The sequence below is a fragment of the Cyclopterus lumpus genome, chromosome 24 (genome assembly GCF_009769545.1).
Source record: "Cyclopterus lumpus isolate fCycLum1 chromosome 24, fCycLum1.pri, whole genome shotgun sequence".
In the NCBI taxonomy this organism is placed as follows: domain Eukaryota; kingdom Metazoa; phylum Chordata; class Actinopteri; order Perciformes; family Cyclopteridae; genus Cyclopterus; species Cyclopterus lumpus.
In genome coordinates, this window is record NC_046989.1 from 20,381,103 (window position 1) to 20,493,441 (window position 112,339).

At 41.8% G+C, this 112,339-nt stretch overlaps 5 protein-coding genes and 1 non-coding gene across 8 annotated transcripts; 5 read left to right on the forward strand and 1 right to left on the reverse strand.

The window, feature by feature from the left end:
• Positions 1-1,272: 1,272 nt before the first annotated feature.
• On the forward strand, positions 1,273-10,692 carry snw1 (SNW domain containing 1). The gene is made up of 14 exons (XM_034527735.1): positions 1,273-1,387; positions 1,866-2,019; positions 2,205-2,366; positions 3,376-3,471; positions 3,802-3,908; positions 4,935-5,039; positions 6,425-6,494; positions 6,625-6,690; positions 6,914-7,030; positions 7,150-7,291; positions 7,959-8,061; positions 8,264-8,381; positions 8,782-8,945; positions 9,920-10,692. The coding sequence occupies exons 1-14, from the start codon at positions 1,374-1,376 to the stop codon at positions 10,110-10,112; spliced, it is 1,611 nt and encodes a 536-aa protein (XP_034383626.1). The 5' UTR covers positions 1,273-1,373; the 3' UTR covers positions 10,113-10,692.
• Positions 10,693-16,888: 6,196 nt separating this feature from the next.
• On the forward strand, positions 16,889-34,322 carry sptlc2b (serine palmitoyltransferase, long chain base subunit 2b). Its single transcript, XM_034527162.1, has 12 exons — positions 16,889-17,187; positions 21,849-22,043; positions 22,481-22,635; positions 23,350-23,498; positions 24,132-24,256; positions 26,183-26,276; positions 26,784-26,889; positions 27,772-27,991; positions 28,641-28,767; positions 31,140-31,275; positions 31,571-31,700; positions 32,602-34,322. Exons 1-12 carry the CDS (start codon positions 17,044-17,046, stop codon positions 32,713-32,715), a joined length of 1,695 nt encoding a protein of 564 aa, XP_034383053.1. The 5' UTR covers positions 16,889-17,043; the 3' UTR covers positions 32,716-34,322.
• Positions 34,323-35,286: 964 nt separating this feature from the next.
• On the forward strand, positions 35,287-46,465 carry ism2b (isthmin 2b). The gene is made up of 6 exons (XM_034527671.1): positions 35,287-35,905; positions 39,431-39,682; positions 41,516-41,858; positions 43,525-43,662; positions 43,791-43,859; positions 44,225-46,465. Exons 1-6 carry the CDS (start codon positions 35,795-35,797, stop codon positions 44,740-44,742), a joined length of 1,431 nt encoding a protein of 476 aa, XP_034383562.1. The 5' UTR covers positions 35,287-35,794; the 3' UTR covers positions 44,743-46,465.
• An 11,700-nt stretch (positions 46,466-58,165) lies between these two features.
• trnat-ugu lies at positions 58,166-58,238 on the reverse strand. Its single transcript has one exon. It is a non-coding gene; the product is annotated as a tRNA-Thr (tRNA).
• LOC117727841 (cholesterol 24-hydroxylase-like) lies at positions 58,189-64,391 on the forward strand. Its single transcript, XM_034528348.1, has 15 exons — positions 58,189-58,546; positions 58,668-58,745; positions 59,684-59,765; positions 59,963-60,036; positions 60,223-60,309; positions 60,455-60,593; positions 60,828-60,938; positions 61,021-61,183; positions 61,548-61,613; positions 62,039-62,111; positions 62,193-62,277; positions 62,565-62,675; positions 62,845-62,933; positions 63,070-63,136; positions 63,224-64,391. Exons 1-15 carry the CDS (start codon positions 58,407-58,409, stop codon positions 63,371-63,373), a joined length of 1,515 nt encoding a protein of 504 aa, XP_034384239.1. The 5' UTR covers positions 58,189-58,406; the 3' UTR covers positions 63,374-64,391.
• Positions 64,392-64,774: 383 nt separating this feature from the next.
• On the forward strand, positions 64,775-110,813 carry ccdc85cb (coiled-coil domain containing 85C, b). 3 transcript variants are annotated; one of them, XM_034527827.1, is made up of 7 exons: positions 64,775-65,996; positions 96,356-96,435; positions 97,596-97,637; positions 101,850-101,954; positions 107,454-107,546; positions 108,318-108,416; positions 109,260-110,813. In XM_034527827.1, the coding sequence occupies exons 1-7, from the start codon at positions 65,285-65,287 to the stop codon at positions 109,347-109,349; spliced, it is 1,221 nt and encodes a 406-aa protein (XP_034383718.1). In that variant the 5' UTR covers positions 64,775-65,284; the 3' UTR covers positions 109,350-110,813. The 3 variants fall into 3 exon arrangements, with proteins under 3 accessions (XP_034383718.1, XP_034383719.1, XP_034383720.1); XM_034527828.1 differs by lacking the exon at positions 97,596-97,637; XM_034527829.1 differs by lacking the exon at positions 97,596-97,637 and having other exon boundaries at positions 101,853-101,954.
• The last annotated feature ends 1,526 nt before the right edge of the window (positions 110,814-112,339 follow it).

Below are 112,339 nucleotides of genomic sequence, written 5' to 3' on the forward strand. Positions count from 1 at the left end.
GCCCCTAGCACAAAAGTACAATCTGCATAGAAAAAGAAGTGTTAGCATAAACCGTGTTTGTGAACAGAAGCTCTGTCATTGTGACTACTCTATTACTAATGTCAGCATTTATGAGATTCTTCCACTTTACCATACACTGATACATTACACACCATATGCTAGATGTGTTAGGTTTCATCCAAAATACACATATTAGATGACTGCAATCTAACAATTCTCCAAAAGAAACCATGTAAATAAAAGATTTAGTCAGAATTATTAGTATATTTGCCATTGGTAATGAAAAATGTTTGTTTAGGGGTATTGCCTAATTTCATTGGTCTACTTGTGCTCATGCAAATTTATTCTGATACTGATATGAATCTGTATGTAATGATTCCTACAGGATACTTGTGTGTAAGCTGCTCACAACACGGGTCTGTATTACATTGCTTATTGATGATAGTAATAAGATGTAAAAATACTGTCACTTTTCAAATTGCTTTACTTTGAATAAATTACAAAGGTTTTCTACCCGTGTCTGTTGCCCTTTGGCATCATGGTAACAAGGATTTCAGGCAAGCTCTTTCCCATAGAAATGTCAGTCATTTGTAAACTATTTAGTACTAATCCTTATTATTTCACCTTCCTTGTTTAATGACATTTAATTGACTCAGTGTAGGCTGCAAAGAGACACGAAAAGCAAAATGAAGTTCTTTATGAGAGAAACCATGAGATCTGCTGGTTATGTGACCTCAGTATTTGTCCCCAAATGCATGTTTCAAAGCTTGTCAAAGCACAACAAGTGTCAAGCTATATAGTAATTTAAAATGGTCAACACATGTAGTTTTAAGAAACAGATCAAGGTCAGGTTATGGGTTTCATTAAACAACTTGTATTGAACACTGGCATGCTCCTGAACAAACATTTTAAATTATGAACTGGTGGTGGATTAAGATATTTTAGAAGTACCACGATGAAAAAATAAAAAAGTTCCACATTGGAAGTAGGAACAACAAAAGCAACAACACACACATCCATAAATGTATTAATGTCCAAGGCCCCTCAAAGTCTCTATGACCTCCGACAGGCCGCCCACAGCAACAGTTATGTCCTAGCTCATTGGAGTCCTGCATTTAGAAGAAATAAAATAAAAAATCCCCAAAACGACAAATAACTTAAACAGTAACATCTTATAGAACATGGTGAAGCAATGTCTACTGTATTCTCTCCCACTTAAATTGAAAGTGAAAACCAAATAGAAAATCATGCCAAAAAGATAAATATCTTTCTAGAATAGCCTACATAATCAACCATAGACACGTTTGCCTGTGCTATTCTTTCTATCGAAGCACTGCGCATGCCCAGCTCATTGCTAAGGAAGAAAGGGGGAAATGTCTCTGACAAGGTGAGTACCGCGACCAGGCCTTCTGAGTTTTTTATTTCATACAATTGCATCAAATGTCGTTTCCACTTAACTTTATGTGATGAGTATGTTGCCGTTAATATTTTACATTAATGTTTTTGGTTTTGTCTGCTATCGTTTCCTTGTTTTTACCGAAGCTAATGGCATCAGCTAATGCTAGCTAGCTAAGATTGTATGTCGTAAGCTAGCTAGCATTAGCTTCACAGCACGCAGCCAGAATCAACAACACGGGTTTATCTAGTGATGTGATGCTACACGCTTCAGTGTGGTTAATGGAGACCGTAACAATGTATTGTCCGACTGTTCGTTACTCAGTTGAATTTCTGTTTTAACGCCTAAAGTAAGTATAACGTTACCCGGTGCCACTATTGGCTTACGAACGCTGGGGTTTAACTTAACAGCAGCTAAGATAACGTTACTGTACAAATAATCGAACAAACAGGTCTTAATGTGTGTTCAGTTTTCTACCGGCGCCGACCCAGCTGTCTCAGGACCAGCTGGAGGCAGAGGAGAAGCTCCGGGCCCAGAAGTCCTACTCTAACGCCCTGGTTTCGTCCCGCAAGGAGCCCCCTCAGTATGAAAACAGAAAAGGCTGGGTGCCTCGCTCACTTGAGGTAAATCAGTTTTAAGTGTTTTCTCAGTACTCATTAATTTGTTCAGAGTTTTGTTTGGTGGTTGGGGTTATTGTGTGGGGGCCCCACACCTGGATGGTAAACTAAATGTAGAGGAGCATCTGTCAGAGCTATGCAATACCTAAGTCCATTGTCTAAGTTCGACTGTAAATGTTTTGTTTCTGTAGGACTTCGGAGATGGAGGAGCTTTCCCGGAGATCCACGTTGCCCAGTTTCCTCTGGAGATGGGTAGGAAGAAGAAGACATCCAATGCCCTGGCAGTACAGGTTGATGCAGAAGGAAAGATCAAATATGACGCCATCGCCAGACAAGGACAGGGCAAGGATAAGGTATACAGGCAAATGAAAAATGTATCAAGGATTCAAGAATCCATTTATTGTCTTATTTTATCCATCTTGTTTTACTGTTAGCTATGTGGATAATCATAGGCGGGGATCGTCTTAATGTCAGCTGCATTTAATCCAACCCCACACTTCTTTCATTCCAAAGTTGATTAATGTATTCTGTTATATGCCATTAGTGCTCCAGTAATGATAACAAAGATCAAAGTTGACAAATAATGTAGCAAAATGTTTGGGAGCCACCGACTGCAGCATGTACATGCGCCGTCGTTGCCATAGCATGTCCATGCTTAACTTGAAAAATATCACACATAGATTAAACTTCATGTCTGGTCTAATACTGCCTGAAGATGGTAGTTTAGGTCATTGAGTGGACACACATTAAAATAAGCTCTGTAGCAAACACAAGTTTATGATATTTGCATGTTTAGTTAAGCAGGTTTTTGGAAGTGAAAATGCAATCAGCAGAAGCAAAAAATCTGCTTTTGGCTATAAACGAACTACACCACGGTCACATTAGTGCGAGTATCAACTAGTGATGTGATGCCACATAACAAGGCTATAAAGGCAGACTAGTCGGCATTGGGACTTTTTGCGTCTCATTTAGCCACTTATTGGCAACTAAGCTTCAAAATTCACGAGTGGGAAATTTATTAATTTAAATGTCAAATGTATCTCTTCAGCTTGTTTAACACACAGACCTTTCTTCAGGCATATAACCAAACCCCCATCCAAAAAACTCATTGATAAAACGAGGGACTTATTCGTGTAGCACTCAATGCCAGTGTTTCATTCTTATTGCTATTAATCACCTACATTAACTATAACTTGATACAACATTTTGTCATTCACAGAATACACACGTACTCTGTACCATGATGCACATTGTCAAAACAATCCATTGCCATGGTTCATGTCAATTTCAGATGTGTTTCACCAACAATCTTAGTTTGCTTCATGAGTTAATCTAGTAATTTCCCATCTTTCATTGTTGCAGGTGATCTTCAGTAAGTACACTGACCTTCTACCAAAAGAAGTTCTTAATGATGACACTCCAGAACTACAGAAGCCGGATGAGGAGGCTGTAAAAGAGGTAAGCCATGCATTGTGTATTTATGAAAAACTGAGTTACAAGCAGGTTAACATCAGATCAAGTTCTTCATGGGACTATAACCTTGAATACTCAAAGATCATATTATATATTATTTACATTATTTACCAGGGGAGAGTAGTCAGTATTAATGTTATCCATTGCACTGCAAAGATGAAGCAGATGTTACTGTGTACTAAATATAAAAAATAGTAACATTTAATCAGAAATGACCTGCTTTTGACAATCTTTGATTGAGTTACTTTACCGAGTTAAAATGAGGTAACTCTGATAATCAGTCTAAATGTGGTCGTCATTGTGTGTTCTGTGCAGCTGACGGAGAAGACCCGCAGTGCCCTGGACAAGCAGGTGTCTCAAAAGATTGCTGCTGCCATGCCTGTAAGAGCTGCAGACAAACAAGCTCCTGCCCAGTACATCAGGTATGTATTGAATCAGGGCTGCACATCAAGTACATGCAATCTTTTACTTGCCAGATAGCCAAACATACTTGACAAATAATTAAAATGTAGGCCCTTTTGAAAATAGATCAAATTAACATGGCGTTTGAAAACTTGACAAAATAAAGTCAACAATTATGAATTGTATCCTTTTACTTTGTTGTTGTGTATGTTTATTGCTAATTTGCATAGAAACAATCGATTCAAATTATAAGTGGGGCCTTGTGGGGCGACTATGGGTCAGTGGTTAGCATGCCCGTCTTTCAATCAAGGGGTTGGCAGTTCAATCCCCGCCCTAGTCGATGTGTCCTTGAGCAAGACACTTAACCCTGCATCGCTCCCTGTAGCTGTGTCTACGGTGTATAATGTAAAGTGTCTTTGAGTATCTAGAAAAGCACTATATAAATTAAATGGATTATTATTATTATAAAGAAATTAATGATTGAAAAAGCAAGTGTTAGTTAAGAAGTTAAACAAGTCATATTTCCATCTTGAATATCTTATTTTTCTATGAAAACATCTATCAAACCACTATATTTATTGTATTTAGTTTCTCACCATAAACTACATTTTACATGATGTCATTTGAACACATCATGTTAACATAGTAATTTACCTTTGCCCAAGACTGATTTGTATTGCACACTATGCTGTCGGCTGAAGAGCCGGCCACTCATTGGTATAAGTATCATGATGGGATAACAGGCCTACATTTCTGATTTAAGTTGGTTGTTCCACATGTTGCTATGCTGTTACCTCTGTTATTTAGCCAAACAGGTCTGTGCTGCTAACGTTAACTCCTCTTGGAAATGTATTTGTACAGATTTGTAGGATTTGTGCTTTGTAGCCATGCTACACTGACATCATGTAGGAATAAAGGTAATGATGAGGCAGACTCCGGTTAAGACACTCAATGTTATGAAACACGTGTCCTGTATTTGTTTATATGTGTAAAGTTAAATGTTCTATGTATTGTGACATATTTCTTACTCCTTGTCTCTCCCCAAGATACACCCCGTCCCAGCAGGGAGTGGCTTTTAACTCTGGGGCAAAACAGAGGGTGATCCGCATGGTGGAAATGCAGAAAGATCCAATGGAACCACCACGATTCAAGTAAGTAAACATGTGTCCAACACAGTAACTTGAAGATTTTGATTATACAGGGTAGTTGATTAGGGCTGTAACGATTTGTTTGTCCTGAACCTTCAAGGTACGATGCAAGCCAATTATGCTGTATGTAGAATGATTCAATTCAGTTTATTTTATACAGCCCAATATCACAAATTACAAATTATCCTCAGAGGGCTTTACAGTCTGTACACATACGACATCCCTGTCCCAGGACCTCACATCGAATCAGGAAAAAAATAGAAAAAAACCTTTTGCAGGGAAAAAAAGGAAGAAACTTTCAGGAGAGCAACAGAGGAGGATCCCTCTCCCCAGATGGACAGAAGCAATTTATTACAACACATTCAATGATGCATGTAATGTGGAACCCAAGTTGAGTTCCACATTACACACTTGAGTTCCATCTGGAAACCTTTAGCTGTACGCCATTAGCAGCATATGCTAAGGTTGGCAGAAAAAGTTGATTGACGTGCGTCTCGCAAAGGTGAGCACAAATGAAATGGCTGAGCTGGAAGACCCACCTGCAGGTTCCTGTTGCTCTGCCCTTGTTGGGGTTGTGAATAGAAATGCATTAAACACGCATTCAACAACTTGCACCCAGATGTGCTGATAACTTGGCTGATCAATGTGCGAGTGCTTGGAATGTTGACATTTAGCCACGCCTGAACTAATTGAAACGCCCCGAATGGAAATTGTATGCATGTAATCATTTGTTATACTTTGGATTTTGGCGTTTTCAATTTCATAGCATAAGAGATGCATTTCACATTTATAGCCTATTCTGACCTGTTGGGAAAGTGTTTGTTCAGTAGGTTCCTTATTGAAAATATGACAAAAGTTTACCAAAGTTTCTCATGGGACAAATGCTACTTCAGTACCCAGCAAGAGGATTTTCTCTTTGACAATTACAAAATAAATGAAAAGAAACTTATCTTTTATGTTTTATTGTTCCTGCAGTGAACCCTTATTCCTAAACTGTGACTTCTGTGTTCCGTTACAACCGCAGTATTTAATGAAATTAGTCTCACTCACTTTTTGGGGCTGTTGTGGACACGCTTATCCACCATTTTAATTCATAATGTCAATATTACTTCATGATACGTTGATGTTTTGTGTGAAGAATGCCCATTTGAAGTTTTTAATGTTGTTTGTTTATCCATTGGAATATAGCTTAGTAATAGCCCAAGGAAATCTAAGTGAGAATTCAGTACTAACAAGTCTGATTGGATTCAAAAGATATTGGACAGCTCAAGTTTTTCTTTTGAACAAACATGTTAAATGAAACTTGACGACACGTCATTTGTTGTAAATGATACTTTTGACTGTCAGTCTGACAAATGCTAAAGAAATATGGCAATTGTATGTTTCAGGATCAACAAGAAGATTCCTCGAGGACCTCCTTCTCCCCCCGCCCCTGTCATGCATTCTCCAAGCAGAAAGGTACAGTTGGCTGAAATTTTAGAAACATTGTGCTTCTCAGTGCCTTTCAGTGATATTGAAAAATGTAAATGAATTTGCTTGAATATTCCAAAAGCTGTTGTGTGTGACAGTTGTTCTCCCTTTGTTGTAGATGACAGTTAAGGAGCAGCAGGAATGGAAGATTCCTCCATGCATCTCCAATTGGAAAAACGCCAAGGTAATGTGACACCAGAATGAGTTTGGACTTGATTTAAATGTCAAACGCATTGTGAGTAGGTCATGCAGGTATTTGATATTGTTTTCCAGGATCATTGATTGTTTAGTGTTTGTTACATTGTATACATGTTTTTTAGGGCTTGTGATCTTGACATGGTAATTCCAGTGTCATTGCCCTGCTTCTCTGCTTATTTGTTCCTTTTCATGTGCTCCATATCTTTCAGGGCTACACCATTCCTCTTGACAAACGTCTGGCTGCTGATGGGAGGGGGCTGCAAACCGTTCACATCAATGAAAACTTTGCCAAGCTGGCTGAGGCCCTCTACATTGCCGATAGAAAGGTACTCCACCATTGTCCCCGATTTTTTAAAATGTGCTTCAGAATGTTTGCTGTGCTTGCAATGTATTACCTTTTTACCCATATTTAAATTGCATATTAAAATGCTGATTGTTTCCATAGGCCAGAGAGGCAGTGGAGATGAGAGCCCAGGTAGAAAAGAAGATGGCCCAGAAGGAAAAGGAAAAGAAGGAGGAGAAACTGAGGGAATTGGCCCAAATGGCCAGAGACCGCAGGGCAGGGATCAAAAGCCATGGGGACAAAGGTGAGTCCTCAAAACAATGAACAGTTGTCATGTCCGTTTGTCTTTTTCTGTTTTTTGAAGCACGTGTGACTATTCTGTGTGGTTTTCTGAGTGAGTGGGGCAGACTGTTGCCAATGCGTTTGCCAAGTTCCAAATCTGTAACAAGAGTGTCATGGTGACAACATTTTTCACCCTGCCAGTGTGGACAGGACTAGTAAACTGTGAAATGTTTCTGCTTCCCTGCTGATAATTCACATGTATTTTGAGAAGAGAAATCAGTGTTTCATGTCCTGTTTTAGTGCATGCTTTTTGAATGACTGTGGATAAATCATATCTCATTGAATCAGATTGCAAAGTCTGTGTTTACAATTTAAAATCTGTCAGCTGTGGGTGTTTTATTTGCAAGTTTACTGACAACTGCTAAGTTTCTCTTCACCTCATGGTCCCTCTCCTGCTGTGTATCAATCCCCTGCCTCGTATTTCTTCCATTCCTATACCATCTATTTCTTCCACCATCCCCAATCGCCTTCAATCTGTCTTCTCACCTATCTTGTCATTTCTCTGCCTCTTTCTTTTCACCTCTGCTTTGCAGGCACAATTTCACATCATCTTTCCTCGTGTGGTTTTATTGTTAAAAAAATCCTCATTGTTTCTTTGCAATTCCCTCCCCCCAAATCTCACACGTCAGGTGGCGAGGACAGCGAGGTCAGGGAGCGTGACGAGATCCGCCACGACAGAAGGAAAGAGAGACAGCACGACAGGAACATTTCCAGGGCTGCTCCTGATAAGAGGTGCTGGACGTGTGTGTGTCTTGTCCTAGACTACATTTTATTTGCTGTGTGTCCTTATTATATTTTATTTGCCGTTGGAACGGAATATTATTAATGCAACTACGTTGACAGTTTCTATTTTCCTGTCTTTAAGTCATCATTTTCTGTGTCAGTAGTTTTTGCCTTGACTGAGCTACATTTCCGACCTTGTTCTCCGTCCCAGGTCGAAGCTGCAGAGAGACCAGGACCGGGACATTAGCGAGCTCATCGCTCTGGGCGTTCCCAACCCTCGCTCTGCCGGTGAGGCCCAGTACGACCAGCGGCTCTTCAATCAGAGCAAGGTGAGAAATATACTATCCATCAATATAGTCTGCAATGATTTGTTTTTACTGGACACGCATCTGATCATGTACAAGAGAAAAGGCCACGCTCTGCAACATGAAGGAAACCGTTGCAACAATAGAGTTATGGCCCTGTCGGTTCCAGCGTAATGAAAACCAAAAGTTTGACTGGAGTGGCAGTGGTTTGTGTTTTGCTGGCTTGGGGGTGGTATTGATATCCTCAGTCACAGGACAAACTTGATGGATGATGGTGTTTTCACAATATTTAAGTGGGTAATTTGATAACAAAAGACGAGAAGACACGGATCATAATGTTCTTGGGTTCAAAAAGGGGAAACCGGTCTGAATCTTGATGTGCACTTGCGTCTCTTTTCTAAAAGCCCCTCTTCCCCTCTCCCAGGGTATGGATAGTGGTTTTGCCGGTGGCGAGGATGAGACCTACAACGTGTACGACCAGCCGTTCCGCGGCAGCAGAGACATGGCTTCTAACATCTACCGGCCCAGCAAGAATATAGACAAGGACGCCTACACGGATGACTTTGACACACTAATGCACAACAACAGGTAATTTTCAGTAGATTTGAGTTTAATATTTACATGATTAGAATCAGAATCAAAGATACTTTAACATGTGTTACTTTACAGTTGGAATAGTATAAATAAGAATATGAGTACAGTATAAAAGTAGTAATTATAGATGAGATAGTTTCTGATTCTCAACCAGCCAGGAGAAAACAAATGTAACGCTGTTGATCAGAGAGACAACTGAAGGTTGATTCAGGAATACGCAATACGTTTGTGCTCACAGCGTAGTTTGTGTTTCGAAACCTTGTGCATACCTGCATATTAATGGGGTAGATGTGAAACTCTAAAACTATACTTTCAGATTGAATGTTAATATAATAAGTGTAATGTGTATTGAAGCACATCCAAAGGTTAATAACTCAACAGCGATATAAAGTTCCTGTAACACAACTTTTCTTATATAATGGATAATCTGAATAGTTTGAACAAGCCTGCTGAAGTTTGAACCGTAAGTATAATTGTACAACATAACAATAAAGGCCTGAAGGTAATTCTGCATTCATTTGAAGCACGAGGTGAGCAGGCACATGATGTCCGAGCAGGGGCTCTTGTCCTCGGGGCAGCAGTGCCACACTCTGCTAGCTGAGCATGGCCCGGCCCGTATGTTTGGTCACCCGCGTGTGGGTGCCCTCTAGGAATGTTTGGCTGGCTGCACGGCTGCAAAACATAGAACCTCTTTGACTTAAGCAAATTCCCTGAGACCTACAAACATATGTTCCATGGAAAAATCCTATATTTCTTCTCATAGACAATTTGATTGAACAAGAAGCAACTTGCGAGCAATTAGCTTGTGCATTCAAGACTGTGTCCTCCTGCTTTGAGGACAAATAAAGGACAAGAAAACAAGCAACAGCAACCACTAAGATTGTCAATGAGCACAGTTTAATGGCAACTCGGTGAGAGAAACTTTAATTAGTTGCACCCTGTAATAATCTTTTCCTTTTCACTGTCAGGTTCGTTCCAGACAAAGAGTTCTCAGGTGCCGACCACGGGCAGAGGCGGGAAGGGCCAGTCCAGTTTGAGGAGGATCCCTTCGGTCTGGACAAGTTCTTGGAGGAGGCCAAGCAGCACGGCGGCTCCAAGAGGCCGTCCACCAGCAGCCGCTCAAAGGACGACTACCACGACAAGAAACGCAGGAAGGAGTGAGCGTCCATGGATGGCTGCTCACATGTTGGAGGACGGGGAGGCGGTCTGCTCCCTCTCAAAGGCTGAGAGGTGTTTTAATATCTCTGTCGGATTTGAGAGAAGGCAATAGATTTACGCTTAATATGACATGATTAAACACATTACATAATGTGCAAGTGGAGCTAAAGTGATAGCTGCTCTGTGTAAGATCAGCCTCTGCATCTGAAAACGTCTCTCTGTCCAGCAAAGTCATTTCAGACATGGTCCGGGATATGTTGACCCTGGAAATGTGTAGATTTTAGTTTTAATCTTTTTTTTACTTCTTTTTTTTTTTTAACCAATGCAGAGTAAAAACAGGACCTGTTCATATTCATGTGTTTTTTTTCCTTTCTCATTTATCCCCCACCTTCTCTCCACCCTTTGAGGGTTTGTCTACTCTGTTGTGTTTAACCCTCCGGTGTATTTGTGAGCCCAGTTAAAGCTGGTATTGGAGGGAAGATATGTACAGCAGTATAAAGGTATCTGTAAGATTTGAAGCAAACCAGCTTTATAATTCTTGTATATTACTGCCAATGGAATAAATTTCATACAATGTACAATTCCCCCTCCCCCTCTGTGTTTCTTATTAATAATTAAACAATTGTGTATGGTATTTGGAAATAACACTTTAGGTTTTCTCATTTTATTCAGTTCAGAGTTAGTTAGTTGTGTACTTAAAGTTTTCTCGCAGTAGATTTCCCTTATTTTAATCACTTACTGAATAATTCATCCCATTTACATAGATGATTAAATGCCTAAAATGTATTTAGAGAAGCCATCTATTACAAAGTGTGACATTTTACCATAAATGGGCACTGCGATTATTAGAACAAAACTGGTTCCATTAATTATGATTCATGCAGTCTGACAGTTATATTTTCCCCGGCTGCGGAAAATAATCAATAGGGCATTACACAGCTCAGCAAACTCCCAAATCTCTGCACATTGCCAACGTTCACTCCTGCCTGAATATGGCTCAGACAGTTGTTGTATACACATGACTTATGTTTTCTTCAATTGCCAGTGTTCTGGCTTCCATTTTTGCAAGTGTTGTGGAATTGCATGTTATGTTTTATTGCTGGCATCAGAAATGATAGCCTTAGAACTGAGAAATAACACTGATAACCAGAACGACTCCAAGCCAAATTAAATAAAATTGTATTTGAATATCTAAAAAACATTACTTGGCTGATTGTCTGGATGTACTGAAGTTGGTTATGTTTAATACCAATAAATCCTGCTTGTTTGAAAAATCTCAATGGGATTTCAATGGAGGATAAAGTGGCAATCGACTACATTTATATCCTACTAAACATTGTATGACTAGAGGCCTTGAAATATTTATGTATTTGATGAAATTCTTTCAATAATATGTAAAAATGGCCACTGTCTGGGTCTCATCTCTTACTTAATTTTAATCTGAACATTGCCCCGTGTGGAGAGGAGCTGACACACTCTAAAGTCATCCAGTCCCAGACCATTATATTACATTACATTACAATCATACACTGTAGAACAGCTACAGGGAACAATTCAGGGTTACATGTCTTGCTCAAGGACACATCGACTAGGGCGGGGATTGAACCACCAACCCCTTGAATGAAAGACGGAGCTGCTAACCACTGACCCACAGCAGGGGGCCAACACAAGCATGAGTCCGTGTGGGAAAGGGGCTCTGAAGTCATTTAACATAGTCCTTTATCTTTCTGCGTGGACATATCTTTAAAAAAAAATGTATCTATATTTATCTGCTTTGTAACGATGATGAGAAAGGGGAATGTGATCCAGCCTGTATGTCCTTCCCCTGTGCAGGAATACCGTCTGAATAAACAGATGGAAAGTCGCCCTGCTGAAACATGATTTAAGGACAGCAGTATGAAGCCAAATACAGAGCAATAGTTTTGTTTGGAAAAAACATTTGAACCTGAAAATTCAAGTTTTGGTCTTGAACATTGGAAAATTCAACAATGTATTCGAAATAAAAATAAGTATATCAAAAGTGTTGAAAAAAGATTTGAACCCGAAAAAATTGAACCTGAAAGTGCTACCGAAAAAAAAGGAAAAAATATATTTTATTCGGAAAAAAAGCAGAACTGAATCTAAATTATATTTAAACAAACAACACTTCATACACTTATTTTTATACATACATTGAATACATTGTTGAATTTTTCAATGTTCAAGTCCAAAACTTGAATTTTCAGGTTTCAAATGAACCAAACTATTGGCCTGGATTTGTCTCCATACAGCTGGGCTGTATTGTGAGTGGCAGGGTAAAGAAATTCATCTGACATGTGAAAGCGTAACTGACTCATGAGGAGTGGGAGGCACCTGGATAAAGTCCTTATGATTCGCAAAAAGATACAAAATATAGAAGTCAACAATGAATTGAATTTCTTTACATCCAGCTTGGTTCCTATCTCACCACACCAGGCGCGATGTGCTCCCCTCAGCCTGTAGTGTTGAGGACAGCTTGATAGGTGACCAGGGTCTCCTCTCAGCTGTTGTCTGCCTTTATGAAGGTGCACAGAGGAAGATGAATGATATTCTTGAAGGTAAGAGGAAATTGGTTCCTTGGCATTGCTTTTGTGTGCTGTTGGATGTAAACGCTGAGCATATTGTGTTGGGCTACAATGGAATCCTCAGGTCGCAGACAGAGGCCATGATGGATAGCTTTTTGTCTTGGCTCCACAATGAAACAAACCCAGAAGTAATAAACAGTATTGAGTTATTGTGCTGACTTGATGAGTATAGCTTGGTTTGTTTTGTGATGCCATTTGTGATTGTTCTGCCTTCAGTGTTGGCAAAGCATTACGTTTGGTGATACATGTCCCCACTGCTGCAGTTGACCTGTCGAAGGCGGTGGCCAGAGAGAGATCTCATCTCCCATCCTTGAGATTTGCTCTTTTCTGCCAGTATTAAAGGCTAAAAAAGCACATGGAAAACAATGGTTCTCCTCTCTGCCAGTGACTTTATTCTTCATTTGAGTCATTTTAGAGTAAAAAAACTGAACCTAAAGGGTAAGCCTATATGCTGAAATGTTAAGGCACAGCTAACCCCATGCCCAATAGTCACAGCAGCTGTAAACATGTTGGAGAATATGTCAGCTAAAGAGCCAAATAGTAGAGACAACAGCCGAGCAAAAAAGGAGAGTGATTATCAGACATTCTTCAGGAGACAAAACAAGATAATTGATGAATGCTGGCGTTGCGCCATGTCATCAAGATACAGGCAGCTGTTTGCTAATATGTACTCCATATATATATATATATCTCCATACTGCATATTACAATCTGCCGATTCCCTCGGCATAACTTTGCAGTTATTATACATGCAACCGTCACTCTCACTCATATTGTGAACGCATACAGTGTACAAAACCACCGAGTCTGTAAATGGAATCTGTCAAACTGACATTCCCCATTAGCAGCACACACCTGAGCAACCTGTCTCTCCTCTGTCACTCACTCACTTTCTTATCATTAGTTCCTCTTCTGCCCATATTAGGGTCTGAATTCACTCCTCATTATAGCTGCTAGAGTGGGACAGTGTCTGCTCACTGGAAATGGTCTGCCTGTCACTCTGTCCGTCCTGTCTGCCTTACGTGAGTCGTGGAGAGCAGATTCTGTCCTCTCGTCGAGGCTCCCTCTGGATAATTTATTATGTTACAGACTTAGACAGGCGTAGATATCTCTAATGGCCGTGTCAGTCAGAGAGCAGCCTACCTGCTGCACACTTACAGCAGGGCCCTCTCAACCGTGGTGGGAGTGCACATGTACCGCTCAGGGATTGGCTGATTTGTGTCAGGAATTGATTGACACCTAAGCCAATGTCTTCATCTGAGGAAAGAGCTGGCCTAAACGGACTGTGGTTGGAATGGAACCCTGGTGGTGGACTTGTATATGTTGCTCATATGTTGATGATGCAAGAAAGTAGCATCTAGTCTTTCTCCTGTACTGCACTTGTTGGCTGCTTTCCATGACTTCCTCTCTGGCCTTATAGGCTGCCGAGGAGGAGAGATTGATCCTCCATCAAAGCAGGGAAACTGCAACAGAGAGCAGAAATATATCTTCCATGAATATGAAATCATCTGTCATTTGAATGATACTGTGAGAACATCAGCAGTGACACCTTGTCAGTGGAGACACAGTAATTACAATGTCTTTCGCAGTAGGTGTGCACGTGTGCAGAGCGTTGCGTGCTTCGGCTAGATAGCAACACAAGATTCAGGCCTTGAGCTGCTGGGCTTGCTAAGCTAAAACATAGTGAATATAAATGACTGCTGATGTTGTTTTTTGTCTGCTTGATGTATGCAATTGTTGATAACTCTGTTTGCCATACCAACTTCATGCAGTGATAATATGTTCCTCTACTCGGAAAGTGGTAGTTAACCAGATGCTTGTCATGGGCAGTACCATTTTGAACAAATGCATGCACAAACCAAATACACCAAGGATACAGTATGTACTGATTCATTTAATTAATTTTAATTTGACAGACATAGACTCAAGGACACCCAGAAATTCCGCAATTTATGTTGTGCTTAAATTGTGCTTCTTCCAAATCAATTTCCCCAACTGTGGCTCCTTGGTCATGTGATGTAGCAGTAGTAAAACAAGGGTAATTATGTTATCAAGATCATCTGAGAGATTACATGTATTCCTCGTCACTGCATCAGAGCTCAAAAAAACCTTTTGGATTAATGGTGAAATGTCTTTTGACAGTTGGGTCCAGCTACGCTCTGGTTTTTACATGCTAGCTGTTGGGTTATTACTGCATATGGCTCAGTTGAGAACCAAAACACAATAATTACCAGCAAGTTTTAGTGATCACGTCAAACATATAAAGTCAATCTGACTTTCACAGTCTCGTCAGAATGAATTCCAATATTTTTTTCCAAGCAGTGTCTGTATCACCTCTTTCCTTTAAACCCTGCTTCTGATCCTATTAAAGCTGGATCCTTATCACCTTCATCGGGTTTGGAATGGATTGTAGTTTAACAGCCTTTGTGCACATTGGCAAGAGGCCGATGGACGAATGTTTCACTATGCCACATTCAAGGTTACAACCTTGAGAGGAAACAAAGGGGAAAGGCTTGACAATTGATTAGGAAATCAAATCATCAGATGCTATCATCAATGTCTTAATCATGGATGTCACACACTATGAAACACTTAATTGCACATCAATACCACTTAACACTGAACTATAACCCCCGGCACCAGGTCCTGACAGACCTGATTGTAGGTCTGTCAGGACTCAACCTTTGTGTGGCCCAACAGTGCCATCTAGGAGGTTAAAGTAGGAGAATGGAACTGTAGAGTTGAAGCTACTTTTTAAAAGATCATGAGAGGCACACCCATGTGCTTCTAATGGGTGTCCCTAAGTACAGTACTGTAAACTATAAATCACCCAACACACAAATACATGTAAATAGTGGGGGGTGGAAAGGGCAGTGTAATGCTGCCTTACATGTGGAGTATACAAACAATCACACCTTATCTGAAAAAAACATGCACATATAGCAGGGGCCGTGGTGAGAGTCACGTTTCACCAGACCATATTCACCAAACAGGAAAAGAACAGGATGTACAAAACCCTGGCTGTGACTCCATGAAACTCCTAATGTTTGTTTTCTCAGAGGTCTTCTGCCCCTCCCCATTAACCTGAGATAGCTATACTGGCCACCCTTTGCCCCGTATTAAACCATTAAATAAAAAGAAGCAGAGAATGTAATGCAATCAGTTCATTATATATATATATATATATATATATATATATATATATATATATATATATATATATATATATATGTGTGTAATTAATTAATTTTGTAATGACCTGTGAGATGGAGGATGGTGTTGTTTACATCACCCGAAGAGGTGCAGATAATTATGCATATAAACATGCAACACACATGTTATGTGTGTTGCATGTTAATACACAGTTAAAACAGTCATATAACGTACTCAATTCTTTCATAGCTAGGTGAGAGTTTCCTTTACTGCGAAGTAGACTTTTAACCACCTGATATGGGTGAAGACGGGATCACCTTGGAGACAGCCTTGACCCTTTTTTGCATCTTCCCAGCCCAGGTGAGAAATAGCGTCACTGGAAAGGGTACTGGCTGACGCCTAAGCAAAGGTTATCGTGGGTTATTTCCATGGGCGGGGCTTAAGGGTTTTAGACATATGGACGTACACGATGAAGAGAGGCGACGCCTAGCAAAGAGTGAGAGGTAGAAAAGAGAGCTCTCACACTGTTCAACATTAAACATGGCACAAACATTATCACTCAATTACAGAAAAATGTTCTCTCACCAAAAAGACCTACGATTTTATTAGTGCTTATTATTAAGATTGATTATATCTAATTATTGTTGGGTTATTTTTACAGCGCATACAGAAAATAAGGTCATACTTTCTGCAATTTCTTACTTCCCCAAATGATTGACAATTGCCAGCAAAAACTGATGGATAATTTATCAACCTGTTAATTATTAATTGACATAAAGGTCGTCAAATGTAAAACATATTGAGTTTTAGAAATACTGTAGAGCGATTATAACATGTTAACTTGTAGAATGTAGACCTTCCGTAATTGAGAAAAAACTCTGAATTCCCCACTAGAGCCTATATACAAAAGGCAGGAGCGTAATGTCCTCAATGTTATCTACAACCTTGGTTCGAGTTAGAAATTATCTCAATATAGACGATCTTTGTATTGGAGAAACAACATCAGCCAATGAAACTACTCGGGGGGCGTGGATTTCCGTCGTGCTCGTGCGGTCACAGTGCAATAGTGGGCGTTCAATCTGTCTATTGCTCTAGCTCATACATGACTTCACGATTAACGTTACACAAGTTGGGAAACTTCATATCTGGACATTTTCAGACGCAGACTGCCGACAAAGATGACGGAAAGCTCCGCGAACAAGCTGCTAAACGGAGATGCCTGTCACCGGACCTCAAATGCTAAAAAATCGAGCAAAAATGGCTTCGTGAAGAACCACTGCCTGTTTCAACAGCCACAGAAGTATCGTCGCCCAAGGGAGAGGGTAAGGCCCAACCGCCAACTGTTTTACAGGGGGACCATAAACACCCATTGTTGTGTTCAGTACTGTGTGTTTTACAGTAGTTTGAATTAAGAACATCACGTTAAGTCATCTGTTATTGGTTGCCTTTTCCCGTGTTTGTATTGCGGCTTGATATACTTGTTCTGGAGTGTTTGCAGGCAATACGTACAGTGTGAGCTGCAGCGACATGACGTCATAGCGTCACCACAAGTAAACTGTACAATGAGCTAATGTAGCTCATCCCTTTAGCTGATAGAGTTTATATAGCGGCCTGTGCCGAGCAGTGGGTCCCACTGCGGCATATTTCAAGATAGCTAGCAGTTGCCACCGGCGATTTTTGTAACGTGTCTCTAATTAATTTCCGCCTTATGAGTATCTAAAAAGTTAATATAATTAGCATTGTCTGTTTACACATTTTTAAGCAGTAACGCTAGTATGTGTAATGAAAGCTGCACTTGTTTTGAAACTAGTTGTTTAACGGTATCGTTACAGGCCACCTGATCAGGGTTAGGGTTGTAGTGGGGGACTCTTGTGTAACCGTACACTCTGTTGTGTAGACCAGTCTCTGTTTACACTGGTTCCAGTGTGAAGAAGACCAGGGCCCTGTCGTGTTGTCTGTCTCTTGGGAGAGGGGGCCGAGCAGGCCTGCTTCCACATGGCACTTCAGCGGTAGAGGAATGTCTCCAAGCAATGAAGGGTGTGGCCCCTCCTGAAGTGGAATGAACACTCAGTGTGTGTGTGGGTGTGGGGGTGTGGGGGTGTGGGGGTGTGTGGGTGTGTGGGTGGTGGAGGGGTACACCCACACACATGGCACAAAAGTGTTTTTTAGTTTTTTCAGTTGTTTAGGTTGAACACTCAAGAGACACAAGAGCACACATAGTGCAAGACATGCATCTCTCTCATGAGAGAACATCACATTCCAGACTTCAAAAGCATATTGCTGCTAATGTCAACACAAAGTGAATGTACACAATTAAGTCCAGATGCTTTGGCTGTCAAACCAATTACATCTGTATGCATAATATTCAGTTTATTTCAATTCAGTTTATTTTGTATAGCCCAATATCACACATTACAAACTCCCCTCAGAGGGTTTTACAATCTGTACACATATGACATCCCTGTCCGAGGACCTCACATCAGATCAGGAAACACTCCCCAAAAATAACCGTTCACAGGGAAAAAAGGGAAGAAACCTTCAGGAGAGCAACAGAGGAGGATCCCTCTCCCCAAGATATCCATCTTGCCAGAAGTTAAACCAGAGCTGTAGGCCATGACATCTATTGCTTCTGTCCATCCGGGGAGAGGGATCCTCCTCTGTTGCTCTCCTGAAGGTTTCTTCCCTTTTTCCCCTGTGAAAGGTTATTTTTTGGGAGTGTTTCCTGATCCGTGAGGTCCTGGGACAGGGATGTCGTATGTGTACAGATTGTAAAGCCCTCTGAGGGGAGTTTGTAACTTGTGATTTTGGGCTATACAAAATAAACTGAATTGAATTTAATACAACTACTATCAGATATTTGGAGCAAGGAGGCTAACGGATTTTCACAGTTTTACTATGGATGATATTTATACCTCTCAGATGAACTAGGCTAGTATTTTCATTATTTTTAGTATTGTTAAACGGTGTGATTGGACCAACCCGAATGATTATGCACTGCATTTAAGCACTTGAAGGTTAGTATTGCTTAGGATTGCTATCAACACTGAAAAAATGACATCCCGTCATCCTGCTGTGACATGAGCTCTGCTGGTTTTTGATAAGGCAACTGAACTTGGAGTTAGATGCACTTAGACCTATGTTTACAAGAGGAACCATTTGTGTAAGAAGGGTGTGTCTCTTGTGTATGTACCTTCAGTGTTTCTTGAGTCAGCTGGTCATATAACTGCTCTCTGTCTGTTCGCTCATTTAAACAAGTAGAGTATTTAGACCATTTCACACTTTAGGAGCTATTTATTTGATATTAGTATTTAGTTATTATATTCACAAATAGTATTGTTTCATTATTCAGGTTCTTTGCTTATCTAGGTTAGATTTGTGGATATATTAGCTTTTTCTTTTGATAGTTCTAGTTTAGTTTAATGCTTTGTTATTGTTGTCTAGATATATTTAGTCTTTTGGTTGTTCATTTGTTTGTTATTTGGGTAACGCTGTGGTTATATGAAGGAGTAGGCAGGTACAGGACCCGCATGCACCTGTGTAGGCCTATGCTTTTTTTTTACCAGCACTAGGAGTTCCTTTTGTTCTTTTGTTTGTTTGCTTGTTTTGTTTAGTTAAATACATTATCAGAAAAACGGAATCCTGAATGGACAATGCATTGTTTTGGCTGCGTAAACCACAAACCCATGGTGTGTCAGTGGCATTTTGATTAATGTTTGCTTTTGATTCATTGGACAAAGGGCTACTACACACACTATGTCTGAGTCTCAGTCGCAGATCTGTAATAAATGTCCTCGTGTGGCGTCTCCTTTGTTGAGCTCGCCATAATCCCCATGTTGACAAAATAGGAAGGTGGTTAGAAGCAGGATTTTAATGAGTTAGGGATACATGATCTCACTAACAGCTTTCAGCGGGGATGTTGGTATCCATAATGGCTTTGTAAAAATGCAATTGGCTTTTCAATTGTTAATTGAGAGGACTTACTTATTTGAAAAAAAACAGACAGCATGTGTTATTGTCTGCAATACGATAAGATCATCATCTCTTGAATTGCAAAGCAATCTTATTAAAGAGCAGATTTCCATGGAGCTCGTTGGGGACAGTTGCTGTTCTGTCCAGCTTTAAACAAACGGCACAGGTATAAAAGACGAAGCAACTATGACGTCAATTGAGCTGTATTTAGCTGCTGTGGTTGGCATCGGCATGCACCAGCCTCTTTGAACGATGTACCGGGATGTGAATGTGTTTCTGTGTTCCCTGTTTGACAGTTCATAAACCATGGCTTCTGGTCTGCTGCTCATACAAGGATTTGTATTTAACTCTAGAGAAAGGGACCTGTTTGACTGGCTTTAAACACACACACACAAACACACACACACACACACACATACACACATGCAGGGCTCTCCTGTTCCCTGGCTCAGAGGTATTTCTTGGAGAAGCATGACTGGTCACATGAGGTATGATTGCTAAGCTGCTAGGCAGAGCCTGTAATGAGTGACCACCCTCTTTTGTTTAGTGTTGGTTTTGTAGGACACCAGTTCACAGTCCAGCCAAATTATGCTAGTACTTTTTAAAGTTTTTGTGGAGCTCCTACAGTGTGTAGCCACATTTTAAATACCGGTAGTCCCATAATGGTCCCATAATGGTCCCATAATGGTCCCATCCTAGATCAAAATTGCTATTCATAAAACTCAGTGAATTAGAGCCCTGGGTTGTTGGCCATTTTACGGCTCAATTCAGTTTATTTTGTGTAGCCCAGAATCACAAATTACAAATTTGCCTCGTTGGTGGTCATTGAGGCTTCATCGTTTACAAATACAAATTGAGATCGATCTGATAAATAGGATTTAAACCAACTTAGTGCGGTACTGATCTAGTCTCTGTAATAAGATGTCATGGTCAATGGTGTTGAATGCAGCACTAAGGTCTAACAAGACCAGTACAGATATGAGTCCCTTATCTGATGCAATTAGGAGGTCATTTGTAATTTTCACCAGTGCTGTCTCTGTGCTGTGGTGTTTTCTAAATCCTGACTGAAACTCCTCAAATAAACTATTCTGATGTAGAAAGTCACACAACTGATTTGCGACTACTTTCTCAAGGATCTTAGAGAGGAAGGGAAGGTTAGAGATCGGTCTGTAGTTAGCCAACACCTCTGGATTAAGAGTGGGCTTCTTCAGGAGAGGTTTAATTACAGCTACTTTGCCCACTGGTCCATGGGGACCTAGGCGTGGTTAGGTCTCCATATATATTAACGCGCCTATTGTAGCCTTTATGAGGTTTCAAACTCTTTCTATGAAAAAAAACAAATTTGAAAAAAATCAGCCCTGCTGTTGTCTAATGTGTGCCCAGTTTATTCTGGATGGTGCGCTCTGCTTTCTATCACAATTTATTGGACTGTCTACTGGGGCAGATTGAATGTGTAAACAGACTCAAAGCTTTGATAAACCATTCCCTTTTTAAAGGAGAAACCACCAGCTGGACTGTTTTTCCCCCTCAACATAGCTGTGTGACATTATAAATATGTGTCAGTGGCCTTTGTGAAAAAATGTGTTTAGTTTAACTACTTTTTATATTGCATGTTTATATCTGCACGGTGGTGTAGTGGCTAGCACTGTCGCCTCACAGCAAGAGGGCCGCGGGTTCAATTCCCGGTCGGAGCGGTCCTTCTGTGTGGAGTTTGCATGTTCTCCCCGTGGCAGCGTGGGTTCTCTCCGGGCTCTCCGGCTTCCTCCCACAGTCCAAAGACATGCTGCAGGTTAATTGATCTCTAAATGTCCCATAGGTGTGAATGTGAGAGTGAATGGTTGTATGTCCCTACATGTGCCCTCGATGGGCTGGCGGCCTGTCCAGGGTGTCCCCTGCCTTCGCCCTATGTCAGCTGGGATAGGCTCCAGCGCCCCCGCGACCCTAATGAGGATAAGCGGTATTGAAAATGGATGGATGGATGGATGTTTATATCTGTAACTTTTTTGTCCCTCAGAACCAAAATGTCACACACAACTCCAGCCTGTACAAGAAGCCCTTTGAGGAATCATTTGAGGAGACTCCTCTGCTGGTGGCTGTGCTCACCTACATGGGCTATGGCATCCTCACCATCTTTGGCTACCTCAGAGACTTCCTTCGCCACTGGAGCATCGAGAAGTGCCAAGTGGCTCGGGAGAAAGAGGAGCAGAAGGTAAAGTAGTTAAATTTTTTTATAAATATAAGGGCCCTTCTGAATGCAAAGGCTGATTTTAAAAAAAAAAAAACAAAAAAAAAAAACAATCATGCCAAGACTTTCTTTGAGAAACTACTCATACGTTTGTTTTGTAAGCATAAGTTGCAAGATTGAGCTTTACTTTTATCACTGCACTGCGTTAAAGGTTTCATGTATAGATTTTCAGATATCTAATCCTAGAAAAGAACTGTGGTACAAGTCACTTCCTGCTGCATCAGCTGTCGCAGTGTTGCACGTCTTCACACTCTCTCACACCTATTATATCTGGTTCAACGGTAATCATTGACTGTTGCCCTGTGGGCTGCTACAGAACAAAGATATCTCCTTTTGAAATACAAAGAACTGCAGACGCATTCTATTAAGAAATCACCCACACGTTCCTATGTCCCATGCAGGATTTCGTCCCCCTCTATCAGGACTTTGAGAACTTTTACACCAGGAATTTGTACATGAGAATTCGAGACAACTGGAACAGACCCATCTGTAGTGTCCCTGGTGCTAAGATGGACCTTGTGGAGAGCGTTTCTCACGACTTCAATTGGACCTTTGAGTAAGTTGCTGCATTGTGGTTGGTTATGAGTATTTGTTGTCCTGTGTCTGTATGTGGCCAGGGTTGATTTAGAACCAAGGCGTTTCCATGACGGTCATTACTCCCTCACAGGTATGCCACTGATCCTTTACATGAAGTTCACTGATTTGCACTTAAAGTCACTGACCTCCTATTTCTGATTAGCGTGATGTCAGTCTTAAGATAGTTCTGTTGAAAGCTCTAGTATTTGTCACATGATACTGCACAGAAGCACTATACACTAACCCAAAGCAGCCCTGAACACACAGCCCTCTACTAATGACAGAGGTAACACAGTCTGGTATCAATGCAGAACAAAGCTGAAATGAGTGGCATATAATTGATTGCATTTCTTTTTCATTACTGTCATTTTATTTCCTGTTGTTACCTCCAGGACATTGTGAACATCTTTTGTCACTGCTTTACAAGAACTGCTTGAGTTCGGTGATTTAAAATAATAAGAAGAAAGAAGTAATATATACGCAAACTGCTTTGATAATAGTGAAGAATGTGTGAAATGTTCCTTCTGATCGTATGAACGATGCCAGCTGAATACTTTTGAGACAATAAACTATTGTAACTGCCAGTTATCATGCACTGGGCTAATAAAGGATAACATTGATCAGGAAATGGTTGCCAGGCAACCAGGGAAGGCAGGCATGCTTGTTGAAGGTACTAAATATCTGTCTCCCTCAGGCACACAGGCAGAGTGGTGAAGGATGTCATCAACATGGGCTCATACAATTACCTGGGCTTTGCTGAGAACAACGGGGCGTGTGCCGATGCTGCCATTGAGGCCACAGAAAAGTATGGCGTTGGAGTGGCAAGCTCTCGCTGTGAGATGGGTACGCATAAAAAGAAAAGCGAGAAAATCTGTTTATAGAAGCTTTAATGATTTGTCTAAGATTGCTTTTTTAATAAAATAAATTCAAGATCAAATGGACCTCAGCTGGGGAACAGCTGTTCCTCTTTTGTCCATTGCTCTTTTGGTGTATAACAGAGGCAGCGGGCTGACATGTTTTTGAAGGACTAAAAGGTTGAGTTTGAAATATAGTGAAGCATTATGAAAGTTCAGGTCCATTTCAGTTCAGCACATCGTTAGCTGCCTTCTTTTGACGTTGGCAGCTACTGAGTATGTGTCACATATGATACATCTTGTTATCTCAAGCAAAAGAAAAACATTTGTGGTTTATTCAGCTTAAAATTCAGCTTGGTTTACATCCTAGCTTGCAGTCTTTTTTCCCTTACTTTTGCTGGTACTTGTCTTTGTGCACGAGATAAACAAAGCAGGAACCCACTCGTAGAAAAACAGCTCCGCTGCTGGAGGTACAAAACTCCAAAAGGGAACCTTTTAAGGGAAGTGGACTGACATCACTGTTTAGTGAACCGGTATTAGAAAGCAAGTGCCACTTCCTAATTTCTCCCATAAAGGGACAGTTCACTGATGGGTGGTTAAATTGAGATGATGTTGTTTCTAGGGAATCTGGACATTCACGAGGAGCTGGAGCGCTTGGTTGCCAGGTTCCTGGGTGTTGAGTCATCCATGGCTTTTGGCATGGGCTTTGCAACCAACTCCATGAACATTCCTGCTCTCACTGGGAAGGTATGGCATTTTATTCACTTCCTTTTGATTTGTTTTAAACCTCCCAAGAACATCCTGTTCCTCTTAAGTTGATTACTTTTCAATCAAGTTTTCTGTGTCTTTTTTTCATTACATTGTCCCCTGTATCCATACTGGTGTCATTAACAGTTGTTCTGTTCAGGAAAAACAGTTCCCCGTGTATTGTGAAAAAAGCTACATTTCCAAATGTACATCCAAGTTAGAAGAGTTCAGACTGTTCCACAACACACCAGCGTCCGGCCAAAGCTTTCAAAAACATCTTGAGTGCAGGGGGTTGGAGATTTGTTATATTACATTTCCCAGCCTCTGTTGTTCTCACTTCAACAAATCACACATACCAGCCTTTACTTGCGTCCTCACTTGTCCTCTTCTTCCCTCAATTTCGCCTCAACAGGAAGTAGATATCTGAACTGACAGGCGTGTGTACCTTGTGAGTCAGAGGACACATTTCCTGACAACCACATGAGTAAAAAAACAAAAAAACAAACTGGAACAATGAGAGAGAGGTTTACAGTAAGTATATGAGTCACTGCTAGGGATAGTTATTGTGATGGTTATTATATCTACTCTTATTGACACTCCTTCTAGGTTCGGTTCTTTATTGATACTCTTTTTGGTTATTTTTCATTACTAAATAATTGCTTTTAAATTAAAAAATAATACATAAAGAAAAGGATCAGAATTTATTTATATTTTAAGTATAAATAAATGTTGTGCGAGCGGCAAGAATGGTGTTTACAGCAGCAAAGTCACTATAAACTATATATATATATTCCTTAAAACAAATGTAAAATGTGTGAATGAAGAAGACAGTCAGTATCAGTCTCATACTGTCCTGCTGATTAACCTCGGTCAGGTACCTCAGGGCTGCTTTGTTTACAGGAACAAACTACACTAACAGTTCGACTACCTACACACGGCGTTTATTTGAGCACAGCGAGCTAGCACTGTGCTTGTGTAATCCTCGAGGCGTGGACGAGAGACTGCAGACAGAGCAGATTGCAACAATGCTTGTTAAACAGGTTAAACCATTGGCTTCTTATTAACGTAGGTGTTATTGCTCTTACTCACAGTAATGAGTGTAATTGTCGTAGTTGTCTTCACTTCCTTCACTTCGGCCTCTCTGCTCTGCTGTGTGTGTCCATAGCCAACAACATTGGCGCTTATCAATACTCCAGTCTTTATGAAATTAGCACCGTTTTAATATGGGATTTTAGTGCCCATATCACCAGGGCTCATGAATACTTAACTATAGCTGTCTGATATATCACATTCTTATGTCCTTGTATAACTATGTGTTGCATAACAAGCCCATTTATTCATTGACCAGAGGAAAGGATGTCAGATGTGGATAAAGTGTCAGCAGTGTTTATGATATAATGCAAAAAATATTTATGGTCAGTGCGTGTGGATATCAAACTCTATGAGAACCTTGACAAAGATAGAGAGAAATAGTATTAAAGTCTTCATTTATTGTTGTTAAAAGTCGGTACACGACTTCACACAGGTTATATAGGTACTACGTCATATTTGCAAAACAAAAATAACTGCATTTGACCTTTTCCTATTTGTCCCAGGGCAGAAACTTATACTATGTGTTAGTACATCTATTCATTGCAACGGGTATCCTTCATCACAGAGTAGTAAAGGTTCATGTGAAGAGTGTAACCTGAACAACACTGGTCAACAGACCTCAGGTCAGTATTCCTCAAAGAGGAATGCTCAGTCTGGACGAGAAAGACATTGCTCAACACTAGACATTTGAACTTTAATATTTCTCAGTGATTTAATGTTTGACTTTTCTGGCTAATTATGGATTGCTGCTGTCCTGATGTAGGAACTGAGATCATCAGCTCATAGGAATCCAAATTAGTTAAAAAAAAGATTGTCTTTTCTTCTTGTTCTTAGGGTTGTCTCATTCTGAGCGACGAGCTGAATCACGCTTCTCTGGTGCTGGGGGCCCGCTTGGCTGGCTCCACTATTCGGGTCTTCAAACACAACAGTGGGTGACAGTTGGACAGTTGGATCGACTGATGATTTAGAGTACACCCAATGTCTGCAGTAACAAAGAACACAGGATTAAAGTGGCTCTTTCAACACTATGACACAGGAAAAGCAGATTATAGCTCAATCCTAACAGAAGAGCAAATACATTTAGCATGGGTGTGGGTTACAGCAAGTTACTTTACTCATTTGAAATGTGGTGTATTATATTGAATCACACATTTGCACATATGTAGGTGTAGTGTGATTTCACATTTTTTGTGGTAGAATTGTCAGGACGAATACACACAATTACCAGAGATCTTGACTTACTTTTATCCAAGCTCACACTCACTAACAGGAAACAGGCGGCTTGACTGCTAAGCAAATGCTCTCAATGCTTGGAAGAGCTGCTATCATAAAATATTGACACTCATCTATTAGTTAAAAAAAAACCTCTCATATTACTCCAGGGCGAAAAAAAGATGTACTTTGACAACCAACTTTTTCTTTCTTTGTCTTGTAGACATGCAAAGCCTGGAGAAGCTGCTGAGAGATGCTATTGCTCACGGGCAGCCGAGAACCCACCGCCCCTGGAAGAAAATTCTCATTGTGGTGGAGGGTATTTACAGGTACACACAATATCTTTCTCTCTCACACACACACACACACACACACACACAAACACACACATACAGGGCACGTCTACACACAAACACACATGCTTGCTTGGACTAGATGATTAAGTTAACATAGCTAAATGTTATTTCTGCTTTTCTGGTTATTTCACCCTGTTTTTATACCACTGCTGTATCACATGACTTTATCACGTTAATTACTGCCAATTACTTGGGTGAGGTCTAATATTTATTTATCTTCACTGGGAGTGTTAACTTATTTGTGAGCACCTGCATTGTGTAGTACTTCACTGTATTCTTCCGTGTGTTTGATGTAATACCAGTGTTACGTGTAAATCAATAACTTTAAAGTGTGACACCATAATGTCTGAAAGGCTATCTTTGTGTAATGAACACGTCCCCTTCTTAAGATAAGGGAAGTCATACTTCAGCTTACAATTCAATGTCGGAACAATCTCTGCATTTCTGTCACTTGATGCTACATTCACTGCTGAATGTATAAAACATACACGACAAAGACGTTCACGATGGGACAGAGTGTAAATGACTATTCATAGATCACCCACCGTCTTTAGCCTGGTCAGTGCTCCCTAAGATTACTTTGTTTAAATATAGATAATAATGGCTGTGCCTCTCCTTTTAAGTATAATGTGTTCCTTGTTCTTTGCAGTGTACTTACTATAAAGCCAATCAATCCTGTTGATCAATAGAGTTCTCAGAGAAACATACTTAATGCACTGTATCAATGGAAGTGAGAAAGCTCACAACATTAAAATGCACTGTTTATGTATTAGTTCTAAGTATGTCATTACTATAGATGAGTTGTGGGACCACTCTGAATTTGTTTATCGTTTTCACTATTTCCTTGTCCTGAAGTATGGAGGGGTCCATCGTGCGTCTGCCAGAGGTTGTTGCTCTGAAGAAGCGCTACAAGGCGTATCTGTACCTGGATGAGGCCCACAGCATCGGGGCCCTGGGGCCTAACGGCAGAGGAGTGGTGGACTACTTCGGCCTGGATCCTAAAGATGTCGACATCATGATGGGAACATTTACCAAGAGCTTCGGTGCTGCTGGAGGATACATTGGAGGCAAAAAGGTTGGGGAACTCTTGCCCACTAAGGCTGTGAGGTCAGACGGTGGAATAGAAAGCCGAATCATACTGACTACAGTAGCCGGAACACTTACTCATACTCTTTTGGGACTTCTGTCCTTCAGTTTTGGTATTACTGTTTACCAGCAATGGAAAATGTAGCTTCCTGTTCTACAGAATGGAATTCATTCAGTGTAAGCTTTCATTTTCAGTCAGAGTAGAGCTGCAAACAATGCTGCTTTGGTTGGCCGAGATTAAGATATATAAACATAAAAATACAAATAGAGAGCCAGCGTAAGCATACAGATACACAATGAACTTTAAAACTGAAATGACTGGCTGAAACACACATTTTTTACTGTGTGAAATACTCTATATACATATGGTCATCATGCCCAATGATATGGTGCTGCATTAATTGAAATATTGTTTCCTTAACTATAAGGAAACCCTCCATTTCTTTTCTAAAGCTGCTCACGTAATGATTACATTGTATCGGAATGTAATAATGATAGTGTTTTTTAAATGATTCTATCTATTGAACTGTATTGAAAACATAGTGTCATTAGCATTAGTAACAAATGTTGCATTGCTAGCCAAATTCAATGGATTGTTCCATTAAATAAAAGTGACTTAAATATAATTTCCATGTCAGGAGCTGATCGACTACCTGCGGTGCCACTCTCACAGTGCCCTGTACGCTATCTCCATGTCCCCTCCAGTAGCCCAGCAGATAATCAGCTCTATGAAGAGCATCATGGGAGAGGACGGGACCACACTGGGTAGGTGCCATAAAATGATACTCCTCAAAAGTGCATCTCTGTACCGGCAGCAGCATTGTGTGATGGGAAGAGAGTGCACTAGCCGGTCCAAAGACGGAGGGGGCATGGACATCATCTTTTACATTTGGTACCATTTGTACAAGATATGCAGAAGCCTTTGGGTGGGAAAGACTATGAAGAAATGTAAATATGATTTGATGGCTGCCAACATTTGTCACTCTGATTTTACATTTTAGTTGCACAGTTCCATCAATGACCAAGTGATGTCAGTATAAGCTTAAGTTTCAGACCAAATTCATCTCTAACAGAGGTTACAGCATTTAACTTCATACATGGTGCGCGTGTTCATCTTGGAAATGTTTAATTCCCAGCCAGGAGGTGAAGGCTAAGAAAACTGTTATTTCCCAGTAAATACAGGTTTTGTGTGAACCCATTCTAGATGTGATGTAAATGCCACATTTAGAATGACTGTTAGTGAGTCTCAAAAACTGAGTTACATGAGTTATTTAACATTTATTTTTTAAATGCTTAATATTTTCCAATAATTTGAGTTGGTTTTTCACTACCCAATCTGATAATGGCATGATACGTCCTACAGTTTGATTGTGTCTCTTCAGTATGGTTTTGCATAGTTGAAGGTCTCTCTGTAGTCCTCCTATAGCAGCCTCCTTATTGTCTTTATCCTTCGCAATGGTTCACATTTTTAAAGCTGATGTGTGGACGGCTCCCTACCAATGTCCCATTCGGCCCAGTCTGAAAGAAGGTCTTGATGTGGTGCTATGTTGACTCTTCTACCCTCTGCCTTTATGGCTTTCAGATGTGAGTTTTTAAGTGTGCTTCTTTGCATTCATGCTGGCTACAAAGCAGCATGGTGCTTCGGGCCAGAGATCTGTGCAGGTCCAACCCAGTTGGACTCATCTCCTACACACACAAACAGGCCCCTAAGTCTTTTTTTTTTTTGATCAGAGCGGCTCCCCTTTACTCTTTCCAAGGCTTGATTGATGCAGCCTCCCTTCAAATACTGACTTAAGGTACAGAAATAAACACCTGGTGCAACCTTTTTATAGTATGACTTTTCCACAATGTCATCAACTCTCCAAACCATTTCTGAGAAGAGAAGGCCAGACTGGCTGACCTTACAACATGGCCTGACAAGCTTCCTTGTTGGAGACTAACAGGCTGATTGGTTGCAGACCCATCACTCTTTGAAGAAATTCAGGCCTTTGAAGATTTAGACACTGACACAAAGTAAAAGTGACGGTTGAGCTGCCTGCTAACAGTTTAGTAGCTGGGGACGGCTGCTCATGGTTCCCGGCATAGGCCTGCATCAGAACGGACATTTGTTGTTTGAAGCTCACATCAATCAAACATGTAGATGGGACATAAGGGTTCAGGACAGGCAAAGCTTTCTATATGAAACGTTTTTTTTAAGTGCTTGAAAAACAAGAAGTCTGACTATCATGTGTTTCAGTCTTTTGCCAGCTGCTCACTCAGGGCTGAGAACAGATTTGGATTCCTTGACTGGAAAACAAAGTCTGGATAAATATAATGTCAGACTTTGTTGTGTCTCGTGGTACTTTGAAGTTTTATATATGTGTGTGTATATATATATATATATATATATATATATATATATATATATATATATATATATATATTTTAGTGTTGTTCAACACAGCCAGGCAGACGTGTGCTGCTGTTGGCACTTGCCGTGTGGTTATTTGTTTGGTTAAGATGCTATCTGTGGAGACTCAGCCTGAGACTTCAGAGGGTGAATCTGCTGTGTGCATCAGACTGACACGTGAGGATTGATCCCTGTTTAGTTTCAGCCCCCAGATATTGACTTATAGAATCCTGGTTGTCTTCAAAGGCAAATAAGTGTACTTCATGATAAAAGACATGGTACACTGTTACTGGAGCAGGACTTAGCTCAGTCATTTTTACTCCACCTTGGATCAGATTTATTAAACTAACTTGTGCTGTCAGATGATATTCCTGTTCTTAAATTCAAACGCAGGCTAAATATAGAGAAGAATGCTGAAATCACCAATGATGGATTACTCTGCTAAAGAACATGCTGTTTCCTTTACCGGGCCTCTGAACAAGAGCTCATATGAGGTTTTATGAGGCTTACAAGCATGAAAAACAAGACTTTTAATCAATCTAGATATTCCCCAAAATGTATTTGGGCTTGCAGTCTTAACAAGTGATGAAAACTTATATATATATATATATATATATATATATATATATATATATATAAATAAATAAAGTTAGTTAACTTCGCATAGCAATTCCACTTCAGAAATCAGCCTGATAAGATACGTTTGCCCACCTCGTTGAACATGCTCCTGTTTATCTCTCCTGTCCAGGTGCTGATCGCCTCAGACAGCTCTCAGAGAACACCACCTACTTCCGCAGGAAACTCCGGGAAATGGGCTTCATCATCTACGGCAACGATGACTCGCCTGTAGTACCCATGATGCTCTATATGCCTGCCAAAATTGGGTATGGTATTCTCCTGCATTTAATATTATTTAATATATGTCCAATGCTTTAAATGATGATGATTAGTATGGCTAATCTCCCAAATGATTTCACATCTGGAAAAGACGTTAAGGCCCATGTTCTAATTGGAATGACTTGTTGTCCTTTTTCCAAATAGAATCTGACTGAGTGTGTGTGTGTGGAAAATGTTTATGATTTCAGTTTCACACATTAAAGAGAGCCATCTTAAGATGTGGTGAAGAGGTCACATCATCAGTTCCACTTGGCTGTGGCTAATGCTGCTGTTGCTTTTAAGGGCATTTGGTCGGGAGATGTTGAAGAGAAACATCGGCACGGTGGTTGTTGGCTTCCCAGCAACACCCATCATCGAGTCCAGGGCGCGTTTCTGTGTGTCGGCTGCCCATACCAGAGAGATGCTTGACACAGTAAGTCATCCAATAACAAAACACAAGATGGAAGACTGTAGCTATATTTATCTTGAATATTAAAAAAAGCTGAATGCCATTTTTAAAATATCAATAATGCAAAAGAAAATCCAGGTTAAAATGATCTCATATAAATTAAATACTAGCAAAGGCATCCCATTTGTTTGTATTGAATGCTGCCACTTTTAACACAAAACTGCCATTTGGTCTTGTTTTATCATTTGAGATATAAAGAGTAAGACATCTGACAGACTTAATAGTGTCTGCCTGTCTGTCTGTCTGTCTGTCTGTCTGTCTGTCTGTCTGTCTGTCCACATATTCAAAGTGTGAATGTGCCTGTTGAATAATGTGTCCTTTATTATAAAGGAACTTGGAAGGCCAAGCTGCCTCCAAGACTTCCAGCGTGTCTCAGACGGAGACTTTTATTTGTGCTGCTCTGTCTCTCCAAAGACTTGATTCATCTTACTGAGGAGCATGTCAACACCGTGTGTAATAGTCCATTTAAAGGGTATTGGCCCAGGCCTGCCTTTTGTAGAGCACTTTGAGAAGCTGCTTTTTCCGTCTTCGGAGCAGCCAGCCCTCGCTATTTCTCAAAGCGTGGAATCAGAAAAAAGGTCAGGAGGAAGGTAAATTGTTTCCAGGTGCCCTGCAGTGTTGCAATGCAGATTCAAGCTCTTGTGGAAAGACGTGGAGGAGTTTCTGTTCAGTTGTTGACTGCAGGGAGCATTCTGTTCGACTTTCCCAGTGTAATTGAGGCTCGTCACTTAATTTAGCAACCGTTCTCAAGCTATGTGATCTGCTCATCTTGACCTGGTGTCAGTTTGTCTCCCTTGTCTTCAAGTTTAGATTGACATAAATACTTTTTGGATTGAGACTAATGGCCTTCCTGATCTTTTGCCAGGCGTTGGAGGCCACAGACGAAGTGGGCGACCTGCTACAGCTGAAATACTCAAGACGTGAACAGCCTCTTCCCTCGCTTGGGTGGATGGCCGAGGAGAGTCTGCTTCAAGACTGAGCAACATCAACCCCCCTCACCTGCCCATTTGGTCTCCCCAGAACTAAAGGCTTCACGGTCTACCCTTTTGAAACCTGCACACCAGCACCACTCATTAGCCTGTGTGCAGTCTGTGCAGCGGATTTGTCCCACATCTTTCTGAATGCCACTTCAGTTTGTCCTAACTTATTGTGACTGCATCTGTCCCACATCAAGCCCTATTCATGTGTGCACATTGAATGTGTATGTTATTTGTGCAATAATAACAACAGCTTGGAGTTTCTTTGTAGTTCACACAACCTAGAGTGAAGTAGACCATTTTTTTTTTGCCATGAGCTCCTACTCATGCACTTGGAAAAAAGAGAAAAGAAAATAAGAAATCAGCTCTTAGCGGTGGCTATGATGTACACATGAAAAAATTATATATGTAAATATTATTTATCCCAAAGTTGGCAATGCTGCTATAGGGTAGCATCCCAAACCTCAAGTAGAGATACATTATTTCACAGGAGTAACATTAGCATATGTACTCCATATGTATTTATCTGATGGCTTTTTTCTAATCACTTTTACTTGAATGGAGTAGGGAATACTGGGTTCTTTCGCCTACCAAAGGATGTATATGTATAGATGTGTTTTCTACCTTTTCTCTTAAATGCAAACAGATGTTCCTAACGAAAATATTTAACAGAAAGAATCCCATGGAGCAAGACTAAGGAATATTTGTATTGCTTATTTTCTAGAGATATTTTTCAGCCTTATTACTGTTTACACCTGCACTCAAAAACTTGAGCCCAGTGTCTTTAACATTTCTATAAGCTAATGTGCTACATGTGTGATTGGTTTTTGTGCTCAGTCCTTCCTGCGTAAGTGTTTTCATGTGAGTCGGTGTCGACGGCAACCTCTGAGCACGACGACATGCTGTAACTTTGATCTGTATGTATGACGATGTGCTCCACGCTCATCTGATTTACAGACGGCTTTATTTATTCAAAAATGCCTTTGTCATCTTTCCTCTTATTTTTTTATCTGAAAGTCGGCTCCAAATGTGTCCCTGTGTGTTTTAACTGACTATCTACACGTCTTAACTTCAGTGCCAGCACTACTGACAGGCATTGTACATGCACAGATGACGTAGTCACTGATATTTGCAAGATTTGTATGGGTCTGCTTCAAATGTCGTTGTTTTTTTCGTATGATTTGGGGTCTTTGGACATCTTCTGGAATGACATTCCATATCAACCTGTTTTGTTTTGTTTTGTTTTGCTATTTTTGTCTTGACTTTTCAGTATGAGGTCACCCCAAACATTTCTTACATGTCCCTGTTAATATATTATGTTCTTATGTGTGTTTATGTTCTGCCACTCAATCGATGTGAAAGCTGGCAGTTGTCTGGCAATGTGACCATTCCTATGAATGTCCATCAGAGTGATTCCACTCAACTCAAGTTTAGAGAAGCTGTTGTATTTTATTGCACAGCACGACAGCTGTTAACAGTACACCATTCCATATGAACTACATTGTTCTCTGAGTGAGTTATTCCAATATTGTTGTTTTTCTTTAACGGAAATGACTTGAATAACAACTCTGTGATGCATTTGCTTTCAATAAACATAAAGTAAAAGGTGGAACAGATGATTATGTTCTGGAATTGCACTCCTCAGAAATGTGCTAAAATAAAAAAGTCTGGGTTTCCTCTCGGTCTGCAGCACCACCAGTATCTTACGGCTCTGGAGGCAAACATGTAAACACAAACAGCAGGTTTCCCTCTTTGAAATGGGAATAAAAGTGAAGAGACATAATCAAAACGTTTGACTTGCTTGGAGCTCTTTGATGTATTCCAGGTCCAGTGTTCCAGCCTGCTACCACAAACACATGCAAAGTGACCTGCAGTGACCACACCTGCTTATCAGTTGCTTTTGCCCTTGGATTTGTATTTGGGTTGAAGATAAACCCCTTCAAGGAGTTTGTAAAGCTATGATGTTTGTTGACTGATTAAATCACTTTCTTTGTATCAAGTTTCTGGAATGGGTTTTTTCTTTATTTGACAGAAGGCACACAGACTAGTCACAACTTAAAAAGCTCATGACGAACATGTTTGAAAGACTTTTGACTCCCCGAGTCACTGACATCCAGCCGTTACCCAGCCAGTCATTTACTCCCGTCTTCAAATGGTATTTGAATGAAATCATCTGCCAGTGGGATGAGATAATGACTTGTTTCCAGAGTTTAGAACATGGCAAAACAAGCCTAAAAAAAGAACAAATTGTAGGAACAAGTGAAACGGTTTCTCTTTAAAAAGGTGCTATTCAGATGAGTGAGTACATGCACTGCATGTCCTGTAGCCTACGGAGGGTTCTATGAACTAAACCTGGTTCCTTATCAAGAACCTCAGCCCCCCTCCACACACACACACACACACACACACACACACACAGCTGTGAGCAATAAGAAGCTTCCCACCCCCCACTCCTTCAGCATCAACCTTCTGAATGCGAGTTTACCGGACCCGGTTGGCTGGGCGGTGCACACACACGCACCGCACGCAGGCATCCTCTCGAACTCGTGGATGAACTTCAGCTGCATAATGGATTAACGCATCAGACAGATAGCAACAACGCACAGCACACTATGAACTCCAGATGTCAATGTATTGGAAGGAAACAGCCACCCACGACGGGATGACTCACAGTTTGAGGAGTTAGTGCGCGAGCGTCGGTGCGGACGGAGAGGTTCTGCGTGGGGCATGTCACTTCTTTCTGGTACTTAAAGCTCTTCAACGGTGTTTTATGGGGAAGAGAAGCGAGGAGCTCGAGCCGCCATAGGACTGACAGTTGCTGCGCGAGGCGCTGGTCCCAGATATGAGCGCGCGTGAGACCTCTGGCCGCTGGGGCGCATCTTCATAAAGTGCGACACTTTGAGACCGACAGACGCCGAAAGAAGTGCACTAGTCCGGAGTCCGAGCTGCGGAGAACCGGAGGAGCAGCAGGCCGCCGCCGCGTGTCCCCCGCCCCCCCTACCCCCCCTTAGCGCTGCTTCGGGGAGAAGAGTTGGAGAGCACGGTACACATCTTCTTCACAGGAAGCTTCCAGGAGTGAACATGTGTCAAGAGGTCGCGAGGAGATTCCCCACGCTGCTCCTCATCGTGTCGATGCTCCTCTTGAGCTCGGGGACGGGGTTTCCTACCAGACACAAGAAGGTTGCCCACAAGGTACGTGTCCTTCAGGTAGTCATTAGATGGTGCCTTTTCTTTAAAAAAAAAAACTTGTAAAATGGCAATACTTTATTGCGTAACATCATACCTTCATTAATGTCGACTGGTATTATTATTATTGTGTACTTTTTATACCAATGCTTTTGGCAACATTGTTTAACATTGTTTAAATCATCTAGTTTTTAAGAGCAAATTGCGATGTGTTTGAAAATAAAAATTTGCCATACTAATATTAAATATGCACACATATATACATATATAATAAGTTTTGGGTACTCGAGAATCAGGTGCCTTTTTAAGGAATTCTGAAAAATATGATGATAGTAATCCAACACATTCCATGTTTATTTGCTGGTCTTTCTTATAAAAGTTTGAAGTAAAGAAGTGAAACTCTAACCTGAAGGACATACTCTCCTCACCAGTATAGTAAGGTCTGCCAGCACTGGGCATACTGTGTAGCGTGAGGTGTGTTTATGGGAATGTTTATGTTGCACACGGACATATTTGGATATCAAAGCCTTTTAGAGTGTGTTTGGGTCAGAGTTCAGTTTTTGCCTTTGAACGCTCCTTCTTGTGTGGCCTCCCGTAGATTCCTTATTGGGACTCTCTCATCATCTGTGTGATTGATGTCAACGCAGAAACAGGGAGGGCGGAGGAAAAGGAAACGATTAGTGAGAAGACGAAAGAATCCCACTGTGACTGTTCATTTCATTCACCAAAAGGCTGCAGTGGTGACTCCGTGCCCTTGTTGGTGACCTGCTGTACGCGGTGGATGGAGAGGAGAGATTAGCAGAGGAAGAGAGGGGGGGGGGGGCTCAGTAAAGCGGGTGCCCAGTAACGAGAGGCTTATGTAACCAGAATAAGGCGAGCCCTAGTCGTCTCTCACACTGGTGCTTGGGTCAAGTGTCATTCATCTGATTGTTTACATTGGCTCTTTTTTGTGTTAATGTGGAATTTCCTGTTTTTGGTTTTACCCCCATCCCTCAGCGAAGAGGAGGAGTTTGTGTTGAAGTGGCCTCTTTTCTAAATATCTGGACCTGTTTGCCCTGACTGTTTTGTACCCCCACTTTCCACCCTGACCTCCACAACCTCACCCTGATTCCAACAGGCATGCATTTGTTGTCCCGCTTCCATTTTCTAAAGATGGCGATCAAAGAGCGTCCATAGTTTATTGTTCTGGTGTAATGGTTTGGAAACAGCCAAGTGCGAAGGCCTTTGATATCTGCGGGCACATAAATCAGGGCTGCCACACCGCCTGCCTTCCCAGCCTGCCCCCCCAACCCCACCGGATTCCGTCCCTGCTCATCACCTCATCACCCCATCCCGTCTCCCGACCTCCTCTCCCTGACCTGAATGTGTGACAGCATCAGCAGTAGCTATGACAGCAGCTCAAAATGGATCGAGTCGTTTTAGTTTAGTAGAAGGAGGACACAATGCACTGCCAAAGGGGTGGATTTAATGTTTGTCTCAGAGAGAAGCAGACTCCAGACCAGACCCAGGTCCCCCACTGCATCCAGATAGTCTAACTGTTAAACACACTGCATGCCATCAGCCATCGGGCCTTTGATCAGAAGCGCCCCACTACAGAGAGGAGGAGAGCAGGATCAGAGAGAACGAGGGGGAGGAAGAGAAGAGGAGAAGGAGGAGGAGGAGAGTGATATACAGGGCGAAAGAATACAGGATCCAGATGTGTAACAAGAGGCGATGAGGAGGGTGTGAAAGTATGTGGCCTCTCTAGTGACTCTGGACCCTCTGTGTTTGTGAGTGTGGAGGTGGAGGAGCATGTGTGAGAATGTTGGTGTGGAATACAGTCACTGCTGGTCAGATCTGACAGTGATGTACTCAGGCTGCTAATAACAGGCCAGTAACACGGTCAAAAGGAGCATCATGCTGGAGGATTTCTTCAATAAAGTGTATGAGTCACCAGACATTAGGTGTAACATGAGTACAGCAGGAGCATGGAGTTTTTATTGTTTGCTTAGAATTAGTTTTATAGATAGGCAATGCACAATGAGTTGGATTTTTAAGTTATTTAAAGAAATACAAACTAACCACATAATTACCTCAATGCAAAATTAGTTTCATTATAGATTGATCTGCGGATTCATTGATAAATAATTTAATATACTGCATAAAATGTCAGGCAATAATATAACATGTCCATTTCAGGTTCCCAGAGTCCAAGGTGACGTCTTCAAATGCCTTGTTTTGTCTGAACAACAGTCCAATACCCAAAAATACTGTTTTTACAATGGCACTAATCAGAGAAACAACACATTTTCAATTAGAAGCTTGTTTTGTCATGTTTGCTTGTAAAATGGACTAATCAATTATCACACTAGTTGGTGATTTATGTTTCTGTCCATCAGTTAATCGACTAATTGCTTCAGCTCTACAAACATTATATCCAGTACTGAAAAATATGCAGTAGAGACAAAGGCCACCATTTATCATGCTTGACAGGCATTATGTGTTCACATGCTTGAATTTGACCGACCACATAACTTCTTTATGGGACAATCACAAGCCGTCAGTGACAAGTACGCCCTGTTGGCCATACGTTTAAATTCATCAATCATTGATTCAGACAATTCTCCTCTTTAGGCCTCCAACTGCAAGTGGTTTGTTCTGAGCGGACCACAAACCGGCTCATGTCAAAACTCAAGGTCCAGTCCAATCATATGTTTGAGCCTATTCAGGATATAGACACGAGTGACCGACAGACCAGGGTCCATTAGAGGCATGGGTTTTGTTTCTTTATCAGTGTCCGTATGAAAAGATATGCGTCCTATTTAGCCATGAAATGCACACATGCACACTGGAGAATGAAAAATCTATTATATTCCTGATACACTACATATATCTACAATTCCCCACCGTTATAATGTCACCATTAATCACCATACATCTCAGAGATCAACTTTTATTCCTGCTGGGCTCAGTAACTGGAAAACCTGCAAGGTCAAATGAAGTGGCGGCCATAGTGGCGGCAGCACTGTAGGTTCAGACACGTTCGCACCAGCCCAGGGGTCCCACGCCTCCCAGGCCCTCTCATTAAAGCTAAAAGAGGATCTCTCTGGCACAGGCCCCTCTTTGTCCACAGCCTGGATGCCATGACTGTTGTGGGAAAAAAAGAAAAGAATGAAATGAACGAAGGCTGATTGGTCACTTGGCTGATTAGATGGATGCCTCAGGGCATCCATCTAATCAGCCTTGTGGAATTGCTGACCACGCTATAACATGCTAGATGGTTTAAAGGTCTCTTCCTGGAGACAGTGCACTAATTGTTTTTTCATCAAAGAGTCACTATAAATTGTAGTTGAATGTTTATTGTTTTATCATTAACCCTGATGTAGCCACTGGCTTTTAAATGTGGTTGAGTTGTTTGATTGATTATTTACGGTGGTGTCTGCACACCGTACATCAGGCTTTCAGGTATTTCCTGTCATCCATTTCGTCTCTTCATTATTCCGCTATGTTATTGTTTCTAAAATGTTTATCTTGTTCTACTTGTTCTTTCAGGCTCATGGCCACCAGATTCCCAGCGGTGGGGTCCAATATGGGCCTGGGGCTTTGGAGCAGCAGAACCAAGTCCAGAGTCTCCTGTCTGAGCCCCACAGTCACCAGAGGAGGTGGTCCCACCCCCAGCACCACTCTGTTGGTGTTCTTCCACAGCCTGAGCCTGAGGAGGAGACTAAACCCTTCGTCCTGGACCTCAAGAACTTTCCAGACCTGGCCAATGCTGACATCAACTCACAGAACCCCAACATACAGGTGAGTCTGGAGAGAGGAGTTTCTCAGACAGCCATATATATTATATCTGAAAGCTGCTCATTGCTCGTTGACTCCAGGGAAGGGAATAATACATTATATATCCATCTTCCAGCAGTAAAAGTTAACTAAGTCAAAAAGGCTCACTACAGACCACATGCTCCATGGCAGAGGCCAACAGGGATTCCATGCTTAATTGTTAGAGGAGACTAACTACAGCATCATCTATTTGCCAATTGGCACCACATTTGTCATGGTAACTCAGACATTATATCTACATGACCATCCCACTTGCAATAGCACAACGCATTAAGGAGATTTTTTTTGTCTGCAGTAGAAGCCCTGCATTTGAGGGATAGCTATAGAAAAACTGTATGGCACAACAAAGGTCTGAAGAAGTTGATTGTCCTGTCTCGAACTCGAGATTTCTGTTCCAAATAAAGTGACGATTGTGTAGGACGAGCAGCAAAAAAACTAATTTGCACACAATTCAAAATGACGGGGAAACTATGTAGATGCAAAGCAGCATGCCTTACATTTATTATTATTATTAAGATAAGATAAGATAAGATAATCCTTTATTAGTCCCTCAGTGGGGAAATTACAGGATTACAGCAGCATTGCTCACAGTAATAAGTAAAAAACAAGAAGTATAATAACAGAAATAAGATAAAAGAGTAAAAACAAGAAGAATATTATATATACAGACGGAGTAGAAATAGAATAAAGTGGATAAAGTGTATAAAATAAATAAGAAAATTAAAAAGTACTTAAACATATTAGTATTGCACCAGTGGGTGGGCTAGAGTGCTATTACATTATTCCTCTGGACCCACAGAATCCAGGAGAAAATAATGTAGTTTTTTAGATGTATGATTGAAAATGTCCAGGTTCCAGTATTACTGGGAGCAATACACCCACCAAGTGTGAAGTAGTAGATGCTCTATTGTTAGATTATGGCTTACATTTAAACCATTCATGTAAGCAAAACATTTATCCTTTTGTTGTGTTGAATGATCAATTTCCTAAATGTTTGACAAAACAGTCTTTCAGTCTAATCCTGACCCGGCTGCATATTTTGAACTATTAAATTAAAGTGTAATAAAGGGAAACAGGCTCTGTAATCATAAGTGTGAGCCATTAAGTCCTCATCATCTTCTAAATTGAAATCCTCTCCAACTCTGGTCTGTGTAATCAGGATGTGGTTAGAGGGATGTAATGACGTCTACAACAAGTACAGAAACCGATGAAATGCCCGATCATTTTTCATGTAACAAACTCTATATAGTCAACTCAGACAAATTAAAGCATTTCCAATCCTCATACATCTTTCCTAACTTTACAATTGATTTTAACAAGTCTAGTCTCCCTGTTGCCTGGTCACATCCGCTCAATGGGCCCTTGGAAGTATATAGCATGGAGGATGAGTCATATTGAGCTAATGAGAGGTAGTTCTCCAGAATAAATGCTCATATTCTCTCCCTGAGAGGATCACTTGGTTGGCTGAATACTCACGCTCACGTCTGGCTGGCTGACGTAGATCAGCGGGTTCACTTGCTAAAAAACTTCTCAGCCGATTTGCGTTAGCTAATTTCTTGAGAAGAGCACATTAGACCATGAGTTAATGCCACAATACCGAACAGTTCAATGGCTTGTTGTGTGTCATTGTCTTCTACTCCCTGTTAATAAGTCATTTCTAAGTTTAACAGTCAAGTTAAGATGTGTAGTCTTGGTTTGCTAGTTTAGACTAATAAGAGAGAGTTGTTAATCAAATCTTGATGATGTCCAAGATGAGATCAGGGCCACACATCAGAGTCCCTCTCTATTTCTGCGCAGGTAACCATTGAGGTGGTGGACGACCCTCAGATGGAGGTGGAGATGGACCTTGCCAAGGAAAAAGACTGGCTACCTTCTTCTTCCTCCTCACCCTCTTCCACCGTGGATTGGCTTGGAGGCAAGAAGCTTTTCTGGCCTCTTTTCTGGAGTTACACCGACAGCGATTCCAGCGAGGACAGCAACAGCAGGTCAGGCGTGGAGGAAACTGGCGAGGAAGAGGAGGAGGAGGAGGAGGAGGAGGATTATTCCCTGGACGGCAGCGAAGAGCCCTTACCCAGTGGAGTGGGCGGAGACTGGGATACACGTTGGAACGAAGGCTGGGATCCAGTGCAGAGCTACTATGGTAAGTTTGCCAACTGGTACACTGGCTGTCTGCTCGTACAGCTGCACAGCTCTTTTAGATATGACTTCATCAAAATGATTATGGCTTTTAGAAAACAAACTAAATGTATCCTGTGAGTCTTACCAAAGAACGAGAATGCAAATAGGGAAATACAATTACTGAATTTATCATATGAAAAAAGAGATAAAGATAATGGAAATATCTGGAAGGAGAGACAGAGAACTACAGAGTGGTGCATTATTACTGTCTTCACAATCAGAAAGAACCAAACGATGCCCGCGACCATTCGACCATCAGGACATTGTGGGTAATGCCTACTTTGAAGTTGACACTGGTCGTGCTGGCCGCAGAGGCCCGCCTTTTGAAGATGGGTCCCGATGCGCTCACTAATGGCAGCGTGAGGCCGGCACTGTTCCCTGGGACAAAACAGTCCTCTGCCTGTGGACAATTAGAGGGCAGATTTGGAACACAGAATAACAGGGGCCATTCGGCCGGCCCTTTTCATCCTTCCCAGAGACCCCATGCCCCCCCCCCCCCCCCCCCCCCCCCCCCCACCCCAGACTCTGGCGGCCCTAACTGCCTTCTGCGGCTCAGCCTTTAGAGCCAGTCCAAGAATTTCGGGGGGCTTTCAGGACTCTGCATATCTTTTACAGTTTGTTCCCCCTCTTAATTCTGCCTTCCTCTGGTGGGAAAACATGTTGTGTCTGAGCCTGCACAGACCACTTATTCATTGGTAAAGATGGTAAATAATTAGCGAGAAAGAGAACGGTGTACACAGGGACTGAAAAAGGAAAGTCTAACAGGCAAGGCAGTGTGTGAGCCGATCGGTGCGATTCCTAGTGTAGGTCATGGGCTCACCACAGCCTAAGGCTTTCATTCTTCAGAGATCTTTCACAGAAATACAAATCTGTGCATGATTGGTCTATTTGTGTTCAAACTTGTAATCTTAAAATGTGGTAGCAGGTGGCTCATTTTGGCTAGTTTTTACTCTTTAAGCTTCTCCTTCTTCATCCTACCAATATATATATATATATATATATATATATATATATATATATATATATATATATATATGAACTGTTGTGCATCTATTGCAGCCAGCAAAAGGCAACAATGCTTATTAAGTGGTCACATCTAAAGACTCAGTGAACATACATCAAGGATGTCTGCCTTGGCTTCTTCTGTAATTAGGACTCTCCTGAGACCTCATTCCCGTATGGCCACATGGCGACTTGGCCGCGCCCACAAAGTAAAATTGGGTGCTCGCTACACCCAAGCTGGTATTTCTGCACCCACCTCGCCTTTAATCAAGAATGACTTGTTTTCAATGTTATTAACAACACAAGGAAACATGGTGCGGAGGCGGACTGCCACAGCACAGCTTCTCTCTCTAATTTGACTGAGGCCTTCTTAAAAATAATATGGGTTAGCATGGGAAAGGTTGTCCAGTCCTGGAAAAGACTGTTGAAGTACATATTGAGGTCTCTTTAACACAAAACTGCCAGGTGCATCTATGAATTGTAATCTTCCTCTCATGATCTATCAATATGTACATTATAATGTGCTTTACAGAATCGGATTGAGATTTCATCGCAGTTCAAAGTACGTTTTGAAATGTAGCACAAGGCTAAGGCTGAGTTTGTGGCACTGACTTTCCTTTCCACAGAGAAGGAGACAGATGAGTGGACTCCCTGGTCTCCCTGTTCAGTGACATGTGGAAATGGTGAGAGGAAGAGGACTAAATCCTGTGGCTACTCCTGCACTCTGACAGAGGCCTCCAAGTGTGACCTGGAGCCTTGTCCTGGTGAGATTATATTTCCCTTTCAGGAGAGAAAAACAATAAGCCAAAACCAGAGTATTTAGATAGTTGTATTCTACTTTCCCAGCTGTTTTATTTAATCTACAGCTGATGTTTCCCTCTTCTTTTTGTAGGTGATGGCAACACTGTGGTAGAGCCTTTCCCCTTTGAGATGGAGAATGGCACAGAGCCATTTGGTACAGGTGAGTTTTTCTAATGGGACGTTCTCCATAACATCTTTCATTAGCTTAACAGATCACATCTTGAAGCTAATTTAACCCATTAACTGCAAGCTGTTACATATACTGTACAGTCCATCATTTTACAATCAAAGCCAGACAAATACAACAACATACTGTTGTTGTATTTGTCTCTGTTGCTAATGGATTCGTCATTATGGTAACACGCCACAGAGGAAAGTAGCACTGGCTTGCTCAATACTGTAACACAGATGTTTATAGATGCCAGATATAGGATCCAGACTTGACTAGAGTGGCCTCTGTTCGTGCGACAATAAACAACTGTAAAAAAACAAGCTCATGTATTCTTGCTGTCCTCTTTCCAATAGATGTGGACAGCTGTGAGAAGTGGCTCAACTGTAAGAGCGAGTTCCTCCAGAGGTACCTCCACCAGGTGTTGTCTGAGCTGCCCAGCTGTCCCTGCTCATACCCCTCTAAAGTGGCGTACACGGTAGTCAGTGTCTACGATGACAATCACGGCCGACAGTTCCGCTGGCGTGATGCCAGCGGCCCCAAGGAGCGCCTGGACATCTACAAGCCCTCAGCCCGTAGCTGCATCCGCTCAGCACTTTCCAGCGACTTGTCTACTCCCGCAGCGCAGCACTGTTGTTATGGCGATCGTGGTCGGCTGATCACGCGTGGGAAAGGTGCAGGAACGCCTAACCTGATCAGCACTGAGGTCTCACCTGAGCTGCACTTTAAAATTGATGTGCTGCCTTGGATTCTCTGCAAGGGAGACTGGAGTCGTTTCCATGCTGTACGGCCACCAAATAATGGATTGAGCTGCCCAGAAAACCCCTATGAAGACGTGTTCATGAATGAACTGGAAGAGGCCAGGGAGTACTGAGGGACCACAGCCAAAAATACCACTTCACTCAGAGAGTCAGGGGGCCCAATCCTAATTTGAGAGGAGACTTTTAAAAGTCATGAAATGTTACATCTGAACCATGTTGTGCATCATGCATTCACCGAGCACTGACACGGAGGAAATGTTGGTGGTTGGGGTATTTGTGGGGTTTAGGTGTGATGGTAAAGGGTGGCTGTCTCAAGTTAGGATTTAGCAGAGTGTCCTGATATCAGACTCAACTCAACTGAATTACAAGAATGAAAAAAAAAAGCAGTGCTCTCCCATCGCTTGCCAACCTGTTTTATATCTGGCATAATAAGGCCTCTCTCTTTATATTCACTCTCTCCTGGGTGTGTGTAAGCATGATGTCTCATACCTGCTTTTTGATGATGTCCTGGCGCTCTTGTGATTGACAATAGCAACATATGGTAAACATCCAGATCATGCTTCTTGTAAGTTTTACATTAAAAAATGTATACATGTGGGCTGGGTATATTAAGAAAGCAAACACATGCATGGGAAGAGTCCAACAGAAGAATATCCCAACTAAGCTGCTACGATATAACATCCTTCAGGTTTTACAAAGGCATTAAGGGGAACAATACGACAGGACATCGGGAAACCCAAAAGATGCCACATGCATTTACAATAATGTATATTTCAGCCATTCTTTTGGGACACTAAAATTAGTAATGTTAGAAGAATTTAGGATCTCAACCAGAGGTAAGCTAAAAGGATTTGAAACATTGTGCTGTCTGCTGAGAATTATGAGAATATCCAATTAGCATTAATGGTACTGGAACAGCACATTAGATAACACAATGTTTTGTCACACAGATTGATTTCACATGTTTCCTCGCATTTTGACAACAAGAAAGATATATGATCTGGGTGCCAAAGAGTTAACAATCAGACAATGGGTGCTTGTGTAAATCCAGCTCCCAAATCTCTGTGGTGCAAATGTAGGAAAGCGTCCTTTGTACGGTGAGTGGATTGTGCTCATAGATTTCTACAATATTCTCAGGGGGACTAACTGACCACAATAAACACATTTGTTAATTTACCTCGACATCCGAGCACTATTGGAACTAGTACAAAGTGTATTGGGTTGAAGGTTGGTAGAAGTGTATCGGATGTCTTATCCTGATTTTAATTGATTGCAACAGGTAATGCTTTTTGTGCAGTTTCAGAGAGCAGTTGGAACCCTTATAACTGAATAGTTGATGCATTGTGTGTGTGTGTGTGTGTGTGTGTGTGTGTGTGTGTGGTAGAAAGATGCCATTAATACGTAAACTGTTGGGTTAGTGTCTTTAGATTTATGAACATAACTTGATTGGATAGAAAGGACAGTACTAGTCAAATATTAAACCCTGAGAGGTCATACAGTTGGAGCCCTTACCCTGGCTAACATAGTGTGTAGGTTAAGGCAACATGGAAGTAGTCACCATTAGCAAATACCTCATAAGGTATAGTGTAAAAGAATGAAAAAATATGTTGAACCATAATTAGAATAGTTTTTAGTATTGTAGCAGTAACAGTTTGCACGTCACAGAGTGGCAGTGATGTTACATCTACATATTTTAAAATACTTTCAAATTCCAGGAACTGCCCTTTCTATCCAGTCTTATTCTATGGATGTTCACTCCAAACCTTTTTTTCAGGAATTCTGCCTCCAGATGTGTATATGCCAACACGCATTTACATTTTGTAATCACCGATCATTATAAAGGAAGGCACTTTATTTAATATATATATATATATATATATATATATATATATATATATATATATATATATATATATATATATATACACACACAAAAGATATATCAAAATCACTACTCATGTTGGCCATGTGTTGATGGTGTAGTGTTATTGTGAAGGGAAACGCGCCAGAAAGGCTGCATTGTTTTATGAAAGTGCATATATCAAGTGTTCTGTTGAGGAAAGCATGATCTTGTTGTGATTTCTAAATCTAATATTACATGGTGTTGTACAGTATTTATTTGTCTGTTCTCTTTTTTTAAGTTTGCTGAAGCTTTGAAATGTCTCTATACTCAACATGGTGCACTAATTTGACGGAGAAATAAAGGCACCCATTATCAAAAGGGAAACCACTTGCCACATATCACTTCATACAGAACATCAAGTGTCTTTTCTGTTCTACTTTGTACTGCAGTGCTTTATGAATGTGTTATTGCAATTATGCTAAAGAAATATATAAAGACCTTGCATTCATCATCTGACTCTTTAATATGCCGTTTCTTTTTCCATATTTTTTCAATACTGTGTAGTGGAGCCAATCATAGCATAGTATTGGAGAGCAACATTCCTTAAAACTCAAATGAGTTGTTTTACTCTTTATTGACGGACATTGCAACATTTTCCGTAACTTTCCTCTCCAACAAGACAGGTACAATGCAGCAAGCATTCCTTTGAGGTGCAAACATGTCACTTTCTTCTTTGCAGCAACAGGCTAAATATTAAGACATCCATTGGGGGGTACTGTACCAAGACCTGCCAGAAGGTGTGACAGAGCATTCAGGCTTCTATTTCCGGTAGTCCTACCACAAATGTTTGAATCCTCCTTCATGTCAGGATATTAGCAAAGAATTTTAAAGAATAGTTTGACATTTTGGGAAATGTGCTTATTTGCTCTCTTGCCGATAATTAGATGTACAGATTGATACCACTCAATTAAATTAAATTCAGTTTATTTTGTATAGCCCAGAATCACAAATTGCAAACTCCCCTCAGAGCTTTAAAATCCATACACGTACGACATCCCTGTCCCAGGACCTCACATCGGATCAGGAAACACTCCCCAAAAAACAGAAAAAACCCTTTCAGGGGAAAAAAGGGAAGAAACCTTCAGGAGAACAACAGAGGAGGATCCCTCTCCCTGATTCAGACACATGGGTATTACACAAGATATCCAATTCCTTTAAATGTCCATTCCCTTGTAAAGTGCATTAACAGTCAAAGTCAGACCATCAGGTTCCTGTATTCAGCGGTTAGCGTCCTGTCCACATAACTGAGCTGGTGGAAGCTGGTATGCTAAATTCTTTAACGATCCGTAAATATCATTTGTGGCTTTGTGTATTAGCATCTGCCTTCATGAGGAGGAGTAATGTGTATCAGGACAGGATTCAATTAAGAATCATGCATGATGTGTTAGCAGTGTGTGCAATCGCTGTTTAAACCAACAGCCTTCTTTGTTTACTCTGTTTTTATCGTCTCAATCCAACATTGGTTTTTTTTATAAAGTGAGTTCACATCCAGAAGTAAAAAGTCCAACTAACACTTTCTGTCAGTCTTCAAAACAATCATCCCAGCCTTTTTAATCCGTGCATGCTTCAGGATTTTTGTGAGAATTCATGAATATGACCTTCAGTTGTGGTTGTGACCCAAAGTGTTAGAGTCCAAGCAAGAGCACGGTGGATAGTAGTGTTGGCAAGAGATTCCCGTTGATTGAGGTTCCAGAAAGGACCAGCTGGATATCTAAATCATACAGAAGATTCCACAAAACTAGACAATAAAGTTCTGCTAATTCATAAATGAAACCTCTTAAGCCCCTGCATGCCTGCACCAACATCCTGTCCTGATACACATTACTCCTCCATCTCTATTGTGGTATCTAGGTTGATCTTTTTCTCCCATCATGTTGTCCGAGGCTATACTCTTTCCAGAGGATTTAATAACATTGAGCTTAAAGGTTCAAAGGGCAAGGTAATGCAAATCCATAGATTTAAGCAAGCCCAATACTCCATTTAGATACTTTAATTCCTGTAGGTCATGATGGGAGAAGCTTGGTTATGCGTTTACAATAGAACATTAGATTAAAAGAGAGACAGTTAGCAGAGGATGTACTCATGTTATGTGCAAGGAGATATTTATAAATACTTCTATCCATCCGTGTGGCGAGTATATTACATTACATTACATTTAGCTGACGCTTTTATCCAAATGCATGACTTATACACCGTAGAACTGCTACGGGAGCAATTTGGGGTTAAGTGTCTTGCTCAAGGACACAACTAGGGCTAGCGGAGGCGGGGATTGAACTGATTGAAAGACGGACCTGCTAACCACTGACCCACAGTCGCCCTAGAATATACTTTGGAATTAACACTAAGGAGCTTGGTAGGTATACTATGGTCCTTCAGTGACTCCTAAGTTGACTACAGAGTGCTGAGTGGAGGGAAGCCAGACACATGTGGACCACATTTCTTCTGCAGAATAACAGATAAATAACCTCAGATGTGCAGAGAGAGAGAATCCAGAAGAAAGAGGAAAAAAGAACATGAAAGAGAGAGATTTCAAAACTCTGTGGCTAAAAGATGTTATCTGAAATATTGACTGGCGCAAGAGTTACCGGGCGGCTGCTTTTGAAACCGGCTGAATACACTTCACAGTTTAAGGAGGGCATGTGTGTCATGTCACTGTGGTAGAAACTGAAGTTCAAGCCGACCATTGTATTTCAATCTAGCATGGATTGTTTCACATACAAAATGTGAAAAAATTAGATTATCATCCTAAATTCTGAAGGTACGCCTTGTGAATGTGTGTGTGTGATGTGATTCATTCCTTTAGTCATGGCTCTGGTGGCCCAGGCCCCGTGCCAGCGCTCGGTGGATACAAATCTGTTTACTTTTGTCGGCTGGCAGGAACATAACATTTCCTCTGGGTGTACTGCGGCTGGTTGACCAGCAAACAGCATACCCTTCAAGTCAGATCACTTGTGCTGAGGGTAACCCCGGCCTACGCTAACAAACATATACTCACACACTAACAAGGGTTCAACGTAGCCTTGAAAAACAGCCGTCATGGAAACACACATATTGCCTTGATGGTAACAAACAAACCCATACACATGCTTTAGCAGCTCTGCCTACATGACATGCCAGTGGATCGTATGATCTTATGGATTATCTGGAGGTCAGTTTATCCCATTCCTTGACCAGCCTGACACAGAGGAAGGCCTTGTTCTGAGATGATCAGCAAGACTAATCTCAAAATGGAGCCTCAACTCATAAGAGGAAGAAATCCAAGAGTTGTGGAGCACTTCGCAAAAAAAAACAAGTGTGTATTTCAGTTTAGTGCCACAGGTGATACAGGTGGTTACTATGTAAAATAATAACAAGACTAACAGCAGGAATGATGTTTTACCGTGTTCCCCATCTACACATGCTGGGGCTGATGGAAACACCATTAGTATTTTATCATCAGCCAAAGTACTGGTCAAATTCATATTTTGGCCCTATGTGGAATGAGAAGGGTTAACCAAAGTCAGAAGGATTCATCCTCTGTGGAGCATGAAAGTCTGTTCAAAATTCAATGACAATCCACCCGATAGGTGTAGGGATAATTCCGCCTGGAGCAAAATGGTGGACTGTCAGCACCATCAGCATCATCAGCACCATAGAGCCCCAAGCATGGCAAATGTACAAAACTATGACTGTGTTTATTCTCGTCTTACAAAAAACAAATTGCTCCTGTAGGCTGTTCCTGTGGTGAGGGAATGGGTGTGGTTGTTAGTTAGCCCTGATGGGCAGGTGGCAACCTGGCATGGTAGGGGATTCTAAGGGGAGTGTTTCCTGATCCGATGTGAGGTCCTGGGACAGGGATGTCGTATGTGTACAGATTGTAAAGCCCTCTGAGGGGAGTTTGTAATTTGTGATTTTGGGCTATACAAAAGTGTATGAATGGGTGTGAATGGGTGAATGATGACATGTGACTAGAAAAGCATTATACAAGTACATTCCATTTACCATTTAAATTCACTGGACAATATGTATGTTGTCTAATGTGAACATGCCCTTTATTCTTTAATATTCTTAATGCTCTTCAATCTTGCAGACCGAGAACAATAACACTCAACATCAATATCCTCAGAGGAGTCTGGATGACTGACATTCTTTGGTTGAACCAGACTCTACAAACTTTTTTGTTTACTCATGTCCAGTGGGAGTCTTAACCCCACCTTTCTGTTAATAATATAATCAAAAGAGCAGCCAACACAATATCTTTGCTAGCCAGCCAGCCATAACAACATCAAACAGCCCCGAGCCTCCAGCGTTTACACAGAGCCAAGACCATGGACCAAAAATATGATTGCTCCTTTATTTTAAGATAAGAATACAGACAAGCTTGAAGGTTATTGTGAACAATATCTACAGGTATGAAGCTGTCGCGGTCTGGGTTTTTGCGTCTTGTTTCCTGTTTTATTTTGAAGTAGTAGCTGCAGCAACATTAATTGAAGACAAACCAAGTGCAGAAAAAATACGGTTAGCAGAGCGAGTGTTGTAAGCAGGGGATGAGATGTGCAACAGCTGACACAGGTAGGGCGGAGATAAACCAAGGAGAGTTTTATAGATTAACAAGAACCAGTGAATTTTTCGACGCGTACACAAAGATGGCCAGTTTAGTGATGAATATAGAGTGCAGTGGTGTGTTCTGAAGGGAGCATTTGTTACAAACCGGATTGCAGAGTTGTAGAGAACATCAAGCTTTTGTAGCGAGCCCTTGCATGCTGATCTATAGAAGACATCCCCTTAATCAAACATGGGAAGGATGGTCATTTGTACGAGTGTTTTTTTAGCAGAGGTGGTGAAAGCAGAGCACATTCTGTAAAGGAACACCATTTTTGATTTGATTTTGGACTGCAGTTTATCAATGTGGATGGAGAAGGAGAGAGTATTGTCTAGCCAGATTCCTAAATATTTACATTCAGTAACCTGGTCTAGAGGAGTCCCATCAAGGGTAGATATGCTAGGGGCAATTAAGGGTGCACGCCCCTTCTTACCAAACCACATGATTTTGGTCTTAGAGGCATTTTGTTAGGGTTGTGTGGTGTGGAGGACCCAAACGCACGCTCACGCAGCAGACTTTAAGATTCAAAATGAGGATCTTTATTTCCCTAACGGATCGGGAAGGAAAAAACAGCAAAGAATAAAACAAACAAAACAATGATCAGAGTAGTCCAGCTGATCAGAAGAGAGTGTTCCCTCGCTGGAGCCGGGAGGGCAACTCAACCGAACTCTAGTCCTTGCTACCAACGGGATCGGTAGAGACCTGGTGATTCCCAACATGCAGTAAGGAACCAGAGTGGTGACCGGAATGATCTGACAACCCGCCAGGGAATACCATGGTCCTTAAAACAGCTGGCAGCACTTAGGGCAACGAGCCCCAGCTGAGCCAAAGGAGAGGGGCGTGGTAGTGGGCGGAAACCGGAGGTGGAGACTGTAGACTGACAAAAGCAAAACATTAAGCACACAACAACAAACCAGACAGGAGGGGAACAAAGAGGGGAGCCAACACTAACATCAGACAGGGATCCTAACACATTTAATTGTTGATGCAGACTAGAGAAAGCCTGTTGGATTTTATTGAAACTGTGCTGTAGCTTTTGACGGACTACGTCTGGAGAGGGGCCAATAGAGTAGAGGATTGTGTCATCTGCGTACAGATGGATGGATGAATCCACTACAGAACTTGCTATATTATTGATATAGATGGAGAAAAGAGTAGAGCCAAGAATTGATCCCTGAGGGACACCTTTGGTGACCGGGAGTGGCTGCGAGAGAAGTTGCTCTGCTCTAAAACATTGCACTCTGTCTGTAAGGTAGTTAGAGAACCAAGACAAGGAGGTCCCCGTGACTCCAATATGACTGAGCCTGTCAATGTGAACAGAGTGATGTACTGTATCAAAGGCTTTGGCTAGATCTATAAAAATTGCAGCACAAAACATCTTTGAGTCCAAGGCAGAAATGATGTCATTAAGGACTTTAAGGGTCCTGTTTTATCCTTAGATGATCGCCCTGCATGGAACCTATTTTTTTGTGATTCCTCTGTTTTTTCTGAAAGGAATAAAGTTTCTTTTGCACCATTGTCAGTATTTGGGTCCTCTCTCTCTCACTACAACAGTCGTGACGGAACGAACCGACCATCATGGACTCAGCCTTCGACCGTTATGTTGCACTTTTTATTGGATCCTGCCTGTTTTCTGGTGGGCTTCGTGATAAGAGAGGTTGATTGTTCAGGGTCAAGGTGGACCCTGACCCGTTCGAGGGGACCCACCTGGCTTATGGTGGGCCTCGTAGCATCAGGGGCAAGGTTCGCACCTCCGCAGCCCCGGAGCTGAGGGCCCGAACCTCCGGACTGCGACGGGTTCCAGTTGCCGCTTCAGGACTGCGTCGGGTTCTGGCTGCCGCTTCCAAACGCCGTCAGGTTCCCGCTTCCGTGCCCCAGCCCAAGTTGGTTCACGCGTTTGTTACTTCTAGACTAGATTACTGCAATTCCATATCAGGCTGCTCTAATAAGTGCATCTGAGTTGTGAGTCCACTGACTTCTGGGACTTCCTGTATCTTGCTGAGTATAATCTTTAAAGAGGTTCTCTGCTATATTACTACTGTATCTGCTGTATTTAGGTATACTAGAATGCTAGTCTGTACTGTCTTTCTAATTTGAAACATTTTGAACTGTGATTTCTTGCTTTTTTACACAAGTGACTGAAAAGGCAACAAAACCAGCTAGGATTTAATTATTTGTTCTGTAATCCAAATCTACTAGGGACTAAACTATTTCTACTTTCTACTTTGAGGTAAACAGACCTTTGACCTTAATCAGTTTGGCAAGAATTTCACATTCTAGCAAAACTGAAACTTCACTGGTGGCAAAGAATCCCCTGCCTGAGTGCCGACTCATACCAGTATCGATAAGTGGGCAATTCCTTCAACGACCTGAGGGCGGGCTTGACACTGCTGTAGCTAATTATCGCCAACTCTGGTGTAAAACCAGGTGGGGGCTTGAAGCGTCAGCTGAAGCATCAGGAAGACTCCTCGTATGAAGACTCGGAGGATAAAGACCTAGGAGTCTTTCATTGGAGTCTTCGGTGGTGGCTGAGTATAAACATTTCCCTGTGAAAATGTGTTTTCTTTCCATACCAGTGTGCACATCTACTCGTAGATACTATAGACCGCGGACTCATTCACACATGCATCAAAATCCCTACTCTTTTATTTATCCCACCCGCTCCACACAGACCCAGCGCCTCGTCACAGCGCCAAGCCACTTTGTTGACTACTTCACAAAAAAGATAGACGACATACGCTCCTCATTTACCCGTCAAGACTGAACTTCTCCTCCTTCCAGGAAAACGCTCTCCCACCCACGACCTGACTATTACCTTCAACAACTCAGTGTTGGCTCCAACTCCGAGTGCCAGGAACCTCGGTGTGACACTCAACAGTCAACTCTCCCTGACTGCCAACATTACCGCAACAACACGCTCCTGTAGGTACATGCTGTACAACATCAGGAGAATACGACCTCTTCTCACTCAGAAGGCGGCACATGTTCTGGTCCAGGCTCTGGTCATCTCATGGCTAGACTACTGTAACTCCCTCCTGGCAGGTCTACCTGCTAATGCCATTCGACCTCTACAGCTCATCCAGAATGCAGCTGCTCAACTGGTCTTCAACCTCCCGAAATTTACCCACACTACTCTGCTCCTCCGCGACCTTCACTGGTTACCGGTGGCCGCCCGCATCTGCTTCAAAACATTGGTACTTGTGTACCGTGCTGCAAACAGATCGGGTCCGGTCTACATCCAGAACATGGTCAAACCGTACACCCCAGCCCGTTCACTTCGCTCGACTTCTGCCAATCGGCTTGTAGCTCCTTCACTTCGAGCTAAACACTCAACAAAGTCACGACTGTTTGCTGTGCTGGCTCCTCATTGGTGGAACGAGCTCCCCATTGACATCAGGACAGCAGAAAGTCTCTACATCTTCCGTCGCAAACTAAAAACACATCTTTTTCGACTATACCTTGAATAGGGAAGGTAGTGCCGTAGTAGCACTTTAGTAGCACTTAAATGTCCCTTACCGATAGCACTTTGTTGTTTAACTTTATTGAAGAAATTGTACTTGCTTAATTCTTGTTGTTCTGAGTTTGGACTCATGGTTTAATGACAAGTCGCTTTGGATAAAAGCATCAGCTAAATGACATGTAATGTAATGTAATGTAATAAGTCTCTTAAATCCCTCCAGTTGATCCAGAATGCTGCAGCTCGTGTACTAACAAAAACTAAGAAAAGAGATCACATGACTCCTGTATTAGCTGCTCTGCAATGGCTCCCTGTAAAATCAAGAATCACATTTAAAATTCTTCTCCTCACCTACAAAGCCTTGATTGGTGATGCACCATCATATCTTAAGGAGCTTGTAGTACCATATTACCCCACTAGAGAGCTGCGCTCACTAAATGCGGGGCTACTTGTGGTTCCTAGAGTCCTAAAAAGTAGGATGGGAGCAAGAGCCTTCAGTTATCAAGCTCCTCTTTTATGGAACCAGCTTCTACTTTCAGTCCGGGAGGCAGACACAGTCATCACATTTAACAGTAGACATAAGACTTTCCTTTTAGCGCTTATAGTTAGGGCTGAATCAGGTTTGCCCTGGTCCAGCCCTGAGATATGCTGCTATAGGCTGCTGGGGGACGTTTTATGATACACTGAGCTCCGATCTTCTCTCTCGCCTTATGGATGAATTTACATCTCTCCATTGCACCTTACTGCTTCCTCCCCGGAGTCTTTGTGACTTCTCGTCTCATAGGGTCCATTGGACCTGGCTGTGTCTGAAGCTGGTCCCGGGCCCTTGCCCCTGCTTCCTGCATCCATCCTCTGGCCTAGACCTGGCCTCCTTCCCAATGGCCCTGCCTCCTTCTTGGTGCCTCCTGCCTCAAAGGCCAACCTCATTGGTCTTCCTCCGTGGCCCCGCCTCCTGCCATAGCCCTGCTGATGCCCCCCCACCTCTTTCTCCTTCTGTTTCATAGATTGTGAAAATCTGGATCGTGGTCCATGCCTACTAATTATTCATCATTTCTGACATATTCATTGAATGTGTAACTCTGTAACGCTGTTCATCTGGTCACATGACATCTATTGCTTCTGTCCATTCCAGGGAGAGGGATCCTCCTCTGTTGCTCTCCAGGAGGTTTATTCCCTTTTTCCCTGTGAAAAGTTTTTTTCTATTCTTTGGGAGTGTTTCCTGATCCGATGTGATCGTATGTGTACAATTGTAAAGCCCTCTGAGGCCAATTTTTTATTTGTGATTTTGGGATATACAAAATAAACTGAATTTAATTGAATAATAAATTCAATAACATCTGGATGACTATGGATGTGTTGAGAACATTTCGGACCACATCCAAACATCTTAACTGTAACAATTCAGTGAAGTAAAAAAAAAGAAGGTACTAGAACTTAATTCCAGACAATGTCTGAGGCATATGTTTTCAGGATGTCTCTGACTCTAATCAAAGTGAAAATCAATAAGGTTTACTGTTCCAATTGAGAGATTTTTCAAAGTAAAAGTCTAAAATGTTTACGATCAAAAAGCTAACTTCGCCAAAACCCTCGCTCGCTCCCGATCTGGTCCGTTTGCATGTGTTTACCATGAATGTCAGTATATATGCACACACACATGTCAGTGTCTGCTGATTTGACCACGGAGATCCGAGTGAGATATTGTCCTGCACGAATGATGGAAACTAAAATGGACCGAATTCTGGTTCAAATGTACACTACACAAGCCTGTTTTGACACCAGAAAGCATCATAATCTGTGTTGTTTTCCTTTTGAGTTCATGTTCTCAATGAAAAAACATAGGAGAATACTGAACATTCAAGAAACTGACATAGAGCACCCCCTGCTGGTCACAACTAAGTATACATACCTCAGGGTACCGTCAGCTACTCTGTTATACATCTGAAACACTTGTGAGATCTCAAAGCTTTGTTTGCAATCTGACATTTGACATTTTAATTCTCGAATCACATTTGTTGTAAGGCAATACGTTATTTTCATGAACGATTATTATCCAGACCATTTTCCCAATTATTGATTAATTGATGAATTGTTTGTTTAATAAAATGTATTTGTAAAATATGATATTTTACCACGGACAATTTATAACTGCAATCCAAAAGCAAAATATATGCTGATGATCATCATAGAAGGCATGTTAGAAGTTGGTACCGGTGAATTTGGGATATTTTAAGAAAACTTATAAATGAATAATAGATTATCAAAATGGTTGCCATTTACTAGTCAATGCAATTGGTAATACATTATACAAAATAATAATACTAGTTGATCTGCAGGGTTAAACCATTACATCAACATTAACACAAACTCCTGATTTGTCTTAGAAATCATGTTTTACTTTCAGCATCCCTGTCTTCGCCTTGACATAAGTGGACTGAAAAATGCGTAATGTTGGTAATTCTGTGAGGGTTTACCTGTTAAAATGAGAGCAGTATTTGATCACTCACATTAAGAGTCCCAAAGAGCTAGAATCAGTCAAAATATCATTGATCAATGTATTTCCTCTTCCAAATAGGATTCTGTACAGGCTAGTGCGTCAGGGCATGAAGTAGATGCAATCAGTTTATGCTGTTTTCAAAAGAAATACACGACTCTAAATGTGATGTTGTTCCTTTCATGCTTACTTTGTCAGAGCATTTTAGCCCCTTTTGGCACAGCAGAATGTGCTTATGAACAAAGATCTTTACACAAGCAAACATAAGTCCTCATTTGATTCACAATGTCCATCTGCATCACTTATCTTGTCACTTCTGTCTGCATCTCTTTACTAATTCTATATGTGAGACTCTGTGTTGACTCAAACAATTACTGTTATTTCAGTGCTTCATGAGATGAGTGTAATTGTATCAAAGCAGGATTTCCTGCTTCGCCAGCTGAGGTGAAAAGGCGGGATCTCATGTGTGAAGTGCATCTTTCTACGTAGTTGTAGCTGCGCTTGGCAACATTGGTTCTGTTTTCAATCATGAAGGATTTCCCTTGTCCTTTCGTGCTGAAACTGATTGGTGATGGATGAGCTCTGAGGTGGGAGGCGGTACAATGTGGGTCAGAGCTTTAAAGTTTTGAAAACTCAGAACTTACCTCAGCGTTATGTTTATTGTGAACTGAAGTTGATAAGGTGCAGTGGGTGCATGACACATAAACCTATTTCTGCTTTATTAAGAGATCTTTCACAGTAAAAGTCTAAAAAAACTATGTTCTTAATAATTGACTGACTCCCTCCAAAATGAAAATCAGACATTGTTTCTTGCCAATTAAGAGCTTTTTCAAAGTAAATGTCCTACAAAAGACATTGTCTTACGTCGATCCCTCCACTTCCTCTCCTCCCCTGGATCACATCTTACGTTATGTTATAGCTAATGAGTCAATGATAAAACTGTAACTACAGTGTAAAGCTAATTTGCCAATAAGAAGGATGAAACTGCATTGTTTACTTTAGATGGTATTGAGGTTTCTAGTAGGACACAACGCAAATTCCACATAACAAACAGCACACCTAGCCACCATCAAGCTTGCACACTGAAAAACATTCAACCCATCAGGCCCCAGCGAGGATCGAACTCGCGACCCCTGGTTTACAAGACCAGTGCTCTAACCACTGAGCTATGGAGCCCGTTCTGTTGCATTCTGGGTAAACTTATGGTTTTAACCTAATATACGTGAGGTCCTCTGGATATCTTGACACATGTCGTACCCGGAACCAAACGATCGTGGTGTTTGATTATGGCGTTAGAATCTAAAGTTTAAACTAGCAGACTTACCAGACCTGATCATTTACAAAATGGGTATCTTCCTCGTGATTTTGAGCTGGACTGCTATGTTTCTGCTCTTTCTGGTTTTCATATTGTTTCTTGCTTACTGCTTATATGTTAAACACATTCATATGAAATATGACCACATACCTGGGCCACCGAGAGACAGGTAAGTGAAGCGGGGCCGTATTCAATGTTAGCTATATTTGTTTTCTCGTAACCTACATTAGCGAGCGAACATTAGCTAAAACTATTGTTTTGACATAACTACTTTTGTTTTTTCACCCCAGTTTTCTCTTCGGCCATTCAGCAACGTATTTGAGGGCAACGAGAAGTAGCAAACTTATACACGACACGTTCCTGGAATGGTAACGTTAAGCACCAGCGATATTTCATACATATTCGATAAACATAAGTGATAAAACGTCATAATTTCCTTGTCTGTGCTGTACCTCTATGTGTCTAAATTGTTGTCATTTCCCAGATTAACATGTTGCAACACGCAACAGCTTGTCGACTTGATGTGAGAACTTGTAGAACAAAAAACTGTAAACTGTGTGTCAAATATGGACACACCTGGGCTGAATTGAAGTCAAAGACCAAACACGAGATCTCGAGAATAAATATAATTGTTTTGTATCCACACATGTAGATTGATAGTTAAATAGATTCAATGGCAACCGCAAACGTGTATTATTATATTTTGACTTTTAGTTTATCTTACAGTACAACCACAACAATTCGGTGATTATACTGCGCATGCGTCATTGCACCAAAATGCGCTCTCTGGCAACACAAAGTGAAGAATCTGCGCCACTTGACTTTTGCAACATTTATTTTGAAAACTCACTTGTACCTGCGGACCCAAGAGATGCGTGACAGTGAACCAATCAGAAGTCCGAAGCTGCTGTGACGCGACGTTTGTGTCCAAGACAGTCCAACAGTCTTTGTAACTTACAGCTTTTCTATTCTAAAACCTTGGTATAACCATGTGACATTTAAGTAATAGTCATAATGTCATTCGAGGTGACTTTCAATTTCACAATTATATTATTTCATGATATTTTAACTGTGGCTTTAGCTCTTTTTTTTCTATGAACATTGGATTTCATATAATGTGTTTTTTACTTGGTATCTCAAATGTAATAAATGTGTGCTCATAAACTGCACATTCAGAACGCATGAGTGAACTTTTCAACGTGCAAGTTCAGATTTTTGCTCTAGGTTCTCCCATCAGGTTTACACAGTGTTGCTTTTTGCAGCATACCTACCTTCATAATACCAATAATTAAGATGTAATTTACAGGGCGGAGATCCATGGGCCTGTTTGCAGGCAAAATATTCTGCATTACATTATAATCCTTGTGACCTGCCCAGAAGGAACCAAGGTAAACGTCCGCACCTAGTATTTGTGTAACCACGAGTTGCATAAGCATTGCACAATAAGCAGTATACAAGTGCACCGCTATACAGATGGTCCTGCTTTGGTAAAAATATAATAGAAAGATTGGAATACATCCTGATAATTTTTGCAATAAAAGCAACTTGTTTTTTATTGTTCCCTCCTTTGGTGGCTCTGTTTCAGGAGGTCCTGATGTCCTCAAAGTATCCCAAAGATCGATTCTTCTACAAACAACTCTTCAACTTGTTTGGTCAAAGGTAGTTTATCAGACGTTAGATTAGTTATACTTTTCTTTCTGCATATGTCATACAAGTTGTATGGCCTAGGATCAATAAAGCAATGATAATAATAATAAGTGTATATTTGTTATACTGTCAATGCTGAACTGACAACAACCTTTTCTTTCTAAGTTGAAAGTATTGTGTTCCACGTCTCTTTTCAAGGTTTCTAGGTAATGGCCTAGTTACAGCACAGGACCATGAACAGTGGTATAAACAGCGCCGGATCATGGACCCTGCATTTAGTAGCCTGTGAGTTATTCAGTCATCACAAAGAGTCACAATAGAGTATCGGCTCAACATTTATTTGATATTCAGTGTTTGTAATCTTTCTAGATTCTTGCCAACTTTCTGTTGAGCTTAATAGTCCATTGTCTAAAACTCCCCTTATTTTCAGGTATTTGAGAGGTCTAATCAGTGTTTTCAACGAGAGGGCAGAGAAACTGATGACTAAACTTTCAGATGTCGCTGATAATGAGAGAGAGGCCAGCATGCTCCACCTCGTCAACTCTCTCACCCTTGATGTTATTGCTAAGGTATTGTGCCTTATCCTATGTTTACACTATAAGCAACAAAAGCAACAAAACAGCCAAGCGTGGCCAGCAACATTGTGCGTGTCAGGCTTCAGTATGTAGATTCATGTCACCGGCTTCCGTTAAAATGACCATTTTCCATTTTGCTGTCTGTTGTGTGTTCCAAAAAGTTGTTCTTGCCTGTGACAAGAGCATCAGCTTATGACCAAAACAATCATCTATCAATCTTGTTTTCAGGTTGCTTTTGGCGTGGATTTAGAAACGCTGAAGGATAGTTCACTTTTCCCTCAAGCCGTCCAGACATGTCTGAAAGGGATGCTCTTCTCTGTCAGAGACAAGTTTTTTAAGGTAAGACACAGCAAGTTGGCATGGAGTGAGTGTGGTGACAATATGATTAACTGTGTTGGATCCTCAAATATGGCCTTTCCAGTTCAACCCAAAGAACAGACCATTCATTAAAGAGGTTAGGGAAGCTTGCCACCTGCTGCGCACAACTGGAGCTCAGTGGATTCAGGCCAGAAAGACTGCCATGGAAAACGGCGATGACGTACCCAACGACATCCTCACACAGATCATCAAAACAGCTGGCAAAGGTTATGGTTCAGATGGATTTACTGATTAGAGAATAAACATAACATTCAATTATGACCTGTGCAAACACTAGTTTAGAGGATATATTTATTTTAAACTGAGGAGAATTGTATAACAAACAAAACAACTACAAGCATCATCTTCTCAACATGTGCATGTTCTCAGAGCTTAACATTACAGGTCTGTTCTGCAGATCTCATATGTCAAATATTGACGAGAACTGCAGAACAGAACTGCAAGGTTAAGCTCTGACCTGTTCACAATCACATGCAGTAATTAATACAAAGAGTATATGTATACAAATTGTACATTAAGATGACTGGCATATTGTTTTAGTTGTTCAACTCTATTTTCCTATTATTCCAGAGGAAAGTATGACTGAAGAAGATGAAGAATTGATGTTGGACAATTTTGTGACGTTTTTCATCGCGGGTGAGTTTCTGCTGCACGGTGTGAAATGATCCAAAATAAGCTTGATGCTTCCTTTGTAGCACTAGCTAACATTGTTAAAGGGACACCAAATTAAAATATAACCCAATTTCCTTTTTCGCAGAATACAAACTAGTCACTAGTAAAGATGTGAATTCTGGAGATTTGGAGTTTAATATTAATTTTCAAGCATATTGACATAGTTATTTACAAAAATGAATATGCTCTTCTGTATAAATGTTCCATCTTATGACTGTGTGTCATTATTATTATTACCACTTATATTTGAGTCCTTTATTTATTGTTTTTTTTAGATAAACTGGTCTTTGGAGCCCCACGTTTTGGTTGAGAGATAGAAAGGGGTGCCACTTCACTGTGTGTTGTTGGTCCATATTTGCTCCATTTGAAGTAATGTTCTATCATTTTAGGGCATGAAACAACAGCTAATCAACTGGCCTTTTGCATCATGGAACTTACAAGACTTCCTGATATCCTGGAGAAGTAAGAACTGATCAGGCAGTACAAAACAGTTAACACATGTAGCTTTTGAATAGTTTCTTCAGTTGTGTTTATATTTGTCAGAGTGAAGAAAGAGGTGGATGATGTCATTGGAATGAAACAGGACATCACGAATGAGGATCTGGGGAAACTGATCTACCTCTCACAGGTACATATCATTAAGTTAGGTAAATTATGGTTTAGCTATTCAGAAGTGAAGCATGTTGTGCATCCATTGTGCAACTCACCCAGTGAATTATTTGTTGACTCTCAAGTTAGTCTAAATATAAGTCTGTGGATTGATTATTGGGCTATATAAAATAAACTGAATTGAAAAAATTGGATGACACGCTAAACCCAAACCTCTTCTCTGCAATTCTGCTTTGATGTGCTCAAATCGGAATGTTTAAAGCAATTTAGTCTGGATGTGCACCTCCCGCTGTGACCTCCCCCCAGGTGCTTAAAGAGACTCTGAGGATCTACCCAACGGCTCCAGGCACATCTCGGGATGTTCTGGAAGACATTGTCATTGACGGTATCCACATACCCGGGGGAGTCACATGTTTTGTGAGTCTTGCACTTTTGAGTTGGTTTCTACCCATTAAATAGAAGTTGTGTGTCAGAACCCCAAAAAGGTATATCATTTGTCTCAACTTTATATACATAGAGAATACTGACAAAGCATAACAAAAAGTTCCTGCTATCAAGATGTTCAATTAATCCTTCTGAAATTCAGTTCAGTTCCTATGCGACTGGGAGAATGGATAAATTCTTCAAGGACCCGCTGACATTTGATCCAGACAGATTTCACCCAGATGCACCCAAGTAAGAGGCATACAATTTTCACACAATGTCATGTTTTATTGTTAATCATAACACATCAGACCACTGAGCATTGTCCCAGACAAAAGGAGGAATATAGTGTGCATTAATGGAGTCTGTCTCGTATCTGTTTTACAAGGCCTTATTACTGCTACTACCCCTTTGCCCTCGGTCCACGCTCATGTCTTGGAAAGAACTTTGCTCAGGTGGGTGTCTGACGGTCATAAATAATCAACACACACAAAACATAACAACACATGCAACTAACTCAATGGTCTATGGGGCTATTGCAGATGGAAGCTAAAGTGGTTATGGCCAAGCTGCTCCAGAGGTTTGACTTCACCCTTTTGCCTGGACAGACCTTTGACCTCCAGGACTATGGCACACTCAGGCCGAAGAGTAGAGTGGTGTGTTCTGTAAGACGCAGGAATCACAAGAAATAGGTGGTCACATACCATTGCATTATAGCATAAGCAGAAACCATAATGGTCCATGTGGTGAAATTGGGTTGTTCGGTTGCATTACTAATTGTTTATTTAACCTTTATAAAGATACAAATATAAGCTGTGCTTGTTTTAATGATATAAACAGTATATCCACAAGCAGTGATAAAGATGACAATTATACCTAACAATAAGGGGGATATGGGAAAACAAAATAACTACGTCTCGAGTATCATTAGCACTTAACGTGTTAGTTGATGGAACTAACACCTTATATCTTTATATCTGCTCCAACATACTCGCTGTGCTTCTAAACTTGTTTTGGGCCATTAACACTGTTAAGAGGAATGTATTATAAAGCATAAGAGATGATCACTGTTTTATTATTTTAACTGTATGTGATGACGAATGTAATGATTAACTGTATGATGCATGAGAATGAATGGTAGTTTATTGCTTAGAGATAACGGTTAAAATGGAAGCGGGGTGGGAACATGTGATGTTACTTTTATTCTGAAGGCAAGATAAGAGGTTTTATTCTGAAGGGAACTTCTCTGTCTTGACCGGAAGTGTGACGTTTGACCCCGTCATCTTGAAAATGGCCTTAAGCCAACCAAAGTGATGCTTTGTTTAGAAACAGCGAATTACTAACCTTTGAGGTGTTAAAAGCGTGACTGACTAAATAAAGGAGAAGTTGTACTGGGGAAACGTTATTGTATTCGGCTTGAGCGGACCAGACAGACACTAATACACACGGAGGAGTTATTGTATTGGACTGGAAGTTTGTCTCATTCCGGCCCCACGATCGTGATCCTAAATTGTCTATTAACGTTTGCCATTAAATATTGTTAACTTTAATCAATCGAATCCGTTCTAGTAGCAGAATCTTTTCAACACTAATAAAGAAATGACGAGTTTACCATTTTTACCCCAAAAATAATATGCTGTATGTCTGAAGCATGTTCATGTTATCTACTTTGTTTTACACCTAAATAAAGTGATGCTGATTCAATGTGAATTTGAGTTCATGTTCAGTTTGATATGCAGTGATGTTTTTTGTATGTACTCCATATGCCTTGCTGTGTCTTTTACTGTCAGTGTACACACGGCGGCGCTGTGACCTTGCAAATGCGTTTCAAAAGTACCTTTTTAAACTACATTTTCCTGAGAATGAACACGGACAAGTTGTCACATATCTGAGCTTTTTGTCGAGCAGTCGGAATGCGTGTAAATGGAAAGCTCCATAAAGATGCAGCGCTCTGTCGGGTCTTGTGTTTTCTTTCATGAAACGGTGTTTCCGTGGGTCCTCGTCGGACTGTCCCTTTAAGAGGGCGGAGCCTCGCGGGCCTCATCTACCTGCTGACCGCTCCTCTCCCTCGTCTGATTGGCCGTCTTGGCCGAAGTCCTCTTGAATGATTTCAAACCCGAGTGTTTGGACCAGGAGGGGGTCTGTTGCTCAAGGCTCGAGTTCTCCGTCGGTACCGAGCAGCGCTGCTACGACACATTCCGTTGACGCGACGTTTCACCTCTTCGCGTGAAGGGAGCGATGTCCAGAGGAGTCGGCGCCCATTGCGATGGGACCAGGACCTGATAGACCCGGTAATCGATTTAAAACCCAGAACTTCCTTTATTGACGGGATTTGAGTACCAGCGGTTGTTTTCCGAAATACGTTCAGGCTTTAACCTTAAAACGGTAGTGAGAACATTCAGTTCACGCACGGTTTTCCATAGCATCATATTCATATTGTTTTTTCATTACCGGCCCGTTGAAGAGGTGAGCATCCCGATACCTAAATATTGTGGACAATGTACTTATTTTTATACAATCCCGCAGCTCAGGCTTGGATACATTAGATTATAGCGTTATTTTCAAGTCACCGTTTTCCACCAACTGAGACTCGCAGCCTCATCATGGCTAAGAATGCGTCCGAGGGACCAAAGGAAGACCCGAGCCAGTTCACGGACGACGAGGCGCTGCGATGCAGCAAAGAGGAGCTGGTGCGGAGATTACGGAGGGTGGACAGCGAGAAAATGAACGTGATGATCGAGCACGGCAACATGATGAAAGACATCAACCGGCGGCTGCAGATGCACCTGCACGAGATCCGCAACCTGAAGGAGATCAACCAGAAGCTGCAGGACGACAACCATGAGCTCCGGGAGCTCTGCTGCTTCCTGGACGACGACCGCCAGAAGGGCAAGAAGCTGTCCCGCGAGTGGCAACGCTTTGGCCGTCACACTGCCAGTGCCATGTGGAAGGAGGTGGGCACCTACATGATGAAGCTGAAGGAGCTGGAGGCCAACCAGGACACCGTGCTGAGGGAGAACTCTGAGCTCAAGGAGATCATCCTCATGCTGGATGAGGAGAGGAACGGAGCGGGTTCCAGGAGCTCCATAGACAGTCAGTCAAGTTTAACCAACCTGAACGGTGGCACGGGCACGGTCAGGGATGTTGGAGACGGGAGTAGCACGTCCAGCGCAGGCAGTGCTGGTAGCCCCGATCACCACAACCACCTACACAAGCCCACCTCAGAGAACAGTAAGTTGGGCACCACTATGAGGAGGTCCATGGATGACCTGTCAGCACCGCACCATCACAGGAGCATCCCCAATGGAATTAATGGTGAGTACAAACACTCCCTTCCCATGTGGAAACACACCTGCCTGGTGTCACCTGCTGGGAGACTTAACACAGGCCCATTAGACGCACATCTTAGAGTCCAACCAGTCAGGCCTGACACTGAACATTGGCAAAAAGCCCTTTCAGTTTATTGCCATCTTTGTGGCCAAAAGTGGAGAGACCCAAAGTTCTCCAGATAAAATACACTATTTGATATTGTGTGGCCTCTTGGTATGGTTGATTTCTTATACTTCTGTGTGATTGAGCGCTCAAAAGACAGTATGTCGCTGGAGTATTACAGCTCAGATCCTCTTCTTGGTTTCACTCCTCCATAGATAATACAGTCAGGATGTGATTGCACTGACATATGCTGATCAAAATCACTATGAAGGATTAACATGGGGGGGGGGGGTCTTGGCTTAACCTCACTGTAATGTCTTGATTAGGGTGATTAGCACTCACACACACACACACACACACACACACACACACACACACACACACACACACACACTGATATGATCCAATGGACACACACACATACAGTATCCTTAAGTGGCCTTTACAGTCCCATGCTACCCCATCATTTGAATCTGAACTGATTTAAGTTTTAGCCCTTGTCTTTAAGGAAGAGGACTTATCTTAATAGCTTTTAGAAGGGGAGCTCAAGCAAATGGATTATTTTAGGGGATCTTTTGCTGATTATCATTGTTGCCTTTTTGTTGTAGAAGAGCACTCATGTCTGCGATGGAATGCATGGCGTGGGATCAGAAATCAATGTTAAGACCTAAATACACGGCTGAAAGCTTCGAGCTGGGATGAAAATGCCCTGATGGAACAGGAGGACACTAAGCCTCGTTCAGCTAGCACATGGGCTGATAACTCGCCACGATCTGTTTGGCAAGGGAAATAAATTCTGTTTCATGTGACGAACAAAATCATCCACCCAGTTTAAACTTCATCATTATCATTTTTATCCTGATTTACAGCAGCAGCAGCATATATGAGGTCAAAGCAAGCAACTTCAAAATCAGATCACATCGGTCACTTGTTATCCATCAAACATTTATAGACATTGTAGACTGGGAGAACTGTGGAGGTGACAAATTCAAAAGCATGGAAACGAGCATGAGTGAGAGCCGAGGCAGCCCTTAATCCAGAAACACTCACATTTTTGGGCAGTGTTTGGCTGTCATTATGTAACATCAATATTGTGTCTGCAGCGACCCAGCACCTCTCTAAGCTGCTGTTTCTCCTCATGCGTGTGTGACATTGTGCCCCTGAGGCTGATTATAATGCACAAATACCCCCACACACAACCAGCTAGCAGTGGACAGACCTACTTCTCTTGACAGGTTCATCATTTCATTATTAAAACCAATGCATTGGGAATATGATTGATGCTATCTGGTCTTAAACAAAGCTAAGAATCACAAATCTTTCCAGCTTTTACATAATTGCAAACAACTCAACATGGAAAGAAACAGAACTATTGTTGACATTGCCTGAGATATCAATTAATAGAAATGACAATAAAGCAATACTACGTTCATCCTAATCTGCTATTACATAAATTGGATGACTGTACCCAGAAGTGTTAGGAGTTTAGTTGCTTGCATGTCGACACTAGCTCGTACGACTCTGACTAGTAAGACAATTCTTCCCCGGCACAGATTTACTCTATTGGCTGCTTTAAATCCGAGTGACTGTTGTGCGGGTAGATCCGGCTGCGGTGTGAGGTCTTTATTAAACACTGTGGAAATGCCAGAGTGTCTCCTCCTGGGCATTGAGGAGACAAGCTTGATGATTACCGCTCAAGTGCTAAATGAACAGCATCTGTCCGGTCGCCAGACACACACAGACGGGGAGGAGGAGGAGGAATGTGTTTGGTGTCCCAAGAGTGTAACGGACCAGTTGGTTGAGCTAGAAGTTTGTGTTTCATCCATTTTCAGTCAATTAAAAATTTTTCTTTGTCTTATTCGCAAATGAAAATCTAGAAGTCTGTCTCCTTTAGAGGCACTGGGAGAAGAGTGTATAGGAAAGGGGCCCCAGCAAAAGGCCCCCCAATGGATCTCGGCAGTGTTGGGGGAGTGGCTGAATGGCTGTAAGGGGTTGGCTGGGGAGCTGGGAAGGGTGGAGTGGCGGAGGACTGTTGGAGGGTATATTGAGCTCAGAGGAGGTTGGTTTTTATATATATATATATATATATATATATATATATATAATTTTTTTTTTTTGTGCCTTGACGTTTAGTGGTCTGGAACCCAATTCCAGTTGAAGACTGCCTGAAACATGATGCTGTCACGGAGCGCTTACATTAGGCTCGCCTATAGTGCCACACAGACTGCGTATAACTGTGTGAGATTAAGACAAAGTGCCCAAGCGAGACAGCAAAGTGCTGCTTTGACATTGTCCAGATGAGCTGAAAAGATCCTCCCTGCAATAATGCTTGTTGACCTTTTAACAGACCCTCACACATTCTCCTGGCCTCGAGCTGCTAAATGGCTTTAAAGCAACATTCACAAACAAGTGTGCATGCTCAAATCTTTGTTTGAACCGTGTGTGTGCACAAATCCATCATTCATCAATGTTTTCTTACCTAAATGTTTTTCATACTGAAATTTCCAAAGTGCTACAGACCATTCGTATGCAGTGTTTGAGTAATGACTGGTGCAAACAGCACACACCTAGAGCTGTCACTAGCGGGATGTAAACAATATGTCAAGTATGGAACACGGGATAATAGAACTGTGTGTTACGGAAACATCAAAATGCCTATGTTGGGAGATGTAAACCTCCCCTTGCTAACTTTGACCACAACACCGCGCTCAAATGCAGGAAGCCATGTGTAAAAACAGTGACTGTGTGGTCTGAAGGTGACATGGAAAAACTTAAAGGCTGTTTCTTGTGCATAGATTTGGGTATGTTTAATGATGCAGATATCGACGCAGCTACAGAGACAATAACAGGCTACATTAATTTCTGTGGACAATGTACTTACTAAAAAGGACATCATTGTGGACCCAAACATTAAACCATTCATAACTAAATGATCCTTTAGAAATAAGGACCGAGTAGAACTAAAAACGGTACAAAAGGAACTTAATCAGTTGTTAACTAAGGCCAGGAGACAACAATAGGACGACTGTGGGTCAGTGGTTAGCAGGTCCGTCTTTCAATCAGGGGGTTGGTGGTTCAATCCCCGCCCTAGTCGGTGTGTCCTTGAGCAAGACACTTAACCCTGAGTTGTTCCCTGTAGCTGTGTCTACAGTGTGTTAATGTAACATGATTGTAAGTCGCTTTGGATAAAAGCGTCAGCTAAATGACATGTAATGGTAATGGACATTATTGAAGAACATTTTCCTACTATTAACTCTGAAAAATCTTTGGGATTCAATGAAAGCTATTACCAATATGGAACCAAGCAAAAGACATATTTCTTGTACTCAAGACTTACAGAAAGCGAAAGTAGTGAATGACCTCAGCTTCTCTATCAGTGCAGCGTGTCAGACTCTCTCACAGACGACTTGAGTAGAAGGCCTGAGATGGAGAGCTACGAGGTGAAGCTCCAGCTAGTTCTGTGCATAAGACATCCAGCAGACCACACGGGATTCCTGCCTGCGCTGAAGAGCTGACTCCAGCCTGCTGTCCCCTCTTTCAGCGCTCTCTGGACTCACACACTGTCTCTGCACTATGGGAAACAACTCCACTTCCAAAGAAGTCTTGTCCAGTTAAGAACAATAATTATAGGCCCGTCACATTTACCTCAATTGTGATGAAATGTTTTGAAAGATGTATTGTGTCTTTACTAAAAACTTGGCAGTTTTCTTACAGACAATGAAGAAGCACAGATGATGCAGTTAGTACTATCAACCACTTGTGTATATATGATATACTGTATATGCACGTTTACTTTTTTGTTGATTTTAGTTCAGCTTTTAATACTCTTCAGCCTTATTTATTACTGGATAAAATGTAACCGATGATTGTACATTGTTTTATTATCAAATGGTATTTTTCTTTGCTAACTCAGTCCAACATGTAAAGTTAAATAAAGCAATATCTGACCCAAGGGTGTGTTTGCTCCACAGTTCTCTTCCCATTATATACAAATAGGTGTGTGAACAAAACTCCCCAAAATGACATTGTGAAATTGTCAGATGACACCCCCATTCTTGGCTTACTACAGAAAGATCCGGATCCCTTTACCACTCTGACACCCTTTGTGGACTGGTGTGATGTTCACCAATGTGAGGGAAACTGAGGATGGGATATTTGACCCAAAGTCAATTGGTGACCAGTAAGCATTGGCAATATACATTGCATGTTGAAAACCTTTGTTTCAGACTACAACAGACAATGTCTTTTTTGAGAAGGCTTAGACTCTATGGTGTTTTGTTGTAAACTCATGATTCTGTTACTTCAAATGATTGAAGAGTGTAATTGGATATGGCATGGTAACCTGTCGGTTTGCACGTCTTTATCCATGAAGATCATTGGAGAAAAAAAGTATCACTATCTTCAGCCCTTTAAATGAATAATCTGTGCTCAGGGAGGCACATCATTATTATTATTATTATTATTATTATTATTATTACATTTAGCTTACAACACATTCTCACACACCGTAGAACAGCTACGGGAGCAATTTGGGGTTAAATGTCTTGTCCAAGGACTCATTGACATGGGCTAGCGGATCCTCTGCTTGAAGGACAAATCTGCTCACCACTGGTCACAGTTGCCCTTGAAGATTCATAATAAGATAATATTCTGAACGACCCAACACGTATTCTGAACCCAGAATTCCAGCTGTTGCCTTCAGGCAGACGGTTCCGAATGCCAATCTGCAGGCTGAATCGGTACAACAATTAATTAATTCCATCCCCTATCCAATTATTAAATAGCAACATGTAGCATTACATGATTTGATTTTATTGGGTCCTAATATATTTTGACTTGACTACTTATTATTTGTGTTGACCACACCTGTTTTTTTTAACATAACTATTGTCGACGTGTATTTAAGCATGTTTATGCTTGAGTGTATATGATCCAAGTTATATGCGTTCATATGGATTGTGATCCTGGCAAGTGTATTGTCTGATGCAGCGGCTTGGGGCCCAAGACCGAGATTCCTGCGGCACTATAAAGTATATCTTATCTTATCTATGCTGTCGGCAGAGGAGCCGTTGACTGATTATTATGAGCAGCCGGATGGGAATGAATTACAGCATAACAGGCCTACATGTCTGATTAAGTTAGTTGTGCCAAATGTTGCAATGCTGTTAGCTCTGTTATTTAGCCAAGCGGGATGCTAACAGCTGACCAGAGGAGAGCTATGTTTCACTAAAGAACGTTGCATGTTTCAACGGATTTGTTGTTCACAATGTAGCACTTCTGCCTGATAGGACAACCGCATGAGGCATTACAGTTGCCCGGACACAGAGTTTGTCAAGTCCTGCATTTAGTGAGTGGTTTCAGTGCAGCAGTGGCTTAATCCATCACTCTCATGTGTGTAGAGGCCAGTGAGACAAGTGAAATCAACTTAATCCTAATGTTATCGCCACAATCAGTGGACTGGCTGGCAAGTATTCACCTTGAGCTTAACTTTGGTGAACTTTGACCTCCAAATTCACGTTTCAAGCCGCCTTGGTAATGCCGACATTTGGCCAACATTTCAAAAGCTGGTTCATACTTTCCGTGTGAGGGTTCATCCATTTTCGTTCCACGCTCCAGTCCGGTTGGTGCACCTCGAGCTGGTTTAGCCAAGAAAAAGCCACAAATAACAAAGTGGATGCTTGTTTTAAAGAGAGGTTGTACGCGGCAATCCTCTATTACCAACATTTAAATAATTTGTCTTTACAGAAATACAAAGATCCAAATGTTGTTTAACTCCTGACAAATTACATTATGGTGCCTTCTGCTACCGACTGGAATGAAGTGTGGATGGGGAAATGGTAGTATGAATGGAACCTTCAGCATGTGGCTGGTACCTGGTCTAAGGCTTCAGGGAAGGGAAAGCTGAAGAAGTTGATTGGCTTATTAGCTGGGTTGCACCATCCACTTTTTAATTAACTGTTTGTGCACAACTCTGAGAACAGAACGCCATGAAAGAGTACACGGCACAGTAAAAAGAAAATAGAAAAAAGCTCAGGGAGCTATTGTGATGGGCTATCCCAAACGACGATCTTTCCCTTAACCTAACTAAGCAGTATTCTTGCCTAGACCTAACTGAGTTTCCTATGAAGACGGAGGTTCATTTGAAAAAGGTTGTATGCATGTAACCAACAGAAACATTGCAGAGAGGCTGGTGTGTTAGCGCTTAGCTCCCAAGCTACAGCAGTGCACCAGCTAGTCCCAAGAGCAGTCACAACATCACCAAGCTTCTAGAAAAAATATTTAGTTTAGACACCTGAATGAATTTCTCTGTGCCACTTCCTTAATACTTTCCAGACCTCATTAGCATGAGTCTGTCAGTCTCTGAAACCAGTCCGATAGGTTCGGGATTCACTGGAGATTAAGCACAAAGCATTGATTTAGATGTTGTTTCACATCACAGAAGACTGTCTGCACAGGCCTCCTACATGTGTAGTAATGCTTTCCTATGTTAGGCACTTTGTTGAGCCACCCTGTAAAACAAATTAGGCTCAAATGAGTCCTAATGCATGTGACGTGATTTAAAGTGTGTGTGTGTGTGTGTGTGTGTGTGTGTGTGTGTGTGTGTGTGTGTGTGTGTGTGTGTGTGTGTGTGTGTGTGTGTGTGTGTGTGTGTGTGTGTGTGTCAATATTTAAGGTGGCTAGGAACTCTTCTCCTTTCTGATTGAGAGGCTTTTCTCTGTGTCTCGCGCTCTCTTTTCAGCTTCCTTTTACCTTTGGAGAGTTACGTGACCTAAAAGCTCACAATGAAACTGTAGAACCAGCACTCCCAGTTGGTGAGTGTGTCAGTAAGGCAAATTAGGCAGCGCCTTGGTATTCATATGACTGAAGCATTTGGTAATTTTCCCTCTGCTTTGAATGATCAATAAGCTTTAATAGTCAGATTAAGTTCTGTCTTGATCTAAAATATCTAGCCGGGTCACTTTTTATGAGAAACAGATCAAAGCCCCTGTTTATAAATCTCTGCAAAAAATGTTAATAGCTAGTTTATTTGCTTTCAGTATCTCCTGTGTTTTTCTCAGGTAAACAATCAATTGGCAGAGAGTGGGCCTGGAATCTCTCTGTGTGAGTTCCATTCTGGTTTCAAATGAAACTGGAGGATCAACAACACAATGGTGTTTTCGTCTCAGCTGTGGTTTCAAGTCATTGTGTCGTGTTTCTGTGGCGCTTGAAAGGGCATCTAAGCAGGAATAGGATGTTTCTGTTGCTGCTATCCTGTTTGTCCACACTCAGATCTTTGTTTCCGTGCTCCAGGAAGCTGACTGGTCTTTAGTAACCCAAATGTATGTACCTTTCTTATGAAGAGCAGCAACTCCTGTTGGTGAAGCTCTAGGATTATTAGAATTATGAAAATGAATAGGATGGCCTTGGTCATGTTTAAACATGTAGTAGAGAGTGTAACCCTTTAACAAAGCTACTATTACAAAGAAAAATGCTGATGTACAATACGCTTTAGTGTTACATTTTCTGGTTTGCAAATTACTCCCAAAGATATATTAAATTGGTTTCAATTTCAATTTTTTTTCATTAACTTAAGCAGGTTTCCTGCTCTTTTTTTTAACTCTGGCTTGTGTTTCTCAGCACCCTGTCTGTCTGTGGGAGGCCTGGTTGGCTGATAACACAGATAATGGAGTAGAAACACACACACTTACTCACACACAGCACAGGAGAGGTTGTGTGAAAGAGCCACAGGGAAACTCTCAGCTGTGTACTGTCAATGAAAAGCCAGCCTGTCAAGACGTCCCACATTCCTGGATAAACAAAAGAGGAAGTGGGTCTCTCCTGTCTGAGTGACACAGCAGGAATGTTATTGGATGGAAAAGGGAACAGGAAGATTGGACCCCAAAGAAAGAGCTTGTCTCTGGGTCGCTCATTGATCTTTTACCTCGCTGTCCTCCCTTACCCAACACACTTCACTTCTCCAGTCTTTCCCTCCCTCTCCATCAGTATCCATTTATCTCTGGATTCCTGTGAAGCTGCTGTCTGATCCGCTGTCCGTTCATTCCCATCAACACAGCACATAGCGGACAGAATGAGGTTATAAAGCCAGCATGAGCCTCGCACACACAGACTCACTGTAAGATCTGATGCTCGTGCCTTTTACAGGAAATGTTTAGTTATGCCTGTGTTGTCCTCTCTTACATCTTTTAGTGACATAAATGTGGTGTCATACCAAACAGTGTGTTGTCTTAGAATTATCAAGCTGATTTCTGCCTCTTATCTCAGCCTTCCTCTCCCGTGTTTCCCTCTCTTTCTACGCTGATTTAAATGATGTATGTCTTCCTTTTCTGATCGTTGGGCAGTGGGCTGCTGTAGGGGCTGGGTTGCTCTGTCGCCTAGGCAACAGCAATGATCAGTGGGGCGAGTGGACGGTGCCCACGCCTAGCCTCAGAGTCACTGAAGCAAAGGGAAGTAAGGGGTAGGGGGATGGGGATAGGTTTGGGCATGGTGGGCCTCAATGCTGGTTAACCCGTGCAGAATGATGCCAGTCAGAGCTTCCAAGTAACCTACTCAAAAGAGACAAACAGTCTGTGGTGCGAGTGACACACTCATTTTCACTTTTCTATGAGTAAACCGGCTTTACTATGAGATGTGGAAACCTCAATCAAACATTGAGTTATTTCAAGAAGCAGATAATTGTACCTCTCGAAGGGGAGCATATCTGACGTTAAAAGTAACTTGACATTTCACAGGATTTGCGTTTATGAGCTTCACATACTTGACTTGACTCGTGTCAAAGTGAGCAGCTGGCAAACTGAAAACAGGGACCTTTTTAGTTCTGAAGGTTTAACAGAATTATAAGCTCTCAGTATCTGGGTAACCACTTGTTTAGCCATATTGCTGCATAGCCTTTCTTCTTATCTTAACCTACATTCATTGATTTGCAAAAGAACGCCATATAGTCCAGCTTGTAAAGGGCTTGTTCTACACTGTAGAAGGGAGCGTCCCTCGCTCGTCCTCTGTCTCATTGTCAGCCTGTCCTTAACCGACTAAAGGTGATTTTAACGAGTGGTACAGCATCCTGGCACGGCCCTCATTGATCTGTGTTATCTGTCAAATTTAAAGGACTGATAAAGATGCATAAAACCATCGGGGGGTTACACCACAAACTCACAATCAGCAGTTTGATTCTGTCTGTACAACACACCCAGTGAGTGACCTTCAACAGTGGAACAGTCCCAGGTTGGCCAAAGTCAGCAACTCCGAGACAGAACACCTCTTCATCAGCTCCTTTTGAGTCCTCGGAGGAACAAGGTGTTCATCTGGATTTTCTGCCTGTCAGCTCTTTGTTTTCCGTGGCTGTGACATTGGAGACGAATGTCAGCACATGTCTTTACCTTGCTTGCATTTAGATAGTGCTGTCTCCTCACTCCTGCATGTAGTTGAACAGTTATAGATTCTCTGGGGCTTAACATGTCGGCACTGAGCCACTTTAGATGGGTCCCTCATTAGATTTCTCTTTGATAGGCATAACTCCTCATTTGGAATTTGTGCAAATGTTTTAGCTGACTTTTAGCTGAAAATCTCTTACAATAATGAAATATTGAATCACTTGATTGGTCTACATAGCCACCATTGCAACATAACTGCAGCGCCTGCAAGAAATGTGAAACTTGCGGTGAGCCCTCCAGATGCATGAGATAATGTGGAGTCGGCTGAAGCATCTGGAAGGAATTGTACAGTCTCCATATTTGTTGCTCCATCCTCAGGAGGTTTTTTGGATGGTTTCAAGTAACATTGCTCTGCTATTCTGGAGACACATTTCCTCTTGCAGGCCAGTTTTTAGTGCTAAGACTGGACTGCGTTACTTGAGAAAACATGTATCTGTTTTGATTTGGGATGGTTTACGGTTAACCCTGGAGACAGACTTATCTCTCCACTTGTTCTAGGTACTCCTGGATGGTGGTGTTGAAACATTTGGATGATAAGAGATCAATCAAATGGGATTGGGAATTAATAGATGGATTGTGTGTTTGTGTGTATTTGCTTTCTTTTTTTTCTAAATGTATTAAGATGTATAGATAGGGAACATGTGGGAGGTATATTGAAGTGTTGTCTTACAGTGGAAGGCATTAGGGAGTTGGAGGGTTTGGAGTGAAACAGCCCTCCTCCTCCTTTTCAGTAATGCCCCACAATATGTCCACTGTGGCCATCTGTCAATGTAGCCTGTTATGTTACAAACACAGTGAAAATAAGTCATTTTCAATCTGTTGATGATGAAAGAGTTCATAGCTTACATGAAAGTATCTCTTTACGTGGTAAATGGTAAATGGACGACTGAAGGACGACCCTGCTCATCACTGAGCCACAGTTGCCATTGTGGCAAAATTAAAAAGCAGATACACAGTTTATGAAAGACATTTGACAATATTTTGCCTTTACCATGTCACCTTTTCCTCCGCTAATAGACACACTAAGTGTAATCACCCATTGATGGATTTCTGTGGAATTCTGTGCAGACATTAGTGGTCCCCGTAGAATGAATCTAGCCGACTTCACTGACTTTCCATTTAACGCTATCAGCATGTCTAAATTGTCTCTTATCCTGTGAAATATCTCAACATTAACCAGAGGGATTGGCGCAATATTTGGCACAGACATTCATTCTTCCAAGATGATGAATCCTCCTGAGTCATGCCTTGACTTTTCATTGACACCCACCATAAGGTTCACATGTGGTCTTGATTGAAATATCTCTCATGGATTGCCATGAAATTAGAATCAGACATTCATGTTTTCCTCAGGATGAATTGTAAAAACTTGGGGGACCCCATGTCATATAGTGCCATCAGGTCAAAATTAAAATGTTCCAAATACTTTGGTTTATGACCAAATACCTGCAAAGCTCATCAAATCCCCATCATCCTCAAATCTGTATTGAGTGCTGATAAGCTGTTAGCATACTTACATGCTAAACTAAGATAGTTAACAAGATAAAGATTACCTGCCAAACATTGCATTGCAAATGACAACATATTAGCATGTTAACGTTAGCATTTAGCTCAAATCACCATTGTGCCAAGACCAGTCTCAAAGACGCTGTTGATATTTTATGGAACTCATAATGCTACCAGAGCTGCAATGTTGATCTGAATCAAGATGCGCTAATGAAGCAAAATCTAGAGCGGCCACACCAGCCATATTATTAATTCTTCATGTTTTCACAAATGTAGTAACACTCAGTTCCCTTGTGCTTTATTAGGTACACTATATAACAAGGACATTTGACAGATGAACAGTGGGTGAGTCACTTGGGGGAGGACAGAGGCCAACTTTGAAAACCTTCTGCAGTGAATACATCACACATTATACGTGTATTCAGAAAGGATTCATCTGTTTTTTGTTGTTGTGCATCCCAGTTGTTCTGCTCTTGACTAATACTCTGCGGCAATCTGATGGCTCTTGAAGAAACATCCATCAGAAATTAAGACCACCCCCACTTTACTGGGCCTCGGATTATGAGGGCAAGTCATGATTTATTAGAAGTCAGCCAAGGATAGAGCCCTTGATTCCACCGATGCGACTGACACAATCATAAAGCGCTTAGGTGAAAGCTGATAATCATAGGAAAATGCGGGCTCACATAAAGAGTTTTTTTGGCTAAATCAATGACTGGTACTCTTGATGGATGAGAGTTAGAGGTACAACTCCAAATGCATTTCATCCTTTCATCTATTTGCATGAATGACTGGGTATTGGAGATATCAATGTTAAGTGGAACAACCATCATTATCTAACACACTGGACATGTTCCTGTGTCTCCCTCCAATCCTCTTTAACACCATCAGCTGCTTGGCTCTGGAGATTGATAGATGGAGAATGGAAAGGAAGTGGTGATCAAGAGACACTTTGGTTTAAGGGTGCTTTGATGGGGCATGGAGGGAAGAGATGGTCCCCTCTGTTTCTGTTGCAGTCGGCTTCTGTCAGGACGGCTGTTTTTTCTCTCCATATAGAGCTGGAAGGTGTCCGTTGAGGCCCATTGATCCGGTTATTTGTCTTCATCACAGAGCATATTGCAAACTCTTCTCACTCACACGCTGAGAGGAGATGACACTTCGGACAGTCAATTATAGAAGGCAACAAAGGTGGACACTTTAAGTGTTCCTCCATAAGGCACTGTGCACACATCATCAGTGTGGCTTCTTATAAAAAAAAATTTAAAGGCAGAATAGTTGCAAATTCCATACTCGATTGTATTTATATAACAACATGGCAGCTCATGATACTTGTGATACCTGCAATTGATGGAAATGACACTGAAGCTGTGACATTTTCAACTTTTGAGTGAACTCAATAAACTCACCCACGCATCGCCTCTCACACGGCACATAAAAGTCTCTCATTTCTTTGGATGATTCCTTGGACCTGTGGTGGTCTTTGGAGCTCGCCATCACCATTTTAGATTAGCATATTAGTTGCGTAACCAGGCCAGCCAAGAGAGATTTCAGGAGTTTTGTTTTACAGTGTATCTCCCACATATCCTCTCTGTCTTGCTCGCTCTCCTCTCAGTCAACCAAAGATGTAAGGCACCCTTAATATTGTAGTGCTGCCGAGGAGGGTTTGGAGGGGAGGGCTTCTTCTCTAAAAGGATTGGAAGACCGCTGTTTGTCGGCCCACCACTGTTTTAAATTCATGGCACGTAGCGCTGCGTATGATATGCACTGTATGAACAGAGCACTCTCTTAAATATTAACGTAACAGTGTTAAGTGGCATGCACACTTAATGGAAGTGCCCTTTTTATGGTGCAACAGGGTGTGCTAACAGAAAGTAGAGAGATTCATGATGGGAAGGGGGGATGGAAGTTTCTCCTCTAAATGAAAGATGCAACGTTGAAGATCCAGGAGCAACATAAGACACTGCAGAGCATGCATCTTGTGCTTGTTGCTAGGATACTATGCCCTTTTATTCAGTATTATGGGGTGTGCTTCACCTCGCTTTATCTACACAGTGGCGCCTTCTTTAGCTTGTGCATTTCTACTGTGGATCTCTCACCCTACTTTTGATTTCCTCTGTCAAGTTGTGTTGAGAAACTTCTAAACAGGCTGAAAGTCATGTCTTTAGATCCAGGAATTTCCTCGGTGGCTTTAAATCTGTGCCCCCTCAAGGAGAAATGAGGACTGTATACCTGGAGGGCTCTTTAGTAGTCAGCACGTGCACTAGAGATAAACAGTAAATGAAAAAGGATGAGGAGGGAGCCCGCCGCCATGTGCTTGGTACTTCTACCGCCTCATGTCACATGTGGTGCAGTATTTGCATTTGGAACCATGTGAACAGTTTCCTTGCCGAAGTTAATAATTGACTGTTGAATGAGAGAGTGGTATCATAAAAATAGTATGAAAGCAGAAGCATGGAACTGATTGGCGTCGATATCCTCTTTACCACAGTCATCGCAGTGTGGTTCATCTACGGAGAAAAGGCTGACGGAGGAGGTTTTCATGGAACACACATCAGTGGCCTTCAGCAGATGAGGGCTGAGGAGAAGGGGAATCTGGAAATGATGAGAGTTGAGAAAAATGTGGAAGAGGGAGAGATGGGATTAGGAGAAATGTATGGTGGTCGGGGCTAATAGAGGGTTTTGGGAGAAGATTTGAGGAGGGAAGAAAAAAGTGAACATGAGAGGGGGGAAGGATGAAGGTGAAATAAGCATAGATGAGAGAAACGGAAGAAGGAAAAGCAAAAGAAAGAGCGAAAAGGAAGACGGCGAAGCTGAAAATTGTCCATCAGCTGCTGCCGTGAGAGGTTAGGGTTATAAAAAACGCAACTCTGAAAGACCATAAATATCACTGCACCTGCAACACGCTGAAAAATGCAAACCTCAGAGCAATGAATATAGATTTGCCACAGACTTTTCATACTTTATATTTTCAGAGAAGTAAATATTTCAACAAAGAAATCCGTTTTTATCTCCACTCAAACAACTGCTATCGCTGTACTTTACAGCGATAGCAGCTGTTAGTGTGTGTGTGTGTGTGTGACATTCCAGTCAGCAGCCCATCCAAGGCAACACTATCACATCTCTGCTTTTAGAAACCTCTATTCTACCTATTTTATCCAACTTTGAGTTCCAGCTGATTTAGATGTGTTGCTATGACTTGGTTTTCAGTTTGATACATTGAATGTACAATGGTGGTTATTGAAAGGCTTTAGAAGCTGTTGGTTGGGATGAGGCCTTGGCTTTAAATTGATGGGGAATGTCAATAAGAAGAATGTCCTGACAGGAACTTGGAGGAAAGGTAAAGGGAGTGCAGCACGTTGCAATTATATCGTAATATAACGTTGGTTGTCAGGCGTCGACGCTGCCCTTTTGCTGAACTGCCTCATGGGAGTCCACATGTGGAAGAGAAAAATGTGAGAGAAAGGCTGGAATTGGTGGTTGTCGCCAGTGTTGTAGCAGTATTGTAGGTTCATACATACATGAAAATGAGGCCAAATTGTCACTAGTGAAGCAGATAAATATCATCAATATAAGCCATTGCATCTTTCCGTTTGGTCTCTGTGTTGATCACATGCAACCAAATCCAAAAACCATCCATCCCTTTCCATACCCGCTTTGATCCTGCACAGGGTGGCAGGAAGCTGATACCTTTCCCAGCACACACGTTGGATGAAAGGCGGTCAGAACCTGGACAGGTGACCGGACAGACACATTCACACCTGAGGGCAGTTTACAGTCACCAGCCTAACATGTGTGTCTCTACAGTGTGAGAGTTTAAAACAATAAATGAAGTAACATTTTCAGACAAGAGAAGCCAGAGATTGACGTAGAGCACAAAGAGCTAGCATATGTTCCTGTTTGCTAATCTGGAGCTTTTACAGTAAGATGATTAGAGGTCTGATAACCCTCCATTTGCAAAAAGGTTCAAAATGGCTCATTCAGTTAGCACTGATGTAGTTTCTGGAAAGCCTTCCCTTTATGCAAATTCAGAATCATGTTTATTAAGCCATAAACACATTAGTATTAGTATTGTTTAAAATCTCCACAGACTATATGAACAGCCTCTTCCTCCGTTCCTCCATGGTTTCTGTCAGTGATTAACTGTTGCCTTCCTTCCGTTTCACCGTGGGTCTGTTAGTGACATCCATTGAGTGGTTGACCACCGGGTCACCACTGGCTCGCTCTGATCTGTCACTCACAGCTAATGTAAGCTGACACAGCAGCTCCCAAAGGACAGCTGGCTCCGCAGCACACAATGGAGGCAGAGCAGCGTCTGAAGGTGGTCTTGCTTATGGTGCTGACTCATCTGGTGCCTTTTCACCATCTCTGATGTAAGGGAGGTGTGCTCGGTGACTTTTAGTGGACAAACGGCTCTACAATGTTGAGCATTGGTCTTACTGCGTGTAGATGCAGCTGGCACGGGTTGCAGTTCACACCAGACGTAAATATGCGTCTTCACAATAAAGTAAACATACTGTCTGACAGACATTTGTGAATGATGGTGTCACGTTTTAAAGTTACAAGCTAATATTCAGAATATCTGGAATATTAAAGTAATAAATTAGTTTAAGCTTCCTTGCTAAGAGCTAAATGAGAAGACGGACGCCCTTCATATCTGTACGATAAATATGTACTCATCAATTGAAATGTTCTCTGTCCTTTAAACTATTTATTTATTTGTCTTTTAAATTATTCAACCAGTAGTATGAGATTTAGTTAACCATCAGTTCAGTGGCTTTGCAATCCAATGGCAGCATATCAGATTCAGCCACAGCTATACTTTTCCTATCACAAACATTCATATTTTATAATTTAGAACACATGTTGCACTATTAAAAGGATGCAATGCTTCAGTGTTTTAATTAATGGCAGTTTTGGAATCAGGATCCTTATGATATACTGTACAACAGCTACATGTATAATAACATATACAATCCTCCCTATGCACTGGGCCACTGGATATATATAACGCATAATCCACATAAACCAACATGGCATTACAGTTTCAAATGTAATGCCCTACATTTGAAACTGCTTTGACAGTAGCAGCAGTTCTAAATGTCATTATTGCCCTGAGGGTGGAAACATAGTTGTTTGTAACAACGCTGCATGATGAAGCCGTTCATTAGCCTAAATAAAATGTTGACTTATGTGATTAATAACTATCAGGTTTGGAGCTGTTAGGTTGAGTTGTTTTATTGATCAAATACTTTATAGAGCTCTAAGACACATCCGTAGGGCCATATGAAATCAGATTATATTATTATTATACAGTGTATAACATTCCATCCTTTTGTAGAATAAGTGCTCAGAATTGTGTTTAGTTTTATTGATAACTGACAGCTGACAAGTTTTCTTTTGGGGAGTTTTTCCTGATCTGATGTGATGTCCTGGGAGACAGGGATGTCGTATGTGTACAGATTGTAAAGCCCTCTGAGGGGAGTTTGTGATTTTGGGCTATACAAAATAAACTGAATTGAATTGACTCTCCAGGTTTCTCCTCAACGGCATCTCTCGCCCTCATTGGCTGTAGTTCCTTGTCAGGTCCAGATGTTTACTGCTAGATGTCTTCGGTGAAACAGGGAAACCATTAGCAGCTAATATAGAGATCTCTTTTCTTAGTTTTTGTGAGTACACGAGCTGCAGCATTCTGGATTAACTGGAGAGAATTAAGAGATTTATTAGAGCAGCCTGATAATAAGGAGTTGCAGTAATCTAGTCTGCAAGTAACAAATGTGAACCAGCTTTTCTGCATCTTTTTGAGACAAGATGTGCCTGATTTTTTAAATGTTACGTAGATGACCACATCACTAGATAATTGATCTCTGAGGTGTTCAGGGCCCAGTAAAATAACTTCAGTTTTGTCTGAGTTTAACATCAGGAAGTTGCAGGTCATCCATGTTTTTATGTCTTTAAGACATTCTTGAATTTTAGCGAGCTGGTTGGTCTCCTCTGGTTTGATCGATAGATATAATTGAGTATCATCTGCATAACAATGAAAGTTTATGGAGTGTTTCCTGATAATGTTGCCCAAAGGAAGCATACATAAGGTAAATAAAATTGGTCCAAGCACAGAACTTTGTGGAACTCCGTGATTAACGTTGGTGGTCATTGAGGCTTCATCGTTTACAAATACAAATTGAGATTGATCTGATGAATAGCATTTAAACCAACTTAGTGCGATACCTGAAATGCCAATCGACTGATCCTGTCTCTGTAATAGGATGTCATGATCAATGGTGTCGAACGCAGCACTAAGGTCTAATAATACCAGTACAGAGATGAGTCCTTTATCAGCACTAAGGTCTAACAAGACCAGGACAGAGATGAGTCCTTTATCAGCACTAAGGTCTAATAATACCAGTACGGAGATGAGTCCTTTATCAGCACTAAGGTCTAATAATACCAGTACGGAGATGAGTCCTTTATCAGCACTAAGGTCTAACAAGACCAGTACGGAGATGAGTCCTTTATCAGCACTAAGGTCTAACAAGACCAGTACGGAGATGAGTCCTTTATCAGCACTAAGGTCTAACAAGACCAGTACAGAGATGAGTCCTTTATCAGCACTAAGGTCTAATAATACCAGTACAGAGATGAGTCCTTTATCAGCACTAAGGTCTAACAATACCAGTACGGAGATGAGTCCTTTATCAGCACTAAGGTCTAATAATACCAGTACAGAGATGAGTCCTTTATCAGCACTAAGGTCTAATAATACCAGTACAGAGATGAGTCCTTTATCAGCACTAAGGTCTAATAATACCAGTACAGAGATGAGTCCTTTATCAGCACTAAGGTCTAATAATACCAGTACAGAGATGAGTCCTTTATCAGCACTAAGGTCTAATAATACCAGTACGGAGATGAGTCCTTTATCAGCACAAAGGTCTAACAAGACCAGTACAGAGATGAGTCCTTTATCAGCACTAAGGTCTAACAATACCAGTACGGAGATGAGTCCTTTATCAGCACTAAGGTCTAATAATACCAGTACAGAGATGAGTCCTTTATCAGCACTAAGGTCTAATAATACCAGTACGGAGATGAGTCCTTTATCAGCACTAAGGTCTAATAATACCAGTACGGAGATGAGTCCTTTATCAGCACTAAGGTCTAATAATACCAGTACAGAGATGAGTCCTTTATCAGCACTAAGGTCTAATAATACCAGTACAGAGATGAGTCCTTTATCAGCACTAAGGTCTAATAATACCAGTACGGAGATGAGTCCTTTATCTGATGCAATTAGGAGGTCATTTGTAATTTTCACCAGTGCTGTCTCTGTGCTGTGGTGTTTTCTAAATCCTGACTAAAGCTCCTCAAATAAACAATTCAGATGTAGTCACACAACTAATGTGTGTGTGCGTGTGTGTGTGCGTGCGTGTGTGTGTGTGTGTGTGTGTGTGTGTCAGACGGTTCTGCCCTGCAAAGAAGATGAGGATGTCTTTGACTGAACGCCAAACACATTGGTCAGAAACATCTCTCTAAAAATCAGTGGTATCGATGATGAGTTCTGGCTATCCTTGTTTTGTTCTGTAGTGGAGACTTGGATGAAGCTGTCTGGCCCTGCGTCAGACCACTCATAATGGGATGTAGCATTTGTTTGGTTATTATACTTCTTTGTGTCTGCGGTATCGACTGCATAAACGTCTCATTCTCCTGTTTGCTTTCTAATGGCCTCTTTGCAGAGTATAAGCACTGTCACCTTTGTTTAGTTTTACCACATCTCAAAATGCTGCTGTCGGGCCGAGTCAAATGCTATGGAATTCTGGTCCAACATCAATCCGATTCTAGCCGCGGGTGGGATGAGATGACTGTCTATGTGGACGGCTCTTACGTAAGATCTTTCTCTTTGTGGCAATTACTGTGTGGGATCCCTTTTAGTGCTCGGTTAATAGTAGTTAAAGCTCCAGATGACAGCAAGCATGCATGTGGTCACAGGTTTGTTTAAACACATGGTCAACAAAAACACCAGCGCAAGATAGATGTTGTCAACACTTAGATTAAATAGCAGAGCCACAAGATAATTCTGGCCTGCGTTCCCTTTCTCTTAGATTTGCATTTGAATGAAATCCGAGGCAGTAAAGAGTAATAAAACCACTAGATGATGTCACTGGAAAGAACGCGTTATTTTACTGAAAGAAGGTCTAGTTGGCAGAATGCATCAGAACCCCCATGGCAGATGGGATTTTCAGAGGCCGATAATGAAGGGGTTCATGGGTAGTATTTATTGAAGGAACACTCTCTATCTACCATCTAACTGCAAGCGGTTAGACTCTGCTTACATAAGCACAACCTCTGCCAGCTCAGCAGTCAGACAGACAGGCTTGTAAAGGAACGGGGAGGTATGCTGATTTATGCAAATCAGGTTGCCATGGGGTTTGTGGTGGTAAAACCGTGGTAACAGGCAGAGGAATGAGGTTAAAGAGGGCCATGGGCTCCGGGAGGATGTTCTTTACCCACAATGCCCTCTGGTGTTTGTTTACACACTGCGATGGGTTCGGTGTTGTAGGGTTAGGGTTAAACCAGCCTTTTTCTGCAAAGCCTTTGGTGGTGACTGTGGGGTATCATGTTGACGACATCCATATGTTTACAGGTTACATATCTGTGAATGTGTGAAGTGGAATTGCTGCCTAGTTATTATTTTTATGAAAAGGGCATGATTTAACTCCAGCAAGTAAATATTCATAATTCCTGCTAGCAGTAATCACCACAACAAATCCTCCCATCTAAATAGCTGTATGATACTTTAATTTAAATAAAGGGATTGTTACAGTTTGTGTATTCAAAACGAATGAAGGATAAGCATTGTGTAGCATAGTAATTCCACAGTGGTTTTCCTCATGTTCTTCTACGCAAGCAGAAGATCTGGTTGTCAACCTGGTAGACTGAGCCAGGGGAATGTAGTGGCCCATCCTAGTTCTGAACCCTTGACTTTCAGTGTCACACCAAGTGTGACATAGCAAGAGGCTTTTTTTAGGTTGTCTTGGAATAGGAAAATACTGAACAGAAGACATTGTTCTCAATGAAAGTCAAAGTACACCTAAACCAGAAGGCTTTCATGGACTCTGATGTTTTTGTTTTTACCACTCAGACTCCGTAGGATGTTAGCAGTACTTGCTTAATACTGACGTGAGAGATGAATAAGAAAGGTCATCTGCAACAAATCATTACATACACAGGTTTCCTCTAGACAAACATTAGCCCAGAGCCAATCCAACAACAAACGTCACTAATCTGTTCTGCTTTGTCTCACAGTGAATAACCGCGACACACACACTTGGACAGTAATTAATGGTGACGACCAAATATAAGCCCCTAGCTTTGATTTCATGGGATTAAACCCAACTGGCCGCCAGATTGCCATTGTTCTAGGCTAATCAAAAGATTAGGGGCAGAGGGCACTAGCTTTACAAGTGGCCCGGCTGCACTTTGTCATATTATGGACATGCAATCCACATTTTCTTTGATTTCACAAGGTTTTTGCCATAATGTTCACATAATTATTGTTATTTATAAACCACATCCATACATTAACACGTGTGCACGTAATCACACTAATGTCACACAGACACCTGCAGGCGTGTGAAGGCGTCTGCTAACCCTGCAAGGGTGGTGATGACAAGCTGAGGAGACAAGGGGGTTGTGGGAGGGGCCAGAAGTGTGACAGCAGCAAGACGCATGTCTGTAACAAGGTGCTGGAATTGCCATAAATAAACTGGTTCTCTCTTTTTCTCTCCGACTAAAGATGCCGACAGACCGATCAATAGCTAGACATTTACACTGCTCTCCTGTTTCCATTCTGTCATTGGTGCGTTTAAGAGCCCCAGCTGACCAACGTCAACTGACTACAGTGGGTGTAATTACATACATACCTGCTGTGGTTATTCTGGGTAATTAGATCAAGTCAACACTAATGCTTCATTAACTTCGCTCTGTTTTATCTAGATAGATTTATTAATGTATGAAAATATGTGAGTAAATGAGGTTCAGCCCGGTGCAAGAGACAAGTTTACACCTAACTCCTCTGGACAAATGAATGTTTCTGATTGTCATAATAAAGTAGGACTTGTTACAGGATTTATAATATCTGTGTGCGACAACTCATCTTATAGAACTGTCGAAATTGGCTAAAGCTGACATTTGAATATTGGTTCTTAAAAAACAACTATTTTAATAGTGTTGCACATTACTGGTCGAGAGACGCAGCACAGGGCGGTACACCATTGAGCGTACTGTCGTCAGTTATCAATACAAAAGCTCTTCATTTTTCACTACAAGAACCTAAATAAGGTGTCAGCTGGCTGAGTTAGGAACTTTAGCTTTAGTTTCAGGCTACAACAAGTGATTATTTTCACTATTGATTTATTGTGCTGTTTCTTTATTAATATTAATACGGTTTGTTCTGTTGTACTACACGTGTTCCAAGAGATGTGACCTCTGCAGACTATTGGCTCTCTCCATGCACCTTCTAAGTGTGGTAGGTTATGTTGTGTAAGAAATACACGTTGTGTAAGAAATTTCCCAAAAGCATGCGGCTGCATTTGGGTTGCTTTTTTTTGTCTGACAAATTAAACAAATCAAAGTTCTCAATTTTCAATTGTACCCACTGAAAAGCCCCAAACTTGACAGGAGGTGCTCCATTTTCGCTGGACAAATGAAACTATAGAAGGTTCCAGAGGGAGGGGGCAACAATGGAGAAAGCCCAGTCCCCCCCCCCCCCCCAAGTCCGATGCTTGGACAGAGTAGGGGGGTAAGGAGGTTCGCGTTGGCAGATCTGAGGTTGCGGTCTGTGGGCGCGTAGACAGAAAGCCCAAAGTATTACTCTTCAACAGTGAACACACTGCTTGTGTTTTGAGTGTGTGGTCAAGGTCCAAGGTCCCTTTACAGCCAATCAGCAGTCTTATGGCATACTGGCATGAAACACATCATGTACTAAATATTTCAATTCCTAAAATCTCCTCAAGGCAAATCTCTTCTAGCAGTTCTGTATTTGACACAGATGATTTATCATATGCTCGGTTACTTCACATCAGTAGAAAATGTATCCAGTTAAACCCCGACTGAGCTGTCCCGGCTGGTTAGTAAGCCCTGCTTGGCCTTGCTGTTGAGCAGCAAATGATTTAAAAAGCTGATTTCACCTGGTCACTGTTTAAGAGTTGTCCATGCACACAAGTGCTCCTTTTGAAGTGTTCAAAGTGTTCATTTGGCACTTTTAACTTTCACACTAGTCACTCCACATGGGTTGTCTCTCTTCAAGCATGTAGTCAAACTGTGCTGTTGTCACACGCAGATACACACACCCAAACATTCACATGCACATCAAAACAAATGTCTTGCTTTCTCCAGAGGACAAACACAGTGTGTGGGGAGGTGAGGCGCTCTTTCTCCCTTTGAGCGGATGCCATGTCTTGTCAGATAGGGTTAGCTCCCTACCAGCTGATGAGCCAGTAGAGTCTTTGAAGCCCTTCCAGGGGCCTGTGGTTTACGTGCTCGGGTTGCCAGGTTCTGCCATCCCCCTCATCCATGCAGCATGGGTGCCCACTTAACTTGTTTCTCTCTGGTCGGTGTGCCCTGGCTATGAGATACACACATACATAGACACACGCTGGCTTAGCACATGCACACGCATGCAGTTCATATCAATACACAAGTGTTGCAAGTACAGGACCAACAGACATGCAATACATATAATACACAATAACATAAACCTACGATAAAGGCACGCATCTTCTCTCTTTCCATTCAAGACAGTGTTACATTTCCCAAGCTCACTGGTTAGACCTCATCATTTTCTCTAGTAAAAGGGAAATATGTTGCACAGTTAGTTCTTTAAGAATGAACATTAGAAAGTCAGCTCATGATATTATTTTAAACCAACTCCCCAAGTTGACGTTAATTAGCTAGCCAGCTACAGCTGATACAATCTGCTAACTGTTATCATTTCAGAATGGAAGGTTTCACTATTCTTACATTTTAAATATCCTAACAATAAAAAAAATCAATTTAATAACTAAGTGGCAGGCCTAATGTAACACCTCCCTCCCTGAAGTCTTGCTCTCCAATGTTCTGACTCATGACAGTGGTGCCTCTCCTTTGTGTCTCTCTTCACATCCCTTCTCCCTCGGATTGTTTTCCTGTTCAGTTTTTAAAGTGGTTCTCAGTCAAAATTTGATTTATTTTGTTTTAAGTTGCTGGCTGATTGAGTTGTTTTTGTATGATAAATCAGACTTTCTGTAGCCAGCAAGGTCCGATTTCATGGAGTTCCCTGTACTTTGACTTGAGAGAGAGAGACTGTTTAGACTTTGGTTTCTGCTCTTTCTTCCACATCTTGAGGTAATTGACCCTCAATCCTGCCTTGAGCACACGTACTCCTTCACTTACTGAGTAATCATCACAGATGGATTTAAACCTCTCCCCCCCCCCCCCCCCCCCACACACACACACACACACCCACACACACACACACACACACACACACACACAGAGGCATCTTAGACACCCATGCAACCTACACGAATTCCTTGTCTTACAAATGCTGCACATGAACACTCATTCATTCATTCTTCAAACACACACACATACACACATATCGCTGAGAGAATATCCATGTCTGTGCTAAAACACTGCAATACAGCTTTGAATAGGAGATGAAAGCCAGAGCCGAGCCAGGAATAATAAAAGCAGAGTGATTTCAGTGCACTGCAGGCTTCTATGGGCCATGGGATCTGACTCGAAAACATAAGAGAAGCCTGGTCCTTTTAACCATACCGTTTTACCAAAGCTACTTTGATGTAGCAATGACCTTGGAGTCAACAGCACAGAGGCTGGTTTTGCTCTTCTTATAACATTCCCGTCCGTCTCATCTAAATGTCCAGTGTGCATTTGTACATGTGTGGTCTAATTTTAACACAAGCAATCCTAATGTCCACAGCTCCTGTCTACCAGCATGCCTGCCTACATACCTTTCTCCCTGTACTTCACAATTTGCTGCTGGAAAGAATGGCCTGCATTGACCTCCCGATAAACTCAGTCCCACCCACTGCCTTGCACCATGGAAACATGTATAGAGAGGGCGTGACAGAGAGAGAACACTTGTACAGGAAAGACCAACTAAAAATGAAAGGAAGGGAGAAGGAAGAAACTATCCCATAACATTTAGTCGGCTATATTATCCAAAATCATACACAAAGGACCATACGTCATGTTTTAGAAATAACATATTAGGCTTTGGTTTTTCATGGGATTTGTTGAGAATAATACAAATGTAGAATACCACCAGCCTTCTCTTTTAGGTCTGTTGGCAGGAGTTGAGTTATCCCATCACGGTGAACATTAAATCGATGTTAAAGATTATTTCATTCCAGAATTGTAAATAAATCTGAAGTTAAACCACATTAGCAAGCAAATATAGTGAGAGAAATGAATGCAGACTTGATGTTCACTGTTGGGATTTCACAGTTTAAGCAAGAGTCCGTCTGAATAGAAACCAATGGTTGCCTGGATTGGGAGAAAAAGGACAAAAGCTAGAGCTGAATGCTCTGGGTAAAAAGCTAGCGAACCCTGAGTTGGGATTTAGTCAAACCTATTCCAGAGGTCAATCGTGATGCAGATCTTTTTTCCTGTCACACATCAACAACACAAAATACTCTCATGTTTTAGATCCGCAGTTGTTTTAATTTGGATTTGGGTTTGAGAATAGAATCCTTTGCTAAATCCTGACCTCGAACGCCAGCTGGCCAATCATAGCGTAGCATCGACCACCTGTGAACAGGGTCCAACTATCTGGCTTGTCTCTCAAGGCCCAGCTTGAAAGGCATATGATCGTCTTAAAATTAAAGTATATGCTTCTTGTACAGTGACCATAGACTACATCTCCCACAATGCATGTCGATTTTGTGACCCGCGAATGAATGGCATCCTAGAAAGCAGTGTTTCCATATCGGCATTTAACTAAAGACAAGTGATTTAAATTGAAAAAGATCGACAAATAAGCCTAAAATGTCCAAGAAGGGAGAGATTAATGCTGAGGGGAGGTCATTTAAAGAAGATGGGAGAGTGAATACACGTTTGTGCTTCCAGGAGTCAAACCAAGAAAAACATAAAATCGTCCAAGAAATAAAAGGCAGACTCCAATTGCAGCAGATTATATTCACAAAAGCTGCTGCTATGAAAGCTAGCTTCATTATGGCTGAAGAAATCACACGAGCTTCCAAGCACTGCACACTAAAGGTATGTGAGCAGGTGTGCCCCAGACCACATGTTCTTAGCCGCTCACAATTATTTGTTGGAAAAGAGTTATGTCCTTCTCAACAAAGTTAATGTAATAATGTGCATTTGATCTTTGTCTTTATTTTCTTTTTTTTGAAAGTTTGATTTTCGATAGATTATTGTGGGTTTCTTAACCCTAAATGAATTGGATTTATGTTATAATAACAGAGACATTTGTTTACATACATTTTTACATTTATATAAATGCATGTACAATCTTTTTACACTTAATAACAATAATCAAATGCAAAGACAATTATTTAACAATATGTCAGGGAGTAGTTTATACAATGTTACACTTTGAGAGCAACCATGATGCTAATGTGGCCATCGGTGAACATGACTTTGACACCTCTGCTCTAATGCATTAGTTTCTGATTTTCATCAGGCTGGTTCAGTGGATTTGGAGCTTGTCATAGTAAAACATTGTGTGCTAGTGATACTCGTTAGCCGGAGATATACACTTCTAAAAAGTTACGTTTCTATGTGGAGCTAACATTAGTAGAGTATGTTAGCACATCATCAACTAGCATTAGCACTACGCTACGTTAGCTACTGAAGCTATACCGAATGTGCACACATGCTGCTTTAGCTTGGAAATAAGTGCAACCGTGAAGAAAGATGGTACAGTGACATTAATGACTAAAAGTGTTCCTGCTTTACATTCCTTCATTCATGTCATTGTCTCCTTTCTGGATCACCAGGCGATGAGCTGGTTCACGTGTACACTGTGAGCTGTAGCTTCTTTATTTCTCTTCTTAAGCTGTTTTCACTGTTGAATCAGTTGGACATCTTGGATATATCATTCTAGCACATATTGTCGACCCTTCTGTCTGCTTCTCTCGTACATTTTTCCAAATATAAGATCACATGTATACAGGGAGTGCAGTTAGTGACAGTGTGGGCTGCATGGTTTAGCTCTGATTAGCAGGACAGGGTCAATTGGGCATCAATCCAAGCAGCCGTAAAGATATCCGAAAAACAGGCAAACAATGTAATGCTGAGTAACTGTGGCAGAATGAGCTGTGCTGAACAGATGGTACACAAAGAAGAAGCAGTCGAGGTCATGACCTTTTAAAGATTGCACCAAGTATTTTGGAAACCTGGCTTTCTTGTTAATGTTCCGGGTAAAAGTAATAAGAAAAGAACCGCCCCAAAAAGTTAAGCTGACCAATGTCTCTAAAACAGCTGTACACCTTTTAATAGCAGGAAAGAAGCACAATGGACAGGAGTTACAGCAGAGGGATGTGATCAAACTGAAAGAGTGGTAAACTGGGAGTGGAGCAGAGTTAAGCAGGGAGTGGCTGCTGGAAGTGGGTCACAGCGGCACTGACGTGATACAAAATGACGTGCAGAAAGGGGGACGGACTCGCGCCACTGTCTGCGTCCCCTTTTGTCCTGCGCACACCCAAACACACATGCTCTCACATAAAGATACACCTGCTCAATTAATTGGGTGAACAACACTTGTGCAGAGGTAAAAATAGCGTACTTGTGCTTTGTAAGGAAGAGTTTACCTTGTGTGTCTCTCTCTCTCTCTCTGCATTGTTTCCTGCTTAGCTGGACACGTTTTACTTTCCTACCTCGCAGCACCTTGTTCTCACTGTATCGGCTCTTACAATGGCATTCGTGGTATGCATAAGTCATAGCTAACCTCTCCCTGGGTGCTTGTTGTGTACAAAAGAGTAGATGCAGAGCTGAGTTTTGCCGGGTCATTATTTTGATTCTGCTATGCGATCCCTGTATGATCCGCAGTATTTCCTCCAGCCTTGTGGAGGAGGGGTGTGGACAGTATATGGAGCTGAGGGATGGAGGGGATAACAAGATGGGGGAGTTGCAGGGGAGTCAGGGAGCAGTTTTAATTGCCTAACCCTGGTCCCACCAGGAGGACTGTCTGCAGCCGGGTGTTAAAGAGAGGGGGACCCCTGCAGCTCTGTACAGTGTGGATGGGAGGGGTCCAGGCGTTTTCTGCATATTGTGTGTGTTCCTGCGACTGTTCCCACGGCAGTTCTGCACATATTTAAGCAGGCACTTCTTGATCATGTCATGTGTGATGCTGATGTGATGTGCTGTGAGATTTATCGTAACCCTGTAGCACTTTAAAGGCTTCCCGACAGGCAGAGGAAGGGAGAGATGGTGATTTGGTATGTGAAGACTACTCGTCAAATAGAGTACGCCTGAGCAATTCATCAGTATTTATATTTGATTGCTTCTCTTAGTTTTTGGCTTTTGAGTTTATTGGATTACCAATGGCGAGATCTCAATCTCTGTAAATAATCTAAATATATACGCCAATGACAAACAAAGTAATGATAATTCATTTGCCGTCCTCCCCTTTTTCCTTCTCTCTTGTTGTTTGAGTATGCTGGTGGGGACGGAAGGCTGAGGAACCTTCATCCTAATCGGCTTGAGATCTGGCTGCAGGTCGGGCCAGCAGATGAATCCAGATTAGAGGGGTCACAAGGCAGGAATAGAGGATTACCAGCTCTGGCCACTGTAACCGCCTCCTCTAGCTGTCACAGAGTTGTCTAACCAGCCAACTGACAGCATTGTCTGCGCTGGTCATCGGGTTGGACATAGACAGGCCTCCAGGCCCTGCTGGGGCTGCTTGTATTTACTCTGTCTTGGGGACAAAGGATCTGTTTTGTACATTTCAAAAGAAAAATCAAATTGAATACTTTGTGCATACATTTGTGAATTTTTTTTGTCCCCCAAAAGATTTTTTTGTCCAAGAAAAACTTTTGTTTTTTTTATGTGTACATGAGTAGTTATGAGGAAATGTATGAGTAAATGCAGCTGGTCAGTAACCAGATTCCTCATCATCTTTTATTATTATTGAACTAAAGCTGGCAAGTTTGAATTGTATTAATGCCGTGGAGCATTTGGGCTGATGCTGAAGACACGGTGTGTACGGCTCTGAAGTCTCTGAAGTCTGCTGTTCAGCTGTGGAAACCCACTCATTTATTTGCCATCTCTGGTATAAGTCATACATGACGTCTTTAGAAAGCAAGTTAAGCATATTTAAGGCCAATCCATCATTCTCAGGAAAAACTCAAGCTACATATGGTTTCTATCTATTCCCCTAATTATGGAAACTAGGTTGATTTACACAATGTTTAAGAATTCAGATTTCTGCAGGAGGCCGACCACACTATCTAAAGTGTATACAAACATACTGCATGTCCACTTGTGAAACAATGGTGTAACTAATATCTGTTTATGCATTTCATTGCAAATCTACAGATTCCAGCCTGCCACTGAGTGTGTGTGTGTGTTTAATATTGTATGTCTGCAGAACAGCGCCCCCTGTTTGCAAAGTGCATATAGACTAGGTTACATTAATTACACAGTTAGTTTAGGGTGAGTTATAGACAAACTCGGGTCAGATGTCAAAGTTACCTCACTGATGTAACAAGCTGTGATGTTTGTTTGTGCATTACCGTACAGCGGTGGTTCTCATCTGCACCTTAACTCAGCCCAGCATATTCATCAGCAACCTCCCCACCGGCTTTGTTATACCTCCCCATCACCCTCTCCCTTCTCTGTCTCTCTGTACTTCCACTTAGAAAACAAAATTAAATAAAGCTGTGTGTGCAGCGGTGCGTTCCCGACCAGCCGCTGGAATATGGTTCCTGTTCCTTCCCCCGGCTTTGATCCCACTGTAAATTAAACATGCCTTTTGAGATAACAGGCTCTGTGCCTTCTACTGAGTCAAACTGCACATCCACGCTTCACACAGCTCCTGTCCCTGGTTTGAACTCAGCAGAGTTGATTCATGTTAACGCATAAATAACAGCTGAGGGAATCTCTGCAGAGCAATTAGGCCACAGTTGCATTGTTTGTGAGGGGTATAGAGACAGTTTTGCAACACATCTCAAATGTGGCGTTGGTGCGGTTGCAGACGAATGAGTGGCGCAGCAGAATGTGGGCCGAACTGTGAAATGGCCCCAGTCAAGCATGAGGTCAGAAGTTAGGTCAAGCACTGCTAATCTGGGTGGGAACACTCGGTGCTTGACCCTTGACATCAGGCTACGACTAGTTGTTATAGCACATGAGGGTTTTGTATACGGTACTATACATGGTGGATGGATTTGCAGAGTAATACTAGTAGTTAACAGTTTTTACTAAAAGCTCAAATTTGTACATTTATGGCTTACTGATTCCTGTGAGGATTTGCAGCTTTGCTTTGTTTTGTTAGTTGTAAATTGAATATCTTTGTTTAGGCTTTTGACCCAAAAATATGCATAACGATATAACAATAGCTTCTGACATTCTTTTGACTAAAAAATGATTAGCAGCACAGATCATAGACAGGCAGATTGATTTAGTAATGACAGTATCTGTGTGCTAACTATAACTGTATACTTGACAAAAAGGAATGACTTTCTCATCAGCCTCAGCTTTACTTTGTGTCAAGTGCTAATTAGCAAATGTGAACATGCTAATACGCTGAACTAAGATGATGAATTTGATTGAGATTGTAACTGCTAAACAGGAATAGGAGTATGCCATTGAGTATATGTTGCATGCTGAGCATTTAGCTCAAAGTACTGCTCAACCTAAGAACCCTTAATCACAGTTTTCAGACTAAAATGATCCATTAGTTAGTTGTTCGACAAACAGGTAAATCAATAAAGAAAGTAATAATTCAATTATTCTCGGGGCATCTCATTTCCCTGCTGATACTCTCCTAGACTAGACATGTGAACACATAGTTGAGTAATTCATTACAAGCACAAAATCAGACCTCATCGAACTGTAAAATAATGATTGTAGTCAAGAGAGTTTCAGATCAAAAGAACATCACAAGATGGCTATTGCACATATTTTAGACTTTATCCTGATGTGAAAGTTCTCATTCCGAGAATGAATTTTCTTCTTCCCTTTTCCAGCTCTATGTGGTCCTTTTGCTCCAGTGGTCGTGTCTGCCTGTTTTCCTTTGAGCTCTTTGAAATGCTAATCACTTCTCCTCTTTTCTTCGCTTCTGTGCTTTAGATTCTTCCTACAACTACATCAGGCAGCTGGAGACTAAAGTGCGGATCCTCGAGGATGATAACAATAAGATTCTCTCACAGGTGAGGTACACACATACAGATACTATGTAAATGCTACTGCTTATCAGGCCAGTACTATTTGTACTTATACCCTCTCTAAACACCTCTTGTGCAACTTTCCCACTCATCCGAACCATGTGAAAGGCAGCTGCTATGCGATAGAAGTGGTTGCCTGATGCCTTTTGTGAAGCCAGCCCCTCACAACAGCCTGCCTGTTGGTTGGAGACTATGTTTATCTATGTTTAATTCATGGGGAGTCAGTCAGCTTCAGTCGCGAGCGTTGATGTTGGCCCCTGAGGCGAACTGTGGGAGCGGAGGAGAGATGAGAGGAGGAAAAAGGAGAGGAAAGAGGCATTAAGTGACAGTGACATTTGAAGGGTTTCTCCCAAAGTTGAACTAGCTCTGAATTCTCCCAAATGTGTGAAGATGGGAGTGTGAGTAGGCGGAGGTGGATTATCGGCATGGTTCACAAGGGGTTCACATGTCAGTCTGCAGGGGCGTGTGTTACATACACACAACCACTTTCGGTCGACACATGGTAAAAGGTATAACTGAAACATATGAATTATTCCTGTTATGGGGATCACATTGTGGAACATGGCTCATGAATTATAGGCCAAACCTAGCCTGAGATATATGTATACATCTCTTTCATAAATCATTAGTGATCTTTCTGTTTCATAATGTGATTCAGTTCATTTTAATATAGGTAGGGGTGCATAAGTTGTAATCTCACAGTTTAAATCAAAAGCCATGATTCATTAAAAAAAAGTGATATCTGTTTCAGCAATTATCTCCCAGCAGATTCATATGCAGGCAGAGAGTGTAGGCTGGAATCACTGATATGAAACCTAAATTATCCTCATAATTAGCCCTTAAGTGCTACAATTAGGTGTTACATGTTGTCTCACAGCAGGCCAGACATATATGTTGACCCTGCTTAGTAGTCGACTAATAGTCCTAGTTCTGTGGTAATATAACTTAATATAGAATGTAATAGAATCCCACTTTAATGGAATAAATTGTGACTAATAAAACATTCTGAACATTTTTAAATTACCGTGACACAACTGCACTTTGCCATTCTTTAGAATTCTCTTTTTTTAACAGTATCTTTGTGTGGAGCCCAGGATGAATACAGTTGCTACCATTGCTATTAATGATGTCTCTCCTCTCTCTAGGCTTATAGCCGGAATAGTTTATCACAGATAGAGACGAAAAAGGTAACTTTCTGAAACGTCTCCGTTTGTTGGCCCCTCTTCTGCCTTTTATCTCATCTGTTTGGTGGTGGGACTTTTCACAGCTTTGAGCTTTCTCATATGCAGAGGGTGGACACAATATTAGCAACTCTTGTACAGTCTAACGCACTCAGCTGCAGTAACATTTAATGGTATAATGTTGTGTTTATCATAACTATTTCACATAGGTGCTGAATCAATTCTATGGTAACGTTTATAGGAATAGTTCTGCATTTCAGGCGATGTGCTTACTTGCTGTCTTGCCGAGAGTAAGAATAAAAGATTGATACTACTCATGTCTCTACGCTAAAGCAAACTTCTCCCATGTTCTAAATATGTAGCTACAGCCGGTTAGCTTAGCTTAGCATAACGTCTAGAAATCATGGGAAACACACAGACGCACAAACAAATTAATTCTTACAAAAAACAGAGAAGATAACAACACTCCGGGTAGTCACTGTTTATGACAAAGAAATATCTCCATAACTCCCCACTATTTTACACAACAAAATAAATACAACATGTTAATAAGTGAGCTTTAGCGGTGCTGATTGTCTGACTCTGGACAGAGCGGTTTCTGGTCTTTATGCTAAGCTAAGTGACTGCTGGCTATAGCTTTATATTTATTGTACAGACATGAGTCGTATTGATCTTCTCATCTAACTCTCGGCAAGTGAATGAGCTCATTTCCCAAAATGTCAAAGGCCATACAGGCCTACTTGGTCCAGTGCAGTCCAATACAACAAAGTGCTGCCTCAAACATTACTATAGAACTGAATCACAGTGCCAGTGTTATGGGCCTAAAGCAATTGGATTGCATTACCTTATAGATGTGTTGCTTCTGTGTCCCTGCTATCCACTGCTAGCATGCTATGCTAATGAATAAGCACAGGTGGCTCTGCTTGTACGTGGTCTCTCGTGGCAAGAAAGCCATTTCCTGTCCTTGGAGCTGTCTGTGTTTGGTACAAGGTACCCAAGGTGAATGAATGCTACATTGTGCTTTGGTGCATGAATGATAAACACATTAATTTAAGATATGGGGGGCAACACAGGTAGATCCAGCTACCCATAATGCATGGCTGTCAACTGGTGTGTGAGCGCAACTGAAGAATTAAGTAATGTCTGGAGTTAGAACTACTACCTTGATGGTGGTGTTATTAATCATTTCTGCTTTCCATTAAACTGTAAGATTGGTAATGACAACAGATGTGTACTCCAGTAAGTAATAGAGTCTGAGTAGCAGAGTAGCAGACTTGTTCCAATGGATTAGTTGCCTCTATGGTCATATTGCCTAACTTCCTGTGTTGTGAAACTGGTCCAGTGGATCTTGCTGAGCCTAAAGGAAACAATAGCCTCTTATCGCTGGAATGTTGACCCTCCAAACCAGCTCGGCTGAAGGATTTTACTCTGCTTGAAGGAGAAGGGAGGGAGTTAACAACAATGTTCCTCTGTGAAAAGGAACCAGGGCCTGCACAGCACAGGTGTAAACCATAGTGAACAGGTGCACACATGCAGGCCCACAATTGTACTCAAACATGCTCAGGCGCATTGCAAGTACACAATTTGCTCTTTTCGCCCACTCAGATCGCCCATGTCTTTCAACCGTCACTTATGTCTTCTAGCTCACTGAAGGGTGAGGCACGCTGTGCCTTTCCCTCTGAGCTCACTTCCACTTTATTATTAACATGAAGTGTCTGGTGTGACTTGTATGATTCATATGACAGATAACTACAGACTAATTGAAGTCATTTTGTGAGGGTGGACTGCGGTAGTGTGCAGTGGATCTGAATGATGAAAGAGGTGATTGGAACCTGGTTTAGTTCCTCTCCAGGTCACATAATGCACTTTACAAATCTTGCAATTCTTTCTTTTTTAAACCATATGTTCTTGATTTCAGAGGTAGACAAAAGCAGGTCTCTGAATTCTAATGACAACTATCAGCTCTAGCTAGCGTGTAAATTAAGCTTCTCGTGAGTTTTTTTAATGTTTCCAGGGGACTAGATTGATAACAAGAACTTTGTAAAAGTGGTCTCAAATGCTCTTGGTGGCTACAGGCATCATATTGTGGTCCCAGGCATCTTTACCCCACCGTTTTAGGACCAATTTAAATAAAGCAACAGTATTCTTGCTTGCTAGTCATAATATTTAAAGTAATATAAGAAAATATCTAAGGTCACAGACTCTATCAGTGTCTAACACAGTCTACTCCCATCAATCCGATTCTGCTCTATATTCCACTGAATTATGGCACACAAGGAGCACACCTCCTGTCTACTCTTTTGTCAAGTCGGCATCCTCCCTGCCCCTCATAACTCACACAGCAAATGATGCGTGGCGTCCACAGCTTCTCCCTGTCAGCCCCAAGAACATTGTGATGGAATGACAGACGGAGGGGCGAGCCAAGTAGGCTGCAGAGGGCCAACTGGCCCAGGCTGTCTGGCAAACAAATAGCTTTGAGGTCTCAGTGGTCAAGGTCAACTTAGGAAGAGATGTCAAGTTGGAGATGTGTTGTTCGTCTGTAAAGCTCGACTTAGCAGGGGTGGAATATTCTTTGGATGCTGGAAACCCTGTCAGAGGACGATTTAGGATCTTACCAAATCTTCTTATTCAGTTGAGGGATAGATTCATTTCATGCATTGTGTGTTTATGTCTCTCCTACAGATGTGACATTTAGGGCACAGCTTACTGATAGACACAAAGCCTGGAGAAATGACAAAGAGAAGCTAGCAAAGGTACGGAATTGATGGCATAAATATGGAAAACCAAAGGATAGATCAAGAAGTGCCAATGGAAGGATTGTGAAAGGTTCGACGAACAGTAGCAGAATACTAAGTTGGAAGAGAACACTAGGTAACATAGAGGCAACACAGCATGATGTCCACACATTTACAGACGCGCACACCCACAGTTCAGTTGGGCTCTTTATTACCCGGGTGCTCCCAGGCTTCACGTGTGTTTACACGCTGCGACTTGCACAGAGGGAAGGAACACTGGTGCGTGACATGAGAAATGTCATAAGGAAGAGTGGAGCTGCCGTGTTCCTGCCTACAGAGAGAAGCTAGGCTGCTTACCGCCTCCAGGACCCAGTGGTCTTTAGCCGCTAATGAGGACACATCTTAGAACTCGGTCCCTGCGTAACGGCCCTCGATGATGGCACAGCGTGGGACAGCCCAGTGCACAGAAGTGCCGTTCATGTTTTAAGCCTCAATAAATAAAAAGTCTTTGAAAATGTGCTTGAAGCAATGGTGTCGAAGTGACGATGAGAGTGCAGGTGCCAGTGTTTGAGGAGGCAGAACCTCAAGGTCCTCAATGAACCATCACCAAAGAAAAAGGAAAAAACCGAATAAAACATGGCACATTATGTTTTATTTGGATTATGTGTGGAAAACAGTTGAGCTTGAATAATAACAGACCTGCAACACTTCGAAATGTTTATCATTATGTATAGTTTAAAGAATAAATGCTATTCTGTAAAGCTATGCATGAACTGTCAGTACCAGATGCTTCAACTAAGTACAGGCCATTCACTTTAATGATCACTGAGAGCACAGGAAGGGTAGACTACTAATTCACCTGCAGTGTTTGTGTTAACGTCAGCATTGCTTTCTGCTGGCTAGCATTAGCTACCTGAGTAGAATCCACACACTCTTCAGTCACAGCTTGACATCTCGTAGCCAGGAAGTTTCTCTTCAACGTACACAAACGTAGAGCTCAGATCATTGTGCAGTCATTTTTTCAGTCTCTCCCTCTCGTAGATGGGATCTCTAGACTTGCTACAAAGCAGTAAGCAAACCATCCTCATTCACATTATATCATCTTTTTTGTGCATGTTGTCCCATCACAATTTCCACAAAGTAGACATTTTAACTACCGTGCTGAGTAGTGCTTCCACATAACGGCCAATCTACTGTATATATTTTGACTGAGAAAAGGTGCACATGTAAAGATTGATCAGAGCCATAAATGTTTACTAGCAGCATTTTGCACATATTTTTAACTGTAATTGTGACCAATATCAACTTTGCTGATGAACCCCTATCTGCAGACCTGTTGATCAGTAAGTAATAAGACAGAAAGAACAGCATAAGATGCTAAATGCTAAACACTTGTCACTTAACATATTTTCATTGACATGGCACTGAAGCCTTATGTCTCTCTGTCTCTGTGTGTGTGTGTTTGTGTGTGTTCTGTTTTCAGCAGTCCAACCCAGGTGACCTTCGGGCCCTGAGGAAGGGAACGACCCTCTATCACTCAGAGTCCCAGCTGTCCTCACTGCCCCAACGCCAGGATGCCATGCACACGGTCAGTACCCAGGAGGCTAACACACATGGACCCACACAAGAAGGGTACACAGGCTCACATTGACTAACATAGAGGGATACCATAGTCATAGTCAAAGCTCAACACCATTGCATTGATTATACAAACATGCTTACGTATAGAGATGGGGTTTAATTACACACACACACACACACACACACACACACACACACACACATACATACATCAGGGCCTCCACATTGGAATCAAGTCAAGTCAACTCTAATTAACTTTACTTCTTATTCTTTAATTATACGTCAACAGGCAACTTTACTATCTCCTTCACATGACATGAAGTAAAACACACACAGGAAGAAAAAGAAAGAGTGAAAGGAGGTTGGGCAAAAGGGGGATGAGACGGAGAAGAGGAAGAAGAGAAACTAAGACAGAGAGACCATAGTGGAAAATAAAAGGGTCATGCTTCCCCTCAATTCCTCCTCCCCGGGGCCAGTTTGAACTGAATCCTACTATGAGAGTAATAATCCTCTACAATCCACCGGCACCCCTGACCCAGCCAGTGTCTGGGAGAGAGGCTGGGTAATTGTTTTCTGACTGCTTAAGGAAGGTCAAAGACGGGCTCTGACGCAAACCAGAGGACTGAATCTTCCCTGTGTAAAAATCAATATTGGGTTTTAATCACAGGCCCAGTGTGAGGTTGCAGGCTGACTGCGTTCACACCTTTTGACCTTTTGAACCCGCCTCCTCATGGAGGTTCATGCTGTTCAATAATGTCCATGAAAGCTTGACCCCACGAGAGGTCTGCCCTCACAGGAGGATGAATATAAACTGCAAATGATCTTGATGGTTGCCTCCCCACATTTAATTTCACAATTCGGGTTCACAACAAACAAGGTCATGATATTGACTTGAGGTGTGAATGTTGGCTCCTTGCTGACATTGGATCTAACGTCAACCTATAAAACCAAATAAGGTATATTGGGTTATTATTTCACTTTTACTTTGAACAGATTCATTTGTCTGACTCTGAAACAAACATAGTGGGTACTATTAAGGTTAAATATGAAGCTACAGTCCGAAAATAACAAAATCCATCTACTAGCACCTCTGAAGCCTCACTAATGAACATGTTATCTTTTGTGTGAAAAGGACAAATCAAGGTTTTATTTGAGCTACATGTAGGACTAGTTCAGAGCGTTACCATGAGGTAGCCTGTCTACCAGCACAGACTTTAGCTAGCTTACAGTAGGATGCTGGAATACCAGATGCAGAATAACTTATTGGGATTTCTTCTCACAATGGCTTTGTTGTCATGACAACTCCCCGAAGACGCACTCATGTTGAGCTGTATGGTGATCAATTGTCTGATTTCTAATGTGGCCCAAGTTCACCCACGTGTGAGAGCCCTTGTTGGAAGATGGAGCGACTATAACAGCAGAACTTCAGTGAACTGGACTCCTCGTTGTTTGCACCTATCCTCATCTATCAGTTCATCCTGTACATTGATCCTTTGTCTCATGTAATGTTATTACTGCATAATAATGCTTTTGCGAGCAGGGCTGGTCATCAATACTAAGTAGCAGCTTGCAGTTGTCAAATAGTGGGAAAAAAACGTTTAACATATTCCTCTGAAATGTCTTAAAGTAGTACAAAAGTACAAAGTAGCATAACACTGAAATGCTCACATACTTTAAAAACATTCTTAAGTGTGTCACTAAGTTTGCAAATGTACTATGTTACATTCCACCACTAGCAAAGTGCATGAAAGACTATCGAGGCACACATTTGTTTGTTTATTGTATATACCGATTTGTTAAACATAAACTGTATATTGTCTTACATTTCATTTAGCTGACACTTTTATCCAAAGTGACAATAAGTGCATTCAACTATGAGTACAAACTCGGATCAATAAGAATCAAGGTTAGTCGGAAAAGATGTGTTTTTAGTTTCTGGCGGAAGATGTAGAGACTTTCTGTGTGAGGTTAGACCATGTCCTGGGTGTGAGGTTAGACCATGTCCTGGGTGTGAGGTTAGACCATGTCCTGGGTGTGAGGTTAGACCATGTCCTGGGTGTAAGGTTAGACCATGTCCTGGGTGTGAGGTTAGACCATGTCCTGGGTGTGAGGTTAGACCATGTCCTGAGTGTGAGGTTAGACCATGTCCTGGGTGTAAGGTTAGACCATGTCCTGGGTGTAAGGTTAGACCATGTCCTGGGTGTGAGGTTAGACCATGTCCTGAGTGTGAGGTTAGACCATGTCCTGGGTGTAAGGTTAGACCATGTCCTGGGTGTAAGGTTAGACCATGTCCTGGGTGTGAGGTTAGACCATGTCCTGGGTGTAAGGTTAGACCATGTCCTGGGTGTAAGGTTAGACCATGTCCTGGGTGTAAGGTTAGACCATGTCCTGGGTGTAAGGTTAGACCATGTCCTGGGTGTGAGGTTGGACCATGTCCTGGGTGTGAGGTTAGACCATGTCCTGGGTGTGAGGTTAGACCATGTCCTGGGTGTGAGGTTAGACCATGTCCTGGGTGTGAGGTTAGACCATGTCCAGGGTGTGAGGTTAGACCATGTCCTGGGTGTGAGGTTAGACCATGTCCTGGGTGTGAGGTTAGACCATGTCCTGGGTGTGAGGTTAGACCATGTCCTGGGTGTAAGGTTAGACCATGTCCTGGGTGTGAGGTTGGACCATGTCCTGGGTGTGAGGTTAGACCATGTCCTGGGTGTGAGGTTAGACCATGTCCTGGGTGTAAGGTTAGACCATGTCCTGGGTGTAAGGTTAGACCATGTCCTGGGTGTAAGGTTAGACCATGTCCTGGGTGTAAGGTTAGACCATGTCCTGGGTGTGAGGTTGGACCATGTCCTGGGTGTGAGGTTAGACCATGTCCTGGGTGTGAGGTTAGACCATGTCCTGGGTGTGAGGTTAGACCATGTCCTGGGTGTGAGGTTAGACCATGTCCAGGGTGTGAGGTTAGACCATGTCCTGGGTGTGAGGTTAGACCATGTCCTGGGTGTGAGGTTAGACCATGTCCTGGGTGTGAGGTTAGACCATGTCCTGGGTGTAAGGTTAGACCATGTCCTGGGTGTGAGGTTGGACCATGTCCTGGGTGTGAGGTTAGACCATGTCCTGGGTGTGAGGTTAGACCATGTCCTGGGTGTGAGGTTAGACCATGTCCTGGGTGTAAGGTTAGACCATGTCCTGGGTGTGAGGTTAGACCATGTCCTGGGTGTGAGGTTAGACCATGTCCTGGGTGTAAGGTTAGACCATGTCCTGGGTGTAAGGTTAGACCATGTCCTGGGTGTAAGGTTAGACCATGTCCTGGACCCGATCTGGTCGCAGCACGGTACGCAAGCACCAATGTTTTGAAGTGGATGCGGGCGGCCACCGGTAACCAGTGAAGGGAGCGGAGGATTGTGGGTAAATTTAGGAGGTTGAAGACCAGTCGAGCAGCTGCATTCTGGATGAGCTGCAGAGGTCGAATGGCATTAGCAGGTAGACCTGCCAAGAGGGAGTTACAGTAGTCCAGCCGTGAGATGACCAGAGCCTGGACCAGAACCTGTGCCGCCTTCTGAGTGAGAAGAGGATGTATTCTCCTGATGTTGTACAGCAAGAACCTGCAGGAACGTGTTGTTCCAGTAATGTTGTCAGTCAGGCAGAGTTGACTGTTGAGTGTCACACTGAGGTTCCTGGCAGTCGGATTCGGGGCTAACACTGAGTTGTTGAAAGTAGTAGTCAGGTCGTGGGTGGGAGAGCCTTTCTCTGGAAGGAAAAGTAGTTCAGTTTTGTTCAGGGTTGATTTTCAGGTGATATACCGGACATCCACTGAGAGATGACGGTCAGACATCCACTGAGAGATGACGGTCAGACATCCACTGAGAGATGACGGTCAGACATCCACTGAGAGATGACGGTCAGACATCCACTGAGAGATGACGGTCAGACATCCACTGAGAGATGTCAGTCAGACATCCACTGAGAGATGTCAGTCAGACATCCACTGAGAGATGACGGTCAGACATCCACTGAGAGATGACGGTCAGACATCCACTGAGAGATGACGGTCAGACATCCACTGAGAGATGACGGTCAGACATCCACTGAGAGATGACGGTCAGACATCCACTGAGAGATGTCGGTCAGACATCCACTGAGAGATGACGGTCAGACATCCACTGAGAGATGTCGGTCAGACAGGCAGAGATTCGTGCTGCTGCCTGTGTTTCGGATTGGGGAAACGAGAGGATCAGTTGGGTGTCATCAGCGTAGCTGTGGTAGGAAAAGCCATGCGACTGAATGACAGAGCCGAGAGAGTTGGTGTACAGAGAGAAGAGGAGGGGACCCAGGACGTATATCGTTTAGGCTTGAATAACATTTTGAAACTTTGGCTTCTTTTGTCATGATTAAAAAACAATTGTTAGGATGATGAATGGTAAGTAGGGAGTGTTTTGAGTTCTTGTTGGTGGATTCAAAGGACACAGGAGACTTTAGGGCATGCTGTGGAACCTTTTACTTTTACAAAAACAACCAAATTCATTTTAACCTTATCCTTTTGTCCATGATTTCCTGATATCAAAGCTCATGAATGAAATACCTCATGGCACCTGACTCATCACCATAAATAACATAACTGTGTGTGGATAACTACATGGAAACAAAAGGGCAAACCCACCGCTATGTTTCTGTTTGCAGTTTAGGCATGTTGGTGATCTTTTACAGACCTTTCTAAAATATATAAAAGTCACAAAAGCATCAATTTACATTGAAAACAAACCATGACCTGCAGGATCCGTGAAAAATCTCTTTTTCTTGTGGTTGACTGACTGTTGGTTTCCACAAAACATCCCTCTTGGCTTCGTTGGGATTATTTTATTATCTCTGTGCAGTTAGGTTGTGTGGGCTCATTCTGGCACCTAAATGGGGTCAGCGGGTGGAGGAGCTGACAAATGCATCACCAGTGAGCGGAGAATTTAACCCGGGCTAACAGAGCCACGGAGCTGTGTCTAATGCAGGGCCCCAATGCGAGGTTACAATGAATGGTGCCATTGTGTGTCCCAGAGATCTCTGTGTCCCTCTAACACAGAGCCACTGTCTGGAACTAACCGGGGGGGTAGGATGAGTCAAGCAACCCCCTGGTCCTCTCCCTGGCTGGCTGCTCCCATCACACCAGGTTAAAATCACTGTGCAGGTAGCAGACCTGGCTGGGAGTTGAATACGTGGGGAAGGGGAAGAGAAACACAAGGGGAAGAGAGGTGATTTGAGTTGGGATAAAAAGGGCTGGCATTTTCAGTGCTACGGTACAAGAAATCTCTTGTGTTAGATCAGAAGCAAACACCCACTGAGAAGGAGAGAGTGGTTTGGAAGAGTTCAGTGAGGTGGAGCTCATCTGACTCCTTGGTTAAACCCTGTGACAGCAGATGGGTTCAGACCTGCCTCTTTGTTGCTGGTCACCTCCTTGTCTCTCATATTCTTGCTCATGCTCTTGCTGTGCACTGACTGCTCTGGATTCCCCCCCCCCCCCCCCCAGGGTACTGGCCGTCTCCCAACCAGCGAGTCCTCTCCTGCCACAGGCTACCTGTCCTGCGTCCAGAAGCCCGAGGCCGTGGTGCACGCCATGAAGGTATTCATTTAATAAAAGTATTGTTTTTCTGATCAGTTCAAATCTAGTTTTATTCACCAAAGCTGGCAAAGCTTTTTTATACTGTTCCATGGTGCCTTGTGTCCCGTATATTGCTCCATTCATTTTGTTTAACTTCATTCATTCAACCAGATGTTCAGATTGATAAAAGATAACTAATTAACACTTCAAAGTTATTTCTGTAAATGTAGTTTACTAATTGTTCAGCTGCATCATTCTTAACCATGCTGTTGTATATTTTATTTGTGTATTATTATTATTATTATTATTATTATTATTATTATTATTATTATCATTATAGCTACCTAGGTGTGTAGGAAGATGAGGTCCCATTCTTAATCCTGCCCACTCTTGATTGGTCAGCAGGAAAAACAGCTGTCATGAGCACAACATTAGACCAATATGAATATCTGAACACATGTGAGATTCCAGTTCCAGACATCTGAAAGTGGTTCCAGATTCAGATGTCTGGAACCAGGCATACAATGCTTTAATATGTCTTGGTTAAGTGCAAAATTGATACTGTAGTCAAACGTTTTATAATTTGCCCTAAATTAACTATTTTAGTTCTAAAAGAAACCCATTTGTAATGATAACAATACTCAGAATCAAGTTTAAAACCTTTTTAGAGTAAAGATAAAGTGAAAGTGCTGATGATACACATAACAGCTTTCAACTAAACGAGTTTGGAACAGACACACTTCTGATTTGATTTAGCTCCCTATAACTAACTAAAATAGTACTTGTCATAAGGTGCTGGAGGTCCATGAGAACTTGGACAAGCAGCTTCCTGAGGACTATGAGGACGATCTCAGTGAGAAAGAGAAGGCCATTGTGCGAGAGATGTGCAACGTAAGTGCAACACTTGCCCTGCTCCCTGACAGTTCTCTCTGATGTCCACAATGTTCCTGTTCTGTCTGTCTGTTGGTTTAGTGATTTCCTTCTCGTCTACTGGGTGCAAAGGAGGTCAGTTTTTGAGCTGCTTCCACTAATGAGGACGCCTCATCTCGACTCATTTGGTTGGAAATGACACTTGCAGCAGTATCCCAGGCACAGCGCTCCCTCTTGCTTTCTCTCTGTCTATCGCTCTAGCTCCACCCGCCCACTCCCTTATTCCTGCTCCAAAGCCAACTCTAAACTGGAAGCCCTAAGTAGAGGCTCGTAGTTGAGCTGTCAGGGCAATTAAACTGGAGCGGCAGGCAAAAGAACACCCTCAGCCTCACCCCTCCATTCTTCATCTTTCTCTGTTGGTACTGAAAGGCCCGGCCCGGGATAAAAGGTCCGCTGATTAGAGAGAAAACAAGAACGGGGCTATCTGGGCCCTGCAGATATGTGACAGCCCTGGAATCTGGGGAGCACTACAATGGTACCTCTGTAATAACACTGGGGTCCCCACGGGCCCCCCCTTCTCTCAGCAGCCTCGCAGAGACAGAGGATAGAGATACAGGGATAGTTCTACTGAAGTGTGTGTGTGTGTGTGTGTGTGTGTGTGTGTGTGTGTGTGTGTGTGTGTGTGTGTGTGTGTGTGTGTGTGTGTGTGTGTGTGTGTGTGTGTGTGTGTGTGTGTGTGTGTGTGTGTGTGTGTGTGTGTGTGTGTGTGTGTGTGTGTGTGTGTGTGTGTGTGTGTGCGTGCGTGTGTGTGTCTCAGTCCTAGCCTCTATGTATGTCTCAACTTGCCTCTGCTTCTGTTTGCAGGTGGTGTGGAGAAAGCTGGGTGATGCAGCAGGATCAAAGCTGTCCATCAGACAGCACCTCTCTGGGAACCAGTTCAAAGGGCCACTGTAGCCTGGCAACCAGAGAGGAGGAGGAGAGGGAGAGATCAGAATTTACAGTACCTACGCTCACCTGAAAAAACCTCTTGTACCTGCGCCTACACAACCCATCATGCTGTGCTCTCCTACTGCCTACAGCACCCAGTATTCCTTCAACAAACACTCTTAATACGGGCTAAGAAGGCTCCTAAATGGACGTGTTAGTCTTCACATGCAAAACTTTATGTGTAACATGTTTTTATCTCTCAGCGGTTGTGAAGCGTTGACAACTGGCAGCTAGTTTCACTGATTCTCCACTTTCCTTCGTTGCTTTTGAGGCTTTCAGCTACACAATGAGCTCCTTCTGTAAACGCTATAATCACACACCACCTTTAGCTCTTTGGAGCATAGCTGTGCTCCATTAAGCTAACGATATGACATGGTTTCAAGCACAGACCCGATAGGGCTGATCTCAGCATGTTGCTGGTGGATATGAAGGTGGTATCTTCAGATAAGTTTTGATAGGACCTCCTATAGAGACCCTAGCTCCTGTCACATGTATCTCCCCATAGTGCCCAACGAGTATGACTAGCATTAGCATTCTAAAGTGATAACTAATGTGAAAGCCACTGTGACCTAGCGCCTTCTGCTCATAAGACAAGTCTATGGATAATTAAGTCTAGAGATCACTGTTAACTTGTGTATATTATGTATAAAAACCATAGCATTACTTCATTGTTATAGTTGATTTTACTTTGATCTATTTTGTATTCTAGCGTGGCCATGTGATCAATTACTTAGTTTGAAAAACATCGTCTTTTTTTCTTTTCTTCAGATGTATTGATATTATTCCTTCTCTCTGTAACCTCTGAACATGTTCAAGGCCATTCTGAATCAAACCATCTCCATGGGCTAATGGATAGATAATGTTCTTACTTTGTGGAACTGACTAAAATTGTATGCTGTGTGCATGCTCGACAATCATTTTCTCAGGTTGAGAGGGCTACAGCTTTACCTTTGCCCATCTGTGAGTGAGTGAGTGAGTGAGTGAGTGAGTGAGTGAGTGAGTGAGTGGAAGGAAACTGAATGGTTCTCTTGCAGCTGTAGCATCTACCTGTGAATCCTCTTTTTCTCTATTGAACCCTGGTTACAACTCAGTTGAAGACTGCTGAAGGCATTTGCTGAATCCATACATAAAGCCTTGTCCCATTACAAAAATGTCAAGGTCAACTATTAAACCCTAAGTTCAGTTAATATGGCATTCTTGGATGCTTCTAATTGTGTTTATCATTTTATACCTCAGTTGATCAAGAAAGTTACTTTTCTTAAGCGCAGTACTTTTCTGTGGATTCAGCAGGTGTGTTCATGCAGCGCATGTTTCTTAAAGTGTAATCTTTTTCTTAGAATATGAGAGCTTGACGAAGTCTTCCCTTATGTCTTTTCTGAAACACTGAACCATTAAAAAAAATGAGTATTTCTTGATGTCAGAATGAACAAACACTGTTTGTCAGAGTATTTATTGCCAGGTGTCAGATAGAGATGGGAGAGCCATCAGTCATGTTTTAGATATTTCACATTTCTCAAAGTGTAAAGTTATTTGATAGCTACGTTTAGCTCTCCCATCTCTAGTGTTATTTGTTCCAAATTAGAACATTTCTGAGGCTGCTCACCACGCACCTCTGTTCTCTCAATGGGGTCAAAAATAAATCAAAGTGTCCTTATTTTTAGGAACTGATTTGAAGCAATTTTGAATACTTTGATTTTAAATATGCCACTTTTTTTCTGCAAGGTGTTTTAATTTGGAACTCTTTTCTGCCTAGATGCTAAAACATCTGTACAGAATCCTAGATTCTACAGTGTAAATGTCAAACCTGTAGTAACTAGCATGGCTGTAACTTCTTTTCATGACTTTGACTAAACAGATGACTATTGAAAAGAAAACATGAAATAGGCCACTTTTAGAACAAATTGGGAGAAAATAAATAAAGTTAGTTAATGATACTTTGATGTAGTGTCTTTATTTCAAAGATTTGTGCATGTTATTTTCTTCACTAGATGAGTTAGACTGCCCTCTGTTGGTACAGCACTGGAAGTAAAACTGCTGATTATTTTCTAGGAGGTTCTGTAACTCACATGAGGGATTCCCAACCGGGGTCCTTTGAGTGGAAAGCTTCAAAAATACACATCACGGAATACAAATATAAATGTGATTGGTGTGATGCCAGGCTTTCCCTGTCAGTCTGCTGGTGGCAGGAGATCATATGGCCAACTGGAGAAACCCGTTTCTGGCCTATAAGGCCCTGGCAGTGACAAAAGGTACATCACAATCTCTTATTGTCGTTTCCTCACTTTTTACACAATTTATCTTCATTTCCATTCAGTCACGTGAGGCTGATCATTCCGGGTTTGGTGAGTTATTGAAGTTTAACCTGAAACATTGATCCAGATCAATTCATTTCAGTGTTCAAGAGAAACCATAATCATATTCTGGGTTATTTTATAATGACGTCACAATTTGTCGGAATTTAAAAAGATACAGACACAAATAATTAATAACTAAGACAAACGCATTCCACCGATAGAAATGGATCCTGCGTTCATAAGCAGGACACAGAACACAATATAAATACCACAGACAATACTCAATGCAGTTTGTTTAACAGGCTACAGAGAGAAAACATCTCTACTCTGACAATGATAATAACTCTTTATTAGTACAAGTACAGTGATGATTACTGTGTCTTTATTAGTACAGTACAGTGATGATTACTGTGTCTTTATTAGTACAAGTACAGTGATGATTACTGTGTCTTTATTAGTACAAATACAGTGATGATTACTGTGTCTTTATTAGTACAGGGATCATGTGTGCAGACAAACTCCGTCAAAAGTGTCACCAGAGCTGCTTTGATCACTGGTTTTGGAGGAAGCGTTGGTTTCTCACCTTGGTGCATTGTAACAGTAGCACTGTGTAACCTAGTGCTTGGTCACATGGTCACAGTAGCACTGTGTAACCTAGTGCTT

Bases quoted from the DNA above. Each gene is read 5' to 3' on its own strand.
- sptlc2b (XM_034527162.1), top strand. From the start codon at position 17,044: ATGACGGAAAGCTCCGCGAACAAGCTGCTAAACGGAGATGCCTGTCAC. The intron at 22,636-23,349 runs GTAAGTTGCTGC...TGTCTCCCTCAG, and splicing joins GACTTCAATTGGACCTTTGA to GCACACAGGCAGAGTGGTGA. The intron at 27,992-28,640 runs GTTGGGGAACTC...TTTCCATGTCAG, and splicing joins GATACATTGGAGGCAAAAAG to GAGCTGATCGACTACCTGCG.
- LOC117727841 (XM_034528348.1), top strand. From the start codon at position 58,407: ATGGGTATCTTCCTCGTGATTTTGAGCTGGACTGCTATGTTTCTGCTC. The intron at 58,746-59,683 runs GTAACGTTAAGC...TGTAATTTACAG, and splicing joins CACGACACGTTCCTGGAATG to GGCGGAGATCCATGGGCCTG. The intron at 62,934-63,069 runs GTAAGAGGCATA...CTGTTTTACAAG, and splicing joins TTTCACCCAGATGCACCCAA to GCCTTATTACTGCTACTACC.
- ccdc85cb (XM_034527827.1), top strand. From the start codon at position 65,285: ATGGCTAAGAATGCGTCCGAGGGACCAAAGGAAGACCCGAGCCAGTTC. The intron at 96,436-97,595 runs GTGAGGTACACA...TCCTCTCTCTAG, and splicing joins ACAATAAGATTCTCTCACAG to GCTTATAGCCGGAATAGTTT. The intron at 101,955-107,453 runs GTCAGTACCCAG...CCCCCCCCCCAG, and splicing joins GCCAGGATGCCATGCACACG to GGTACTGGCCGTCTCCCAAC.
- snw1 (XM_034527735.1), top strand. The intron at 6,691-6,913 runs GTAATGTGACAC...CATATCTTTCAG, and splicing joins CCAATTGGAAAAACGCCAAG to GGCTACACCATTCCTCTTGA. The intron at 7,292-7,958 runs GTGAGTCCTCAA...CTCACACGTCAG, and splicing joins CAAAAGCCATGGGGACAAAG to GTGGCGAGGACAGCGAGGTC.
- ism2b (XM_034527671.1), top strand. From the start codon at position 35,795: ATGTGTCAAGAGGTCGCGAGGAGATTCCCCACGCTGCTCCTCATCGTG. The intron at 35,906-39,430 runs GTACGTGTCCTT...TTGTTCTTTCAG, and splicing joins ACAAGAAGGTTGCCCACAAG to GCTCATGGCCACCAGATTCC. The intron at 41,859-43,524 runs GTAAGTTTGCCA...TCCTTTCCACAG, and splicing joins TCCAGTGCAGAGCTACTATG to AGAAGGAGACAGATGAGTGG.